We start from the raw sequence: 144,179 nt of genomic DNA, 5'->3' as shown, positions 1-144,179 counted from the left end.
TCAAGTCCCTGGTTTCATTCTCTTTAATCCACATGACTATGGAGGTTGTTTTTCTGGACACCATCATCAAATTTTGCAGGTAGGTGAGTTGTGTATCCTTTTGGCTGATCCATTGTAAACAAACTTTCCTAAGGAGAACATTTATCTAAGAACTTCACCCTAAATTTACTCCCACAGTACTCTCCGATTTCCATCTGAACCAAACAGTCCAATTCTTCCCAAAACTGCACATAACCAGTGTGGACAAGAGACTTCATTCTCTAGATGTTCACCGAGCTTTGGCATTCTACCTACAAAGAGCAAAAGTTGTTGTTTAGAAAATAGCTTAAACTTGTTATATCCTTTGCTGAATGGATGAGAGGGAAAGATATCACTTCCCAAAGACTTTCTAAGTGGATTTCAGGCTAAATTCTGCTGTTATGAGTTAACAGACACCCTTCCTCCACAAGGTGTCAGAGCCCAATCAACTAGGGTCATGGCCACTTTGGTAGCATCACTTCAACATATTCTTCTTACTGAAATCAGTTAAGGTAACATTTCCATTTGTCAGTTTGAATTTGTGGCATGCAATGAATAGTTTTTTCCTATTTCAAAAATTCTGTGTGATGGTGTTTCCTTTTGACTGTATCATTACATTAATTATTTAGCTCATTTTATAAAATTCACCTGTATATCTCAGTACCTAAATATTAAATCATCCTGGTCTTCATTCCATTTTCAGCACTCAATTACTTCATCACATACAGACAAGCAAGAGAAGAAGGACTTGCTTAATTGTCACAAAATCACTTGACAAGCTATATTAAAAGGGCAGTTTCTACATGGACAACAAAACATAAGAATCCCCATTTCAAAATGATGTGCTATTTAAATTTTGTGGGTTTATCAATAACACCATTTTCCTCTAAGGAGACAAATGAAAGGCATGCAATTTAAAACCATAAAATTAGAGACGTTAAAATAACTTGTTTTGAGCAACTGGATGACTCTTTCCCCACATTTTACGTTCAGAATTTTTAATTTGTCAAGTTCAGATTTTAAAATTTTCATTCCTGTTGTTTTTGTGCCCTTCTGAGATACTTTTATATATATTGTGGTAAAATATCTTGTTCGCCTCAGGAGGCTCAGTCCTTTTTAGCCTTGGAGATTCAGGTTTGGGGCAAGGCAAATCCTTATAGGTGGCACAGGGTCCTGTTACTCCTCTCCTCGGTCAGTCCCTTGTGCTTGTTTTCCTTCCCTCCTGGGGAGCGAGTGCAGCCTCCCTACTAGGAAGGTTTGGTGTCTTGCTGCAAACAGCCTACTGGCAGCTTCCCTGCTCCTCTCACTCCTTCACTCTCCCCCTGCTACCACCCAGGGGAGGGTTTAAAAAGGTCCCAAGTAGTTGGAGTCAGCTGAACCTAATTGGTTCCCTAGCAACCCCTTTTCCAGCTGAACCTTATTGCCCCATGGTTCTCTCTCCTCGGTGGATAGGGAGGGGCCTTTTAAACCTCTGGGACTAATTACTATCCCCCCCTTTTGTAGCTGTTTGTCCTGGGTTTACCACAATATATAATTATTCATCAATAATTTTATCACAGAATCATATGACTGCAAGGGACCTCAAGCGGCCATCTAGTCCAGTCCCCTGCACATGAGTGCAGGACTAAGGATTATCTAGACCAGGGGTTCTCAAACTGGGGGTTGAGACCCCTCAGGTGGTCGTGAGATTACTACATGGGGGGTCACGAGCTGTCAGCCTCCACCCCAAACCCCGCTTTGCCTCCAACATTACTAATGATGTTAAATATGTAAAAACATGTTTTTAATTTATAAGGGGAGTTGCACTCAGAGGCTTGTTATGTGAAAGGGGTCACCAGTACAAAAGTTTGAGAACCACTGATCTAGACCATCCCTAACAGGTGTTTGTCTCACCTGCTCTTAAAAATCTCCAATGATGCAGATTCCAGAATCTCCCCAGGCAATTTATTCCAGTGTTTAACTACACTCATACTTAGAAATTTTTTTTTCCTAACATCCAACCTAAACTGCCTTTTCTACCATTTAAACCCACTGCTTCTTGTCCTATCCTCAGAGGTTAAGGAGAACATTTTTTCTTTCTCCTCCTTGTAACAACCTTTTATCATGTTCCCTCTTGGTCTTCTCTTCTCCACACTAAACAAACCATTTTTTTTTTTCAATTTTCCCTCATAGGTCATGTTTCTAGACCTTTTTTGCTACTCTTCTTTGGGCTTTCTCCAATTTGTCCACATCTTTCCTGAAATATGGCACCCAGAACTGGACAAAATACTCCAGTTGAGGCCTAATCAGCGTGGAGTACAGCTGAAGAATTACTTCTCATGTCTTGCTTGCAATATTCCTGCTAGTACTCCTGCTCCTCCCAGAATGATGTTTGCTTTTTTTGTAACAGTGTTATACTGTTCACTCATATTTAGCTTGTGATCCACTATGACCCCAAGATCCCTTTCTGCAGTACAGATGCTCCCCAGGTTACATAAGACCCAATTTACGCAAATCCGCACTTACGGAAAAAGTTCCGTAAGCTAGAAATAGGAGGGTTTTTGTTGTTGTTTTTTTGCGTAATTTTTTTTGCGTTTCCGACTTACGCAAAGCATTCCAGAATGGAACGATTGTGTAAGTCGGGGAGCTTCTGTATTCCTTCCTAGGCTGTCCTTTCCCATTTTGTAAGTGTGCAACTGATTCTTTCATCCTAAGTAGAATACTTTGCATTTGTCTTTATTGAATTTCATCCGATTCTTTTCAGACCATTTCTCAAGTTTGTCCAGATCATTTTGAATTTTAATCCTATCCTCCAAAGCACTTATAAAGCCTCCCAGCTTGGTATTGTCCAAAAACTTTATAAGGATACCTACTACCTTCTGGGGCACCTGGCATTTGCCACTGTTGGAAACCAGGATGCTGGGCTAGATGGACCTTTGGTCTGACCCAGTATGGATGTTCTTATGTTCTCGATGCCATTATCTAAATAATTGATAAAGATATTGAACTGAACCGGACCTAGGACTGATCACTGCAGGACCGCACTCAATATGCCCTTCCAGCTTGACTCTGATCCTCCGATAACTACTCTCTGGAAACAGTCTTCCGAACCAGTTATGCAATCACCGTATAGTATCTCTATCTAGGTTGTATTTCTCTAGTTTGTTTATGAGAAGATCATGTGAAACAGTATCAAAAGCCTTAGTAAAGCCAAGATATACCACATCTACGGCTTCCCGCCATCCATGAGGCTTGTTACCCTGTGAAAGAAAGATATTAGTTTGGTTTGACATGATCTGTTCTTGACAAATCCATGCTGTTACTGATCACCTTATTATTGCCTTGGTATCTGAAAACTGATCTTAATTATTTGCTCCATTATCTTTCTGGGTACTGAAGTTAAGCTGACTGGTCTATAATTCCCTGGGTTGTCCTTATTTCCCTGTTTATAGATTGGCTCTATATTTGCCTTTTTCCAGTACTCTGGAATCTCTCCCATCTTCCATGATTTTTCAAAGATAATCGCTAATGGCTCAGGTAACTACTCAGTCAGCTCCTTGAGTATTCTAGGATGTATTTCATCAGGCCCTGGTGACTTAAAGACATCAAATTTGTCTAAGTAATTTTTAACTTGTTCTTTCCCTATTTTAGCCTCTGATCCTATCTAAGTTTCACTGGCATTCACTATGTTAGACGTCCAATCACTACAAAACTTTTTGGTGAAAAAACTGAAACAAAAAAGTAAGTTAGCACTTCTGCCATTTCCACATTTTCTGTTATTGCCCTCCTCTTCCCCCATCCTCCATTGAGTAATGGGCCTACCCTGACTTTGGACTTCCTCTTGCTTCTAATGTATTGTAGAATGTTTTCTTGTTACCCTTTATGTCTCTAGCTAGTTTGATCTCGTTTTGTGCCTTGGCCTTTCTAATTTTGTCCCTACATACTTGTGGTATTTTTTTTATATATTCATCCTTTTGAATTTGACCTAGGTTCCACTTTTTGTAGGACTCTTTTTTGAATTTCAGATCATTGACAATCTTCTGGTTAAACCAGGGTGATCTCTTCCATACTTTTTTTATCTTTCCTATGCAGTGGGATAGTTTGCTCTTGTACCATTAATAATGTCTGAAAAACTGCCAACTCTCTTGAAATGTTTTTCTGCTGAGACTTGCTTCTCATGGGATCTTACTTACCAACTCTTTGAGTTTGCTAAAGTCTGCCTTCTTGAAATCCATTATCCCTATTGTGCTGTTTTCCTCCTACCATTCGTTAGCATCATGAAGTCTACCATTTCATGATCACTTTCACATAAGCTGCCTTCCACTTTCAAATTCTCCACCAGTTCCTATTTGTTAAAATCAAGCCTAGAACAGTCTCTCCCCTAGTAGCTGTCTCCACTTCCTTAAATAAAATATTGTCTCCAATACATTTCAAGAACATGTTGGATAATCTGTGCCCTTCTGTATTATTTCCCCAACAGATGTCTGGGTATTTGAAGTCTCCCATCTCCACCAAGTCCTGTGTTTTGAATTATTTTGTTAGCTGTTTTAAAAAAAGCCTCATCCATCTCTTCCCCCGGTTAGGTGATCTGTAGTAGACCCCCTACCATGACATCACCCTTATTTTTACCCCTTTTATCCTTATCCAGAGACTTTCTACAAGTCTGTCTTCTATTTCCAGCTCAACCTCAGTCCAGTATACATTTTTTTAATATATAAGGCAACATCTCCTTCCTTTTTTCCCTGCCTGTTCTCCTGAGCAAGCTGTACCCTTCTATACCAATATTGTAGTCATACGTATTATCCCACCAAGTCTCTGTGACGCCAACTATGTCATAGTTGTGTTTATTAACTAGCTTTTGAAGTTTTCTGCTTATTCCCCTACTTCTCTCATTAGTACACAGACATGTAAGATACTGATTTGATTTCCCCCCTAAGTTCTCTCTTGTCTTTGCCTTATCCTAGCTATAATGCACCATGCTCCCCCCACACCCCGATTCTGATTTTTTTCCAGTCTCCATGTTTTTGACTTTTCTGTGGGCTTTTGTCACCTGCTCCCATCAAACCTAGTTTAAAGCGCTCGCCTCTAGGTTAGCAGTCTGTATCCAAATATGCTGTTCCCCTTCCTCAATAGTTGGACCCAATCTCTGCTTAGCGGTCCTTCTTCCCAGAACAGCATCCCATGGTCAAAGAAGCTGAAGCCCTCCTGGTGACACCATCCTCGCAGCCAAGCATTCACCTCCAGGATGCATCTGTCTCTGCCCGCGCCCCTACAATTAGCAGATAAATTCTCCAATCTTTATTTTGAATAAGAAAAACTCACTCCACCCTGAGATGAAGGCTGCAGACTCTGAGCATGCTCAGTAAGAAGACTGGGTTTCTAAAATGGTGCACTGGCAAAGAGCCAAGTATGTGTGTGTGGATCAGCAGAATCACAGCTCTGAGGTAAATGACAACAGTGACCAGGTGCAAGATTGGTAGCTACTGAGCATGTGCAGTAAGGAGTGAGAGGGAGGTCAGTTAGCTGAGCAGCTAGGTCGTCAGAACCCACCTATACCGATCACAATTTGTTGTATAGGTCAGAGCTGTCAATCAGAATTCTGAAGTAAGGGTTAAGACAGAGCATGTGTGACTGAGGTAACTGCTTCTAAAAATATAAAGTTATCTTAAGAGAGAGAGCTACAATCCACCAAAAAAGGCTAGCAACAATTCTGGAGTCCAGAGTCAGAGTCTGAGGAAGAGAGAGACATTTGGGAAGACCCTAAAAGCCAGCTAGAGGAGACACAGGAAAACTGCTGCAGAGAGACAAAAGAAAACTGGAGGGGAGAAGAACTGGTTGACCAGGAACTGAACAGCAGCAGCAGTGATTTTTAAAAGGAAACATCAAAAAATGTATAGAGTAAGCTTGATATTCATTTAATTATTGTTTAGTATAAGTATAGGATAGGATAGTATATAGGGTTAGTGTGTGTGTGCGTTGACAAGAACGCATAAAATTCTGTTATTATTTGCAATATATCTATGTAAACTTTAAAGCAATTTAAGATGTGCTGTCAGCAATTTGTTGCAGACTGGCCACTTGTAGCAAATGGCTTTGCTTAGCATCGTTTGAACTATATGCTATTGTAGTTAGAATGCTCTTTAATTTGCATCTCAGGGATTTTGTGTCTTGTTTAGGAGTTTTAGATCATACTGTAGTAGCGATTATTAATTACATCAATAAATGATACTTTGTTTTGGAAAGAATACTGCCTGTGTCAATTATTTTATCAGAAGGTTATATCTGTGTCCTTTAGTGTTTCCTTAACAACCCTGGAAACTTTTACCTCAGGAAGAACAGATGAAAGGGGCAATAGGCAGGTTACTGTAGCAGGGTCCCAAAATCTATTTTTGGGGTAACACTAGCCTTGACCAGAAGGATTGAAGAGAACACCACCTGTGCCTCCAACTCTTTCACCCTTACTCCCAGAGCCCTGTAGTCACTTCTGATCTCTTCAGGGTCATACCTTGCAGTATCATTAGGGCCCACATGGATGAGTAGCACGGGGTAGTAGTCAGAGGGCTGGATGATTCTTGACAATCCCTCCATAATGTAGCGGATACGGGCTCCTGGCAGGTAGAATATCTCCCAGGATGTCATATCAGGGAGATAAGACCCTCAGAACAGAGTCACCAACCACCACTACCCTATGTTTCCTCCTGGGACTGGTGGCTGCAATCTTCCCAGCCTTGAAGTACATGGCTTCTCCTCCACCACCTTTGGGGGTGATTCCTCATCTCTTGTTTCCAATGTAGCATAAAGGTTCTTCATCACTATGATGGGTGGGTTGGGAGTAGGGCTGGAGCATTGCAGTAAGTAAGCAGCAGCCTTGTGACAGAGCCATATCCTCCTCCCCCGATGGCATGACGGCAGTCCTGTCTAGCTGGATAGCTTCCTCAGCTTTGGATGTCTCCATATGAATACTCCTAATGAACTCCTCATGGACACAAATGCTCCTCAGCCTAGCCACCTCCTCCAGTAGCTCTCCCTCCTGATTCCTGAAAGATTCCATGAGCAGGCACATTTTACACTTGATGGTCTCCCCTTCCACCCCAGCGTGGCTTGCTGACAGTGGGAAATGCAGGCCACAGTCTCTGCAAATCCACACCAGGAGCTGGATAGAGGAATCCATGATGAGGTTCTCTGTCTGGATACAAGTTCAGGTGAAGACAGGAGCAATGTTGGCACTGGCAATGCAGCCCTTCCTAACATAGTGATTATATTATGACTCGATTTTACAAACTCCCTCTCAAACTCCCTGTGGTTGCTTAGTCTTTGGCTTTTAAGGCCTTCTCTCCTAGGTTAGCTCTACCCCCTCATTAATCACACCAGGAGAGATCACAAGTCTGATTGAGGCTGATCAAAGAAGATTCAGGGAACAAATGCTCAAACAGTCCCCAAACACTTAATCCCAACTGACCCTATAACTTTAAAAACCTGAAAGAGCAAGAAAAATACAAACAGCCAAACTCACTCACCCTAAGATTAGTACTTCCACCTTTTCATTCAGCAGGGGGATCTCTTTCTTCCCCCCTCAAACTTCTCTGTTTGTGGTCCCCTGTTCACTAGCTCTTTATTTTATTGTTTTGCTTTTTATGGCTGAATTTTATCATTTTTTTCAGTTTGTGTTATTTTCTCAGTAGTCCTTTGTTTTTAATCTTCCATGAGATTGTATTTCTTTTTATTTTGGTGAAAAGTATGTGGTCAAATATATTTTTCTTCCTAGTTTCCTTCATTTTAAAATAATTTATTTTTTCTATCTAAAGCTTGTTCTATTTGTCATATATAGTTTTAACTAGAAGAATAGGGTTTTTTAACATTTTCTTCCTAGTTTTCCATTCTTGTTGACTACTTTGCTTTCAAAGAGCTCTTTTTATTCCATTTTCTAAAATGATTAAACCACTTTAGCTAGAAGATTAAAGAATACAATTACTATAATGTATGCAACAAAAATTAAAACCAGCTACCTTTGACAAGCACAGTTTAAATAATTAAGCAACTAAATCAACAGAAAATAGAACGTTTTTGTATTAATCATTTAAAAAAAAACACTTTAAGCATGAATATGAATAAGGTCTGAAACACTTTCCAATTTACAGTTCTATTTTTTATGCTTTGTAAGGCTACTACTACTACTACTACACAGTACATAACTAATATCCAGTATTTGCAAAGACTACTGTAAATACCGGCAGATATATGTTAAGAACTCTGAGCGTTTAGCCTAATATTCTTTTTTAAGAAGTCTAAGTTAATTTTAAAATTTTTATACCATAACTTTGTTAAAGGTCTTAATGAGTCTTTGATTATCTCTTCTAACTCAGCACTATGCCACTGCACCAAACTGTAATCTGATTTAAGGATTTATTTTCCCAACCAGAGGGACATAGTTACTTATGTTCCATTTCACCAGTTGCATGGACAAGATCCTCAGGTCATCCACAACAGTGGTGTTCAGGATCCCCTGTCTGCCAACACTTATCACAGGGTTGCTCCGTGACCTGATGGGGCTTTCATTTAGTTGTCATAACAGGTCAGATCGGTGTTCAATTTACTCCTTGTACCTTGTCTCCAACAGTGGTATCAGATTCTCCACAGGAAGATTCAAGAGTCCTCATAACAAACATTTATAGATTAACATGTTCACAGAAGTTTCTTCCTAAACTAAGGAAGTTAGTGATTAGCTTATGTTTTTAAACAATGGCAGATAATTTGCTCATATAGATAGGATAGAGATTCACACATAGGTGTAACTGCATGTTTTTTACATTAGCCACATAAACATGTAGTCCTTTTACAGTCTTGCTAAACTCAGACTCAGTGTTGCATTGTACTAATAAGTACACAGGTTAACTATATACGATATAAAAATATTTATTTTTATCAGATTTATATTTTTGCCAATTTTATTAGATGACCTCTTATCAAAGAGTTAATAGGAACACCCAATTTATTTTCTTCTATTCTAGTCTATTCTCTGATGTATATATACCTCTATTATTTCTATTTCTTCCTATAAAGTAAAACAGCCCCATCTTTTCAAAAAATGCTCCTTCCCAGGCCTCTAATCACTTTTCTTCCCAGTCTTCAAATCTCTTTTATGTCAGTTATAATTTTTTAAGATGAAATGACCAGAATATCTTTCTACATCTTATTTTTTTCTGTATTGATCGCTGACACCCACTGGCTTTAAGTTAATACAGTGACCTAGGCCTTTTCCGTAAGAACCGCCATACTGGGTCAGATCAAAGGTTCATCTAGCCCAGTATCCTGTCTTCCAACAGTGGCCAATGCCAGGTGCCCCAGAGGGAATGAACAGAACAGGTAACCATCAAGTGAGCCATCCCATGTTGCCCATTCCCCGCTTCTGGCAAACATGATTAGTTACAATCATGATTCCATGGTTGGTTACAATTAGTTTAGAACTGAGAAACATGTATAAATAATTCAGATTATTCTTTCCAATGTGCATTTGCCAACACTGAACGTTACCTGACATCCTGTTGCCTGTTCACCTTTTTTAGATCCCACTGAAGTTCCTCAGTCTTGACTCTTTTAAATAAGTCTGTCAAGGTTCCTCCCCCACACTGAACTCTAGGGTACAGATGTGGGGACCTGCATGAAAACCTCCTAAGCTTATTCTTACCAGTTTAGGTTAAAACGTCCCCAAGGTACAAATTAATTTTACCCTTTGCCCTTGGAATTTCCACTGCCACCACCAAACTTTAACTGGGTTTACTGGGCAACTTAGTTTGGACACGTCTTTCCCCCAAAAATCCACCTAACCCTTGCACCCCACTTCCTGGGGAAGGTTTGGTAAAAATCCTCACCAATTTGCATAGGTGACCACAGACCCAAACCCTTGGATCTTAGAACAATGAAAAAGCATTCAGTTTTCTTACAAGAAGACTTTTAATAGAAGTAAAGGAATCACCTCTGTAAAATCAGGATGGTAGATACCTTACAGGGTAATTAGATTCAAAACATAGAGAATCCCTCTAGGCAAAACCTTAAGTTACAAAAAAGACACACAGACAGGAATAGTCATTCTATTCAGCACAGTTCTTTTCTCAGCCATTTAAAGAAATCTTAATCTAACACATACCTAGCTAGATTACTTACTAAAAGTTCTAAGACTCCATTCCTGGTTTATCCCCGGCAAAAGCAGCATACAGACAGACACAGACCCTTTGTTTTTTCTCCCTCCTCCCAGTTTTTGAAAGTATCTTCTCTCCTCATTGGTCATTTTGGTCAGGTGCCAACGAGGTTACCTTTAGCTTCTTAACCCTTTACAGGTGAGAGGATTTTTCCTCTGGCCAGGAGGGATTTTAAAGGGAGTTACCCTTCCCTTTATATTTATGACAAAGTCATGTGAAAATGTTGCAACCTCATTTTTATCCCCTTTTCCAGATCATTAATAATTATATTAAGTAACACTAGCCCTAGGAAAGAAGGAACACCCAACTGTTAACTTTTTGCCATTTCCAAAATTGTTCAATTATTCTTAGTCTTTGTATGTTGCCTCTTAATCAGTTTTTAATCTGTAAATCATAATTTTAGTTCTCACTCATGGGCGGTGGGTGAACCCCTGGCTTGGGGAGACTAGCCCCCCAGCTCCACCCCTCCTGCCCAAGGCCCAGCCCCTTGTGGACTCACAGGAGCCCAGTGCCCCAACTGTGGCCACTGGCCCCTGCCCCAGGCTAGCGTGCCCAGCCCCCTCTCCCCCACAGAGTGCCGGGCAGCATGGCCCCAGCCTCCCCGGGCTGTGCCACCCAACCCCCAGCCAGAATGCCCCAGCCTCTCCGGGCCACAGGGGCTGGGGCTGCCTGGCCCAACCCCCATCCAGCTACCTCCCTCCCACCCTCGCCCCGAGCTGCCAGCCCCAGTGTTGAGCAGGCGGCACGGCCAAAGCACCGGGAGGACGGGTAGCATAGTGTGGACCCCAGCCTGACTGCCCCAGCCTCTGGCACAAAGGGAACAGCAGACACAATGGGGCCTGGGGGTGGAGCACGGGCGGGGGGACATCAGGCTGTTTAGGAAGGCAGAGTCTTCCCATACCTCGGATACCCTCTGGCCATGTTCTCACTGCAGGATTACCTAGGGTTTGTCCACAAGAACATCTAGTTCACAGGAAGCTGGGGTGTGAATCTAGCCCACACTAACCAGCTGTGAGCTAATTGTTTGTGTGCACTCCACTTATGTGCATTAACAGCCCACTAACGTGCTTTGATCTAGTCCTGTTTCAAAAGGGACTATGTCAAAGCGCTCCAACAAACTGTTTATGCACATCTACAGGGTGTACCCATTCAGCTCGACGGAATCAGGCTCGGTGGGCTAGATTCACATGCCAGCTTGCCATGGGGCTAATTGTTTGCATAGACAAATCCTTTACTTCCATAGCCACCTCTTGTGAGGGACTGTATCAGACTTTTAGGAAGATCAAATTATATCCTTTATCTAGTATTTTATTGACATAAATAGAGAATTCTAGTGGATTTGAAGGCCATGATTTTCCTTTATAGAAACGATTCTGATTTGTCCCTGTCACTTCATGTTCATTTACGTGTTTGTTGACAATAACTTAAGATGACATAGAAGCAGGTACTGAAGTGACTATCAGTATCAGTGACTTTTATTACCAACTCAATAGCAGAGAACAGTGGGGGAAATGACAGTTTTACTCTTATCTGAAGAAGAGGTTTTGACTGAAGACGTGTTGTAAATATTTTTCCCTACAGAAAGCATAATTAATTTTTGAGCTTTGTTTTTCTAGTAAAGGTAATTATAAATGCAACATTTTAATTTGAAAAGCAACAAGATCTGTTCCCTCCCTCCCCCCGTTTGATTTAGTTCAGTATGGGACTAAACACTGTCAAAGGCTGAAGGGTAGGGAATAACAGAATTAGTATGAATTAAGAGAATTATACAAGATGCCATATTACTATTAACCCCATTCATACTAATTCACAGTAAATGATAGCAAGAACTGTATGTAGCCCCCTTCATTTCTTCTCCGATATTAAGAAAGTATTTCACAGGCAGGTAATTCAAATTGATGCTTCTTGTTGATACTTGGCATAATGGCCAATTAACATATGAAAACATATAACACCTTTAAAATAAAATAACATTATAGTCCTCAATATACAACACTATAGACAGAAGCAAAGAAAAAAAAACACTCACTGGAATTTATTTCATTTAGATCTTGTTCACATTGATTTATTTAAAAACAAACAAAACATATTTAGAAAAGTTACATATGCATAGTACCGCAAATATAACACGTACACAGGTTTGCTGTCTTCACTAGTATTATATGTAATGAAGACCTGAACGATTTCCTGGACAAAGTTAAGATTTCTAATTTCTGCAACCTAACACAAGTGTAATTAAATCTCATGCCTGATGGCTTCAAGTAATTGCTTTAGGGGTAGAGGAGGAACTGCTCATCACCACCTAGAAAATACACTGCATGTCTATTACATATTACAAATAGCTCTTAAAGGAGTGAAGCAATGACCTATCCCCTCAATAAAATTTTCAATAGTGAAAGCAGGAGTTTCCTTGTTTGATGGTTCATTTTGCACTCATTTCTAGGAGAGCATTTTTATACAAAGTACTTTGGACTGATGCGCTGCAATTTGAAAAATGACCCCGAATTTTAGGATACCTAGCACACAATCAGGTTTTTTCCCACCTTCCCCTGGACCCTCTAGCACCTCCCACCTCCAGAGGCCAGTTATCAGGCCAAAGAGAATCCATTCCACTCTGTTCCCAAATCCTGAAACGGGTTAAGTAGAAACTAATGGAGGGAGGGCAAAGAGTCTTTAACTACTGTACTTATCACAGGAAATCCTGGCGGTGCACAGCCCAGCACACCCAAGGCAGGCTGGAGCTTCATCAGGCTCTCCAATTAATTCCAGTTCAGCAGTTTCTCGTTGGAGTCTGTCTGCCATGTACATTGGCCAAACTGGACAATCTCTACACAAAAGAATAAATGGACACAAATCTGACATCAGGAATCATAACATTCAAAAACGAGTAGGAGAACACTTCAACCCCTCTGGTCACTCAGTAACAGACTTAAAGGTGGCAATTTTGCAACAGAAAAAGCTTCAAAAACAGACTCCATTGAGAAACTGCTGAACTGGAATTAATTTGCAAACTAGATACCTTCAACTTGAGCTTGAATAGAGACTGGGAGTGGCTGGGTCATTACACAAATTGAATATATTTCTCCATGTTAAGTATCCTCACACTTTCTTGTCAACTGTCTGAAATGAGCCATCTTGATTATCACTACAAAAGGTTTTTTTTCTCCTGCTGATAATAGCTCATCTTAATTAATTAGCCTCTTACAGTTGGTATGGCAACTTCCACCTTTTCATGTTCTCTGTATGTATATATATCTTCTTACTATATGTTCCATTCTATGCATCTGATGAAGTGGACTGTAACCCCTGAAAGCTTATGCTCAAATAAATTTGTTAGTCTCTAAGGTGCCACAAGTACTCCTGTTCTTTAAAAGTTGTACTCGAATATTGAAATGCAATTCCAAACATATGGGACAGTATGAAAAGAAGGTGCAAAGATGCCTCTGGAGTAGCAGTTAAATGGGTGAAAATATAGAGCTTGAAAGCTTTTTTATTTTTAAAAAATTGTTAATATGGTGCCATAGAAGTTTAGGAGAAGATTTCTTCAATAAAACATTGTTATTGTGATGCATCTTTACACAAACTACATTTCAAAAACATATAATAGGTATGGTCACCAGAAGTTCTGAGAGGAAATCATGAAGGGATATCTGAGTGAAGTATTTATGGAAATCCTATTAAAAAAAAATTAATTGGAGTAAGCAAAAATCTTGAAAAAATCTTTCTAGTTTGCATAAATTACTTGCAGAGGGGGGAGGAGCAAAAGAAAACTGAGCAGGGGATCTGATACTCTTCAAATATGTTAAGGGCTATTATAAAGAGGATGGTGATTAATTGTTCTCTCTGTCCACTGAAGTTAGGACAGGAACTAATGGCTTCATCTGTAGCAAGCGAGATTAAGGTTAGACATTAGGAGAAGCTTTTTAACCATAAAATGTACTAAGGGAGGTTGTGGAATCCCTGTCATTAGAGGTTTTAAAGAACAAGTTAGACAAACAGCTTTCAGGAATGGTCTCCGTGTACTTGTTCCTGCCTCAGTGCAAGGGGATGGTCTGATTCTATTAAACAAACAAAATTAATATATACATCAGAAATATGGGGATTTTCCAAATATATCAGGAAGTGTATCAGTGTACATGTGATTTAAAAACTATTAGGGATCAACAAATTGCAGCGTTTTGGAAACAACTTCATGTTTCTCAGGAATCTGAAATGTTTATAAGATTAGCCCAATACTTTACATTGTGACATTTAAAAAAAACCAACCAGCTGATGTTTCCAAAGTAGAAGTGTGTATTACATCAGAAGAAGTATCTGAAGCAACTCCTGTTTTATCTAATTAGTAAGTAAGGCTGAAAAGTGTGATTGGACAGTAACACCATTCTTGGATTGAAGCATAATTCCTATGTCATTATCCAAAGCATTTATGAAGCTGTTAAATAGAACTGGACCTAGGGCAGATCCCTGTGGGACCCCACTTGATATGACTTTCCAGCTTGACTATGGACCATTGATAACTATTCTGTGAGTATAGTTTTCCAACCTCTTGTGCACCCACCTTATAGCAGATTTGTCTAGGGTATGTTTTCCTAGTTTGTTTATGAGAAGGCCATATGAGACAGTATCAGAAGTCTTACTAAAGTTGAGATATATCATAGCTGCTGCTTTCCTCTTTATCTACAATGCCTGTTACCCTGTAAAAGAAGGATATTAGGGTGGTTTGATATGATTTGTTCTTGACAAATCCATGTTGACTGTTACTTATCACTTTATTATCTTCTGGGTGCTTAGAAACTGATTGTTTGCTCCATTATCTTTCCGGGTAATGAAGTTAAAATGACTGGTCTGTAATTCTCTGAGTTGTCGTTATTCCCTTTTTTAAAGATTGGCAAATATAGTACCTTTTTCGAGTCCTCTGGGATCTCTCCCATCCTCCACAAGTTCTCAGAGGTAATTGTTAATGGCTCAAAGATCTCTTTAGCCAGTTTGTTAAGTATTCTAGTTTGTATTTGGCCAGGCCCTGCCAACTTTAAGACATTTACCTTGTCTAATTCTTGACTTGTTCTTTCCCTATTTTAGCCTCAAATACTACCCCTTTACACTAATGTTCACTTTGTTAGTTGGCCAATCACTGCTAACCTTTTTGGTGAAAACTGAAATAAAGGCATTTAACACTTTTTGTTATTTCCATTGTCTCCGCATTTAGTAAAGGGCCTACCCTGTCCTTGGCTTTTCTCCTGCTTCTAATGTATTTGTAAAATGTTTTCTTGTCACCCTTCATGTCCCTAACAATTTTAGTCTTGTTTGTGTTTTGGCCTTTCTAATTTTGTCCCCACCTGCTTGTGTTGTTACCTCAAAAACAGATTTAGGGTACCCCCAGAATAACTCATCTATTGCCCCCTCCTGGGTTTGCCAAGAGTCCCGTTAAGAGAGTGTACTTGTCCGCTAATCTGTTTCTGTCAGGTAAGGGTTCCCATGGTGGGCAAGTAATCTTGGATTTACCAGGGTTTCCCCTTTTGGAAATTTCCCACAACAGTTTGGAATGGTTACCCCAAGAGGACACAGATATAGCCTTCTAATTGAAATGATTGAAACAGATAGTACTTTTCCAAAACAAGGTGCCTCTTTATTTTGGTGCAAATAGTAATTTCTGATATAATAATCTAAACGTAAATCCCTTTTATTAACACAATCCTTGAGTACAGGCTAAAACACATGAACCACAATGACATATGGTTAGAGCCATACTAAATGACTGCACTCTGCATGTGGTAATCAATCTCCTGCAGCTGGCTGACAGCAATCTTTATACATATACTTTAAACTTTATGCATGTAGATTAATATAACATACATCCATACATATCTTTATTAACTTACAAGTGTATACACACTAACATACAACCATTTATCGGCAAGCGTACTGTTTCCCATGGCTTCTCTCCCTCTGCTTTGTCAGGGTCCTTTTTCTGCTCTGTGCCAGCAGCTGGTGCTGCTGCTCTTCACCTTGTGGCTGCTGCTGCTTCTCTTTCTTTCTCTTCAAACTCCTTCCTAACACCTTCCCAATGACTCTTTAACAACCTCCTTCTCCTGCTCCTGACTTCTAAATCTTTGCCTGCTGACTGTCTGTCTTTTATACAGTTTTGCCAGCCACCAGACCCTTTGTGAGCATGCTTGCATTCCAAGCATTTTATGGGATTCACTCACCACTGTGGCACCTCCTGCTGGCTGCTTTGGGAATTAGATTTGCAAGTTAACACACCCTCTTTGGGTGGTGCCTTGCCACCATCACTCCTGCTATTGGACCTGTGTCTTTCCAAGGACCACAGTGTCATCTTCAATGACACAGCCCTCCAGCCATGCCATACTTGTGGTCCCCCCTTCTGGGGGAACTGCAGACCTCTGTTCAGTCATTTCCCTTAGTGTCAACTGCACCAAATTTTCTGGCCACTTTCTCTTTGCTTCAGTATCCTCTTTGCCCTCGCCTCAGCCTGCAACCCCAGCAGCCAGCCAGGAGCTGTCTCTCACTTCCCCGGTCCCAGCTCGCAGCACTGCTCTGTCCAGGGTGATTGCAGTTCTCTCAGTCTTCCAGAGACATAGTCTTTCCTCCCTGGGCTCCCAGCAGAGAACTGAACTCCTCTGCCCTGCAGCTCCCTTTCTATATGGACCTGCTTGGCCCTGATTGGCTGCTCCCTTCAGTGCTTCTCTGATTGGCTGACTCCAGTGCAATCTTCCTAGGGCTGCTTTTAACTCCTTTTCTGCCAGTTAGGGGCAGCTGCCCCATCATACTTGGCTACTATTTAATCCTTCACTTATTTTCCAATCAGTTGTTGTTACCATAACTGCTGAGTCATTGTTAACCTCTTTTGGATATTATGATCTGTACTGAATATTATTGTCTGTTTAGAATTATGGTCTGTAACCAAATATTATGGTCTGTTACCTTTAGCCTATGTTCATACTGAGCATGCGTGATGGACGTACTTTTCAGTATGTGAGTGACCACAAGCCCATTTTTATGCTGAGTGTGTTCCACTTTTACGTGGATGCATGCTAACATTCCATACATACCAAACTGTAAACAGTCACCTCATTCTTTCAGTGTGCATGTCCACATTTCCTGTGTTAGTTTATTTATCGTAATGTTTTGGTCTGCTGTCGCCACCCTATATCCTGCCAATTTAATTTACTTTTCCCCCTATTTTCAGCTAATGGTGATAAAGTGATGCTTTTAGTGATGTGCTTAAAGGATAGAGTGGAGTTGTCAGTGCTATTTTTTAATATTCATCCTTTGTAATTTGACCTAGTTTTCAGTTTTTGTACAACTCATTTTTGAGTTTCAGGTTGTTGAAGATCTCCTAGTTAAGCCAGGGTGGTCTCTTACCATACTTCTTCTCTAACCTGTGCATTGGGGTAGTTTGCTCTTGTGTCCTTAATAATGTTTCTTTAAAAAACTGCCAACTCTCCTGAACTCTTTTTCCCCTTAAACTTCCTTCCCGCAGAATCTTATCAACTAATTCTCTAAGATGCCTAACGTCTACCTTAAAGTTTGTTGTTTTTATTCTGCTGTTTTTCCTCCTACCATTCCTTAGAATCATGAACTCTATCATGTCATGATTACTTTCACCCCTCCACCTTCAAATTCTCAACCAGTTCTTCCTTGTTTGTCAGAATCAAATCTAAAACAGCTCTCCCCTAGTTGCTTCCTCCATCTTTTGCAATAAAAAGTTGTCTCCAATACATTCCAAGAACTTGTTAAGAACTTGCTGGATAATCTGTGCCCTGCTGTATTATTCCCCACAACAAATGCCTGGGTAGTTTCCCCTGCCACCACAAAGTCTTTGGCTTTGGATGATTGTGTTAGGCTTTTTTTTTTTGGGTGGGGGGGCAATACTGATACTTACACATTCCCTCAAAACACAGTAAAATGTACTAGTAGTGAATATATTTCAGACCAGTAAATGGCACTTTGGTAAGATTTCTTATTAGCACCATTTCAAATAAAAAAAACTTTCAGATAATTGTAGGCTGAACACACCATTCAAATGTTTAACTTTCTCCAGTATGTCCACCATGGCATTCCAAAATGTCTGCTATTGTGCTTTCATTTTAACCTGCTACCGTGTAGTCCAGATATGATTTTGGGAATTTTTCATGGCCTTTAAATCTCAAAGTGGTGGGTAGTTCTAGAGATTTTGATATATGTAGATGCCTTGTACCTCACTTATGTAGCTTTTCCTTCTGGAATAAACATTTCTTTGGCAAAGGGAGCATTGTCTTCTAAAGAACTCTGCCTCTTGAAGGAATTATGTCTCTGTTTATTACTGCAAAGTTTTTGCCTCATGGGTTCAAAAATTATCTGTATGTTACTACATGAAATAGCTTGCTAATAGCCCTCAGATCTCAACCTTTAGAATTGCTATTGTCAATTTGTCTTCCTCACAAAAGAAAGGGAACTCTTTCAAATGCAAAACACATTCAATGTTTAATCTCAGATCTATGACTATCTATACAATGGTAGCTATCTTTCACTTTGTGTGAGTTAATTTATTACATTTCCCAGGCTGGAACGTATTAAATCACAGCCTTTAGGCCGCCATTTGTTATCACATCTGTCTCCTCATGACACACCACTCTTTTTGTTTTTTTATTAATATGTGAAAAATTTTGATTGCATTACAACAACCGTCAACTCTGTCATAGTTAGCACTGTAAACTGCTGCATCGTTACTTGTAAACGAGATTTATGCACAGGGGATGAAAATAATTCAAAAAACTTAATACAAAACTTATTAGTGCCAAGGATGAAGCCATTTAGTTGTAAATTATTTTCACTTCCTTACATATGTTTGCTGGGGGATTTTATTAGTGGTAAATATGCGGGTTTACTTTTGGAGGTATTAGATGCAAGGATATTAACACTATCCATTTATGAGAATTAGTCAGATTGCTCCTCCTCGCATTCGTTGGTAGGTGAACATGATTTCCAGATATTATCTCACTGAACAAATACAAGTACAGCAAAGCACAATGTTTGTCCCAAGCTGCATTTTACAAGTGTCCTAGTGTTACCCCAAAATTTGGACCTCAGACAATCCAATAATGGTTTGCCTATGATTATGCAACTTATTCTGTCCAAATGGGTAATAAGGTAGTGGATCACCTAGAGAAATTGCCAGGGTATTACCAGGGGGTTTGTCTCTGACCCGCAAAGGACTTCCCAAAGCAGGCTAATCCTGCTATCCTTGGAAGGATACAGATACAGCCTTCTGCTCAAGGATGGATACACAAGCAGTAATTCTTCAAAAACAATTTATTTAAAAGAAATAAATAGTTACAATGTATCTAATAAAGCAAGAAAAAATACATAAAACATAGTAAAACACAGTAGAGTTACATTTAAAAATTATATAATAAAGCAGTTCAGCAAAATAAAAACAAAACAAAACAGAATACACAGACCATACAGTTACACTTTAATAAGCATATAGAGATGCTGCATACACAAAGGCCTTAGTGTTAATGTTATAATCTGATACCATTATGTAGTATAATGTAGTATGCATGACCTTTACATACACGTAAAAGAGACCATTACAGTGTTATAGATTTAATGAAATCATTTGCTTAACACTAACATCCTGTGAGTGGTGATCAGCTGGTCGCAGGATGGGTGGGGTGGATCTACTCAAACACAGGCATCCAGCTTTATTGACAGGTACACCCAGACATCCTCTAACAGGAGATCAGATTTACAGGCAAATTCAGACTTACATTCTTTCTTCTCAGATCCCTCTGACTTGTCTCAGGAGTCTTTCTGTTCTGTCCATTGGGAGGGGTTGGCACCGGAGATGACGGCTGGTGCTGTCTCCGTGGAGTCGAGGATGCTGTTTGCCCTGAAAGATCTGTCGCGGTAGTGGTGGTTAAAGCTGCTGCCACCATCTCCCTCAGGCTGTCTGCCTTAGAGGCTTCCCGCGCTGCTGTGTCCTAATGCCGATGCTTCTGGAAGCTTCTAGCTGCTGTCTCAGGAGCTTCTGCTGCTGCTTCCAGATAGCTGCTTCTTCAGGTAGTTGCTGCTTGATCTTATCTGCCTGGTTTCACACACCCACACTAAAGCCTACTAGCTGTCGCACTTACATACTGATCGCTTTCTCAAGGTCAGCTCATCTCAGCCAATCAGCTTCTAGATCCTCTAGCTCCGCACCCTGTTGTCACCCTCTTTTTACATAGTAAAGCTCCTCCCCCTGATGCCATCTTGGGTAGAGCTCCTCCCTCTGATCTATTTTTAGATAGCAAAGCTCCTCCCTATGAGTTGCTGGAACTTTCCACACCCTAGCCCTGTGTCTTTCATAGAGGATTATTGCATCTGTCATTTTTGATTTCTAACGTTAAATGATCACTAATTACTATTTATCTAAAACTTTAATTTTAAAACTAACTACTGTTTCTGCATGGCAGAGTGTCCTGATACTGTCACCACCTTAATTATATCAATTTTTGTGATATTTAACCTCCCTTTTCCAGTTTTTCTCTACCCGTCTCTATTAAGGTGCTGCAAGGTTTTTCAAAACAGCTAAAAGCAAAATCTCTGGTTACAATTCCCCGCCTTGCTGGGTTTGTAAACTTGTTTATAAATCTAGCATTTCATAATTTTGTGAGTCCAATAAGTATGTGGTCTTGTCCAGTGTTGTCTCAAGGCTTTCCTTTTTAGGAAACCGAGCCAATATTTCTTCATACTGGCACAATTCCTCACCACTTTTGATTCTCACTTTTGTCACACTTGCCTGTGTGCCTGAGGAACTGCATATGCTTTAGCTTCCTGAAGTTTCATTTGATCCAGCACACCAAAATAATAAGCATAATTGCCATTATAATTTGAAATGACAAGGTTATTATAATAGGATGTAAAATTACCTTCAAGAATCCTGTAGCCATGGGATACCATCCCAAAAACACTTCCCATCAGTTTACCTCAACTGACCTTTCCTCTACTTTGCAAGCTTAGCTGACCTTTCCCCTTCTTTTGGCTGCACAGGCTCAGAAATATCATGTGACCTGCAGCTTCCAATGGTGGTTTTACCCTGAAAAATGGATTTCGGACACTGCTATAATAACCTGCCTATTACCCCCTTAATCTGTTCTTCCCAAGGTAAAAGTTTTCAGGGTTGTTAAGGAAACACTAAAGGACACAGATATAATCTTCTGATAAAATAATTGACACAGGCAGTATTCTTTCCAAAACAAAGTGTCATTTATTGTTGTAATTAATAATCCCTACTACAGTATGATCTAAAAATCCTAAACTAGGCACAAAATCCCTGAGATAAAAAGTCCTTTATTGCAAATTAAAGAGCATTCAAACTACAATAGCATATAGTTTAAATGATTCTAAGTGAAGTGATTTATTACAAGTGGCCACTTTGTAACAAATAGCTTACAGCAGTTCTTAAAGTGCTTTAAAGTTTACACAGATGCATTTCAATTAATAACAGAATTGTATACATTCTTATAAATGTATACTCGGACATGCTAACCCTGTATACTATCCTTTAGTACACTTATAGTATTCTACAGTTAAAAGAATAACAGGCTTACTTTATAAATCTGTTGATGTTTCTTTAAAAATCAATATTGGTGCTTTATAAATTCTCTGGTTGCTGTTGCTGTTCAGTTCCTGGTCAGGCAGCTTTGCTCTGCTCCAATTTTCTTCTCTTTCTCTGCAGCACTTTTCTTTGGCTCCTTTTTCTGGCTTTTTGTCTGTTTCTGATTGTCTCTCTCTCTAAGGCTCTGACTCTGGCCTTCGAAACTACCTGCTGGCAGCTGGCCTTTTATACTACATTGTAGCTCCCTTCTTATATACCTTTCTATTCTTAGCAACAATTACTTCACTTGCACATGCCCAGTATTAACCATTACTTTTGATTGACAGCTCTGACCTTTAAAACAAGTTGTGACCAGTATCAGTAGGCTCTGACTAGTTGCTAGCTGCTCAGTTAACTGACCTCCCTTATTGCACATGCTCAGTAGACACCAATCTTGCCCATGCTCACTGCTGTCATTTACCTCAGAGCGATGTTTCTGATGATCCACGCACACGTATACTTGGCTCTTTGCCAGGGCACCATTTTAGAAATCCTAAATTTTCACTGAGTATGTTCACAGTCTGCAGCATTCATCTCAGTATGGAGTGTTTTTTGCTTATGCAGAATAGAGATCAGAAATACAAAGGAGAGACTGGAAAATTTCTCTAATAATACTTCCCTCCTTGAGGGTTTGATAATATCTATTATCTGGCCTTCACCTACTAGTCAATTCAGTGGGTGTTTGGTCTCTCACAACATTGGATCAAGGCTCCTATTTAGGAGAGAGCATGAATTTTTGCTTGTTGGCACAATACCTTACTACCCCTGATTCTGCCTCACTAGGATGATATAACCATTTTAGCTTTATTTTTAAAAATTCTAAGTCTCCATACGCTGCATACTAAAATAAGCATCTCACTACCACCAAGATTTTAAGCATTAGTATTACCATATGCAAAATGTAAATTTTCCTTTAAAATCTCTTCACTTTTATTGGTGGGGTGGCAAACAGTAATCACAGCCCTGTGTATATGCCCCTGATGATTTTTATGACAGGTGTCCTCAATTTAGCCAAAATTGAGCCACAACTACCATAAGCTTGTAACAATTACATTACATAACATAAATGATAACTTAACACTTATTTATCTAAACCTAATCTAAAAATGTACCATCTGAGTAAACATAAGTTTTAACAAACATTACGAATAAATTTAAAATTGCTTACATTGAACTTTAATATGTGTAATATTTCTATAATGATTAAATTAGTGTTTGCATTATTTTTTAAGCTTTAACACAAAAAAATGTTACGTACATTAGTTTACAGATTTAATCATTTATAATAAGTTTGCCTTCAATTTCCAACTTTTCTTGAACTGACTATAAAATTTTTAACAGACTGTTTTCAATTTCTACTCATCTTTGGGTGATTTGTATTTTGGATAAAATTCTTTTGGACCAGCAACATATTAATAAATAATAATAATAATAATAATTACTATTATTATTATTATTATTACAGATATTACACAAATAATTTTTATTGCACTGATCCATACAATAGGATGAAGCATTTTATTTAAAGTTCCAGTGGTAATTGGTGACCATCCCAAGAGTGAAATGGATCTAAAATGGGCATGATTGTGTAATGGGTAAATATTTTGGTATTTATATAATAATATAGTGGTTATGGAACTGTTCATTTTAAGGTGATAGGGGAAGAATTGGGTTCTGTAGGTGTAGGTTCTTGAGGTCTTTTAGTACTACACATAATTAGTGTTTGATTTATTGGTGGGGTCCAATAACTTGTTTCAGGGTCTGGGCCCTTTTTTGGAAACCAGTAAAGTAGAGATGTATGTTGAAACAGATGTTTAATGGCCCATTGCTGGGTGGATTATTACTGGTACCAGTGAAAATTCAGAAAACAAATGCTTAATGCATAGTAATTTATTTGAGAAAGAATCACACAAGCAGTAAAGATGATATAATATACATCTCCCTAATAAGGCTCAATTCCCCAAGCATAAACCCTCAGTAACTATGTTGGTCTTACATAGTATCCTGATTGGCAAACAAAGCAGATATAACTACCAGTTTAGCTGGAGACTTCTTTTCTTATCTTCTTTCATCTCTCAGGTACTTAGTCTGTCAAATGTCCCCCGGAGCAGGGTCTAGGTTACCTCAAGGCCTTCTGCTTCAGAAGTCCCACAAAAGTCCCTCATAGCAGGGTACTGGTTACCCCGAGGCCTTCTGTCTCACAGCATCATGGACCTATTCAGATGTTAATTGGGGAACTAAGTAACTAATTTACTCTGCTTAGCATTTATACCTTTTGTTCTTAAAGGAGTCACATATCCCAGAAATCTGCCCTGTGGGCATTTCATTACTGGTTTTCTCTAATTAATATTTTAGAAGGGGAGTTACAAAATGGACACATACCAAAGCTCAATCAACGTTTACCCTCTTGTCAATCATTCACTTGAGCTCTTAGTGTGATGACATGCAGAGGGGTCATTTTGACCCAGGTCAGCCTGTACCAAGCCCACTCATCTCCTGTTTTTATGTCTTTAATTTGGTGAGCTGGCCCCCCGGCTGATATATTCCAAAGTTTGATGTTGAAGCATACATGTAAATAGAGCTTTTATCTCAGCACTTTCAGTACATTTCCACACCATCTATCTAATGCTAAGAGAATCCTAACTCCTAGAATCCTCTAGCAAATTCAGACGTACCAAGCCATACTAAACTCATGCTTATCACACTTATTCATATCAGCCACAGTAATTCATAATAATTCAGCACCATCCCAACAATGCACTACAAGAAGGACTGGTTTCTTGAAGTAAATATACTTCTAACCAACAAGTTATGATTACAGTTAGATCTAATTCATTGACCATAGTACCCTTTACCATGGAAATGGTAGATTGTGGAGTTTTTCCAATGACATTGTGTTCCACTCCTCACATGACATCCAAAAAAATAAATAAACTCCTCTCTGTCTTGGTGCACTTTGATATTTATACCATTCTCTACTAAGAGGGAACTTTTTAAATATACCAAATATTCTACAACTAATATTTCAAATTGCATGGATGCAGTTTTAATCATTCCATTCTTTGTTCCTTTTTAAAAAATGGTGACTAATCTTCGTTACTGTTGTTCTTCATCCTGCTTGTTTATGTAAAACATTGCTGTTGTATTATCTGTGAGGACCAACACACAGTTGCCCTCAAGGTGAGGCTGGAACACTTTGCAGGCCAGGCATACCACCCTCAATTCTCTCACATTGATGTGTAACTCAAGTTCCTCCAGGGACCAGTGGCCTTGAGTCCTGAGGGTCCGCAAGTGGGCTCCCCTGCCCATCTCCGAGGCATCTGTGACCAGGGACATTGAAGGCATGGGTCTTGAGAAGGGGGTGCCTGTGTACACTGTCTCTGGGTTCAGGCACCGGAAAGGAGTGGAAATCACTGATGGAGGAAGTGAGACCACCTTGTCCTATGATGCCTACCTGGTAAGTATACCAACACTAGCCAAGATTGGAGAGGCCTTAATCATAGTCTTGCATGCTGCACCACATAGGTGCATGATGCTGTATACCACAGAAGTTTCACGCACTTTCTTGCTGTGTTGCTTGTTTCTTGCACAGTTTCTTGCTGTGTGACCCCTCAGGATCTTTATGAGTGCCTCTATATCTCTAAACCAGCTTTCTGGGAGAAAAGCTCTGACCTGTATCGAGTTGAGAACTGCCACTATGAATTCGATTCTCTGAACTGGGGAAAAAGTGGATTTTTGCATATTTATCAACAGCCCCAGGTCCTGGAAAGTTGACTGTATTAATTTTACATCTGCCTCCACTTAGTCCCTGGACTAACCTCTGATCAGCTAGACATCCAGTTAGGGGTATACCTGCACCCCTTGCCTCCTCAGGAAGGCTGCCAAGACTGCCATGCACTTCAGCACCCATGGGGCTGCTGACAGTCAGAAAGGGAGTACCATAAACTGATAATGTCTATGGCTTACCACAAGTTGTAGGTATATTCTCTGACCCTGAAAGATAACAATATGGAAATACATGTCCTTTAAATCGAGGGTGGCATAACAGTCCCCTGGATCCAGCAAGGGGATAATGGAGGGCAAGGAGATCATGCAAAGCTTCAGTTTCTTCATGAATCTCTTGAGGTTTTGAAGATCCAACATCGGTCTGAGGTCACTGTTGCGCTTTGCAATTAGAAAGTAACGTGTGTAGAACCCCCGGCCCCCTAGGTCTGGTGGAACCTCCTCCACTGTTCCTGTCCTTAGGCATGACTGACCTCCTGGGCTAGAAGAATCTCATGAGAAGGGTTCCCAAAGAGGGAAGAGGAGAAAGGGTGGGAAGGAGGGGAACAACTGAATTGAAGGGTATATCCCACTTCTACTGTGCACAGTACCCAACCATCCATGGTAATGCTGCTGGACCTCATAGGGTAGCTACAAAGACTAAAGCCACGATCTCTGCCTCATGCCCACTGCAGAATCCATGGAGTAGGCTCCAGAGTCTGCCATGTCCAGAGCTGCCTGGAGGGACACCTTGGTCCCTGCTTTGCCTTCCTCCACCAGGACCAAAAACTCACTCCTGGATTCCAATGGCAGGAGCTCCCTGACTGTGCTATTGCAGTGAACCCTTCTACTCCCTGTCCCCATGTGGCCCTGAAGCACACGTCCCATTCAGCCCCTTGCTCAATGCTGTCATCCCACTAGCTCCTGAGCCTGTATCCCTGTCTGTCCCCTCACTAGCCCTTCTGATCCCCAGTGTGTGTCTCCCCAGCAGCCCCACTCTGTCTGTCCTAACCTGTCTCAGCAGTCAGGGTGCTGTGATGAACACATCCAGCTCGTTGCTATTCTGGCACCACAGTGGCCTCTGGTGGGTGCAGGGGAGAACTGCAGCACTTCTCAGGCAGAATGAATTTTCTGTGGAGAAAAAAAATTCTGTGCTTGATATGCATTCTGCATGTGCACAGTGGCGCAGATTTCCCTCAGGAGTAAGGACCTTTCTAGATCTGACATACTGTGAATATCTCAGAGCTGTGGATAGACTAAAAGGCAGCATCATTTTATTGAAGGTGCCCCTCTCTCCAGTACAGAAATCCGTATATTTGAGTTGTGACTGTTTTGGGGAGCCATGTGGAACCAGGCAGCAATGAGGTCAAGAGCCATGTACCAATCTCTTTGGACAAGAAAGGGATAGTGTTTCACAGCAGCTCCCTACATTTTAGAATTCTACAAAACCATTGGCTACTGCAATGGTTCTCAACTGGGGGTCTGTGAGCCCTTTCAGTTGGTCTGCGGAGCCCCGCCATTGAAACCCAGTGCCCCAAGCGGGGCTGAAGTGCAGAGCAGCGCAGGGCTGAAGCCCTGAGCTCCTACCCACCGACCCCAGCCAGGAGCAGTGTGGGGCTGAAACTTTGAGCTTCCCCACACTCTGCTGCAGCCAGGAGTGGTGCAGGCCTGAAACCCTGAGTTCCCCCCCACACACACACTGAATCTGGGAGTGGGGGCTGAAACCCCAACATGGGCAGACACCTTGAGCCCATGGACAGAGGTGAGGGTGCACAAGTTCTGAGGGCAGCTCCACTCCACCACCTCCTCTTCCCCAATCCCCCTCAGGCCTCGCACTCTGGCCAGGTCCTAGGTGGGAAGCCAGAGCCAGGAAGTGTGGTGAAGCTGCTCCTCTGTCTGGTGGTGCCATGGAGTGGGCAGCCATGGCATTCCCCCATCTGCTGCTGGTGCCCTGGGTTGTGGCTGCTCCTCAGCTCCCAGTCCCCTTTGACTGCTCACACAGCCGGTCAGAGACACCGGGGAGTAGCCACCAGCACACAGCCCCAGACAGGTGGGTGGCCTGCTGAGGTGAGTCAGGGGATGGAGGTGGCGCTCCCTCCCAGGACCCCACTGTGCAGAGCTGAGCTGGCCTGAGCCCTGACAGTCCTTCAACCCTCCCCCACCACCACCACTGGGCCCTGGAATTTTTCTACAATATTGAGGGGGACCTCCAAAAGAAAAAGGTTGAGAACCCCAGGGCTAGTGAAATGGACTACCGGTTTTCAATGAACTATTTGTGGTTTATTTACAGTAGGCACACTTTTTAATATTTACATCTTCTATAAATATTGTCTGTAGATTTGAGATAGATCCAAACCATTTTGGTTAACAATGTTTGAAGGGTTTTCTTAATAACCCAACTAATAGTCACTCCTCTGGAGAGTGCAGTCATAATTTTAATTAGTAATATAATGCTAGCTTATTGGACCCTTAAGATAACAGCATGCTGATTCCGTGACATTTTGATTATTTCATTGTTTTTCAAAAACTGGTTAAGGTTGAGCTTTCTGAATTAAATCCATCATTAATTAGATAACCTCAACCTCCGTTCTTTTAGTTCAGATGCTTAATTCTGTAAGATTATTTTTAAACTTTATAGTTAACCTAATGGAGCATACTTTTGATTTTTAATAGTTTCTAATTGAGAGAATTATCACAGTTCATGTTCAGAAGGCTCTATGCTGTATTCTTTTGTTTCCTGCTGTTTTCAATTTTCTTTATATTTCATTCTCAGCTGGTTAGTTTACTATTTAATATTATACTCCAGATATACTCTCAGACTCCTTGAAATTTGAAAACCTAAAACAGTATAGGATTTTGTTCTTCTTAAATTAGGTCTTCAGCGGTATGTGCACTGAATGTAACTAAGCAGCAAACATAGCAGAATTAAAAAGTAGTTACTGGCATCTGTCTGCAGGGCTTTCCATTTTACAACATAATCCTGGGTAACACTTACGAGTACGTTTTACAGTTTTCTCAATTAATGAAAAATTCTTTCAGCATAATATATATTAAAACAGCAAGTAACAATGCTTTTAAAATATTTAATAAATATTTTTTACAATAACCTATAATAGAATGTTGAGACCAAATGATAAAGGAATAAAATCCAGCCTCTATTCAGGAATGTACAGCAGAAATGATAGTATATACACTGGCCAAATCTCTGTTGCAGGGTGAACCTGGGCCTTTAAGAGAGTCAAAGTTCAGCTCAGTTTTGTAATACAGTATTTAGTAAAAACAGACTGATTCTGTCATTTGTATTCCAGCTATCATAGGAACTGCAGGCTGCTAACAAAGCATGTTAAGTATAAAAAACCTGCTTTCCTCAGTCTGAGGGAGGTCAGACAGATGATAGAGACCTGCTTAACATGCTCTATTAAGGAGGAGACAAGGAAAGGATAGGAGTGTTGATCCTGCTAAACAGGAAGGGCTCAAGAGAAGCCTGTAGAGCATTGGTCCCAAGACTTTTCAGGTCACTCCGCCCCACCACACCTGTCTGAGCCTCCCACCCTGAGCTGGGACAAGGACTGGGGCCGTGGCACCGGGGGGGGGAGGGGCAATGGACAGGAGTAAGGTGGCCGAGGCTGGGGACACAGCTGGGGTGGGTTTGGGGCTGGGGGCAGGGATAGAGCCACGGCCAAGAGCCAAGGCTTGGAGCGATGCCAGAACCGGGGCCGGGTGTGGAGATGTGGCTGAGCCGCAGTTGGGGGCCAAAGTTGTGGGTGCAATTGGGAGCCAGGGCCATGGCTGGGTGTGGGGCTGGAGCAGAGCTGGGAGCGGAGTGGGGCTGGGTGGAGCTTCCTCTGCGGCCCTCATAGGGGCTGGCCCAGGCCCTGCCTTGTTCCTCCACTTCCCCCTAGGGGGACATGCCCCACAGTTTGGGGACCTGTGCTGTAAGGGAAGGCTGGAGAAGAGCTAAACGAAGGACTGCTTGGGAGCCCTGGGTGAAGAGGGGTCCACTCATACCCTGACGAGGAATCTGTTACCCAGAGAGAGTGGTGTTTGTTTGACTAAACCTAAAATCCTTTTTCCAGGGTAAACAAAAAACAAACCAACCAACTCCTCCTCCCCCACACAACAACAATAACAAAGGGCTAAACCATCCAACCAACAACTGAAACTGAGGCACTGGACAAATGTGACAATGGGAAACTACCATGTCACAATCCGCATTTGCTATCAGTTTTCTGCTACCAATTTTCTATATTGCTGATTCTGTCTTCCCCTAGCTCAGCTTTCTTGGTTAGCACTTTCTGTATTGTCTATTTGAATCAACATTACCCCTGCTTTCCAGAAGGTTAGCAATGCCGTTCCCGCTCTTGCAGCAGCTTCCATCATGAGTCCTCTCCATCATTACGTATACCGGGACCTTTTCTCAAAGGTTGATTTCTTTTTTCATATCCCTTGAACAATAATCTTCTAAATTGTTTTTTTAGTGGAACGGACTTACAGCATTGTCCGTCCATCTATCCTTTTTTGCATCCACATGGCAGGCTGTTTCTGGGCTCACCACATACCTTGGTAAAATACCCCACAACCCATAGCTCCTGAAGCATCTGAGTGGATTTTTAAATCAGACTTTAGTACCATTCCTCTCCCCATAATTACACACCATTAAAATGGCTCAGAAACTGTTCCCACACTTCCAAATCCTCCTCCATCTCTCAAGTAATTTTTACAAAATGGTGAGGTCTTGCTATGCCTTCAGTGGCTGCTGACAGCCGCCACAGAATGCCTTCCCCAGGGCTGTTGCCCCAAGAACACATTCAGGAGTGCCAGAGTAGGCCTCCTGTTGCTTACTTCCGGGTTCCCAAGATGTTAATCTGTTCCTGCAAGGTGAAAGGAGGAGTCCCCCCCACTATAGAATTGCCAATGTTTACCAAGGATCTTCCAGTGCCCTTCCTAGGCCATATACATTCTGTGAAATGCATTCTGTTCAGACCTATCAGTTTAGTGTAGCATTTTAGTGATTAACGTGTATAAAAGCTGATCTCTCTAATTAATTTCACATTGTTCTGTTAGGCAGGGTTTAAATTAGATGTGTTACAGGTTGCATAGTGAGAATCTTATTAGCAATTAACACAAAATATTATTTAAGAATTGTTTAAAGAAATGTATTTTGGGTAAGATTTCTTCTACAAGCTTTGGTCTTCAATATATTCCTCATGGTGTTGTGTAAAAGGTTTTCAATTAAAAGTTGGAAAAAATATAGCCTGCATCCAAAGCTAGGAGCCCAGCATTCATGTAGAAATAATGCCCGAGAAAGTGATAGTTAGTTGTGAAACATAGTGGCCCAGCCACACAGGTCACCAAAAGCACAAAATGTCAGTGCTTCATTTTGCCTGGTCTCCCTCTGGAGGATACAGATTTTCATGTTGATATGCACAGCTCTCCACAGGTTTGGAGGAGCGACTTCACTGTGTGTGACCATGACATTCCACATAGTTTTATTCCACTGGAAGAAAGGCATTGTCAACCAGAAGGGTGAGACTTGTGAGCAAGGGAGAGTTTTCTGAGACACAGGCCCACAGCTGTAAAACTATCTCCCAGAACAGATCAGAATCCCCAGAAATCTTACTTTCAGAACAAAAAAAAAATGGTTACTGACATTTGTAACTGTTGTTCTTCGAGATGCATTGCTCATATCCATTCCAATTAGGTGTGCACGCACTGGGTGCATGGCCATTGGAAAGTTTTCCCCTAGCAACACCCATCGGGTCAGCTGTGGATCCCCCTGGAATGGTGCCTTCATGGCGCTCAATGGCCCAGCTGACCCGGTGCCTCCTCAGGTCCTTCTTGCTGGCTACTCTGACAAAGGTAGCAGGGCAGGGCTGCAGTAGTAGCTATTTTGTGAGCGATGGCTACCACTGAGCGTTGTCTGAGGCTAGCGAGCGCTGTCGATGCTTGAGATCGTGGGGAACTTGCTACTTTGCTCCTGTAAGGCAATAGTTAGCTTTGTTACCCAGCAGGGGTCCGCTGGTGTGGTTGTCACAGTTTTGTGAGCGTCTTCTTTCTTCTAGATATCCTGCAGCGTTCCACTGTCCTTCAGGTTCCTGTCCCTACAAGTTTTAGCCTGCTGGCTGTCACCTTTATATACGATTTGTAGCTCACTATCATTTAGTATCATGATTCAGCCAATCGTCTTTCAGGGATTTACATATGCTAATTTATGTCACTGTTATTTGGGAAGGGGAAATAGATGGGCTATAAAGGACCCCTGGTAAAGATAGTGTTCTGGTTCTGTTATGTGTTCTCAGTAACAGTGGCCAGGTTCTTGGACTGGCGTTCCAGTATCTATCACCTTGGGAGTAAATATATCCACCCGTCTCCCACCAGGTATGTAACATGTTTAAAGAAAGACAGAGAGAGGTATATGCTTCAAAAACAAAGAGGGAATTTATTAGGAAAAGCTAACCGTGTCTGGGAATTGGGAAGAATAAAACGTGATGAACCATGAAAAAGCAATGTGGTTGCCCCAAAAGATGGGTGTGAATCCCAGCCCACACCTCCCCACCAGATGACCCTTGGCAATTCACTACAACTAAAAGGTAAGTCAAATGGAAAAAAAAAAACAGTAACTGAACTGTCTCTAGAAGTCTGGAAATCAGCAGCTGAAGTTGAGTATCTGTCGCTGAAGCTAGGGATTGTAGGATCCTGGACTTACAAATTTCTGACCGGACAGGTGTACCCGGAGACTGGAGGAGTGTAGGACCTTTTACCGCCGAACCAGGAACATAGCGGCACTGGGACTGGGAGCAGGTTGGTTGGCGCAGGTGTTTGGTGCCTTTGTAGATTGATGGTGTGGATCAGGTACTGCGGAAGGAACCCTCCGAAGCCCACACAAACAAGACAGGTACCTGGCCGCCTCTCAAACGGACAGCCCGGCTGACACGGTGCACTGTCCTTAAATAGCCTGTGTGGCGTGAAAGTTCCAGTCTGAGTTGGTTTGAACTAGACTCTCGGTGACAGTTGCTTTATGCATTCTATTACTAAATATTAAACATTATAACATAACCACTAATGTGTATTGGACACAAACATAACACCTAGAAACCATGTTACAGTTCCCTGAGTTAGGGTTTATCACCCACGGATGCAGGAACAATGACACTTTACTAGAATTAAAGGTGAACCAAAAGAGGGTTTATTAACATAACACTTGTTGGTAAACAAGGATAAAGCAACAATAACAACTCGGTGGTTTGAGAAACAGTGGGCTTGAGGCCCAGACCCCACTAATCCCTAATACAGACTATGGACTATCAACAAGACTAATACTTTACAGATGAGATAACAAGTGGAACAAGAAAAGCAGGTGCATCCGTCTGGTCTGCCGGGGCTGCTGATGAGGCAGATCTAGACCTTCAGCTGTGCAATGGATGAACACAGGAGGAACTCGGATCAGCTGGAATGATCTTTCAGGTAAGCTGGACCTCAGGTAAGCGCTGGTGATGCTGGACTTGTCTCTTGGAGACCGCGCAAACTCAACTGACACAGGCTGCCTCTGAGGTGGACAGCACTTGGTGACTGGTATGCAGGGTTTTTGTACCCAGCAGCATCTAAGCAGATTAGCCAGGTCTTTTGCTCAGTCTTTTCCTGTCACAATTGAAAAGAGCACCCAAAAGCTTAACAAGAGGGAACCCTAATATGGCTTCCAAACAACAATATATACAGATTCAAAATGGTGATGACAAGAACATTTTTAGAATGACAGTAAATGACATCAAATAACCATAGAACCTTACAATTTCCCCTCCTTGATGGCTTAAATGACTGAAAGTTTTTAATGCCATTAGCATTTATACTTAGAGGAGAGCTAAAGAAAACATATTTACACCAGTTTAAAAGAAGGAACTGACATATAGTGGTTGCTATATTTGACCTTTCTTTTGATCCAAAAGGTTAGGGCAATTAAATATATAATGACTTATTTAAATAAACAGCACTACAATTGCAGGGTGCAACAAGATATGCCAAACTTGATCAAAATCCACAGAACCTCCAAACACACTTTCCAACCAGTGTGAGGATGCTGTGTTAATTTGTATCCTTCTAAAGATTCTTTGAATTTGGCTGGAAGCATGATGTACAGTTACCATCATTTCCTTGCTTTCCTTCCATAACTGCCTTAAATGTTCTTTTAGATCTGGATGTAGCATGAGTTGCTTGAGCGCTGTAATATCTACCCCTAAATGGACGGGTTCAATGTGATTATACAAAATATAGTAGGCGTAAACTGTTTGCATAGATATTTCATGCCTGGTGAAATTAATATCATACCCAATAACAGAAAACACTGAACATAAACAGAAATTAACATATGGATTGTGAGGGATTTTATAATGATAGTTTACTAGAAACTCCTCACACCAGCTTCTTATGCAAGCACAAGTGGAGTCCACTAGTACCAATGCAGAGCTGTTAAAACCATGTGATTGAAGCTTGTAATGACACTATCCTTCTTTCTAATTTAAACCGACATGAGATGTTGCAAGGACTCCAGAGTCACAGGCGTAGCCTAGCCCCTTTTCCTCCATGTAAGATTGTAAGCTAACACTACGATATGTGTCATCTTTTTCATGCACCCATTTACTCAGCTCCTTAGGGAGTAAAATTGAGTTGTTTAAATTCAGTCCTAAAGGTACCAGTGGATATATCCATTCTTCTTGTGCTCTTGCTAATGTGAGGGCATGCACAATGATAGTTTGGTTACTTTGCAGATATGAAAAATGGACTAGCTTCCACCAGGTTTGGTGATGCCGTTCAAATGCATTGGTGGCATTTGGCCACAGGATGTTGCACAACTCTATTGGGAGTAATCCATTAAGTCCTCCTCTGATTATGCCCTTTGCTACATTTAATATATATTCCTGGGCCTGGATGCACACAATTGCCATGAAAATGTTGGATTGCAAAACATCTATTGCTCCAACAAGACCAAAATGATCTATTTCTTATATTTGCATCCATCCTGGTAGTACACAGGCAATTTTGTATTCAAGCACACTCCGCTGGTTAAATCAGGTGGTGAGGGGATTGGATAAAGAGGTGATGTCGTGGCCAAATGCTCCAATTTTATTAGCTAAAACTTGTTCATCTATGGTGTTTAGAACACCTAATCCAGTCCCCACTCCTCCTAGTATAGTTGCTACTGTATCTCACGTCTGGATTTTGGGAGGAAATACACTGGGTACTACACTTTTAACCCATGCATTCCATCCTGCTATTAAAGGAATGATATAAGGTATACATTTAAAATTAACTTGGGCTAATTAAATTTGAATAAGAATGATTATCTTTTTCAATGAGTAAACTGGGTTGATCATTAGTAACCTTCTAATGTCGCGCTTTACGACGACAGGGCCAATATTGCTCACAAAAGGCTTAGGGATTACTACAACATTGGTAATCTCCTGAACCCCAAACAAACTATTTAAAAACCATGTGCCTGTGTCATTAGGATGTACCTGTATATTTACATCTCCAGAGCATTGTACATGGAAGGACAAGTTTCCTTTACCACAAAACATATTTACATTAGGATGTTGAACACAAGACTCAGTACAATTCTAACACACCATCTTGATGTGACAGCTGTATGATGGGGTGTGTAGATATGCAGTAACATTGCTTATTACATAATTGGAGGCCCATGAAAACCTTGATCTTACTGACACTTTAGAGGGAAGGTTTGATTGAACGTACGCACACTTAAATGATTCCCACACCTCTATTCTATCTGAACAGCCTTCGAGGAAGATGTTGTCGAATTGCCATGCATACTCATTTGGATGCTTTTGTATGAAAGATATTTGTACTTCTTCAGCAATAATTGTTTCATGAGGGTGTTTGTTATTTTCTGCAAAGGCCACTAAGGTTTCATTGATAGTTTGTTCTTTCCATATTATATAACAGTAACCATACTTTTCAAACACATACACCGAGATGATCCCTTTAAAGTACAGATTAGGCAAATTATAATCCGTGCCATCTATCCAGTTGTTTTCATTAAGGCTTTGGGTGTTATTAACCTAACAGTATATATGCTCATTTTCCTTGACGGTTATTATACGTTCATTATAAGCAAATACATATAAGAACCATATACACGTGCATTTTCTCATTTTGCAGACTTGAATTTGCCCTGACACAGAAGAAACAGAGGGATACCATTATCATTTTAAAAGCAGTTTAGCTAACACCTCTCCACTCTTTTAATTGCGTGGAGTGGGACCACTTTATGATTTTTCTCTTTCCCCCTTTTACTTCTTCTTGGTATGTGGTGGGACTCGCCTTATTGACTATAACTATGGGTCCTATCGACTTTGGACTTAATGAATGGCCTCTCTAAGAAAAGAATCTATAGAAGACTTTATCCATTCAGTAAACTTTAGATTATTTCCTAATCTTTTGTCCATTTGTTTTATGTTGCATTTCAGTTGGGAGGCCACCTGTTTTTGAGTATTGCTGATATTGTGTTATAGCTTGATCACCTATTGGTCCATTTGGACTCATGACTGATATTGGTCAGGGGGTTCTCCCCTAAGCCACCATTGTTCTGGCATTTTCATGACTCTGCTCATCATGATCTCATGTGGCATATACCCATGAGCTCCTATGGACGAACGAATAGCCATTAACACAAAGGGCAGCCTTTTATCCCAGGTTTTCCCAGATGTTTCCACAATTTTTTCACAGTGCTGTCTTCAGGGTTCTATTTGTTCACTCCACTGCCCCTGACCTCTGTGGGTGGCCTGCTATGTGAAATTTCTGGCTGATGTTGAACGCTTGGCAAATGGTCTTGAAGATTTTCCCCATGAAATGGGATCCATGGTGGGAATCAATAATATCAGGAATCCCAAACCTTGAGAATATTTGTTCCACCAGTACCTGTGCAGTAGTGGCAGCAGTGTTATTATGTGTTGGGTATGCTTCTACTCATTTTGAAAATGGACCGATGACAATTAACAATATTGGTTTCCATTTCTAGAGCAGGGCAAAGGGACAATATAGTCGATTTGCTGCCAATGTCATGGCTCTCCAATCAACTGGTGCAGCATGGGTCCCTTGATGATTTTGCGGTCGGGGTTATTTTCTGCACATCAATTCCAAATATGTTTATCAGTATCCTTAACCAAATCTGGCCACCATCCTATAGTCAACATTCTTTTGGTGGTCTTGTTGACCCCAAAGTGTCTCTAATGGTGGGCTCATGCAATTAACTCTTTCCTTAAACATCGTGGAATTACTCGGATGGGAATATCTTCATTAGCATCTTTCTTGACTGTCATGATCAGACCACTGTCATGCTTGAAGATCTTATATCCCCTATGCTCTTGTTTTTCCAGTAATTCCATGATTTTTAAATCTTGTTTTTGCAAATGTACAATGTCTATTTGATTATCAATTTCTGATGGCTGCATGTTATATACCATATCTGCCGATTTTGTTCACAGAGTTTCTGGTCCCATCGGCGCAGCCTGCTTGGCCAGATAAACCCTATTATTCAGAACAGAGATCTCTGCCATGTTGTTTCGATGTGCTTGTACCTTAAACAAGTATTTTTGTCCCTGTCTTGACTCTGCCAGCTTCCAGGTGTGGACCAGATATTTTGCATAGGCTATGGCATTATTATCTGCAGATCTTGGTCATCCAAATGGGCATTCAGTCTATCAGGGCTCGGATAGCCCAGTCAGTCAGAACATATGACCATTGATCTTTCTTTCTTTGCTGCCTCTAAAGCTGCCACAATGGCTACTATTTCTGCTGCCTGCATAGAGCAGGGGACAACAGTTCATTGCAGGGTGGTGTCAGTCTTTACTTGCAAAACTGCAAAACCTGTGCATGGTTTGCCTTGGTGGTATTGGCAACTGACATCCATTACCCATAGATCTATATTGCTGTTCTTGGCTTTTTCATACAATGTTTTCAGTCAGAAAGGTGAAGATGCTTCCTTGGTGTCTTCAAATGGTAGCGGACACTCATTTTCCTCTCCTTAGGTGAGCAGTGCGAAGGGAACTGCTGAGAGTGTTGGCACCTTCTCTAGCTGCACCTCACGGTTTGGAAGACTCAGCGTCCAACCTGATAGTCGGGGATTTGATATTCTCCCCTCATTTATACTTCCAGATGTCATATACTTGATGGAAGTATGGATTGTTCTCAGCATGACAGGGGACATTCCCTTAAGGTACTCCCAATGTTGTAATGACCAGATAAGTGCCAGCACTTCTCACTCACATGGGGAGTATAATTTTTTTTAATTTTAGTCAAATACTTCGACCCAAAGGTCACCAGTTTTTGTCCTGTTCTGAGCTTTCCCAGGAATGTGGCTTGGATGGTAAGGAACTCTGTCATGCATGGACATGTGACTTGCCCAGGTGACTCCAAAACTCCTTTTTGTAGCTGGACTTTGCATAGGAGAGACGAGGGGGTCTCCACCCACAAGAGAAAGTCTATTTAAACCCCTGGGAGACCCCTCCATTTTGTCTTCAGCTGGTTAAAGAGAGAGCCTCTCCACCCCCAAAGATAGCTGAAAGAAACTGGAACAAAGGACAATAACTATAGGGGGTGTGAGTGATTGCTGGACCCAGACTAGAAGGAGATCAGTCTGTAAAAGAAAGCTTAATGGACCTGGTGAGGTTTTTATCTGTATTCAGTTTTATTACCATACTAGACATAGACTTGCATGTTTTATTTTATTTTGCTTGGTAATTCACTTTGTTCTGTCTGTTACTACTTGGAACCACTTAAATCACTTTTTAAATTAACCCAGAGTATGTATTAATACTTGGGGTGGGGAGCAAACAGCTGTGCATATCTCTCTATCAGTGTTATAGAGGGCAAACAATTTATGAGTTTACCCTGTATAAGTTTTATACAGGGTAAAATGGATTTATTTAGGGTTTGGACCCCTTTGGGAGTTGGGCGTCTGAGTGTCAAGGACAGGAACACTTCCTAAGTTGCTTTCAATTATGCCTACAGCTGTTGGGGGGATGTGGTTCAGACCTGGGTTTGCGTTGCAGCAGGCTAGTGAGTCTGGCTCAAACCAGTGAGGGCACTGAAGTCCTAAGCTGGCAGGGCAGGAAAGCAGGAGCAGAAGTAGTCTTGGCATATCAGGTGGAAGCCCCCGGGGGGTTTCTGTGATCCAACCCATAACAGTAATAATAAAAGTAAATGTAATAACAAACAGCTAAAAGTGCATAGAACATTGTGATAAATATCATAAGGACTACAATGAGCATGAAATGAAGAAAAAACATGCAACAATTGAGCAGCTCAGAACCCTTCGTATCACTCCCAATGCAAAGGTCAAATGTTATGAAGAAGGAAGGGTGCATTGGTATGGCATTGCCACCCTTACTTCTGCACTTCTGCTGGTGGTGGTGCTGCCTTCAGAGCTGAGCACCGGGAGGGTGGTACAGCAGGCCCAGAGCCCCTGCCGCAGCTTCCCCCTCCTTGCTCCCTTCCCAGCTATACTTAGTGTGAGCTCTGTCTGTTGTTCCACTGTTTCTTGGGATCCAGCCTGGTGATGTATGTGGCTGTCCTGGGACTTGCAACTAGGAGCAGCAGCGGTGCCTTGCATTTTCCTTGTGGGGGCACCTTCGTGCCAGCAGCTCTGGCCCCATGAGGTACTGGCACAGGGTTAAAACAGTGCCTGGCTGCTCGCTCACTTTGTCCAAAAGTTTTAATCTTCCCCTTCTCCCCCATGACTTCTGCCAGTTTTCTCTCTGAAAGGCAGGATTTGCCAGGAACAACCAGCTTCTACTTTGTTCAGCAGGATCAGGGGTGATAAGTACTTGCTCCCATTCATCATTGGGGATGGGGTTCTGGGAAATGAACTGCTCTGCCAGAGCCAGGTTGGCTTGTGTCTAATAGTAGAGGACGCTTCTCCCTATCTATGTCAGTGGCTTCAGATATTGGAGTCACACTTGGGCTTTGGTGGATTTAATGCAGTATATTTAGCAGAGTGTACTTTTGCCTTCACCTTCATATGACTCATTACATCCAGAAGCACCAAAGTTAGTTCACCTAAGTTATTTTAATTCTGTGCATTGTCCTAAACTGGTGACTATTTATGAGGAATAGTCACATGTCCCTTTTACTTAAATGGTATTATCATGTAACTTAAATGGGATAGACATTAGCCTTCTTTCATCATGGCAGCATAACAGGCTATTGCAATAAAGCGGACCAACACTGTTTAACTCAAGTAGATTTTCAGACATCATTAGTGCCTAATTGACCTATTAGCTATTGTTTGTTCAAGTATATACACACACACACACACACACATATATATGTATTAAGGACCTGATCTAACACCAATTGATTTCAATATAAAGCCTCACATTAACATCAGCAGGCTTTGAATCAGACTGTTGGTAAAAATACTGTTTTACCAGTCTACAGCAGAGCCATGCACTCCAAATCACAAGGACAGGAGTGGCCGCTGCTCAGTGATCATAGAATCATAGAATATCAGGGTTGGAAGGGACCTCAGGAGATCACCTAGTCCAACCCCCTGCTCAAAGCAGGACCAATCCCCAATTTTTGCTCCAGATCCCTATATGGCCCTCCCAAGGATTGAACTCAAAACCCTGGGTTTAGCAGGCCAGTGATCAAACCACTGAGCTATCCCCCCACCTCACCCCACTTTTTATTTATTTTATTTTATTTTCCCTCCCCCCCAACAAGAGCTGTGAAAAGCTTTAATCTAGTCACTCTCCCATTCTCCCATCCTCCTAAAAGTGGGGGCCCATGAGGCCCCCTCCCCTCTGTGGCCCCACCTCTGCCCCACCTCTTCTCATGAGACCCTGCCCCCCCAGGGCCTCTTCACCTGCTGGGGGGGGGGACTGAGAGCCGTCCCCAGCCCATTTCCCCAGACTCCCCCCAGGGCAAATAGAGGGTCTGCGACTCTTTACAGCTGCCCACATGGCTCCTACCCTAATCCAGCTCCAGCTTCCAGCCTGGCCTGCATGTGGGACACTGGGAACTGAAGAGCAACAGCCGGGCCATGGTAAGAGCTGCCTGGGCAGCTGTGCAGAACCGCAGACCCTCCATCTGCCCTGGGCTGATGGGCAGGGGGCGAGGACATGAGCAGGGGGCTGCTCATGCCCCTCCCCCCAAGCAGGTGGAGGGTCTGTGGCTCCCCACAGCTGCCCGGAGTCCCCAGGCCACTCTTACCAGATTGGGCTCCAGTTTCCTGTTCTGGCAGCCCTGCTGCCCCTTCTTCTCTGAAACAATTTAAATGTATATTTGCTTTCAAGTCTGGTAATTACATATAACTAACTTTACTGGAAGAGGGAACTCTAATGAACTAGAGACATGTTTTATTCTTTTTCAGTATTACATTGCTATTGCAATCAACATCTAGAAAAGAAATGCACAATTAAACACCAACATTCACCGTTCTTAACTTTCCCCCATTCTTTTCTTAAACTTGCCCTATTATCCTTATTTATTGCAGCTCATATGGTATGTAGTGTCACACCCTGACCTGAGACCTCTGCAACACCAAGAGTTAAGGATTGTTGTGAGTTTTAAGATGTATTAAACATTTGTTATTTTCTCTTTCAGTTTTTTTAGGGGAAAATCCACATAAAGAATTGATAGACTAGTATGGTATATGCTGAACCATTATGGTGCATTATGCAAACATATGTTTAAACATTTTTAAAAGTGTCTTATGTAAATGTTTAAGAACTTTAAATACTCAGGTTGTTAACATGATAGGCTGCAAGAATTCCAACATCTGTAGCAGTTTAATTCATAATTAAAACTAGTGCAAAAGCTATTTTTATATATCTCATTTCTCATATTCTGGAAGAGTGATTTTATGGAAATATGTATTATGTCAGCTCCATTGCATAACAGTGCGGCTGTGGTTAAAGGCTCTGTAACCATTCTGTTTTATATATCTCAGCCATTAGGCTCTTGTCTTTTAGGCATAGATATTTGCTCTGTGCTGCATTTTTGGATTAAAGAGTTTTAGCTCAAATTATATTTTTGCTATAGTTTCTCAAAAATAAATAAATAAATAAAAATAAAAGGCTTTCTCTGGTTTTAGAATTTAATAAACGTAAAAAGAAAAGATAAATTCATTCACTTATGTACTCTTATGTAAAAAAACAAGATTATATTTTACAAAATACAGAGCCTGATTCTCATTTACACTAAGTCCTTTTAACACAACTCAGTCAGCATAAAGAGGCCTTGACTTGGGAGTAAACTATGTTTATGCCCACTGTAAGGGCCCACTGTACACAGTCAGAACAGTGTAAAAGGGCCCTCACTGTAAGTGAGAGTCAATCCCTAAATGTTTTTATGTCATTTGACCATTATGCAGAATGGTACATAGGAGTAATTACTTTTAAAAACAGTATCTTAGGCTATGTCTACATTACAGACTTTTGTCGCCAAAAGTTATACCACTTTAAAGTGCGTTATTTAAACTGCTGTTGCATGTCCACACTATGCTCCTTGTGTCGGCAGAGTGCATCCACACTAGCAGACACAGAGAGTAGTGCACTGTGGGTAGCTGTCCCACTGTGCAACTGGACACAGGGTGCTTTGGGAAAGGTTTGCAATCCCTTATGGGGCAGGTACAGCATCACATGATGAAGGTTTCTCAATCCCATTGTTCCATGGGCATCCTACTAGATTGCCAGCCACTTTTCAACTGAAGTTGGGAGTAATGGTGGGGGACAGTGTGTGACAAGAAGCATGTGTGGGGAGGGTGAGAGAGTGTGTGTTGGGAGAGATTGAATATGTTGGCATGCTGCCTTGTAAGTTCAGGCAGCCACTGGAAGCAACCAATCCTGAGGCAAGGGGAGGGGAAACCCCTGACATCAGCCTGCCTTTGTGTTCCTAGTGTGGGCGAGAGCAGGAGCAGTCCACCTTAATGATTTGCTCTCTGTTGCCCGCAGCAGTGCAGCACCATAGGCTCAGCTGTCAGAAGGGAGTGTTGAAAGAGGAGGGCACATGCCTGCAGGGTTGCTGAGTTCAAAACAGTGAGTAGAAAGGTCACAAAAGGCATTGTGGAATACTGGGGGAAGCCAGTTCTGGCAATATAATGAATGGCAATGTCTACACTGACTCTGTCATTTTAACTTTACCGCAAAAAGCTAAATATCTCTCGTGGAGGTGGTTTAATTTTGTCATTGAAACTGAAGAGTTTTGTCGCCAGAAGTGGCTTTGCAGTGTGGAAAAAACTTGGCACTGTAGGCAAGCCCTAAGTATCAGTTTCTGCCCTTGGAAACTGATGTAGTCCTCCCTTTGAGTTAAATAGGTCCAACAAGAATCCATCCACAGTCAGATTTTGACCCTTAATGATAGGCCTTTATACCCCTATAGTTACTTGCCAAATCCTGTTCCTTAGGTAGATGATGTAAATTGATTAATTATCAATTCCTCAGGTACTTGAGTGACTGTTGGTCTGTCCAGTATGGGCACTGAGATTCCAAATGGATAAGGTCACAGGTAACTCCGAGAACCGAGAAGGCCCTCACTTGTGGAACTCATTCCCTGAACCTCCACCTGAGTCCCTCAGGGGCTGTCTCCAGGGGTTAGTACAACACGTTTCTATTTGCGTCAGCTCATCATTGACGCCCATTTTCCATAACTCTTTATTTGGTTTATTTTTACTTTTTTTTTGTCAGACTAGCTATTACCTGGCATCGTTTGTGCCAGTTTTATTAGTTCACAGTTTCATGACAGATATTATAGGACTCAGTCCTGTCAGATGCTGAGCTCTCTGACTCTGATCCATTAGAGCATTTAAGCATGTGCTTATCTTTAAGCTTAAAGCGTATCTTTAAGTGCATGTATAGTCAATGGGACTACTTGTTCTTAAAGTTAAACCCAATTTTAGGTGCTTTCCTGGATAAGTGCCAGTTCTCAGCACCTTAAAAATGTTTTGAATTTCTAGACTGTATGTATTTGATTGGGATTTGATTTGACTGGAATGAAAATACGGGCTCAATCATCTAGTGAAAAAAGGTGCACTTAGTTTTGGTCAGTTGTTGTTTATTTTGCTTTAAATAGTAGCATGTGCGTTGTTCATTTTCTTTGTGTGTGTAAATGCCTAATTTAAAAATATAAGACAGTACATTCTCTGTTTTAAAGTAATTAGCTATGTGTATTATTTAACCAGTATTTTTTTTTAAAAAGTTTGTATTGTTTATTGTTATAATTGTTAATAGTATGAGTTTTATCTATTTATTTATTTATTTATTTATCTATTTGTTTATTTATTAGCATGGGTTTTTCTGATTGATTTTCTCTGAATACATGTTGCATCAGTGAGCTGCACATTTAAACATAGATGGTGTTTAAAACTGACCTGTCTGTATATATTCTCCTTTTATTCTCCTTTTGATGATAACGTCGATGAAACACACATTTAAGTGAATATTGTTAAAAATATAAATAAGTACAGTAAAATCTCAGAGTTACAAACGCCTTGGGAATAGAGGTTGTTCGTAACTCTGAAATATTCATGAATCTGAAGAAAAAATGTTATTGTTCTTTCAAAAGTTTACAACTGCACATTGACTTTATACAGCTTTGAAATTTTACTTTGAAAAATACTGCTTTTAACCATCTTAATTTAAATGAAACAAACACAGAAAGAGTTTCCTTATCTTGTCAAATCTTTTTTTTTTAAACTTCCCCTTTATTTTTAGTAGTTCACATTTAACACTGTATTGTACTGTATTTGCTGGTTTTTTTTTTCTTTTTTGGTCTCTGCTGCTGCCTGATTGCATACCTCCAGTTCCATATGAGGTGTGTGGTTGACTGGTCAGTTTGTAACTCTGGTGTTTGCAACTCTGAGGTTCTACTGTATGTGTGTACATAAGATGTATAGTACAGCCACCCCCCCCCCCAATTTTCTGTCTAGCCCACCTCTGTCCCGCCCCCACCAGGAAAAGGCTGGTCCACCCCTGTTATCTAGTAACCTTGAGGATAACACAGTTTACTCCCTCCATTGCTCCCAGCTCCCTCCAGGCGTTTATGTATTGAAAGAATGATTAGGCTCACTTGAGTACATGACTGTAATTGCAACTGGCCTTAAAAGTTGTATAAAACCATCTCTCCTAATTTTTTGATGCATAAACTGTAATCCCACAAGTATCTCTCTCCCCCTTGTATTAATGAATTGCCAGTTACTCCAGGTAGAATTCTGCGCCACTGCAAATGCGCAGAATTTATGTGCCCCGCAGATTTCTTTGCTTCTCTGTAGAAAAATGACCTTCTGATGGGGAAGAAAAGGGAAGCCACAAGAGCAGTCATGCAACCCTCCCCGCAGTATGTTTCAGGTACCCAGGGCATCTGGCAGAGAGGTAAATCACTGTGGGGCTGGGAGCGGGACTGTGAAAGACCCGGCTGGTGACTGCTACACTGCACAGGGCTCATCTCTAGTCCTGGCTGGGCTGGGGAGGTCTGGACTTCCTCTTCCCTACATGGTATCCAGGGTCAGGTCAGACCCACCCCCAGATTTCTCCCCGGGCTGTAGGAAGCTCTTCAAACACCTCCCCACACATGCTTCCTGCACCCATCACTCCTTAGCTGCAGGGGGAGGGATCAGTATACAGGGAGCTGCTCCTGCATCCCCCCAACACCTGTGCATCCAGACCCCCTCATACCCAGACCCTCCTACAGAGCCTCACACCCCCCGCACCCAGAACCCTCTCAATGAGCCCCACTTCCCCTGCACCTGGACCATACCAATGAGTCACTTACACCCAGATCCCCACCCTACTGAGCCCCAACCAGCTGCACCTGGATCCCCACCACACTGAGCCCCACTCCCCCAGCATCTGGATCCCCTCCACTGAGCTCCCCACGCCCTGACACCCTGCCAAGCTCTATCCCCCTGACACCACCCCCCGCTGAGCCCCAGCCACCTTCACCTGGACCCCCCTGCAGAGTCCCATTACTGTTGCACCCAGAACTCCCCTAGAAGCCCCTGTGCATCCAGATCCCCATGCACCTGGATCCCCCACTGAGCTGGCCACAGTTATATTGCCCCACACAGAACCCTCTTAACCCGCACCTGGGGCCCCCACACTAAACCTCTCCACACTTGTATCCTACCTTGCTGAGCCTGCCTGCCCACACCTGGTGCACCTGGCATGTAGGGGATGGGACCTGGGGTGTTTCTGGGGACATGCTCATTCCTTGCACTATGTCAGGGTTGGGTGCAGCATCACTGCTGAGTCTGTGTCCCACCTCTGTGGTCTCCAACCTCTGTGCAGCCAGTGGCCTGTGCTCCCCAATGCCATGCTGGAGCTTCCACATTTATTTGGCAAATAAAATTTGCAGAATTTTGCAGAATTTTAAACTATTGTGCACAGAATTTTTAATATTTTGGCACAGAATGCTCTCAGGAGTAGCCGATGCAATTTTGTCTTCCATCATGTGAGGATTTAATGACCTGAGATCTCAAGGTTCTCTATACTAAAATAACAAGTCTTCTAATCTCTGAAATTATACAGCTACATATGCCCCTGACCCCACCTGTTGACATTCAAATAGTCCTGCCCCATATTGAAGAAGTATGTTTCCAGCATGTGGACTCTAAGACAGAGCAGGAAGGAAGGAACCCCAGGCAGAAGGAATGAGACAGGAGGCTAAAGGAGCCACATGACCCATGTCTTTTGTGCTCATGAATGCCATTTGGAGCAGCACCCTAATCTATGTTTGTATTCCTCCCTCTCCTACCCTACTGAAAAAAGCAGCTCCATAGACTGTTGCCTCATAACTTCCAGGCACAATCACACTCACTCCCACTCTTCAGGGATGGGACCCGGGCAAGGTGCTGGAGGCTGCGTCTGCAGGTGTGGGGACTGGGGAGACAGACGAATCTTGAGTTGAGTGGTGGGTGGTATGTGACCACTGACTCTGTGGTGGGGCCATAGGTGCATCTCTCAGCATCTCTGGCTGCCTCCTACACCGGTGGCATTGATTCCAAAGTCTTTCCCCTGGCTACCTGGGAGCCCCCTGTATCGTAATTGCAGGTAGCCTCACTGCCAAATGCTCCCAAATGCTAGAATGCCTCCTACTCCTGACCTATCGAGGAGATGCATGCTCTCCCTCCTCCACTCTACCGCCTCATATTTTCTATCCAAGTCCCAAGGGAGTTGTTTGTTCATTGCTTGCATGTGTCAGTGATCACTCTTCCTCTCACCCTGACTGAAATTCACACTCTGAAAATTGAATTCAAACTGGCTACTATTTTGGCTCATGGTCTCTGAGTCGGAATCCTGCTTGGTTTCAGGACTACCTTACTATTAGGTTTCATTTCTTGAGGGGTTTATCCCCTTCCCTTTACTTCCTGAGGACATATTGCTGTCCTTGATGAGTGAACATGAGCTTTAAAGGGGACACCTCACCTGTATCTTATACAGGCTACCCTACAGTCATTTCATTCATCTCCCTGCTAAATCTTGAAAGACCTGCACTTTGTGCCCTCCTAGACTCAGTACAGAGAGTTCTCTGGCTTGTATCAAAATCTGTTTTTTGCTCAAAGTAGTATAGTCTTCACATTATGTCTGTTCGTGCTACAATGGGGACATACAATTCTCTGTGAGTTCTATCAAAAACTATTTCTAAGTTCTTTCCCATGCTTAAATACAGAAGGCAATGGCATGCTTTAGAAACTTAACTGGTTCATCTTTTTTCACGCTTCAGGGAGTCTCCTAATTCCTATGTTATTTTTTTCTTTCATGGTTCTCTATTTTCTACCTTTTCTGCAGGTTTTTTTTTTCTTTTTTCCCCAAGCAATTTAATTTTATTCTGTAATAGTGTTCCTAATTCCAACTCTCCCTCCATGCCTTTTTCCAGATTAATCACTCTGTTCCCAATTTCTTCAATCTCGTTCATCTTGACATCCCTGGACCATTTGAAGGACCTAAAATTCAGCAATCAGCTCATCAAAATCCTCCTTTCTAACAGGGGTTCCTGTCTCCTTCTCTTTATTCATCTCCCCACAGAGTTACTCCTGTGTGTATGGGAGTACGCCATATTGGACAACTGCTGCGAATCTGCCCGCTTTGCCTTCTCATGTCCCAATAAGTTTTTCTTTGGAAAATGAAGTTTTAAAATTGCTCCCCCTCTGTGAGGTAGCCATTAAGCAGAGAAAGCAGTTTTGCATCATCGTGGGGGCTGGGGAAGGCAATGGATGCAGACTATGTCAGTGTCACCTCAGAACTAAGGGCTTAAGCAGGCACTAAACTCTGGTGACATCAGCATTTCCCCTCCCAAAGCTCTTCTTTTCCTTTGCCACCTGGCAGGGTGTCTTCTATTTAAAATGGGTTCCTGATCCAGTTCCTATTTGTTACACTGTCAAAAATGTATTCATTAAATTTGGTGACCAAATTCAGGCAATGTTCTTTTATGTCAGGTTGAGTTTTCATTTCAGTTTCATTGAGGAATTTTTCCAAGGTTGGACGTGACTGGCAATTTCCCTTTTCTCATTTTTATGCTATACAAGGAAGCTTTTGTATTGCCCATGTTTTGTCACAAACATTAAAAGATGTAGTTTTCAGTCCATACAAACTGGCATTCAGATGTATAAACAAGTCAGCTAAATAGGCTAGTCTTGACATCCATAACTCAGCCACAAAACAGTCAGCATATTCAAAACTAAAATCATTAATGAAAAGTTGAGGCCCTAAACTACAGAACTATCCTAAAAATAAGTAACAATTTAAAAAAAATCAACCACCAAGATAGTCTTAAAACTAAAAGGAACAGTGTTAAAATAAACAAGGCTTTAGTGCAACAAACAAGTAATTTCTTTGAAAAGGCCATCTAAAACTGAACCTAGGCGTCAGAAGGAACAGCTGCAAGTCATGTGACAATTACATCTCATTGCTAATATTCAGTACACACATGCCTAATTAAAAATTACAACAGTTTTTATAAACTTGTTTTCAACACGAAATAAACTGGGTACTCATGATTCTTAAATTGTACTATGTTACTGAAAAAAGAAAAGGAGGACTTGTGGCACCTTAGAGACTAACCAATTTATTAGAGCATAAGCTTTCGTGAGCTACAGCTCACTTCTTCAGATGCATATCGTGGAAACTGCAGCAGGCTTTATATATACACAGAGAATATGAAACAATACCTATTCCCACCCCACTGTCCTGCTGGTAATAGCTTATCTAAAGTGATTTCCAGCACAAATCCAGGTTTTCTCACCCTCCACCCCCCCACACAAATTCACTCGCGATCACAGACATGAAGGTCGCTATCTTAAAACAAAAAAACTTCAAATCCAGACTCCAGCGAGAAACTGCTGAATTGGAATTCATTTGCAAATTGGATACTATTAATTTAGGCTTAAATAGAGACTTGGAGTGGCTAAGTCATTATGCAAGGTAGCCTGTTTCCTCTTGTTTTTTCCTACCCCCCCCCCCCCAGATGTTCTGGTTTAACTTGGATTTTAACTTGAAGAGTGGTCAGTTTGGATGAGCTGTTACCAGCAGGAGAGTGAGTTTGTGTGTGTATGGGGGTGGGGGGGATGTGAGAACCTGGATTTATGCAGGAAATAGCCCAGCTTAATTGTCATGCACATTGTGTAAAGAGTTATCACTTTGGATGGGCTATCACCAGCAGGAGAGTGAATTTGTGTGGGGGGGTGGAGGGTGAGAAAACCTGGATTTGTGCTGGAAATCACTTTAGATAAGCTATTACCAGCAGGACAGTGGGGTGGGAATAGGTATTGTTTCATATTCTCTGTGTATATATAAAGCCTGCTGCAGTTTCCACGATATGCATCTGAAGAAGTGAGCTGTAGCTCACGAAAGCTTATGCTCTAATAAATTGGTTAGTCTCTAAGGTGCCACAAGTCCTCCTTTTCTTTTTGCGAATACAGACTAACACGGCTGTTACTCTGAAACCTGTCACTATGTTACTGAGGAGGTGTTTAAAGTTGTGAAATCTTACTGTTCAATAATAGTAGTATATAAGGGGCAAAAGTTAACATCCAACAAAGTGAGCTTTGCTTGAGAAAGCTTTTGTGAAAGTACCTTGAGAGTTTTAAGTAGTTCAGGTTAATCTATATAAAACAATGAAATAATACTGTGTGACGGCTAAGTTAAATATGAAAAAAAAATACTACAGAAAATTACTCATCGGGTGTAGGTCACACAAATGTTAAACTAATTATAATTTGTATTAACTCAGAAGTAGCATTATAATAGTGTTAGAATATGTGTAAAGTGTCCCAACAGAGGTAGGTGCCCCCCCCCCAGTCTTTGCCCGACTTCCGAAGCTGATCCTGCAATAAGGTGAAGTGCCCAGATCATGTAGAAATAGCCACTTCCTGACTTGGGCCCTCCAGCTGTTCCACCAAGAAAATGTGGACAAAAGAGATATTGAGCAGTGGTGGGTTTCCCACTATTTTCACTTTCTTCATCATGACAGCCCCACTCTTCACACCACTGTCCCTTGAAAGCAAACCTCACAGTATCTGTACAGCATTGTTTTACAACAAGCACTATTTAACCATATTTCTATTTCATTATTCTATATATTTTTGTTGTTGCACCTTTTATATTAAAAACAAGATGCTTTTGAGCACTTTTTTTCTGTAAGGTCATCGCTCCCATGTTTTATTTTGGAGTCTGTCTTCGTTTGTCATTCACAATCATTTAAGCCGATAGATAACTGCTCTGAGATAGTCTAGGACAGTGGTTCTCAAACTTATTTGATCTCATCCACCATCCTAATGTCTTCCAGTAGTTTATGCTAACTGGTATCACACTGTTGTTACTAATATGATGTGTGCACCTGATCTTTGGAGCAGAGCAACCCCAGGAAGTGCATGAATGAGCAAACAAACATTCCATTGTAATAAGAGCAAACACCAATCTGCAATTGTGGTTGATGCTTACAATTAAATGTGCATACTGCATCATTGCAAACAGGATCATCAGGATCAAACAGGATCATTAGGATAAAGAAGAAGAGTTAACAGTGGTATAAACTCTTTCACTGTCCAACATCAAATTTTGTTAAACAAGAGTTGAGGTTTGGCATACAGAGACCTCAGCTTGCTTAGTACTATGGCAAACACCCCATTAAAATCATTTTCACTTTTTATTTTAAAAAAAGTAGAAAAGAAGGAAAGATAGTTAAAGCGTTTGAAATGTAATGTATTTAAGCAAGGCTTTTAAAGATTTTTTTGTGTTCCTTTAGCTGGAGAAAGTTTTAGAAGGAAATAGAAACCCTTGTTTGACAGTCTTTTAGATGGTATTAAAGTTGGCAATAACTGTATTTTTGGGGAAAGGAGAAAAAGTTAGTTGAGAGGGGCTGGAGCTGTTATTGCAGCTGTTGTTAAAGTTCAATTCTATTTTATTCCAGGCAGCATTTGGGATTTAGCTGAAGCCGGTAGGGATGTCGATGTTAATTGGATCTCCTGCAAGCGTGCTTGGGCCTGCTTCTTCATCAAGCTCTATTTTTTTTCTTGATGTCCTTTATTTCCCATCTGTGTTCTCCCAGTATGACAACCTAGTCCTTGTGCTTCTCCTACAGCCTCTCCCAAGTAGCCATGTTCATTGTTGAGCCATTGCATCCTGTGAGCATATCAATATGGGCACACACAAAGCTATTAATTACTTCAATTTGTGCATCATTGAAGTTTGCCCTGTGCCTGTCATGCTGCCCTCCCCTCTCCCCACAGGATTCCCAATAGCTGCTCCCTCACTGCCGGACCTGGTAATTGCCATGCTGGTGCTGGTGCTGGAGCACAAGCCAAATGAGATCCAGGTTTTCACTCTCCTCTCTATGTATGGATGAGCTGCTTGAACAGCTGAAGGCCATAAACTCATGGTGCCTCTGCAGCCAATGACAGAAGAACCAAAATCTAGGGGATTCTGCAGAGGAAATATGAGGATTTGAAATCTCTGCAGCTCTGAAACCAGAAACTATGCAGAGTTTCTCTGAGATGCAGGACCAGCTGCAGAGCTGGCAGAATGAATAGGAGGTTGCTCTGCAAGCTCTCTGGGAACACAGTCAGACATCAAAATCCCAGGAGATGATTTTTTGGGAGGGACCAAAGTGTACAGCTCAGCTGGAGCTGCAGCAATGTGAGAAGGAAATGCTCATGGGGCAAAAGAATGACATCAACATCCTCTACAAGAATTCTTCCAAACCAACAGCCGCCTTTTAAAACAAGTTAAGGAGCTGAATGGATCAACAATGGAGAAAAGACAGCACATACTGTATCAAAAGAATGTGAGGGTGCAGCAGATCCCATTAAGGAGGCCAGTAAAAAGTATGAAAAATGACCATGAGTACAGCACTGAGAGGAAAGGATGTGAGAACCTTGCTCTCCTTGGCAAGAAGCAGTGAGTGGAACCTGCTGTTTCAGAAGAAGCCAAGCACCAAGCCCTGGAAGAAAAAAGAGTGTCTGAAAGAGAAGCAAGGGTTGGAGTTCCAGACTGAGCTCCTGGAGGATGAAAGAGAGGGATTTGAAGTGCAGATCCAAGGCATGCAAGAGGAGCTCCCGGGAGAGGTCAGTTACTCTTTGAGACGAGCCAGCTGAAAGGTGAGCTGGAGAAATTACAGACTGAAAACTTGGTAAAGGTTAGAGGAAGAAATGAGACTGCTCTCTCTAACCCAGTGGTCCTCAACCTATTTACCATTGTGAGCCACATATGCAGCTCTGTACATTATGTAGGCTGCATCCACACAATATATATACACTACCTAAAAAAAAAAAAGATTTAGTATTTGTTATCTGACAGCAATGCAATTCAAATTGATATAGTATCTTTCATTTCAACCCTGGCAAATATTTACCAAGAGCATTTTATATTAGCAAAATAAATCAAAAACATTAACTATTAAAATTAATTTGATCTAACACTTACATTAGTGGGAGATCTGGCAGCTTCCTTTGTTCGAAGCAATAATTGCTTCACAGTCACGTTAAGGATGGGTAACAGCACATTGCAGCTGGACATGAAGATTTGCATCAGTCAAGCGTACACGTTATCAGGACTTAATCTGGCACCTGGCTGAGAATGTATGTTCACAAATCTAAGCTGATCCAAACACAGACTGTATTTTCAAAAAGAAAAGGAGTACTTGTGGCACCTTAGAGACTAACCAATTTATTTGAGCATAAGCTTTCGTGAGCTATAGCTCACTTCATCGGATGCATTCAGTAGAAAATACAGTGAGGAGATTTATATACACACAGACCATGAAAAAATGCATATTATAAGGAGAGTGATCACTTAAGATGAGCTATTACCAGCAGGAGAGTGGGGTGGGTGGAAAGAAAACCTTTTGAAGTGATAATCAAGGTGGGCCATTTCCAGCACATTTCCAGGAGTTAACAAGAACGTCTGAGGAACTGTGAGGGGTAGGGCGAGGAATAAACAAGGGGAAATAGTTTTACTTAGTATAATGACTCAACCACTCCCAGTCTCTATTCAAGCCTAAGTTAATTGTATCCAATTTGCAAATGAATTCCAATTCAGCAGTCTCTCCTTGGAGTCTGTTTTCGAAGTTTTTTTGTTGAAGGATAGTCACTTTGAGATCAGAAATCGAGTGACCAGAGAGATTGAAGTGTTCTCCGACTGGTTTATGAATGTTATAATTCTTGACATCTGATTTGTGTCCATTTATTCTTTTACATAGAGACTGTCCAATTTGCCCAATGTACATGGAAGAGGGGCATTGCTGGCACATGATGGCATATATCACATTGGTAGATGTGCAGGTGAACGAGCCTCTGATAGTGTGGCTGATGTGATTAGGCCCTATGATGGTGTCCCCTGAATAGATATGTATGCACAGTTGGCAGCGGGCTTTGTTGCAAGTGGATCCACTTCCTGGACACTACAGTGCTAATAAGCGATGGTCACATAAACACCACCCTATACCAGAAATCTACTGACTGCTATTCCTACCTACATGCCTCCAGCTTTAACCCAGACCACACCACACGATCCATTGTCTACAGCTAAGCTCTACGATACAACCGCATTTGCTCCAACCCCTCAGACAGAGACAAACACCTACAAGATCTCTATCAAGCATTCTTACAACTACAATACCCACCTGCGGAAGTGAAGAAACAGATTGACAGAGCCAGAAGAGTACCCAGAAGTCACCTACTACAGGACAGGCCCTACAAAGAAAATAACAGAACGCCACTAGCCATCACCTTCAGCCTCCAACTAAAACCTCTCCAACGCATTATCAGGGATCTACAACCTATCCTGAAGGACGACCCATCACTCTCACAAATCTTGGGAGACAGGCCAGTCCTTGCCTACAGACAGCCCCCCAACCTGAAGCAAATACTCACCAGCAACCACACACCACACAACAGAACCACTAACCCAGGAACCTATCCTTGCAACAAAGCCCGTTGCCAACTGTGCCCACATATCTATTCAGGGGACACCATCACAGGGCCTAATCACATCAGCCACACTATCAGAGGCTCATTCACTTGCACATCTACCAATGTGATATATGCCATCATGTGCCAGCAATGCCCCTCTGCCATGTACATTGGTCAAACTGGACAGTCTCTATGTAAAAGAATAAATGGACACAAATCAGACTTCAAGAATTATAACATTCATAAACCAGTTGGAGAACACTTCAATCTCTCTGGTCACTTGATTTCTGATCTCAAAGTGACTATCCTTCAACAAAAAAACTTCGAAAACAGACTCCAACGAGAGACTGCTGAATTGGAATTCATTTGCAAATTGGATACAATTAACTTAGGCTTGAATAGAGACTGGGAGTGGTTGAGTCATTATACTAAGTAAAACTATTTCCCCTTGTTTATTCCTCCCCCCTCTCCCCCCACTGTTCCTCAGACGTTCTTGTTAACTTCTGGAAATGTGCTAGAAATGGCCCACCTTGATTATCACTTCAAAAGGTTTTCTCTCCGCCCACCCCACACTCCTGCTGGTAATAGCTCATCTTAAGTGATCACTCTCCTTACAATATGCATTTTTTCAATACCAAGAAGACTGTATTTTGGCACTTAAAAATGCAAATTTTGTCCAGCAACAGATTTCTATAATTCCTGAATAGAACTTGCATGCTGTGCTTCATAAGTTGCTCTCTGTCCCTGAAAATCTGACAGCTCCTCTTCCAGTTCCTACTTGGGAACTTTAAATGTTGCAGCAAGATCTTTAAGTTTTAAAATAGGGAAGGTGTAAGGATCCCAGAGAAAAGCACCAGCAGACTCTATGTTCACAAAATCACCAAAACGTGATGAAAACTTTTCTTGTAGCTGCTGTACCAAAGCAACAAATATTTCTCTTTTGTCACTTTCCAGAGCACCCGCACATGCTTCATTTAACATCAGGATAGGTATGAGGTTTCCTTCTTTAATTTGAGCGATGTACATTTCAAGATTGAGCTTAAAACTGGTAACAGCGCACATTAACTCATAAATTTTCGTTCACTCTGTAGTTGTGTATTTAGCTTGTTTAGATGCCCAGTGAGATCAGCAAGGAATGCCAAGTCTTTCATCCAGCTGTCATCTTTTAATTCGGGATATTTATCCTCCTCTCCAATTTCAGAATGAAACTGCACAGTTTCTGGAAGTAATGCAACAAATCTTTGAAGAAGTTTATCTCGACTTAGCCATCTTACTTTTGTGTGCAACACTATATCACGATATGAAGACTCATTTTTTTGCAGCAAAGAAAGAAAGTGGTGGTGTAGTAAAGGTATGACATAAATGAAGTTTATAACATTAACAACTGTGTACATTATTCCCTTCTTGCGGCCATCTCCCAACTCTCTGCACAAAGCCTATTGATGCACAATATAGTGAAATGCCTCCAAATTTGCCTGATCCTTTGTCATTTCTGCAACTAGTCCCCAATGTTTACCAGTCAAACTCAGAGCTCCATCTGTTGTAACAGAAACAACTGAATTTGGCAGAACATTCTTTTCATCTCAGGCTTAACGAACAGCAATGTACGTATCTTCCCCACAAGTATGATCGTGTGGTGACTGAAACAAAGGCAAGTCTTTGGTTGTTCATTTGAAAGTTGGTAGTATCAATGCATCGAATCCTATGTCTGTTGATTCATCAGCTGCTATTCTGAGAGCTGCAGCAGAAGGGATCTTTGATTTAAGTTGAGTAGCCAGATTTTCCAAAAGCTCTGAGCTCTGCCACCATACTGTCATTGCTTAACTGCCAAATTTTTATCCTTCTTATGACTTTGTTTTTGTTTCTCCAGTCATTAAAAAGAGACAGTCCACAGATTCTAAAAAAACATTCTTGTACTAGCTCTCCGTCACTACATGGCATTTGGCAAGCATTCAAGAAATTTTGTAAGATGCAAGTGTCATAGCATCTGCTCCAGTTAACATGGCACACAACAATTTCTGCTCATTGTTTAGCAATTTCTCAAGATGACTTATTTTCAACTTTCTATCTTCAGATTTGTCTAGGTATTTAGTTTGAAAGTCTTGATGTTTTGTCTCAAAGTGTCTTTTTACATTGTACGTTTTGCACAGACTGAGGGCTGTACAACATAATAAACAAAATGGCTTCCCTCCTATTTCTATAACTGCAAACATTTCTTTCCAGTCATCTTGTACCTTTCTGCCTTCTACTGCCAAACTGTGATGCTTCTTTCCTTCATATTCCTTTTTTTCTTTCATCCGTTTCCGAAGCTACCAATGGTAGTTTCTCTCAGAGAACAACAAAGCGATTAATTTTCTCTCATGTACCCAGGGCCCAATTTGCAAGATTTCTATGGCATTAATAGCCCAAATTCACTTAAAAACTAGCCCCAAAGTAGCCCAATCTGTTTACTGAAGTGAAGGTTTTTCTTTCTATTAACACATTGGTCTATACAGGTGTGGCTGAGTGGATGTGCATTTGTATGAGAATGAGTGTATGTATAGGTGAAAGTTGTGTGAAACAGATGGGAAGTGTGTGTGAGAGCCAGTGTGTGTGAGTCATAGGAGACAGTGCCCATGATATATAATACTTGGGGGCAGGGGAAGGTTTCTGTACAATAGTCAGGATTGTTCTGGACTGTTGACCACTGCAAGATAATTGTGAATCCTGAGCTCAGTGCTTAAAGTTGCCTGGAAAAAGCATGTGTGTGTGTGTGTGTGTGTGCGTGTGGTCGGGAGACGGGAGGGTGCTCTGTGATAATCCCAGCGAAATAAATGTTCATGCATTTGATAGGGGAGTGGCCCAACTCTATTTTAAATTCTTTTTTGCCTGGACTGTGACCCCTTGCAACTCTGCACACTTTAAACCTTGCCTGAGCTGGGCCCACAAAACAGCTGCCGTGTCAACAGTGTTTCTTCCTCAGTAGTGCAGGGGGCAGTGTGCATAGCACTTGGCACACATAGCAGCTCTGGGGCCTGGACACTTCTCACCTGGAGCTCGTCTGAGGCTGTGACAGAGCCCTGCTGGAGGCTGCCCAGCTGCTGACTCTGTGTGTGGGTGAGTGGGCACTGACCTCCAGCTGGCAGTAGTGTGAAGGGAGTGCAGCTGGGCTAGAGGGGGCTCAACAGTGGGGTGCTGTCCAGGCCAGAGAGGGTCCCGGCTGCATTGGGTATTAGAACCCTGGAGCAGAGATTGCACAGGAAGCAGCCACCCTGCCCTACTGTGGCTGCCCAGTTGTGCACATGTCCTTCCATGCCTGCTCCCAGACAGTCAGTGGCAGGGGTGATCCCACCCACTGAGTCCTGGGGGATGCTAGCTTGGAAGGCACCGGACCAAATTTCCACCCCGCACCTGCAAAGACAGGATTTACAGGGCAACCTGCTGCTCTGACTATGAGCTCCAGGTCCAGGCATGGCCAGCAGGAGATGGGCAGGCACGCCCTGTCTTCTGCAGGCATCCCAGGGCTGGATGGATACGGGGAGCATTGCAGACCCGAGCATGCCCATCCCCCCAGGCAGAGCAGTGAATGAATGCTCCAGCAGGGCTCTGTGGCACCACCTCCCACTCAGCCAGTCTCTCCCCTGCCAGGACCTGGGAGTGAGGTAATCTGCATGGCAATCTTTACATGTTTTTTTAGCAAGATGTCACCTGGACTGCAGATGTGTGCTGATTGGGCCATAAGTGGCCCGTGGGCTGCAGGTTGAGAATCACTGCTCTGATCAGATTTGGAAACAGCAGCGCAAGATGCTAATTCAAATGGACCTAAAAAGAAGTCTAGCCTAAAGGTACTGCAAGGAAACCAAGAATCAACCATACACAGATTTGCCAATAGTTAGAGCCTACTGCTGTTGATTAACTCTGATGCAGTTAATTGTGAGATGTACAAGTTGTTTTTAATGATGATGTGCTGAAGATTATTGGGAAGTTCATTTTCCACACTAATGACACGGGGGAACATGACTTCTAGTATTATTGTAGTTCACTGATGAGAATGGAAAAAATGGTGAAAGGGCTTACATACTTCCTTGAGGCAGCCAAACATTAAATGTCCCCCTGGCTGAAAGAGATGATTAAAGGAGGTAAATAAGCCAGCAGCCTTACAAAGTTGATTAATGGGGTCATCCTGACTGAGCCTATATATACAATGGTAGATATTGAATCCTGCCACAGGAAGAGCTAGGCTCATGGAAAATGGGGTGGGGAGGATGTGTCACAGGGTAACTGGTCCCTGAGATCTTTTATTAAATACACCAACCAACATCAAAACAAACAAATTCCAAACACCACAACAGAAACCAAAAGATCAAAAACACAACATAAGAAAGTCAAAACAGAGACCAAACAGATTCCAAAGAGCACAACTCTCCCTCTCCCTTCCAATGTCCGCTATGCCTTTGGAAGGAGAATTCCAGCACTGTATACTTGCAAAGTCATAGAAGTACAGTACTTTTGACATCCAAAGTTCAATCAAACCAGAAGCCAGCCATGACTATTAGTTCTTGTTTAGTCCCATAACAGAAACTCCAGCCCTGTAGAAAGTCCATTGCATGATGCCTGCATTTCTGCTTCCAGAGTCCTCCCAATAACTGGGTAAAAGTCCAGCTCTTTAATATATATGGGCAAAATCCCTCCATGAAAAACTAAAGACAAAGGAAAAGAATCAATATCAATAACAGTATCCCCAGAGTCATTACATAATAAGAGTATCATCATTGATACTCCATACCCCTAGCATACTGCTATCTGTAATATCTAGAGTAACAACAGTAACAGTCCATCAGGCTCTGCCTCATCCTGTCTCAAATCTGACCCATATCAAGCTCAGATGTGCCTCAACTACCATTTCTTCTCCAGACAACGTATCCTCTCTGCCTGTTTCAACACTTCCGCTCCTTCCTAATTGTCTGCACAACTCCCCAGGGCCAAGTCCATGTGAGGGGGTTTATTTGAAACATCACCTCACCTTGCCTTCCAGAAAAATGTACATAAAACCATGCAATGAGATAAGTACTGACACACCCTGACCAGGAATTGAGGGAGCCCATTCTTCCTACTTTGCACCTCATCAAGGCTGCTGCTTTCCCTGGCTCCTATCCTCTACTGTCCTCCTTCTCCATCCTTGCCATGGTTTCACAGGCTTCCCTTCCCACCACTACTGCAACAGTGCTCACCAACCCCACCCCTAAGGACACTCAACCCAAACTGGAGCATGCTGTGAACATGACACTATTGAGTACTCAAGAGTTGCTGCATTCTTTGCAGATAAAAATGCAAATTCAAGGTCCTCCATCACTCCACCAGCTGCTCCCCACACTCCAGAATCCTCTCCCAATTCAGTGTCACCGTCACTCCTTCCAAACAGAATTCTACCCCCAAAGATCTTCAGTATACCTTCCTGCTGCCTACACTTGTCCCCTTCATTACCCATCCACAAAGCTTTATTCTTCATCAAATTTAACCAAGATCCCAACACTTTTTCATACCACCAGAGGCAAGACCTCAGTGTGTCATTCTCCTCATGGGTCACAACCAACCTGATGGAAAATGACATGACCTTGCCCTCCCCACCATTCCACCACCTGTTGCCAGGACCCTAACAAGAGGATCTATTAAGAACAAAAAGAGCAAAGCTCCCAAGGGAGTGTCATGCCTCACCTCGGACATTAGGGGGCTAGCCCTCTGTCCTAGCCAGTCATTAACCAAAGAGTAACTGTCAGCCTGCTTGTGGAAGTTCTACAGATAAGTGATGAAGGTGCTGCGGATCCCATGGTGCATAATGATCTACACTGGCTGTCTGTTGGCTTCCCAACTGTCTTTAACAGAAACCTCCTCTCTCCTCAGCAATATTGTGTGAATGTTGCAGTCAGTGGGGGCACTCCAACAAGCTCCCCCTTGATTTAAGAGAGAGGGATGGTGTCAGAGCTTTCTCTCTGAGGGGGACTTCAGCTCTGGAACAAAGTTTCCTCTGAGTCCCAGGTCTGAATTTGCCCAAGTATATTGCTCTTTAGGGCACACTTACAAGACTCATCTATTTATGCCGACTGCTGCAGAGGTAGGACTTTGAGAGAAATCTTGTGTAGAAGAGAGGGGAATTTGTTGTTCTGTGGGTGATATACATTTGCTTTTCTAACTTAAGACAGGGATGCCTAGAGCCTTGAATAGAGGCCCATTTTTATTTTGTTTACAGATCTAACAGTAATATAGAGAACTACAGCTATTTCAGTTTAGTTGCTCCTGTGTGAGTAGGAGAGTCACCAACAACACCTGGACACTGTAAGATCACTTCCCCCAAGATGTTATTTTAACTGGTAGAGTTCTGTGCCAGCTAACTTTATGAATAGATGAAATCTTTTGTCATTACATGGTACTCCCAGTATGCATGATCTTACCTTCTCTCAACAGGCCATAAAAGTTCATCATTCCAGCTTGCTTATGCAAATAAGTGTATTGCATTGATAATTTTAAGGAAATTGTGCCTCGAGCGCTAGCAGGCCTGGCAAAGAGTCTGTGATACAGCAGCATATTTCAAATGTCTGTTTGATTGAGTGACCTGTCTGTAATTATAAATACTGTAGTATCTAGGCACTGCTCATGTTAAAAATGCAGTGAAAGTGACCCAAAATTGGTTCGGATTTCCATTCTATGCCTCTTAAGGCACCTTGTTGTGAGTGTGGTAGTTCTCTTACACATGTTTTGATCTCTTCTTCCAATGTTGTTGGTGATCTTTATTTCTTTGAAGATGAGAAGCATTTGTCCATGTATCACGACTTTGAATGCATTCCATATTGTGGTTAAAAATAAAACAAAACAAAACATATAGTCTTCATTAGCATTTTTCCACAGAGTTGTATATAGTGACAAATTGAAATGCCAGTGTATGTTAATTTTATTCATACTGCCAGTGTGATGCCATTTCAGATTGATCTGCACATGGTCCAATAAACCCATTTGTGAATAAGTGCTGCTATTAATTTTTTGTTTTTTTCTGTTTTGTTTGTTTACACTAAAATATATTCTGGAATAACTAGATTGGGTAGAGGCCGTCAGAGAGGCATATCCTCTGTCATTTTGGGTTCAGCTGGCACCAATGATAAATAAAATTAGGCTCTTGAATCATGTTTATTTTTTTTTCAAATTAATATTGGGTTTATCTCTAGAGTGACATGCAATGTGTCCTTAGAGTCTCCTAGTATATATGGTGTCACAGAAAAATAGTAGAATTACTTTTGAAAGGTGCATATGCTGTAGGGCCTATGTTGCCCTCAGCTTTTTACAATAAAGACAAAGCCAGCAGATCTGGATCTGGAATGGAAGAGAGAGGATGACAGGAGAGCCATGTTTTGTTGGATTTTGTCCCTCCTACACTCTCTGGAAGTTCTTTTTCAGATCTTGGATTGAGAGTAGGACCCTGGAGGGCCAAAGCTGCTTTCTGTGACAAGGTCTTCTTCCTCCCTCACAATGTTTCCCCCTTTAGACTGTGGAACCCCTGCTAGTGGGAAGGAGAGGTTCCTGGAGTCAGTGAGGTTGGGAGGAAGGAGCTGGAGATGCTATACTGTCCGAGGGTCATAGAGAGCAAGAGAAAGAGGAGCAATCAGATGACAGTGTGGAGACAAGAGTCTTTAACAGAAGAAGAGACAAGGAGTCCTTATCTCCAGCTGATCACAGGTAATCTGTGGTCTTAAGGTACTGAACCTCTATCCTTCCCTGCAGAGATGGAGCAAATCCCATCCAGCTTTGGAAGACTGAGGAAGAAATTTAGAGTTGAAGTTTTCTATGTTTTTACCACTCTTTAACCAAAGAAGCATGCCTTGCACCTGGAATCAGAAAGTGATGAGGATTGTAGTAATCCTTAGTTTCTGTGGGAGTTGGTTCTACAGCTGTGGATCAGCACCCAAGAAATCTCTGTCTCCTGGGAAACCTGGGAAAGAGCTGGAACTTAATTAGCTGGACCTTATAAAAAAAGAGGGCAGCAGGAATGGAGGAGAGGACTGCAACATCCTGAAGAAAACTTTGCAGCTGTGCTCCCAATGGACAGCTACTGGAGCTTCTGCAGAGCGGAATTGCTCCAGAAACCAAACAGACAGGGAAGCAGTTTCCAGCAGGTTTAGTTGTTTTATTTTAAGCCTTCTTAATAAACAAATCAGACCTTGCAGAGTCTTTCCTTAAAGTCTGTGCAAGCTAAGTAGTCCCTTCCCAAAATCTGTCCCTCTTTCTGCTGGTTTTTCAGCCTTCAACACATACATGCTGCCAAACCAATGTCTGAGTCCTCATGAATTTGCAGTTAGATTAAAGAAGATTTCTTAGGTAGATAGCTCAGCTCAGGGCTGACCATGTGGCTTAGTGCCTCAGAGGTAGATTCTGTTGTCTGCACTGTTTCACTATCAAGCCCATGGAGAGTTTCTATTTTTGACTATAGGTAGCTGGTCCAAGCATTGCCATATGAAGCGAGTGTCTCTCATGAAAGTATAATCATTACAAGATTTCCAGAATGGAGGAAGAGCAAAGATAAGAAAGGCTGGGCAACTTGGGTTAGAAGGGGTAAAGCCAAGCAAGAAAAAGATGGGAAAATGAAGGGAGAAAATATTTAGTGCAAAAGTTGCATTAGCAATAAAAATGTAATACAGTTTTTAAAAAAAGTAGAAAAGTAAAACAGTGAGGATGATTCGGAAGTCAGTTTTAGGGTAAGATTTTAATAAATCCATCATTAGCAAAGGTTTGAAGACTATCTGCTTAGTAGAGAACTGCTGTTCAACTAAATAATAAGGCAAATATGCCCTGTTTGTAAACATTTAGTTCCAACATCAATAATAATATGTAGTTCTCTTCAGAGGCCACTTGTCTCTGGCTTCTATTGGAGGATCTAAAGAATCTGATGTCTTGAGTTCCAGTCAAGTCTTTTATTTGTTTCATGATAAGTCTGATATGTCTTGTGGTGTATTCTTGAACTTGCATTTGAACCACACACAGTTATATCTGTTAGCAGACCAGTTTGATCTTTAACAAATATAAGACCTAGTTTGTGTAGTTCACCATCTTCAGTGCACAGATGTGGTTCATGGTATACTGTCCAGCTGCTTCTTTTACTAGGATGTCACATAGCTAGTTGTGCCTTTTAATTCATAAGTTTGGGATGGATGGACAATGTCCACATTGCCTCAGTGTGAAGAGCAGCAACATAACATGTTGGCATTTTCTGTGCCTCAGGCCAGAAACTCTCTTGTTGTTCTCTACTGGCCTTAAAATCTATGAATCTATGAAATGGGTATATGTTCACACACAACTTGAGAGCATTCGAGTATTGTCTCTCACAGGAGCTGTGGTGAAAATTTTGTTGCTCAGTATTTAAAGAGTTCCATTCTACTATCCTGCAAAAGAAAATGCCCAACCCTCAGAATTCTACAGATCTCCAGTTGAGCAGAATTTGGAGTTTCTTTTTGATCCATTTTTCTTCCCAGATGTTGTCATCAGAGGCGTATAGGTGACTTTCACTCCATTCATTTCTGATGAGCTTTCAGATCTTGTTTTTGAGGCTGCCTGCAGAGATCCAGAGCTTCTTATATTCCTTTTCTAAGTCATATCTCCACAAAATATCTTATTGTGTTATTAGAGGAGGTGGCAATTCTTTGCAGGTGATGAGTTTGTATGGATGGTGTCAGGCTCACCAATTTTGTCAACCTAAGGCCACCATATTTTTCTCTGGAGTTAACCATGTTTTGCATGTGCTTATGGGTAAGTGGAGTAATTTTCCACCATCTTCTTGATGATGTTGCAGACATATGTGATTGTAGTCTTTAAGTTGCATAGGCTTGAAGTAGTTGGGTTTTTTGCTTTAGTTTGTAAAGGAGCTATTTGTAACCTCTTCTCTACCCATGTTGAGACATTCTCCTTCAGGTGTCATTTTGCAAGGCCAGACCTACCTTGACCCCTAAGTATTTTACTGCATTCTAAGATGAAGCATATCTAGTTAATCATTCCTGATTAACCCAGATTTACAGTTATTGAGTATATGTGAATTATGGGTAGGTGTTAAGAGGAATATGTAGCATTTTGGGGCTTGAATCCTGAGTCCAGAGAGATCTCAAAAGTCTCTTAGAATTCCAGTTTTCTTTTTCATCCTTGTCAAGAGTCACTAATCAGGACCAAATCACTGGAGAATGCAAAAACCGAGAATGTTCCTACTAGACCAGATTGTAAAGGTGAGAGCAGTAAGTCTAGAGCGAGATCAGATAGAAGGTTATAGGAGATAGAAATTGGTCTCTGACTTCCTTATGAGTTGTTATTTTGATACAACATTCCTTGATAATGATACCCATGTGTGGATCCAAGCCTCTGTCTGATAGTATCCCAATATGTGGTTATGAGACAGAATCAAATGCTTCTGCTGTTCCTATTGGAATATACATTCCAATGGGAGCTTCATCTTTCTGGCATGTTTAATCATCATGTTCAAGTATCTCTAAATTTTCTGAGTGGCTGAGAGCAGATATAAAAGTCCTCTGTCTAGTGTTAAGAGGTAAGTGAGATGAGCTCTCAGTAATCAGGAGTAGAGCCGTAACACTATAGAACCAATAGTTATGGGATGTCAGTTTCCTACATCATTTAGGTCTTCTAGAACCATAGATTTAGGGATTGGAATGGACTTGCATTCCTTGAGAGTGAAGGGGTTGAGAAGTGTTATGAACCATGCACTGCAGAGAACAGCTTTAACTTATCTCCTTCAGGTTCCACTTTGTACACGGTTTTTAAGCAGATTTATCTGTTCCCAGGGCGTGCTTCCATTTCATTTCCCTCATGTTCTCAATAACTTCTTTGGTCATGAAAGGGACTGAACATGCTTTATTGTCAACAGGCTTTCATTATTGAACTTGTCTTTGTTCTTGGAACCATGTTACAGATTGCCATTTCTATTTCCAGACCACATATACCTCATGTAGACAGACCTGGAATTTGAAAGGTTCTGTTTAATCAAGGATGATGGAGGCAAGTTTTGGGGGTTTTTCATTTTGTTTTTTTTCCCTCTGAATAGAGATTCTGAAATCTCATATTTGCCTCTTTGTGAGCTTGATTGCTCTTTTCAGTGAGTCTGAAATAAAGCGGTTGACATGCCCATTGACTTTCATGAGGTGTGACTGTCTTTGGATCCAAGATCCCTTTGATGGCAGCTTGTAATGGGGTGTCACTCACCTGTTGCGAGCGCCCCATTGCTTGGGTGCATGTCTGCACCTCTTTCAGTCAGTGGTGACCCCTTCTGGCAGTTTCTCTGGCGATTTCTAGTGACTCAGCCCTCCGGCCAAGTCACACACAGTCTGTATGGAGCACAACTCAAACAGACCCCTTCCCGGGTATTAGTCCAACAAAGTCTTTAAGCGCTCCTGGCCCTGGTAAGGGGCTGTGCCCACAGGGCTTCCTCCCTGGAGACTCTTCACCCACTCTGGTCTCTGGGCTTCACCCAGAGTCTATCCAGCCGGGCCTCTTAACAGTTCATATCCCTTTCTGGGGAGTTATCACTGTCCAGTTGTAGGCCACTTCCCCAGTGGCTTATGGTGGGGACCCGGGCCTGCCCACTATTCCAAGTCCCAGCCCAGGGATCCTAAGAATAGCAACCACGTGCCACCATGTCCTTTTAACTAAACACACGCACACCCTTATGGCTCATAGTTAAATACTCATTTGTGGAAAATTAGCGAATACTTATTTTTAGCAGTGATTTTTTGCTAGGGTTTCCATATAGCTTAACAACATGGGCCTCAATAGTTTGATATCATCTAGATGACTCAGCTCAAAACCTCCTTCCTCCCAGCCACATGTGTGGCAGGGATGAGAGAAGCTTTGAACCAGCTTTGGTAGCTCGTTTTCTCATCTCTCCAGGCCTTAGTTGCTGGGCTATTCTCCATACAGCTCAGTTTGCCAGCCTGTAGTTCTGGTTCCTTCCACTCTCTGGCTCCATGAAACAGTGCAAGGAACATGCACTGTAATCCAAATAACGCCCCTTGTGTGGAAAGCTGGAGAGAAAGAAGTAGCTGCAGGCAGGCCCCAGCAATTCAAGAGACAAAACAAAATGTCAGGGGCCTGAGTACAGCAAAATTGAGTTCTGCTGCATTTTGGAAAAATGTCAGACTTTGTGATCATGGAATTATGGCATCCAGAGGCTCTGATTGAGATGGATGAAGTAGCTCACATTTTTAGAGCTATTGTTTCAGGTTGTATGCAATCTCAGGGGCACAACTCTGATTAGTTTACATTTGTTTCATGTTTTCAGAGTTGTCTTCAAGCAGAAAGATAATAAACATTATTATTTTAGACAAAAGTGGAGCACATTTCCATGGCAAAGGGTACATTAAACAATGGAATATAATATTTATCAAGATAAAGTCTCACTTTGAATTGTTATCAGATCCTGAGCCAGTCAGGGTTCATTTTCCACTTGAACCCCTTCTTGTCTGTACCCTATTTATTATAATTTGTAGTACTGTGGCTCCTAGAGGCCCAAACCAAAATTGTGGTCTCAGTGAGCTAGGCATTGTACAAACACATAACAAGAGAGAGTCCCTGACCTGAAGAATCCATAATCTAAACACTAATATATAATTATGTGTGCAGATTGGGTATTTGTGCACTCAAGTAGCTAGATAAGTGTGTAACTGACCATGGATAACCACAATTTGCCTGTGCATGTTATAAGTATCCATGTAAATACACTATTCTCTTGAAGTGTGGTTCAAACCTCCTCCTTTCTTTCTCCCTTGTGCTTCCTATCACCAATATTTGGCGGGGCTTCTCCCCTCTCTTTGTGTAGATTGGATCCTCTTTTTGTTTTTCTTTCTAGTGCCTACACCAATCATGACTCCTCACTATGCCATATACTAGAGGGCTGCTGTCCCTTCAGAAAATGAATACTTACTAGCTGTCAATGAGCGTAAAGCCCAGTACACAGAAGACAATAAAGTAAATAAAATAAGTCCAGCACAGCAATGATATACCCAAAATAACCAATAAAACAAATGCGGGACTTTGTTGGGAAGAGGGAAAACAAGATCTTGGGAAGAAAACAGTTAGCCTTAAGTAATGATTAATAAACATTGCTAAATAAACTTTATTACATTTTCACCAGGTGTAATATGCCTGATACAAAATCTGTGTGGAAGTGCAACAGTATCTGTGTTTCTAAGGTGTGAGAAAAGTAATTGATGTGACTTGAAGATAGTGTCAGACAGGGCTGCCATCAGTGACCCTCTTCAATTGTTATCTTGAAGACATTTTAAGAAGAACCACTGATGGAAACCTACAGAAGGGTGTACCTGCCGCTGGATGAAAAATTAGTTATCTGTGCTTCACTGATGGTACTGACCTGATTGGATTGTCGCAAGAAGAGGTGCAGAAATTGCTAGAAAGAGTAGTGGTGGAATCAGACAAGTTAGGTCTAATGATATCACAGGAAAAGACAAAGACAATGGTGACATCTAAATCTGTTGGAAAGGCAAGATACTCCTACCCAATTCTGAAGAGGCATTGGAGTATATTGAGCACTTCAGACACCTGGATGGTATGATTACAAGGAGTCCTAAACATCACTTCAAGATCCAACATTGAATTGGACTCATGACTGCTGCCCAAGGGACGCTCAGTCATATATGGAGAAGCAAAGGGATTACCATGAAATGTAAAATGAAATTTCTGCAGTTTCTTGCCTTCAGTATCTTGTTATATGCATGTGAGATGTGGCATTAAGGAAACAGGACATTAAGAGGCTTTCTGCCTTCAATTTGAAATGCTTTAGGTCATTTCTGGTCATTAATTATACCTCACACATGTGTGACAAAGGGGTAATAGCCTGGGCTTACAGCATATCTGAAGTGATACTGGATACCCTCAAGGCAATCAGACAGAGATAACTTGAGTTTGTGGGACATGTGGATCAGGGGAGCTGAGGGATTACCAAAGCAAGTTTTGCAGGGACTGGTGCCAGAGGCAGAGGGCACGCCCATTGAGATATAGTTTGATGTGTGTGACTGGGTGGGATGTGACATGTGCGCTTGTCAAAGCTAGTTGAAGACCATGCAATGTGGAAGAAGATTGCTGGCCAGTGTCTCCTGTGTGTTGTGTTTGTTGTTCATTGTGATGTGACTCTATGATGCTTTGCACTGAGAGAATGTATGTATGATAAATAAACAAGTTCCCACCTCCCAGAATGAACAACTCCTACAGACCACAGATCCATCCCAGGCACCTTCCCAAGGCAGATAGTAGAACAAGGTTAAATGTCCTGAAGGGGAGTGTTGCAGTACTGTGGTGTTAACTGGCTTAAACAAAAGTCCTCTTACTCTTCACTCCTGGCTGGGGTAAAGTCCTCTTCTGATTCCAGTCAGGCTAACTTGTTCCCTGGTCTGGAATCTTCCTGGAGTCTCAGATGGCTCTTGGTAACTAGTGCTGTGTCAGATCTCTCTCTCTCTCTCTTTGGATGCTAGTCAGTGCAATTTTGGAGCTACATGGTCCATGCAGCTAGTCTCGGTGCAGTGCAAAAGCTCCCTAAGGGGGAAGTGAGAGTTTAGCACTGAGTTGTGCTGTCTCTCTCCCAGCTTCCAAACCAAAACAAACTAAACTCTCTGTCATTGACTTTTTCTACACTTGGGGCTAAGGGTTTGATTGCCAGCTCCCGTAGATATACACTAGTTCTGACTGAGCCAGCACATTAAAAATATTAGTGTAGCCACCGTAGCATGGGCAGCAGTGAGCAGCGGCAAAGGCTAGCTCCCCCAAGCATGTACTCACAGGTTTCAGGGAGGTTTGTAATTGAGGTGGTTAGCCCATGTCCCCACTTGCCACTACCTGTGCTACCCATCTTTAGAGCTAGTGGGAGTAACTCTGCATGAGCTGGACTCCCATCCTTAGCTCCAAGTATAGACATACCCTCCAGGTACAGACAGGCTGTCCCCCCACTAGCGCTGTGCAGCCCTGGCTAGTCATTGACCCAGTGACCTGCTTGTCTACATCACCCAGTGCAGAAGCCTCCCTATTGGCTCCAGGAGAGATTCATAGTACTGTCTGTCTCCACCCTGACTCCAGGCATGCTAGGAATGAGGTCAAAGGGCTCTGGCAGCCATAGTCATTGTAATCCTTCTCGTAGGGCCCACTAGACTCATCCCAGAGCTCCGGGAGCGGGCAAATTCCAAATTGGAGTTACAGAAGATAAGCCTCTTCGTGAAAAAAAAAATACTACTAATAAAATAAATCAGGCCTACAGTGTTGGGAACTCAATTACATATAAAGCCAAGATTTTTTCTTGTAAACATCTCCTACATGTCTGCTGTTTATTGCAGATAGCAACTCATTTATTTGTTTACATTATATTTCTAAAGAGGTTCATAGAGTCCATGGACTGACGCAAATGACTTTCTGGTGGAGAGCCCCATGGAGTCTGGTTTTGCTCCCCAGAATCCCTGGTTTTAAAATGCCCCAAAAGGTTAAATGGATGGAGTAGGCTCATCCCCACAACCTTATTTAATCAGTTAAGCTTTATTACCAATATACCAATTGTGACCATCATTTTCTGGTTTTGAAATCTTTTTGTTTGTAAGTTGCAACCTCAGCACAGTCCTTGGGTCACACTGGGAACTCCTTTTATTTATACAAAATTAGCCTCTAGCTGTTTTTCATGCTTTTTCTATGAACAGATTATTCTATAAATTAAGTGATATTCTGTGAATTTTCACGTGGTTGCTCCTTACAGCTCAGATAATATATACTAGGCCCCAATTGATGCAATAATCCTTGAGCGGTATATATAGGATATAGGATAACTTATGCTACTGTCCACACGGTAAACTTGTTATTATGCAGTATTTGCCTGACCACCTCTTTTGTAATGCAGGATAGGGCCCATGATATCCATAGTTCTATCTGTGTGGTAAATTTATCAATAATAGCTATTTTGTTGGTCCATAAAGCAGTTACAATTATACTGCTTTGCAAAAGAAACATTCCTTTTCTTTTTCTGAAATGTTCAAATTGTATGACAGCTTTCCTGCAGTTGATACAAAAAGGCAGGAACAATAGCTGTGCATGCTTAATATTTTTCTAGCTGAAATGAAATCTTTGTGGTTGAAAATATAATGGAATTCTCTACTTTTCATGGTCATTTATGAATACTCTCAATTTTGCTGTGAATGCTTGATGCATTCTTTGAATATTATTGGTTGATTTCTGCCATCCAGTTTCAGATTCAGCTCACTGAACTAACCTGTTAAGTCAACTTAAAAAGCCTATAAGGGGTATCTTTTCAGAGTCAGCAATAAACTTGAAACATGGAAGAAATCTTTCCAACTTTTTTTTTAATGTCTGGAGAAAAGAATTGATTTCTGCTCGTAGGCATCAGAAACCTTTTCAGCACCCGACCTTTCCTTATCTATTTCTCATCATTATGAACCTTCAGATTCACTGCTGATGTCTATTCCAGGATGCTGTGAAAGGTAATGCTGTAGCAATGAATTAGCATGGACATTTACAATCTTCATAACTATTCTCTGTGTTAAACTTAATGAAGAGTTAGCAAACAACGTGGGAATAGCTTGGTGGATGATTCAGGGCTAAGCAGTAAACAGGGTTTGATGTGCTTTCAGGCATGAAACTAGTCTTTTTTTCTTTTCCTGTCACTGTAAGCTTGCACTGGCAGCCTAAGTCACCTATGGAGATTCATAGGGACTCTGCTTTTCTATTGCTGCCACCAGACCCCATCTTACCACACACACACACACACACACAAATAGAGAAGGGAATAATGTGACCCTGCATACACACACACACACACACACACACACACACAAATAGAAATGGGAATAATGTGACTCTGCTTATGTTACTTTGCAGACCAACCCTTGGGTTTTTGGGACCCTTTGTAAATGTTTCTTAACACTGACCTCAGCAATACTAATAAGGCAGAATAATGTTCCACATGGACTGTATGTCAGATATGCTTCACTACTGGTATCACTGGTACCAGAAGCATATCAGGTCACATAAGAGTGCAAGTTTGACAAGTTGGGGTACATAGTTAATTTTCATAGGTGTTGGAGATGGGAAGTAAATGCCTTTATGAAGTGTGTCAGTCACACGGTATTTAATATTAAAGTAGCAAGGAATGTAGGAGACCTCTTATTTGCATGTTTTAAAAGTATTGCATGGCTAATGGGAGTCCTCATGCAACCGTAATCCTAATCAAATGTCATTATTGATGATGTGTTTGTGTTTTATTTTTATTTGTCCCGGGCTGGTTATTTCAGGGCACATCCACACATAACAGCACTGCCGCAGGGCAGCTGTACCCGTGCAGCTGTGCCGCTGCTGCTCATGTGGTGAAGACACGCAGAGCTCTCCCGTCAGCGTAAGAAAACCACCTCAGGGAACGGCAGAAGCTACGCTGGTGGGAGGCATAGCTTTCTTGATGACATAGTGCTGTGCACAGGAGTGCTTTTGTCAGTGTAACTTATGTTGCTCAGAGGGGTGGTTTATTCACACCCCTGAGCAACATAAATTATGCTGGCATAGGCTATAGTGTAGACATGGCCTGAGTGGGTAGCTCTCCAAGGTCAGGAAGAGGGGCAAGAGAAGCTACACAGCTATGAATCGGAGGGAGAAACGGCACTGCTAAATCTGCTCCTGGTGCTGTCAACCTGCCTGACTCTGTACAAAACCCCGTTTTAAAGATGTCTTCTCATTGTGTGAATCACAGGCTATTATAATATCACCCACATAGCTCAGGAGCAAGGTTTAAACCCTGGCCTTTTAGAACCCCAGCTCCTACCACTTGAGCTAGAGAATTAATTACTAGCCTCCTTATGAGCCAGACACTACAGGAGGACATCCTACACAAATTTTCCCAGTGTGTTACATAACTATATGCTGCACAAGAGTAGAATATTGGAACCTTGGATTCTGTGGCTGGAAGAAGTATGTGGTTCTGTAGTTAGGGTAACCAAAACTAGAATACACATATGAAAGAGAGTGAAGCCAAATGTTTAAGATGTGGTTCTGCCATGTTAGAAACAGAGGTTTTTATTCACGACTAAGGCTGAAGTGAGTGTGTTACCTCTATACTGATTTATTTGTAAAACAGGAAGGGGGATGGTGGCAGCAGCTTATCTTTGACTGTGTTCTATGGTTGTAACGTATTGTGTTGGTCAATAATCAGGGTAGTTAAGTGCATAGCAATATAACAGTAGTTGGCAAAGATGAGATTTGAACTCAGGGTCACCTGGCTACCACTTCTGGGCATTTCCCCTAGGGTCTAGTTATATTTGCTGTGGAATGCGAGCATCTGTCACCACACCACTGACACTTTCACAGCGAATTGCAGATGTGGTTTTGTCTTTGCATTTATTTTTCTAAAACACTGCTCTAAGATAATGTATTAGTCAGCTCATGCAGGAGCAAAACACAGAGCTCCAACATATTCCAGAGTTGCAAAAGAGGTCTGTAAAAAGTGACAGTTCTGTAAACAGAAACCTCTCCTGATTCACCATAATACTATATCATATCTATTCAACAGATAGGGGACTCTGCCATGTACCAGATATTGGTTTGGTGTCTCAGGAGATCCTTCCTACAGTGGAAGTGGAAATGTGTATCCACTCATAAACAGACTTGAAATTCTGATCAGAAATCGTAGCCGTGTGTGAGCAGAAGCATGCTATCAAACCAGGGAGGATCCACCTCTTACATGCTGTTCTGACATAGTTCCTTCACATGGTATTATAAGGTTCAGTCATACAATAATTACTCAGGCAAAACTCATAGTGGGAAGAATGCAGAAACTAGCCCATAGCCAATTCTGTTTAGGTCTCTTGCGGTGGTCATAATATCACTCTCTCTGCAGCACACTGCTAATCATACCAAAAACACTTGAGGAAGGAGAAGTTGGAAGAAAAGTCAATTTCAAAATGTTCAGGGCAAGAAAATTTTAAGTAGTCCATAAACAGGAAATGAGATTAGAGCAGGCATTGAGTTGAGCAGCTGCAACTGGCAAGACAGTGATAAAGGGCTAAAGCCAGCATGCAAGATAAATTATTAAGAGAAGAAGCAAAGGATGAACTGCTTGATATTTGTTTTCAAATTTGATAATTTCATGTTGCTTTCTGTACAGTCCAGAAGACCTGGCCATGTTTTATGGGACTTATAACTGTTAGTCCATCTATAATGTATTATTTGCCTTAAGTATTTTATTCATGAGTGGAGTTGTCAGACAGATTTTTCTCACCCACTTCATTGCAATTCTTAGTCTAGCCAATAATAATACCAATGAAACAACAGATTTTAAATCCTGATTAATGTTAGTATGGGAATTAAACTGAGTACAGGTGTGAAGTGTTTTTCTATTTTTACAATATCTGGTGATATTTCTATGACTGTTTTGCCAATATTAATGTATGCTAGTGTGTGATCACTGTTAAGTGCTCTTCCAAGTAAGGTATAGGGCATATTTTTGTCATATAACTTTGAACACCTGACAGTTTGAAGTTGTCTTGTATATTTAATGTAACACTTATATTGTTACATTTAGTACCCATCAAGCAATTTTTAGAGGCAATACATATGAACCAATTTTATCAGAAGTGACTGGTGATATTGGTTATCAAACCTGAGATTCATTACAACAGTGGCACCAATTCTGGGGTGAAGGCAAGGTTTTTGCACTTGCTCAAAGTCCCACAACCCATTGCCCAATCACCTTTAAGCATAGTTCCATACTAAATTGTTATGGCTGCTGCCAGATCAGTCCAGAGCTTTGCTCCAGCTGCATGGTCAGGCCACTCAAATTTGATGTGACTTCCCCTCCATGCAGGTGGGAGGGCAGCAGAGCCAAATTTAAGTGAGTGGCACTATGGCCTGGCACATGGGAGTCTGCTCCTGTATGGCAAAGCTCAGTGGAATCCACCAAGAATTCAATTCCTGGCTGCACCAGCCAAGGCACTGTGTGGATAAGAGGGGAGATTCCCCAGCTAAAAAAGACTCCACTGTCTGGTAGCTGTGTAGATACTCAAATATTGTTCCCATTTTTTTTTTTTATCATGGGGGTAAATTTGCTCCTGGGATTATAGCTTTGACTCTGAGCCAGCAAAGCACTTATGCACAAGCTTAATTTTAAGGGTGTGAGTAGTCACAGTCCCTTCAATGGACTGTGTAAAGTTAAGCACAACTGTTACTGTTTGCAGCATCAGGGCCTTAGTTTGTAAATGTTGAGGTCATAGGATGTCTGTTTTGATTCTTTTGTGTTATGTTTCTAACTTGTATGTAGTCCCCCGTTATTGAATTTATGTGCTTTAATAATTTTCTTATTTATGCATATCAGAAAAGCTGCATAATTATGTTCTGTAGCCTGCAGTTAGATAAATCTCATTCATTTTTTTAAGTTGCTATACTTTTTCCTAAACAGTTTTAAAAATCGGTATTATCTATGCATTTAGGCAAAGAAGGATTAACCGCACAGTGACATATTACATGTATTATCTGTGTTACTTTCAGATGATTCATCGTTGTTTATGCCACAAATGTAGTGTTTATTTGATCATACAGGTTACTGTTTTTCCCGTTCGGAGGGATAAGAGTGTTTCACTCTGCAGTCAGGGGGCAGTATATTTTTACTAAAAAAACAAACAAACAAACAAAACTATAGCTTCATACTGTAATTGTGTAGCCTGATTGATCTGAACATGTGCAAACTTTCCAGAGCTGAAGATAGAAATCAGCATCATATGGCTTTGGGTATATGTAGATGTAATCTACTGTAGTTTATAATTTTCTACAAAAAACAGCATTTCTGGTAACCAATACAGAAGTTTACAGTGCTAACAGTTTGGGTTATAGCAGCATCACACTCACAGTTTGTAAGTTTTCACTACTGTCCACATGGTAAATGACTCAAATTTGTGATGAAATCACTTGTTTGAAGGACTGTTTTCAAATGAAATGTTTGGAAGAGTATTGGTGCTTGCAGGATGTCCACCAGGTTGTGGAGTAATAAGCAAAAATCCCCATAATGCTCATGTATTAACACATGATAACGCACCAGGAGTGTTAAGAGATAGTCTTGGAGTTGATTCACCGTCCTAATTTTTCAGTGAATAACATTTGTATCAGAGATGTACTTTACTGCAGAATAGGTGAAATTTTAAGGCTCCAAATCTATTTCTGTATCCTGGCTTAATATATTCACTTAGGAGCATCAGTAGAGCATCGGTTAGAGATGGATTAGCAGCTGCAGTATCACCACACAACAGCAAATTCACATCCCTTCCCAAAGCCCCATGCCACTGTGTCATTAGCTCACCCAGCTGCAGAGTGGCTGTAGCAGATGTAAGCACAGACCCATTATCACTCATGAGACATCAGAGTATATTTTGTATCCGAAGGCTCCGTAATTCCTGGGAGGTCCTGGAGGGTAATGACACAAGCATCTGTAGGACAAAGCTGGTGAACTTGAAAGCTTCTCTCTCCAATTCAGGTAGAAAAATGGGAATGTTGGTGTAGCCTTTGCTATTTTTGTTTTTTTTTTATTATTATTATTATTATTATTATTATTATTATTATTATTTATTATTATTTTGTTCTTGTTGTTGCCCAACGGAAGTAAAATTTATCAATGAAGACATAAATAGAGCCCCATAGCCTTACTTGAGCTAGCTTTGAGAGACCCATTTTTAAAAAAGGATGCACAGGAATTATTTCGGGAAGCCAAAGCCTGACCTGAGAAGATAAGTGTGTGTTGGTGTCAACAGTGTAAAAGGAATGCAAGTTAAATACTGTAATGGGTGTAATAGACATTCCTTTGTTGTCTCCTCTTGTAGTTGCTTGCTTTCATAGCAAATCACTTATAGTAGCTGCTCTTTTGTATGCAAAATGTGCAGTTTTTCCTTGACTCATCTCAATCAGTTAATTCCCATCAAATTGAGAACTTATTCTTCAGCAACCTCAATTCACTCATACTCTTACTTTACTGCGTTCTCTTATGTGTTTGCCCATCCATCCTTAACCCTTCTCCTCAGTAGCAAAAATAATAATGAACAATAATAATGAGACATGCAAACAGTGCAGGACTCTCATAGAAAGTATGACATTTCTTTTCAGCAGCTTTCTTAAATGCTGGACTCTTCCTGACTCAGAAGCCCCATTTTAAAAAAAAAAAATTTGGACACTCTCTTTAAAATTGGAATGCCCAAGCCATGTTCATTTTAACAGTATCTCTTCTGTAATCTGAACACATTTTTAAAGGCTCTTCCAAAAAGAATGGTGTGAAATGAGCCTGGTGTCATAACTTAATACATACATACACTGTGCTTGATTCACATTCACATGATTCTGATCCCTAACCAGGGTGGTACTGATGAAACTCCAGTGGGGTTAATCCTAAATCTCACCAATGTGAGATGGAAATTAGATCTACTATATAATTCAAGGCATGCTTCCTTAAGCATGTCCCAGAAAACTTGGTATGGAGATTACCTTTTTCCTTCCACAGTGAAATACTGTACATTTCTGCCCGTTCTTTAGCACAACAAATGCATTTATTACATTGTTGTCTATTCTTAAATACTATTAACAATAGTTGTTTATCAACTCTGCTAAAAACTACTTGCTGAGCTATAAATAAAATCCTGCGCATAGTTACTGCTATGGAGAAATGAGCAGTTGGATGTCATAAGGTAAATGCCATAGGGAAAAGTAATCACATGCTAGTCAACTATATGCTGCTGCAAAGAGGTTCATCTGGCTTTATTCTACATGAAGATAAATACATCACAAATTCTGTGAAACATTATGTTTTTAACTAAAAAGAGTTATTATTCCAAGCTGCTACATGATATCATTTCAAAATAAAAGGTTTTACTACAAACAAGACTGGACTGCCCTAGGTGTTACTTGGCAACTCAGGGGAGTAAAATTGTCCTTATTTCCCTGCAACTGAGTAAGGACTGTTCATGTTATTGTCTGAATGCAGTGTAGAGAGCAACCACTCTGTGCTTGATGCACCTTCTGTGAGCAAGGGGCTGGATAAAAGTCAGGAATGGGAGCAGCCTTTGTTCTTCTCTCTGCCCCTATTCACCAGCAAGAGTAACTGTCTGGCGTAGAGGATGAGGATGAGAGGAAGGGCTTGTCTACACAGGGACCCCCAGGAAAGTTAATTTGGATTAATGAATTATCCACCTGTGTGGATGCTCGAATTTAGAATTAAAGTGGCCTTAATATGGTTAAAGTTAATTCACTTTCAACGTGAATTAAGGTTAACCAAATTAAGGCCACTTTAATTCTGAAAAGAAAAGAGCATCTACCTGGGTTTAATGGGGTTTAACTGTTCACTTGAAATTTGCACCTTTAGTTAATTTGGATTAATTTTTCTGTAGTGATCCCATTCAGATAAGTCTTAAAGTATACCCCCAAAAAAGGGTGAAGTCATTTACTGTCTCTGTAGAGCAAGAAGAGATTAGAGGGAAGATTGTGCTTCTCTGTGGTACAACTCTCCTGGACTGGTGTAGCTACACATTGCCCTTTGTTCTGTGCCGAGTCTAATTGGGCAAACTAACTCCTCGTGAATTTGAGAATTAATCTATTAAAATTTCTGTATCTGAATTGGTGTGTTAGTGTCAGAATTGTTTATGTAACTTAGCTTGTACTTTCCAAAGTTTATGATGACTAGATGTTTGCATATTGGTATGTGCTATTGGATATCTTCTCTTGAATCAACTTAGTAACTTTAAAGCTTTTGTTTTAGTATTTATTGCATATTGAGGTAGGCGCTTAAACTCCTGAAGCCTTAAAATTTCACCTGCCTTGCAGGAAGAAAAGGGGTGTGTGGATTTTTGTTTGGTTGTTTTTAAGGAACAGCGTGGGTTTTTTTCCCAATAGAATTTGATTTTTTTCTGTCCTGCAAATCAATCTCTTCAGAAGGGATGGTTCTGCAAACATATAAAATGTAACATGAATGGGGTACACTTGATCAGGTGTATTGATTTGCTGTTTGGATGTGCAAATTTAATATTTCTGGTCATCCCCATTGCCCAACCTTTTAACATTTTGCCTCTTCTGCAATAAGGGGTAATGTTATGCCAACTCTGCATGCTTTTTGCCACAGTGTAATTTTTGGACTGAATTCTGCAGTTTCCTTCAGTTTGAAAGGGAATGGAAATCAGTTAATGCTTGCAGATGTAATTTAAGCAAATGTGATCTTCCAAGGGTGACTTCATACTGAACCATGTCTTAGCTCAGATGTCATGAGTTTAGGTAAAGAAATTGGTGTAGGTTGGCCTATTGAGTTTCCTGACTGTGAACATCCTTCTCTAGGTTTGTAAGATGCCTTGAACCGAAGCTGCATTTAATGTTTGAGTTAAATATTATATCACAAATTTAGTCAAGACAAGCCATGTAAAGCTGTATTTAATTTGAAGTACTTTTAATCCTTATGTGGCTGTTCTTATTATTATTAGTTATTATCTTATTCTTATTAGTTCTGCACACAAAATGTTTTTTAATTAGGGCATATGGGTGGGTGTTAACCAATGTTATTAAAAAGTAAGGACACTGCTGCTTTCTTGTAAATTCTCATAAGGCAAAAAATTGAAAAGTAGGCAAAGGTATGTTAGAGCATGCAGGATGTGCATTTGTCTTGTTGTAAAACAATGTCCATTGTACTGAATTTCTCACATACTTATGTGCAGCTAGAGGGCTTGTTTTTTTTTTTTAATTTGTTTTTTTTTTGTTTTATTATGGGAAACATGTTTTAACCGTAAGGATATCACAAGTGGCTGAAAGGATTTTACTCAATCAAAGAAAACAAACCTCTGACAGATACTAACAATGGGAAATTTTAGCAGAAAAAGGACAACGTTTATAAACCTATGAAAACATGTCAGTATTAATAAGTTTAGATCTTAAAAATGTCTCAATGTCTTATGTCATAAAATCAATCCTTACCAAAAAATTCAATGTCTAAGACAGAGTTGGGCAAACTACGGCCTGCAGGCCACCTCTGGCTCATGGGACCCTCCTGCCTGGCCCATGAGCTACTGCCCTGGAAGGCTTGCCTCTGGCCCCTCCGCTGATGTCCTCCCTCCCCTGCAGCCTAGCTCGCTCTGCCACCAGCGCAATGCTCTGGACGACGGAGCTGTGAGCTCCTGGGGCAGCGCAGCTGCAGAGTCCGGCCTGACCCGGTGCTCTATGTTGCATGGTGGCGCCATCGGCGTGGCCCGGCTCCAGTCGGGGAGCACGGCTGTAGCACCACTAGCCATCTGTGCTCCAGGCAGCGTGGTAAGGCGGCACGGAGCTGGGGGGGGGGGGCTTGGATAGAGGGCAGGGGAGTTCGGGATGGTGGTCGGTGGGGGGGTGTGGATAGGGGTCGGGGCAGGAACAGGAGGTTGAATGGGGGTAGGGACCCCGGCGGGGAAGTCAGGGGGGGGGGGTTGGATGGGGCAGCAGGGGGCAGTCAGGGGACAGGGAGAAGGGGTGTGTGGATGGGGGAGGGGTGTCAGGGAGGCAGTCAGGAATAAGAGGAGGGATTGGGTGGGGCAACAGGGAGAAGTTAAGGGCAGGGGTCTGGGGGTGGTCAGGTGACAGGGAGCAGGGATGTGTGGATGGGGGAGGGGTTCCGTGGGGGGCCGTCAGGGAACCAGGGGCTTGGATGGGGCAGGAGTCCTGGGTGGGGGGGGGGCAGATAGGAGGTGGGGGGCGGGCAGGCCATGACCCACTCCCCTAACCGGCCCTCCATACAATTTTCGAAACTGATGCAGCCCTCAGGCCTAAAAGTTCCTGCTCCTGGTCTAAGAGCTATTCTGTGCAAGGCTGTGTCATAGGTGCCTTCAATACCATACTTCTACAAAACTGAAAATGGTAGATTGCTTTATTTTTGTTTCCTGTCAAAAGAAGTTAGAACTATCAAATTCTAATAGTTTCATTCAGATATTTTTGTTATATATTCAAAACACCTTGACACTGTCAATTGGGCACTGTGCTCTGATGCATCCAGTGTATAGGAACTTTGACAGACCCTTTTAGCCTGAATTTCTATTAAAGCAATGTGTCTTGAAGTGAGAGCTAATAATAGATGTGATATACCAACACAGTGAAGCTCTACTAGCTGTGATAAACAGACAATCAATAATTTAAGATTAAGGTATGAATAGCCATGTGGATTTAGGTGTCTAACATCAGGCACTCCATTGTGGCCATTTTTCCAGTTCCTATGCAAAAATAAGGGGTGTTTTTTGTTGTTTTATGAGCTTACTCTCCCCTCACTGCAAATAACCTTGCCACACTTGAGCTTTTTAACCATATCTCTAATACAGCTCAACTGGGTTCAATTTACTGATGGAAATCAAGGACCATACCTTGACTTTGAAATTCCAGGTTGAAATTTCAGTTGTTGCAGTTGGGGGGGAAAAGGCACAAATCTTCCCTGGTGTCTTTTTTCCACTCATAGTGAAAACTATTAGCAGGAACAGGACCCAGTGACTTGAGTGCCAATGTAGAAGACTTAACACACTCTGGTCTATTTAAAATGATATCTTACCAAAGTCCCTTGAAATTGAGCACAGATAACTGAAATTTCTCCCAATCATTGCGAAGGTATTGCTTATAATGTTAGTTTACAGTCCAATAATCACAAGAAATTATTGTGTTCTTGATGCAGATCTTGGGTCAAACCGTGCATAGTGATTAACTCCATGTTTGGACTCCTTTAACCTTGAATACTGCATACAGTCTGGTCTCCCCATCTCAAAAAAGAGAGATTAGAATTGGAAAAGATGCAGAGAAGCACAACGAAAATGAATAGAGGGGTTTAGAACGGCTTTCATAAAAGGAGTGATTAAAAAGATGGACTGGCTAATTTAGAAAAGAGATGTGAATGGTATGCAGAAAGTAAATACGAAAGGTGTTATTTATCCCTTCACATAACACAAGAACTAGGGGATTACTCAGGGAAATCAATAGGCAGCAGGTTTAAAAAAGAAAAGGGAGAACTTTTTCATACAACACACAGTCAATCTGTGAAACTTGTTGCCAGGGGATGTTGTGAAGGCCGAAAGTATAACTAGGTTCAAAAAATAATTTGATGATTCATGGAGTGAGGTCCATCAATGGCTATTACCCAAGATGGTCAGGGACCATGCTCCAGGTGTCCCTAAATATCCAACTGCCAGCAGCTGTGACTGGATGACAGGAGATGGATCACTCAAAATTGCCCTGTTCTGTTAATTCCCTCTGAAGCATTTGGCACTGGCCACTGTCAGACAGGCTACTGGGCTAGGTGGGACATTGGTCTGAGCCAGTATGTCAGTTCTTACATTTTGTATCAGTTTTTAATCCAGAGTGTTCATTATTTACAGGACTATAACTAGTATGAATGGCTTAAAATGTGTCATAAGTATTTATAACACACACATGCATCATGGTGGTAGATGCGTTATATATAATATTGAAACTGGAAACCATCACTTGTAATTTTAATGAGATTTGTATTGTATTTAGATTGCAGGTTTGTTCACAAAAAACACTGATTGAATTCTCTATTACTATCTGAAAGCAATCACATTTAATATCAAACCATTGAATGTCTTAATGTACGCCTTTGAAATTGCAAAATTAGTCATTTCCCCCCTTTTGAAAGCTAATCTGTGGTTATGCAAACATGTTTCCTTTACATTTTAATTTTCTTTGAAAGTGTTTTGGAACCCATGGTTATTGCATCAGAATATGTGAGTGTGTTATGGTGATTCACTGAGTGCAATCTGATTTTGCAGTCTATCAGTAGTTCATCTTCAGGCAGGGACAAGTTATTGAAAAAATAAGCCTGAAAGTGAAAGTTGCAAAACATTATAAGTGGCTAAAGACAAAAGGTTAGGATACTGGAAACAGATATGCAACATTGGCTAAAACTGTTGCTTCCGATCCCATTATAACTCTTCTGTGTAGCCTATGTTAAAATGAAACATTTGTCCTTTAATCCCAGTAGCTACAGTAGCTCCTATGTGAGGGGAAAAATATCCACAATGACATCTGAGAGCCAAAGCATTTTCCTTCCTAAGTAGAGAAAGATTGTGGTATTTCAGATACCAGTGTGGATTAACATGAAGAGCCAGATCCTCAGCTTCATTTAAGCCAATATTTAATTGAGCTAATTACATAACATCTCAGATGACTTGTTAATGCCTGCACTATATATTGAATTTACAGTGTATATATGTCATATGACTTCATAGAAACCTTTTGTCTGCCATCCTGGGAGAAGGGATTTAGTACTGATTACAACTTTCATTTGGTGTTCTTGTTTTCCTTTAAAACAAAAACCCACATCACTTGTAGAACAATAGTGGCAACAAATCATCACAGATATTATATTAATGAAAGTCTGATCATTGTCTTTGCTAGGGTAGAAAACCAAAGAGGTTCCCTAAATGACAATAGCTGTTTTTGCTATGCAGTTTAGTTTATGCATGTTTAAATTCTGTATAAAGCTGACATAAAAAAATATATGTATAATCTTTTATAAGATGATCCTAGACTTCCTTCCTTTTACTGGATCAAAACCACTGATATTCTATCTTTGTGTGGGTGGGTATGGGTGTGTATCTCATTTTCACACACACAGTTATAAGTCACTCCGTTCCATTTGATAATGTTCATTTATCAATGGTGGCTGAAAAATGTATCTTAAACCTCTAAATGATTCAAGCTTTTGGATTGCTGTTTCAATGGTGAGACTATCATGTCACCAAGGAAGGTACTTTATAGTATAATATATAATGCATATTTTAATTGTATTAATTTCTGAGTAATTAATTTCCATAGTATGGAGAAGAATGTAGGTGCACTAAGATGATAGTTTATTTTTCTACAGTAATAAATGTTAAAAAGTGCTACACGTTCATTCTCTAATAAGCCTGGGTCAATTAATACCATCACTTCCATTAAAGTTAGTTATGAGGACATTAAATATTAGAAATCCAATTTCAGGAGCTCTGGGTCTTCCTTCCAGTTGCTCAGGCTCATGCCATTAGATGATGGTCCAAAACTCATCAGGTGGCTATTGTCCCATTTTAAATTTAAAACTTTTCAACACTTTTATGAAGACAAAGGCATTCACAATAGGCCAAGAGAGATTTAAAGTAGTTCTATATCAAAGAGATTATATGGCAAATACAGAACTGAACAATTTAAGTGTTCTCTGTATATCAACACATGTCCTACTGCAATGAAATATTACGTAAATGTAACATTGACTTCTGACTCCTTGTCCCCAAGGACACTAACCAGGTTTCTGAGACCTATGTTTACTATTAAGTTCTCTGTGAGAAAGGGCCTGATAGAAACACACTTTTCTTAGACAAAAATATTTGAATCCAATGTTTAGTCATTTCCCCTCTCACCGTATTATGGAGCTCAGAAAATCATTATTTAGAGCAAGAACTTCTGAGGGTTATTGTAAATTCATTTTAAATATATCGTTTCTGAAAGGCTTCCTTTTCACCCAAAATATACTTTTAAAAAAGTTATATAGTTGCAGATAAGAATATCTGAGTTCATAGGCAGCCTTATCATTGCTGTTGACTTGTGCTGTTATTGGAAAGAAACTTACTGCAATGTGTAAGAGAGACCAAGTAATCAAAGATATCTTCAGATTTAGGCCCCACTCCTGGAAAGACTCGGGCCATGACAGCACAAGGAAAGGATTGCTGGTGTAGCTATACTGGCAAACCTTTTCTCAGATAGACACAACTTATAGGAGCAAAAGGGTACTGTTATCTGTATAGCTTATTCTGGCTCCTCAAAGAAGAGGCACTGACAAAAGCGCTTTTTTGCCTCTATGACTGTCTGCACTATAGCATTTTCCAGTATAGAAAAGTTGTTAAAATGTTACCCCAACCAGCATTATTATTCTAGTTGGAGCTGGCCTCACATCAACACTTAATTTTAGATACATAAGCAGTCCCACCAAAGTTAATGGGACTATTTACATGTCTCAGTTTAAATATACACATAAATTTTTGTAGCATCTGAATCTTAAACCTTTACCTGCAACTTTTTCTATTAATCTTAACTCCTCTCAGTACCTATAGTCAGCCGCATGGATGTGTTACTGTCCCCTTGACAGATTACTAACGAATAATATTTATTACCTGAAGTTCTTTTGAGTTTTTTTATTAACTACAATCATGGCCACCAATGAAGGTGGCGGAGTGGGTGCGTATGAAGGTCAGTCAGTTCCTTGCAGTCTTCTGTGTGAATAGCATAATGAGGACTTGGATGGGAAGGAGGGCCAATGTCGAGGGGAGGGACTGATACTTGCCCTAGAAGTTGGCAAAGCAGGTAGCAGACTATTGCCTCTCTCTCAGAATGCACCAATTAAATCTAATGAAAATGATGTTGCAGGAAGGATCTCTATCAGGGTGTGTTAAGAGAAGAGGATTTGATTGCGTAAGAGAGGGACATAACATGTTCCAAGGTTTAGAGGTGTCGTGTGACACATGCAGTCCAACTGGGTGACAAACAATGGAAATGCAGGATATCTGCAGACAAGTAATAATGGGTTTTAACTGTAAAAGCTGCTTTAAGGATATTCTCACTGTGTAAGTTAAACTGAAATAAACAAACTGATTTCTAAAAAAGACAATCAGGAAAAACACATTCTATCATGCACAACAATAAGGGCACCCCCAGATGGGTCATTGTCAGAGTGTGAAGTCTTTCATTCTGGGATCATCAGCATAGCCTGTTGCTATCTCTTGAGCTAAAAATGTAACTGTTAATCTTCATGTAGATCAACCAATAAAGGAGAATTTAACACAGATTTTTCCAGTTACAAAAATTTGCTAGAAATCAATAGACTGTTTGCTGAATGGATAAGACTTGGATCTGTCTGAATTCTGTTTCCAACTTTGTCTTAAGTGACCTTGTGCAGCTTCTCAGTCAGTGTTTTTTTCTATAATAGGGTGTTACCAAGGGTTTTCAGAACCGAAAGCAGTGGTAACTTAACAGGTTCTCTCCAGGTAGTGTCAGGAATAAATCACTGGGGACAGAGCTCCTCTGTCTGATAAATGATTGGTACAAACAAGAGTGCTTTTACCTAAAATTATTTGTTATTAGGTCTCAAGCATACATGCATGCACACACACACATATGCTGTCTCAGTAGGTTCAGAGCATCCCAAACTTTTAAATTTACCCAAAGTCTGAGATGGTTTTGAAGAAACAACAACCAACCTTCCGGGGCCCTCCTTCTGTCCAGCTGCTATGGGCGTTAGGTACCAAATCCTTGACCAAATAAAGCTTCCTGGGACTGCTCCAAATCACACTTTCTAACTAAACTCTTTATAGATTTTCTCCAGATGAAGCACATAACTCATAATAGCTCCTAACATGCTAATAATTTCCATAGCAACAGCCAATAGTAATTAATTATTCCCACTATCAGCAGAGCAGCTTCAGAAAAAGACAAAACAAACATACTTACAAACACGGACAACCAGAATCAAGGTCAGTTTTCCACATTCCCCCCGATCCATGAATCTGTCCTTTTGCTTTATCTATCCAAGTAAGTAAAACTGCAGCTTGCAACTGTTTTTGTCTGCCTAAGCAAGGCCAGATTTTTCTGTGATGTCCTCTCTTCTAGCTTAGCAGAGGATGGTGGGGTTAAGTGCACAAGATGGCTGCAGATAATATCAAATCCTGTTGTGGCACAACAGTGGAAATGGAGGTAGAGTATGAGGCCTTTCCCGATTAGACCTCTAGTGCACAGAAGTATTGTCTGCAGTCAATAGAAGTGAGATTTGAACTCATGACACACAACCTCATGTCTCCTTTCTCAAGGCGATAGGTATTTGAACTGTGTGTGTGTGTGTCTGATCTCTGTCTCATATCTTGCCTGCACTACACTGTCTGTCTATTTTTAAATGAACCTATAGGTATTAATTCTTTTCAGGGGGAACTGTATGTCATACCAGTATGTAAACTCACCAACACTGTTTGCATTTAGCATACAATACAGCATGGATCAAATAAAAGTGCATATCTAGCTAGAATAGACCATCATATATATATATATATATGAAGCTGATTATACTGAGGAGCCAGCTCATAGATGTGAACTGAATAGCCAGTTTGTAGGAAAATACAAAACAAGTCTCCATGGCCAGATATAGTTTTCATTATTATTTCTTATTTGTATTACCATAGTGACTTGGAGCCAGGGTACCATGGTGCTAGGCGCTGTACAAGCAGAACAAAGAGAAGGTCTCTACCCCAAAGAGTTTACAAGCCAATTATAAGACAAGAAACAGAACAGGGAGACCAGTTGGGGAGAACAATGAAATGAGACAATATTGATCAGCATGATAGACAGTGGGATCTGCATAGTAGCTGCCTAATAGCTGTCCAGTCTTTTGAAGCCATTACAGCAAAGAGTTTTAAGGAAGATAATGAGAGAGCTTTGTGGATGTTTATGGGGAGCACCTCCCAAGCAGCAAGGGGAAAAAAGCACAAAGGTGGGCTTTAAGAAATGGGCTATGGAGACTGGAGTCATTGGCTGAGAGCATCGTACTCTCAATAGCAAATGAGATATAAGTAGGGATTGACCATGAAGGGCCTTGAAAGTGAATACTAGAGAAAGGGGAGTCAGTGGAGAGATTCAAAGAGAGGTGACATGGTCAAAGTGGCAGGCCAGGAAAATGATCTTTGCAGCAGCATTCTGAGTTAATGTAAGCAGGACAAGATTGCATTTGTTAAGGCCAGAAAAGGATGTTGCAGGACTCAAAACATAAGATGAGAGCCTGGATGAGTTTTAGTTCTATGGATGGACGAGAGGCCATATCTTAGAGAGGTTACCCAGAAAGACTCCACAAGATTTAGATGTAGCCTGGATGTGAGGACCTTACAGAGAGGCACCTAGGTTACAGTCCCGAGTAACAGGATGGTGGGTCTGTTAACAGTGATTAAGAAAGGAGGTATTGATGAGGGCTTGTCAGTGTGAGATTAGGAGCTCTATTTTAGTCATGTTGAGCTGATGGCTAGACATCCATGTGGGGTTGGGAGAGAGAGAGGCGCCAAAATTTTAGGACAGAAGGCAGGTCTGGAGTAGCGAGGAAGATCTGTGACCACTGTTCCCTCTAAGATGTGCACGTGTGTGTGCGCACACAGATCCTAAACCCCACACGCATGGCAAAAAACCGTACACACAAAAATTTGTGCAGAAGCACAACAATTTGCACAGAAGAACTTTTTTGTGCACACGGCCTGTCAAAAATTAGAGGAAACATTGTCTGTGACTCATCAGTATAGAGATGGTTACTAGAATTTGTGTTTGCGGATGAGGTTACCCAGAGGTAATGTGTAGAGGGAGAAGAGAAGGGGACCAAGGTCACTGCCCTGTGGAACCCCTATAGAAAATTAGAGTGCAGATGAAGAGGATTCTCCAATGGCCACAGTAGAGGAGCAATTAGAGATGCAGGAGGACAACTAGAGGAGGACAGAGTCACAGAAGCCAAGGGAGGACAAGATTTCAAGCCAACAAGTCCAGGAGGATGAGGATGAAATATTTATTCAGAGTGTTAGCTAGAAAGAGGTTGCTAAAGACTTTGGCAACAGCAGTATCAGTGAAGTGCAAGGGACAGAAGCCAGATTGGAAAGTCTAGAATGAATTGGAGGAGAGAAATCCAGACAAGGATTGTAGACAGTGCTTTCAATGAGCTTAGACAGTGCTTTCAATGAGCTTAGAGACAAGAAGGAGAGGGGGTGATAGTTGGAGAGGCAAGTGGGATTAAGAGTGTGTTATTTTTAATATGAGAGAAACTAGAATACTATAGAAGCTTTTTAAAACTTCTTATGGCTTCCTTAATTGTTCAAACCATTGTGTTATCTATAACTTCCGATGTATAAAATGATGTTGACTGGGTAGAGGGGCCTATACTTCTCTTTAATGTGAGGAAATTTGAATTGTAGTTCTGTTGCATGAAATGTAAAAGTACACAAAACTACTGGTATATAGAACAGATACAGATACATTTTCTTTACAGTGGAGATCAAGATAGGACTGCTCTCCATCTCTCCTACTGTCTTTGCTAACATGAGCCAAAAGTTCTGAGGCTTATCAGAACAAAAATGACATACATAGATATTACCCTAGTTTGGGAATACTGAGCATAAAATTACTTTGTAAAGGTAGGTTGGATTAATATTTGACAAGAATCCTGAAGTTTCAACCAATAGGGCCAAAATCTGTACAGAGCAGAATTTGTCACATGGTGTTTATGAACCAACATGAGTAAGTAGTCTTTGAGATCAACCTAGATACAACTGAAGGTGTGTTGTATTATTAATCATTGAATACTATTTAAATATAAAGACTTTTTAAAATATCTGATTCACCAGGAGAGAAATACTTAGTATGCAGGAGTTCAGAGACCAACATGATTTTATAAATAGAGTGAATAGAATTACAGAAATATCTGACTTAAAAGCAAGTAAAGATATATAAAGGTAGAAAATAACTATCTCCTAGAATTAAAGGATAGTCATTAAAATTAATTATATGATCTCATTTCAACCTTTTATTTCATTTCAGGAGAGATTCAGATAGCCCCTCCCTAGACTAGCCAATAGCCCAGTAGTTAGAACACTCACCTGGGCAGAAGAAGACTTGGGTTCAAGTCCCAGCTCCATGTCTTCCACATCCCAGTTGAGCATCCTGGCTATTCGGTATAAAAGGCCACTTCCTCCTCAGTTTTGTGAATGGTGCTTAAGTGTTGAAGTTGTATTAGGGATGTGCCTTCTGCCCTCACAATGGAAAGGCACTTGAATTTAGCCAAGTTCTAAGCATTTAAACAAAATCAGTTTGTGCATGCTCAATAGAGATGACTTGTTAGACCTTCACAGCTAAGTTCTCTGTAGATTCTATCTTCACTGAGCATGTTACAGCTCAGGGCCAAACAAGTGCAGCTGGACTTTCCCTGTAATTGCAGATCTGGGGCATCGTAGGTCAGGGCCAGGCACTGGAACTTCTTCTCCTTTGCTGTCAATGACACTCCTGCAGGGAGAAGAAGGAAGCTTCCTGATTCTTGAGTTGGATGTGAGGGATGGGAGGTGGAGACCAAGGAGCCTGGGTGGGAGACACTGGGACTGAGGTTGGTGAGGGGAGGAGAAGAGGGAAACTGGGATTTGAGGTTCGGGAGGATGCTGTGACTGGTTGGGCAAGGAGACAGACTAGGAACCAGGGAGGAAATTGGGGAGAGGGAGGGAAGACTAGGAGCCAGTGAGTAGCGGGAGAAGCTGAGATAGGATGAAGAGCCCTGGGGGCAGGGGACTGTGTGTGCAAAGAGACAGGACTGAGAACTAGTGGGGTGGAAGAAAGGAGGAGAGACAAGTCTGTGAGGAACCAGGGTGCGGAGAGAGAACTGAGATTGAATGAGGAGTCCAGGGAGCTAAATTAGTTTTCTTCATTACACAACCTTGATTAATCCCCAGACCAAATCCTGTGCCCTGTATGAAGTATCGGAGCCATGAGAAACATAGTATGTGATCATGTAATTAAAGATTGTATCATAATGCATATGCATTATATGTATATAAATTGCTATTGATACACATGGGTTCTTTATAGGGTTCCAGAAAGACACCCAGAAGCAACAAATAGAATACAAACATTATATAGTCCCAATTTTCATTTAGACAATATTTACTTCTTCACTTTACTTCTGGAACATCCTATGGCAAATGCTTTTTGTAACACAAAGAAATATGTCAGAGAAAAAATAAATCTTGACCTTCTTGGCTGCTTTTCCCAATGCAGGACAAGGCATTATTCCCCCAGTTATGAAGGGAATGCATCAAGGGCAAACGCAGGTATCCAGAAAGTTGGTGAGCTGGTAAAGCAAGGGCCTGTAATATTTATAGATCAAATTTTATAAAGACCATATAAACTCTCATTAGTTCCTTTCCTTTCCTATTTCCATATAATACATTGTCATGACTTGGGGAAAAAAGCAGTTATTACTGGAACATTATTTAAAAATACTCTTTTGAGTAGTTGCTTTAATTTTATATTCTATTGCTTTAGGGAGCTGTGAATCTTTTTTGTTTTGTTTTATTTTAAACTGTCAAACAAACAGTCATGCATTAAACATTTATTTTTGCTCTGTGATTAGATACCATGGTGATAGGCACTTTATAAATACTTAAATTGGATAGATATTGTTTGATAGGGAGAATGCAGTTTTTTTCGGTCAGAAGTAATATACTTATATCCCATATATCCATCTTTCAGTACAGATCTATCAATATTCTAATTTATTAGAGTGAAAGTCTGTTCTACCAAACAAGTTAGACATATGCACTAACTCATACATAGAGCTGTGGAAAATTGATCAGCTTTTGAGCAATCAAATTTTATTCACGTCAGATAGCTACATTTTAACCTTCCATGTTCAAGTACTCACACCAGAGGTGGTATATTGTTTATGTAATAGGATATATTGTATATGTAATGGAATAGCAGAGGGACAGGATTCCCAAAGAAAACACGTTTAATAATGCCCTGACACAGTCAAGTAAATGAGCCACACAAGTATCTGATTGCCATCTTTTTACCTAGAATTATGTATACACAGTTATTTCATAAATAGGATGGGCAAAAGCTACATTTCACCTGCGCACACAACCAGTAAAATCTAGAGTAGCATGTTATTAACCTACAAATGTTGTCTCTGATGAAGTCTGTGAAGTAAAGAAAGGAATCATTTATAGTTTTCTAAATTTCTCTAATCCCATTTACCTGCACCCTCTCCAGAAACTGCTGTTTCCTCTGAAAGATTCAATCCCCTCAGTGCCTTCAAGCCCTAGTCTTCAATATTATAGTTGAAAATATTCAGTCAGGGAACACAAACTATACCATGTGACATACAAGCACAGTTTGCATTCTGAATATTCAGAATTGTATAGTCACAGTGAACTGTTTGTGGGCAAACCGTGTATTAAAGAAAATCTCATCAAAACATGTCAAGTAAATTTGAACAAAAACATTATAGGAAGCTGAGAGTTAACTGTGGACATTCTATGAGAAGATACAGAGGCTAAATTCATCAATTAAATTAGTCACTGTGAAATATTTGTCAGTTTTATTATGACCACATTCAGAGGTGCCAACTTTCTAATTTCCCTGGGATGCTTGACCCCTGCTACTCCCCAGGCCCCGCCCCAGCTCCCCCCCTCCCCCAAGGCCGCACCCTTGCTCTTTCATGCCCCTGCTCCACCCCCGCCCCTTCTCTCCCAATTCTGCCCTCTCCCCCGAGCATGCCCCTCTGCCCTAGCGCCTTCTGCACGCCGCTGAACAGCTGATCACATGTGGGCGAGAGGTGCTGGGAGGGTGGGGAAAGAGCTGATCCACATGGGTGCTAAGCATCCTGTATTTTTTTTCCATGGGTGCTCCAGCCCGAGAGCACCCTCAGAGTCGGTGCCTATGTCCATAAGGACACACATCTCGAAGAAGCATTGTTGCTGCATTAGGTGAGTCGTCTTCTTCTTCTAGTGTCCCTACGCACCATGGAGGCTGGAACTTCAGAGTTGAGTCTATTCTAGATGATAATACTGTGGCACCAAAACCAGCACCTGGAGCCAAGTCTCCCAAGATGGCATCGTTTTCTGCAAAGATATGTACAGATGCCCAGGTATCTGCTCTGCAGATTTCTGATATAGGGATGCTATCGGAGAAGGTGACAAAAGTGGAGGCCTGTCTTGAAGAGTGCATGTGTATTGAGAACGGGGTGCTATGTTATGCACTTGGTAACAGAGCAAGACACATTTGGAGAGTCTTTGAGCTGAAATCACGGTACCTTTTCTCCTATCTACAACAGAGACGAGGAGTCTTGGAGATTTTCTAAAAGCTCTTGTCCTGTCCAAATAGAAGGCCAAGGGTCTCCTCACATTGTGTGTCTGCAGGATGGGTGTCCTATTATTCTGATGAGATTTGAGATAAAAGATTGGAAGCTGAATAAGCTGATTTATATGAAATGTGGAAGTCGCCTTGGGAGTGAACTTCCGATCTAGGAGTGACTTTTGTTGGGGAAGAACACAGTGAAGGGAGGATGCACGATCAGCGCTGCTATCTCCTCTATCCTTCCTGCTGAGGTAATGGCAATCAGGAATACTGTCTTCATGGAAAGGTGAGTTAATGAACAAGGTGCCATTGGTTCAAATGGTATCTAGTCATTCCTTTTAACACTAGATTAAGATCCCATTGAGAAGTGGATTTGAACTGGTGCTGGTGGCCCTTAGAGTTGAGAGCATCCACATTGCTCAAATTGGGAGGTCGGTGGGAAAAGAGAAAATCCATGTTCTTTGCTGGCACATAATAATTTTAGTCCTCCCACTTGAATGTTGGCGGGACTGACACAGGAGTCTGCCATATGATTTTGGCGGGGTCAAAGAGTGCCTCATTAATAGGAAAGGCCACTCTGGAAGAGGTGGAGGAATGTAAAATGTCCATCATCTTGTTGTGAGACTCGGTCACCTCCTGTAATGATATTTGCAGGGCTTTGGCCACCCTCTGTGCTAGATCCTGGAATAGTCTGAAATCATCAGCCATTGATGAAGGAGGGGGAATCTCTGTCTCATCTGGTGATGACAGTAAGTGGGCTTGAGGAGTGGCTTCCTCCTCCACCCGAGCCTCTACCTCCTCCCTTGCCTCTTCAGGGGTGTGATGGGGCACCTGCCCCAGACTAGCCCATAAAGGGAGGCTGCACAACAGACAGCCAATGGGAGAGGACCCCAGGGAGGCTGTGCAGGAGACAGCCAATTGGAGAGTGGTACAAGGAGCAGCCAATCAGGGCTGGTCAGGCCTATATAAGAAAAGCCTCAGGGCAGAGCAGGGCAGAGACTCCCTGGAGCTTGGGGAGGGAGGTGGACTGGCTGCCTTGCAGGCAGAGGACAGCTAGCACCTTGGATAGAGCAGTGCTGGGCAGGATCAGGGAGTGAGTGTGAGCTCATGGCTGACTGCTGACATGCTGGAGCCCTGATTCAAGGACTGAGATGGTGCTGGGGCTACGTGGAAGTGGCCCGGGGAGTAGACTATGGGGTTGAAGGGGACACAGCATGTGGCTGTCATTTTCAGGATCCCTGAGCTGGGACTCAGAGTAGTGGGTGGGCCCAGGCCTGGGTTCCCTCCCCCCAGCCCCTACTCACTCCCAAGAAAGTGGATAAACAGTGGACTGCTGTTCCCCCAGAAGGGTGGAGAAGAGAGTGTGACACAGCCAGAGTGCTGTGTCCTGATGAGGATGCTGTATCAATTGGTACAACTCACTTCCTGGAGCAGAAGTGACGGCGGCAAGACATCACCAGACAAGGGCGCACTGGCTAACTAAGCTGATTCCCAGGACAGCCAGCAGGAGGCACCACAGTGGTGAGTCAAGCCCCATCACAAGGAGGTTTATGAGCCTTCAAAGCTGCGGCTTAAGAGGGTGTATCCTCGTTTGCTGGTATGCCACCCTAGAGTCATGTTGTCTCTGAGCCTGCCAAGGATCCCAGTATGGCTATTGTGATAGGTAGAGGCCTGATGGTTGACCAAACCAGGGAGGCTGTGGATCGGGGGGATATGCCTGATGTCCATAGTGAAACTGAACCCCATATGGTGGGTGAGAAGAGCAGCGGGAACCCACATCCTCTCACTTTCTTACACCAATGATGAGAAGGGTGGTGCATGGCAGGAAGATGTTGGTGAATCCAGGGAACTGGGTGGACTCAATACTGGGGCCGTGGTACTGAGTAGGGGTGAGTCTGCTGCATCAGACACCAAAAAATCAATCACACACCAGAAATCCACCGGTGCAGATGGCATTGGCACCAGAGGTAGTTGTTGATGTTGAGAGGCTTGAACTGTTGGGGTCAGAGATACAGAGCTGGTAGCGAGATCAGTTGGTGCTTTGTGCACTGGGGTCAGTACAGGTCCTGATGTCCATACGGATGGAGCCTTCCCCGCTGTGGACCTTCTTTGTTTTTCACATCCCCGCAATGCCAGTGATTCTTTGCCCATGCCCATTTGGCCTTTAAGCAGTCTGACTTGCTCCGTTGGATTGGTACCAGGTAGACAGCTTCGGTGCTGTCAGTACCAATGATACTGATCAAGTGGAAGATCATTTTCAGCTCAGTTGAGGCTCCCTACAGGGACTCACCGACCCTTTCGTAGAGGCCTTACATGAGTGGCTCATCTTTCTCAGCTCACCTCCCTTCGAAGAAGAGGCTTGCGGGGAGAGGTCCTGCTGGAACCTCTCCACGCAACCTGCCGGGGGTTGAAGGGTTGATTCCATGAGTAAGAGTTTGAGTCTTAGCTCTCAGTTGTTCTTGGATTTGGGCTTCAGTTGCTTATCCAAGCCATACTTTTTGTGGAATGTGCTTTTCTCCCAGGCAGTGAATGCACTGAGTGTCCATCAGTCACTGGGATAGATTCCTTGCAACTGAGGCACTTTGAAACCTGGGGAGCTGGGCACACCCTTGTCCAGGAGTGTCCTCCCAACTGGGGTTGGCAGGAGACAAGCCCTTTTCTTTTCTTTTCTTTTCTTTTCTTTTCTTTTCTTTTCTTTTCTTTTCTTTTCTTTTCTTTTCTTTTCTTTTTGGCATGGCCAAATAAAATACAAAGTAACAAAGAAAATGCTTCAAGGAAGCTAAAAATTAGCAATTTGAAAAGTTTACAGTTCACGAACGGACAGCCAGGGCTCTGTCTCTAGCCAAGAGCAGTTGAAACAGTTGAGGAGGGTTTTCCTGTCCATGCTTGCTAGACTCATGGCAGGCGAGGAGCAGCACATGCATGGGCTGGATGGACACTGTTACCAAAGTTGTCCGATCAGCAGTAAAGAGACACAGACACACCTACAGTGGAGCACCCATAGGGACTCTCCTCAAAGAAGAGTATAGAATTATAATGATGTAGAGATAATGAAAGTTCATTGAAAAATCTTTCTGGTTTTAGAATGGCTAAATTTTCAAATCTTCAGCTTGTTGAGAACTGTGAAGGTGAAAAACTACACAAGTATCATGCTACATAACATGACAATATTGTATAAATTGGCACTTCTAAATATTTGTTTCCTGGCAGGTTTTGAAATATTTCATTCAAAACTCTTATGTACTTTGGACTTGGAAATGTGGATTTTCTCTAAGTACCGATATGATTGTCTTATAGTGGGTGCTTACTAATGAATAAGGATCGTCTCTAGGGGTTTTCCTTCAGAGGCCTATCATCATAGAATTGTGAGCCACATTTTCAGCTTATCTTTCTAGTCATTCACCTAACTGCAAGACTATGGATCAGTATTTCTGTGTAGCATTCTAGCAATCCATTTTTGTGCACTTATGACATTCTTTATTCTGAAGACAGAAGATGGTAAATATGACTTTGAAATGCAGAAAACTTCAATTTACAGATTTGAGGCTTATAAATAATTTACAAATTCTACTTCCAATAACTGCAAATAGTTCAAGTTACAAATTTGGATCAGACACTGGTTGTGTATAAATGCATTTAAAAAAAAGTAAAATAACTAACGCACATTTCCTAATTTATCTCATGTTGTGCCAAACATTTATACATACACATTGGGCAAGAGCCTCAGCACCACCCCAGCTGCTTTGTGCTGCTCTGGAAGCATAAGTTGTCCTTATGATTGCTTTAACAGGTGCTCTGAGGATTCCCCATGCCTAAGAGAATCTTTGTAGTATTAAGCCATTGTGTCTGTTTCTACGCCCTCCAGATCTGGTTCCCTGACACAGTGGGTATTAATGGGGAAAAGGAGGAATAGTCAGAGCATCCCTAAAACCTGGCAATTCTCAAGTGCCAGAACTCCCCTGGGGGTGACCATTGCCTACCAAAATTAAGTAGAGCAGCCCTGAATGTATTCTAATTTAAGATGGACCACTGATTTAGTGATGAGAAAGACCCAAGATTGAATCAATGGAAAAACCTCCATTGGACATACCCCTTCTGTGAACAGCCTGAGATCTACACTATTTTAAATGTTCACCTGATAGCCATGTGAGTCGAATACAATTCATTTCATGTTGGTGCAAAGGAGGGGTTTTACCCAAAGATATTTGTTTTCTGAAGAACCTCAGCAAATTGCCGTCCATAGTTCCCTCAGGCCCCACCTCTTCACAGTATGCAGAGTATGCAGCACCTGTAAAGAATCCTTCATGACAGTCTTTGCCAGAAGGGATTATGCTATAGAAGCTAGAGCCCTCTGGATCACAGGTGTACAAACTGAACCATACCTATGTTTTGTTTTACACTAGCCTTCTAACTAGCAAACTTTGGTTATAAGGGAGTTCAAAAAGGACTGTTCAGCCTAATACTGATCTGTTCTTGTATGTTACCAACAATAACTAAGATGGTTCTCTGCACTAGATATGTAATAAAGTCTCACTAAAGGGCTGCTGGTAGCATCATAAAATCGTTAATACTCTTAATTACAATTAGCTAAAATTAATCCTCTTATTAATAGCCCCTTTAACCCAGCACATGGCTAGATTCAGACAATAGGACACACCTGTGACATTAGTAATAATCCAAATTATGCACTTCTCCCGCTGTGCAGCATTGGAAAGGATAGTACATACTTAAAGACTGCAGCTCCTAAGAGGTACCATTGGAGCATTAATCAATAGAGTAGTTAAAGACTAACTACTATTACTGCAATTTTGCCTAGAGAAGTATTGTTTTCCAGTCATGACAAAATTGCTACACAGCTAGCCAGTGAAGTAAACATTTTGCTCATAGAGAAGTAAGAAAGCTATGTCTACCAAGATTGTTAGGAAATTACAGACCTCTAGGTGCCTTATAAGAATAAAGAAGATGAAGAAAAGTTGGCAGTATAACAGCAGAAACCCCTTAGTACTTGTTAACAAATGTCTGGATGATAGATTTAAGAGAATATGTATTTGCTGTGTTGAAAAATATATTAAGTGTGTTATATGTCAGTTCCTTAATGACCATAATAGAAGGGTAAATAAATAGAGTGCTAAGGAAATTCGATACATTTCTCAATAGTGTATTCAATCTAAGAGACTTCCTAAAGTCTTGTCAAGCACTACAGACAAGCCATCCCTAATCTAAAGAGAGGGAAGCTACAAATGAGATTTATGTAGGACTGAAATTCTTCTAAATGAACTAATGGATTTGTTGAAGGTTGCTTATGACATGGGTAATCTAATGCTTTTTATGTAGAAAAGCTAACCAATATACCAGTCTTTTCTCCAGTCACACCACCTACTAGAGACCACACTGGGAGAGAGGACAGAGGTTCTTTAACCACATTAAATATTGCTTTGAGAGAGGAAGTGTTAAAAGGAACATAGTTTTATTTCTTCATTTGTTCTCTGGGGCCTTTATTATCGATTATTACCTCTCTAAATTGGGAGTAAATATTTCAATGGTAGTGTAGATACTCCAGTCATTGAAGCACTCACTAGATAACAGATTAACAGCCTTGTTAGTCTGTATTCACAAAAAGAAAAGGAGTACTTGTGGCACCATAGAGACTAACCAATTTATTAGAGCATAAGCTTTCGTGAGCTACAGCTCACTTCCACATCTGAGGAAGTGAGCTGTAGCTCACGAAAGCTTATGCTCTAATAAATTGGTTAGTCTCTAAGGTGCCACAAGTACTCCTTTTCTTTTCACTAGATAACATACATCTGCCAAATTTTAATCATGCAGTTATAATTTGGTTCCAAGTTACCGAACAGAGGAAGGACTCAGTCATAAGCAAATTTAGCTGACAGGTAAACAAAACTCACTTTGCAAGCTTCTTAATTGTTTTTTTTCTTAGAAATGGCAGATATTTTAGAATACACACACTTTAAAACAGTTTCAGAGAACAACTATTTTTAATGGAATTTTCTTTCTTGAGTTTGATTGTGAACTAATGTATGCTTTTATTGTAGTGGCATTGTGTCATGGCAATGGGATTAGATTTTTGTAAATACAACATTAACAAAGTTATAACTGCATCTAAGAGAAAATGCCTCCTCAATGGGGCTATTCAGACATGTACATTTATTCACATGTGTGGATGATGGGGGGCCTTGGGGACTGGTCCAAAACCTACAGATGTCAATACTCATTAACTTCAATTGATTTTGGATCAGGCTTTAATCTGTACTACGATTCAAGTTACCTAGGAAATTCACAATTTGTAAGAACAGTCTGGATTTTATGACGGAAAAGGACTTTTATTTTTGGTGCAGTGTGGACCAATAGAAACCTCAAACTCACTATTACAACAACTTGTATAGTAAAAATTAGGTGCTATTAAAATAGATGTTGACAGGTCCTTCTACTGAAGATGTGCAAAGCAAGCATGCGTTGTTTAAAATATTTAAGATTAATACATGGATAATATGTTTTTACTATAAAAAAGCTAAAACATACTTTATAAATTAATTGGATCATCTGATACTGAATAGTGTCAAACATTTCTGTTACCTATTCTGAATTTCAAAGTAAAGACCATCAAAAGTAATAGCATTGATTTCCTCTCCCCCCATCCCATTTTTTTCCTCTTTAGGAACTGTAATATCCAGTGTATTTTTTTCCTCTAGATTTGCTATTACTCTGCCACAGGAAAATAGTTTCTTCTGCACTGGAAAATTCATTCTGATTAAATTAAATGGTAACTCATAGCTGGAAGTGGTTAGTAGGTAATATGGTCATAAAGCATGCTGGGTTGATTTAATGTGTTAGGAATTAAAGTGCAACAAGGTGATCAAGTCTGCAGACCTTGGAATACATCAGATCCAGAACACGTATATAATATAAAGAGATGATTCTTTTCTTCCCCTACCATGACAGCTGGAGAGTACACTGTTCTAAAAGGCCCTAGTGTCTCACTCTGCTCAGCAGAACTCAGCTCATCCTGCCATTATATTAGCTTGGCTTCCATCTACACCTCATTTAATTTGATCTTTTTTGCCGCAGCTCTGCAATTTTAAAAGGAGTATACACATGGCTTGGATAGTGTGAACACCTGTAACAACACACTGCTTTATGTATGTCTGTGAAATGCATAGTAAAAGTGAAAACGGTATAAAAAGCAACCATGATGAATCATAACAGATATAAATATTTATATGGCAAAATCATAAACATTCACACAGATTAGAGGAGCTAAAATGCCTCTAGTTAGCCTCTGAAGTACCCTGCCAAAATTGTAATTAGTAGTTTTCCTTACACTTCCAACAGTTCTGATTTATTGTGCCCATATTTTTATTATTTTTTCTTCAGTAGTTTCATGCACATATAGGAGATAAAATCTATATTAAAGTGTTTGATCAACAGGATGATCTGGGCCTCTACATCTGAGGATATGTGCTGCAATGTAAAACAAAGAGTGCTTCTTGTCTTTAGCAACCAAACCAATTGTTGTCTGTAAATGGCTACCTGGGATTTAACAAACAATTTTCCTAACCATACTCAGCACAACTGGACTATTTTAAAAATCTGACTACTAGGTGTGAAGCAAATAAATATATCTGGATATAGTTCCAAATTTAAGAGACAATAATCCTGATATAGGCATACTTCTAGAGAGTATCAAACATTTTAGAATTATTAACAATATTTCTTGAGCCTTTGCGTTTCTTAGCAAAGAGTATATTCTTGAAGATGTTTGTTTCTGTAGATAAACTATGAATTTCAGCTGGACAGCATGTATGGCATGGATACAACCTTTTAATCTGAAAATAGACTAGTTTCAGTTTTCTTTTTTATGATCCGTATGGCACTTGCAGGGCTGATTAAACTTCTGCTTTTGGAGGGTTGTTTTGCATGTGTTAATATAAGCTGCATATGCAGGAGCACTTTACAGCCTCTCCGGCTTTAGTGTGAACATGATTGACAGATATTCTTTTGGCACAATTCTACTTATCCTGCAGGTATAAGTCCTGCTTTAAGGATGCTGTAGGTGATTATATTGATCCTCTAATGGGGGTTGACAATTTTGATAAGCTGCTGTAGAGAATATTGCATCCTGTAAAGATTCTTATATTCTGCTTCCTTTGTAATTCTGTGCTTTTCTTTTTGAGCTGGAGATATTATATAAAACATCTATACCATGCTCTGGCTTTTTTAAAAACACAAAAAATAATAGAAGTACAAACTTTGAAGAGATTCATAAACCAATAATTTGTCCTCAGCTCTTATAGGTAGCAGAAAACACCAGAATAATTAAGAAAAGATACTCATACAAACCAGTGCTCACCCTCTTTGCAAATTTGATACAATTAACTTAGGCTTGAATAGAGACTGGGAGTGGCTAAGTCATTATGCAAGGTAACCTATTTCCCCTTGTTTTTTCCTACCGCCCCTCCCTCCTCAGACGTTCTTGTTAAACCCTGGATTTGTGCTGGTAATGGCCCACCTTGATTATCATACACATTGTAAGGAGAGTGGTCACTTTAGATAAACTATTACCAGCAGGAGAGTGGGGTGGGAGGAGGTATTTTTTCATGCTTTGTGTGTATATAAAAAGATCTTCTACACTTTCCACAGTATGCATCCGACGAAGTGAGCTGTAGCTCACAAAAGCTTATGCTCAAATAAATTGGTTAGTCTCTAAGGTGCCATAAGTACTCCTTTTCTTTTTGCGAATACAGACTAACATGGCTGTTACTCTGAAACCTGTCATTATTGCAAGGCACTGCATTTAGCCGTATGGAGTGTAAATCTATCAACTGCATGAAAAAACTTGTACAGATACAGACAGACATCTTCCTTTCCAAATGCAAACAGATGGACATCGTACCAAAAGGACTGAAGGTAAAAAATCCACTACAATCTACATACCACACAGACTATGCTGACAGCTTGTGCCACACGCTCTCAAAGAAACTGCGGAATCACCTGATCAACATCCTCTACAGCAAATAGGGAAAGATTAAGAATGAGCTCTCAAAAATGGAAACTCTCATAAAAAACCAACCTTCCACACAAACTTCCTCATGGCTGGACTTTATTAAAACTAGACAAGCCATTTACAACACACACTTTGCTTCTCTACAAAAGAAAAAGGACACTGAACTTTCTAAACTACTACATGCCACAAGGGGCCACAGCAATGGTTCCCTCAACCCACCCAGCAATACTGTTAACCTATCCAACTATACTCTTAGCCCAGCAGAAGCAGCTGTCCTATCTTGGGGCCTCTCCTTCTGCCCCTCCACCCCCACGAACATGATACAGTTCTGTGGTGACCTAGAATCCTATTTTCGACGTCTCCGACTCGGAATATTTCCAACATACCTATGAACAACATACTAATCCACAGAGACCTCCCTACCAACACTACAAAAAGAAGGATTCTAGGTGGACTCCTCCTGAAGGTCGAAACAGCAGACTGGACTTCTACATAGAGTGCTTCCGCCGATGTGCACGGGCTGAAATTGTGGAAAAGCAGCATCACTTGCCCCATAACCTCAGCCATGCAAAACACAATGCCATCATAATCAAAACGGCTGACAAAGGAGATGCTGTTGTCATTATGAATAGGTTGGAATATGAACAAGAGGCTGCTCGGCAGCTCTCCAACACCACTTTCTACAAGCCATTACCCTCTGATCCCACTGAGAGTTACCAAAAGAAACTACAGCATTTGCTCAAGAAACTCCCTGAAAAAGCACAAGATCAAATCCACACAGACACACCCCTGGAGCCCCGACCTGGGATATTCTATCTACTACCCAAGATCCATAAACCTGGAAATCCTGGGCGCCCCATCATCTCAGGCATTGGCACCCTGACAGCAGGATTGTCTGGCTATGTAGACTCCCTCCTCAGGCCCTACGCTACCAGCACTCCCAGCTACCTTCGAGACACCACTGACTTCCTGAGGAAACTACAATCCATCGGTGATATTCCTGATAACACCATCCTGGCCACTATGGATGTAGAAGCCCTCTACACCAACATTCCACACAAAGATGGACTACAAGCTGTCAAGAACACTATCCCCAATAATGTCATGGCTAACCTGGTGGCTGAACTTTGTGACTTTGTCCTTACCCATAACTATTTTACATTTGGGGACAATGTATACCTTCAGATCAGCGGCACTGCTATGGGTACCCGCATAGCCCCACAGTATGCCAACATTTTTATGGCTGACTTAGAAGAATGCTTCCTCAGCTCTTGTCCCCTAATGCCCCTACTCTACTTGCACTATATTGATGACATCTTCATCATTTGAACCCATGGAAAAGAAGCCCTTGAGGAATTCCACCATGATTTCAACAATTTCCATCCCACCATCAACCTCAGCCTGGTCCAGTCCACACAAGAGATCCACTTCCTGGACATTACAGTGCTAATAAACGATGGTCACATAAACATCACCCTATACCAGAAACCTAATGACTGCTATACCTACCTACATGCCTCCAGCTTTCACCCTGACCACACCACACGATCCATCGTCTACAGCCAAGCTCTGTGATACAACCGCATTTGCTCCAACCCCTCAGACAGAGACAAACACCTACAAGAGCTCTATCAAGCATTCTTACAACTACAATACCCACCTGCGGAAGTGAAGAAACAGATTGATAGAGCCAGAAGAGTTCCCAGAAGTCTCCTACTACAGGTCAGGCCTAACAAAGAAAATAACAGAACGCCACTAGCCGTCACCTTCAGCCCCCAACTAAAACCCCTCCAATGCATTATTAAGGATCTACAACCTATCCTGAAGGATGACCCAACACTCTCACAAATCTTGGGAGACAGGCCATTCCTGGCCTACAGACAGCCCCCCAACCTGAAGCAAATACTCACCAGCAACCACATACCACACAACAGAACCACTAACCCAGGAACTTATCCTTGCAACAAAGCCCGTTACCAACTGTGCCCACATATCTATTCAGGGGACAGCATCACAGGGCCTAATCACATCAGCCACACTATCAGAGGCTCGTTCACCTGCACATCCACCAATGTGATATATGCCATCATGTGCCAGCAATGCCCCTCTGCCATGTACATTGGTCAAACTGGACAGTCTCTATGTAAAAGAATAAATGGACACAAATCAGATGTCAAGAATTATAACATTCATAAACCAGTCAGCAAACACTTCAATGACAACACTATCACTTTGTGATATTACAACAAAAAAACTTGAAATCCAGACTCCAGTGAGAAACTGTTGAATTGGAATTCATTTGCAAATTTGATACAATTAATTTAGGCTTGAATAGAGACTGGGAGTGGCTAAGTCATTATGCAAGGTAACCTATTTCCCCTTGCTTTTCTTACCTCTCCCCCCCGCCCCCCAGATGTTCTTGTTAAACCCTGGATTTGTGCTGGAAATGGCCCACCTTGATTATCATACACATTGTAAGGAGAGTGATCACTTTAGATAAGCTATTATCAGCAGGAGAGTGGGGTGGGATGAGGTATTTTTTCATGCTTTGTGTGCATATGAAAAGATCTTCTACACTTTCCACAGTATGCATCCGAGGAAGTGAGCTGTAGCTCGCGAAAGCTTATGCTCAGATAAATTGGTTAGTCTCTAAGGTGCCACAAGTACTCCTTTCCTCTTTCTACCTTACCCCAATATTCAACAGATACAAGCTAGTTTGGACCAAGTGGAAGAAATAAATACCCAAGTTGAGAGCCCCTGACACACAATGCACACAAAAACAAAACAAAAACCCACCTACTTCTGCCAGTGTACTTTGGCATAAGGGTGTGAAGAGAAAAAGAGCCTATGAAGGTATTACACCGCACTCAAGGTTAAATAGTTATATAAGTTACCCTTTGGCCTGTGTATATGCCCAGCAGTAAGTTGGACACTACAGAAGACTAGGTTGTCATTAGCCCTGTGCAGGTGAGTGTTGTCTACCCGTGCCATAGGACATAATGCAGGTGGAGAAGAAGGCTCTGCAGAGCTGCTATTTCTGCCCTGTGTGGGTGAGTGGGATAGTATGGGGAAAGGACTGGGTGATGTCTTGGTTCCACAGCCCCAGTGTGTTCACCATTCCGGCTATAGAAGCACACTGGGTGCCATAAGATGCACCAGATGAAGGCCAAGCACAGTTTACCTCTGCCCTACTACAGGGGGATGCTGGGAGGTAGATTATGACTCTCCAAATCACAGTCTGCTTTGGGACTGCTTCTGGGGCAGCACAATCAATCAGAAAGTGGTGATCTCACCCTAATTATGGCTTTACTGATTTGATTTGGTTTTTGATTTCCTGTGTAGATTCTGTTTTATCAACATATGAAAAAAATCCTCTGAAATAAAAGTCATCAAGGACAGTTAAATACTGTTATGCTAGGACTCTTTACTCAAACACTATTTACTATTCTCTGTGTTTTTATTACTATGGTGGAATATTTTTCACATCAACTTTCAGATGAAGGAAGAATTTAGTTTTTCTAGGTATACTTGGAACTGCCTCAGCACAGAATGATGGATCATCTGTTCCAGTCTTTACCAGCTGGATGGAGTCCTTCCAAAACAATTGCTAAAAACTATGAGCCAGCCTGCAAGCAGGAAGTGATAAGTGCATCAGGCACTCACTGGTCCATAGAAAAACATTTCCCTTCATCTAGAATCTCGGTTACTGTGGAGAAAGAGATAATAGCCCCTCAATAGTTGTACTGGCAACCAAATTCCAATATAGGTCCTATTTTTGATCTTCTTATAATTTTGGCCTGCAAATTTGGCTAGGCCTGCAAATCATTAGCTTTTCTCTGAGAGTTAAGAATTGTTCTGCAAACTTTTTAAAGAAAATTGTTCACCCTGTTTTAAGGTGACACATCCTTGAACAGTTACCGTGATTTTAAATCTTGACTGGTGTCTAACATCAATTTGTTTGCCCCCAAGTCAAAAACATCTTGTGTCTATTTGTGCAAGTTTATCATGTAGCTAAATATCCTTAGAAACTTATGCACATACAACATGTGAAGAAAATAAGGTGTAATTAAGTGGTTATTAGCAATTGTTTTACCCAGTTCTAATGATTAAAAACAAATGTACACATTTAAACCATCGTATTGTATGGTCTAAAGAATGTGTAATATTGCGAGAATGATACCAAGCTCCTTTGTAAAGCTCTTTGAGAACTACTGTTGAGAAGCTCCAGATAAGAGTTTGGTATTATCAGTGACAATACAGAAAATATGGAGCTAATTAACAGTGTTATAGACATCCACACATAGGCCAAAATACTTGGCCTAACTTAGGCCTAAGACTTTAAAGCAGTGTCTCTCAGCCTTTCCATACTACTGTACCCCTTTCAGGAGTCTGATTTGTTTTGCATACCCCCAAGTTTCATCTCTCTTAAAAACTACTTGCTTACAAAATCAGAGATAAAAATACAAACAGGTGTCACAGCACACAATTACTGAAAAATTGCTTACTTTTAAATGGAAATGGTTCAATAGGAAATATGTAACTGATTTTTAAAACTATATATCTAACAAGATGCTTGTTTTCCTTAATTAATACTGACAAATACAAATGTTATGTTGAGAAGCCAATCTGAATTGTTAATTTTTAAGGTGAACCAGCCAAATTCTTATAAGACCACAGGGCCTGATTGGCAGTTACACAGACACTTTCATATATAAAGCAATCTTACTTATTTTATCACTGAAGTGTAAGAAATAATCAAGTACTGGTACAGAGGCGTGTACAGCTGTTTTGTATTAATTCATCAGTTGTAATATCCTATTGGATGTGGGCCAAACACATGAGTTAAATAACTTGCATTGCTGCATGATGAAGTACCAAACAATAACAGAACCATCAAGGAGTGTTGTCAAGGTTCCTTCCCCACTCTGAACTCTAGGATACAGATGTGGGGACCTGCATGAAAACCTCCTAAGCTTATTTTTACCAGCTTAGGTTAAAACTTCCCCAAGGTACAAACTATTTTACCCTTTGCCCTTGGACATCCACTGCCACCGCCAAACGTTTATCTGGGTTTATTTATTAGGAAAGTGTTGTTTGGAAATGTCTTTCCCCCCAAAATCCTCCCAACCGTTGCACCCCACTTCCTGGGAAAGGTTTGGTAAAAATCCTCACCAATTTGCATAGGTGACCACAGACCCAAACCCTTGGATCTTAAGAACAATGAAAAAGGATTCAGTTTCTGAAAAGAAGGATATTAATAGAAGTAAAAAGTAAAAAAGAATCACCTCTGTAAAATCAGGATGGTAAATACCTTACAGAGTAATTAGATTCAAAACATAGAAAATCACTCTAGGCAAAACCTTAAGTTACAAAAAGACACACAGACAGGAATATCCATTCTATTCAGCACAGCTTAATTTCTCAGCCATTTAAAGAAATAATACTCTAACGCATATCTAGCTAGATTACTTACTAAATTCTAAGACTACATTCCTGTTCTGTCCCCAGCAAAAACATCACACAGACAGACTCTTTGTTTTTCCCTCCCCCCAGCTTTTGAAAGTGTCTTGTCTCCTCATTGGTCATTTTGGTCAGGTGCCAGCGAGGTTATCCTAGCTTCTTAACCCTTTACAGGTGAGAGGATTTTTCCTCTGGCCAGGAGGGATTTTAAAGGAGGTTACCCTTCCCTTTATATTTATGACAAGTGTGTATAGATTTTACATATAGAATCTGTTCTAACTCCAAAATGGATACTTCTGCAGAGAGTTGAGTGCTGATGGAAAGACCATGGAGAGCATGGAGTCATTCAAAGTTGGCCAAAGGACCAGACTGCAAAGGAATCCACAGAAGATAACTGATGGGTGTAGGTTATTGACTGGAACTAAGCCAGTAGGTATTTAACATATGGTTCAACATGTCTTATGCCAACTGACAAAAGATGTATTGCAGGAAGATACCCGACAAAGTTGCAAAAAGACATATAGGAGATATTTCATTTTTCTCATGGATGATAAGGAACAACATTCATATTATGGGTGGACATTTCAAATCTTCACCAGAAGCATAGGTTACTTTCTGACTGGTCCACATCAGCTTTGCCAAGAAGGATGTTTCTGAGAAATCCAGAAAGAGAATAGGAATACAACGGTCATAAACATGAGTGAATCACCTCAGTGAACTCGGTCTCAATAAATCAGTCATTGCAGCTATGAAACTGAACTGAAGAATTCACCTTCATGGCAATGGCTAAGCAGAAAAATACTTTTATACATGTGTTGTTTCCCCACACCATGGTCATGTTAAACTAAATGCTTCTCAGAGCTAAACCCCTCTGAATAAGGGCACATCTACACTTAAAATGTTGCAGCAGCATAGCATAGCTGCACCGGTGTAGCTGCCCTGGTGTAGCACTTCAGTGAAAACACTACTATGCCAACGGGAGAAGCCCTCCAGTCTACATCAGATGTCTACACCAGGGGTTAGTTCAATGTAACTATGTCACCCAGAGGTGTGAATTTTTCACATCCCGGAGTGACCTCATTATACCAATATAAGTTTATAGTGTAGACCTGTCCTAACTAAAATTTATGATGTGCACTTGTATTTCCTTAACAAGTGTAGTCTTAGTTGTCTAGAAGATACGTTAAATCAGTAAGTAATAGATAACATTAAGTCACGATAAACTCATTACACTAACTAAGCTTAGTACCTTTTGTAACAGGAGTCTCTGTTTCCCTACTGCAAAAGTTACTATGAGAAAGCCTGAGTGTTTCAACAACTTCAGCCTACGAATACAGATTGTGTGGTCAAAAGAATTGACAGCTTCTTAGAAAAAGGAGGATGAATCTCTGAATTGGCTTGTAGGCTAAAGATTTTATCTTGTATTTTATTTAAAGTGACACATGCTTACCTGTACAGTTTCAAAAACATTACATATCTTCAAAATTATTGCCTGTATATTCTGTTTTACATTTAATATGTGATGATTTTGCATGTGTATGTGACAAAGTTGGCTATAATTATCACCTGGACAAATGTAACAGGGCCAGCTGCCTCTGGAACATCTTTCTGGCTTACAGGTACTCAAACACTTTTCCCAGTCAAGGATCTCTAGTAGGCATGGGGCCTGGTACACACAGGCTTTACTTGGCTGAAGCTCAGTCTTCTTCAGCCCTCTGCTTCCAGGTTCCAGGCTCAAACCATTCTGTTAATCAGTGTCTCAGTCAGGATCCTCTTGTTCACTACAGAGCCTCTATGTCATAACTCCCTTGGTCTCAGCATCGTCTCTAAGGAGCCTTTCATACTCTGCAGTTTCTTAATGCTGAGCTGAGATCCCATTCATTTTCGCCTTCTGCTCCTCTTAACAGGGCAATCACCCTGATCTCTATCCCACATTCTGTAATTAGGGTTCTCTAAGAGTTGAGCCACCCTGTTTCAGCAAAGTAATTTTGAACTGAATTGATCATTAACTTTCTAAATTCTACTTAGACTTGTTCAGCAGAACTGACGTGAACCATCCCGTAATTCCATTGACATATAAACATGATTACAAGTAAATTATGATCTATATTTAAGAATGTATAGTTCCATGTTGATAGCAAAACACCCTGTCCAGATTAGTGTAGAATTAGGATAAAAATGTGCCTCCGTAACAATATTTTGATAAGACCTTGAATTTAACTGATTTATTATCTTTTGAAAATTGTAACATCCCATGTGGAGTTAAATTTTTGATATTGTGATCACTTTTCATTATTTTACTTTCTGTCATTTCTTATCTACTTTAAAGCTATTTTGGCTAATAAGGCTTGTAAGTATATAATAATTCTCCTGTTTATACTTTAGCTGAGGAACACACATCAAAAGAACGGTGAAAAACCTATCATAGGTAACTGATGAATTAAATGATTTAACCATTCTGTGATTTATAACCTATCTTTCTGACACCCTGGATACATGTGACAGGGTTATAGTTACATAGTAATACCCTGTCTTGTACTGGGGTGCAGTCCAAACCAGTGAGGCTTTGTGTCACCGCCTGCCTGTAATCCTGTGTTCCTTAAATGCTCTGCTGCTGTAGCTCACTGCATGGACACTGACAGCCAGCGAACAAGCAGGCACTGAGAGCCTGTGTGTTTAGCAGCAGTAACTCAGCACTGTGACCCCAGCAGCCTGCTTGTTACACCTGAGCCACATTTTGATACCTACCAGCTTTGGTTACTAGTATCCAAGTGACTTTCAACACACTGCCAGTCCTGAATTTTCCCCAAACCATATCCTCTGCAATGTCCAGGCCTTCTTGGACCATTGCAAGGAATAACAAGGTTCATTTGCTCCTCTAAAATACCCAGCAGCTTTCCACATTAACTGGAATTAACCCTCACCTCAATTCAAATGCAGCACTGGATTTAGATTGAAAGTAAAACAATTTTATTAACAACAGTGATGCCAAGTAAAAGAAATAAAAGTAGAGATGGTTACAAGCAAATGAAAGTGAAAACAAACATCTAAAATCTAAACTTAATCTAGCAAGGTACAGCCTTTGATGGAGACGGTTTCTCACCTGTCACTTTTTGCCCAGCATGGCTGACTGACTCTTCAGCCATAAGAGAAATACAGGGTCCTGGGTGAAAGAACACTTGGGGTTCTTTGCCTCTTTTTCTTATAGTCCAATGAACTTCGGGAATGGATTCTTCTGAAGGTTTCCCCCTGAAATAAAGTTCATTCAAGCTATGAGGAAGGAGACATGGAGTCTGGGGCAGTCTGCTTTCTTCCCTCACTGGTGTTTGCTAAAATACAGTTTCATCTGTTCTTGCCCTCTCTGATGCAAATAAATGGCCACTAGACTTGTGATTGCTAATTGTCTCTGACTCCTGGCTGGAGGCATCAGCTTGTCCTTTGTCGGAAGGAACCTGCTTACCCACTCCCCAGATTTGTCTGGCAAACACAGTTTAGTTCCACATTTCTGTCATATTTGTGTGTTCCTTTGGGCATTTATCATACCACACCATGCAAGAATACTTTATATGATACCTCTCACATATAGTTTATGACATTAATGAACTGGGATACACAGAATTGGACAGATGAAACTCATTACTAGATACCAGTAATCCCTTTGCCTTCTTGCCCTGGAATGCTGTTAGGTTTACACACCCACAACATGGAATTTGTAAAAACGCTTACTAGAAATTCAAACGTAATACATCCAAATACACATTTTTTCAGTGGCCTGGTTTTAGCATGGCATGATGAATGGGCTGTTTTAAGTCCATGTTGAATGGAAGTGGATACATAATCAGTATCTAGACGATAGGGCTCACTGACTCAGATATGGATGGGTGGGATGTATAATGGAACTTCTGGTCTATAAAGGGATGATGGACAGTGTAGACTATTTGTGTTTCTGTCTAACATTGGAATAGTGGATGGAGGACTATATATGGAGAATGATATATGACATGTTAACTATTGACCATAGTTGATTGGATGTATGTCTAATCTCTAGTTGGTATATAAAGGGTAAGTAGCAAAATGTTGGTGTCTTTGGCTAATAATCATTGGGTAGACTAGACGATGGTTGGAGGCTTTAGTCTGTGGCTCATAAGTGATAGATTTGTGGTGGTTTGTGAGTTGTTGTGGCCCACACTGGAAATCTATATGGTATAGGGTGGGTGGGTGGATGTACAGGGTTTCTGAGCCATAGGTTGATGTTAGGTTGAGATGTGAAAAGACTTAAAATTGGTTTGATTAATGCAATGTGATCTTTTATGTGCATACATCTCTCAGTCATCATATGACTATGAGGATACTTAAATATTTATTTTCCTCCTGTAACTATTCATTTACATATTTTAAAATGTTGATTTTGTCTTATTTGCTTTTTTATGTAATTGGTGTTCGTGTATGTGTGTGTGTACACACACAGTAGGAATTTTAACTTACTTTTAACAAAGTTTTTGGTCTGTTAATACACGCATGTTCATTTTCTGTTACGTCTGATTGGGATAACTGGGCATGGCTTAAGGAAAATGAGAATTGACACAAATCTTTACCCATCTGCAAGGAAGAACAATTTAAAATGAATGTGGAGAAAATTATTAATTTTATGCTCCAGTTACTTTTACTATTCAAACATAGTACCAGTGGCACTGCAGTGAGATAAACAGAAAAAAAATCTTGCTTATCCATTTTTCTACCTAATCCTGTTTGACTTTTTTTTCAACCTCAATCTTTGTTTTACATATAAATTAAAATTCAGTTCTCTTGTTATCCACAACTCAGATTGTTCCACATATACAATATTGTGCCTGGCAGTTTTCACTGCAAGACTTAGATAGGCACTTCAGAGGCTTACATTTATTATCATTTATTGCCTGCACATTCACACTATGCTTGAACAGGATAGGTTTAGGATTAAAAGGGACAGAAGAATACTTGACACACTAAAAGAAGGCAGGATCATCCTCTATGAATGTAGGAGGGGGCTGTGAGAGAGGAAACGTCTGTGAGAATTGCTATTCTGCATTGGCTTTGTGCCATGATGCACGTTCCCTGGCAACACAACTTCAGCGGAGCTGCATTACCCAATATGTTCCCTGGGCATGACTGCCCCTTGAACCCACATTAAAAGGGGGTTCCCAACACATGGCAAGGTAATGAAGTCCCAGGCTGTACCACCTGTTCCAGGTAAGCTCTGCAATATTTGGAGGGGAATAAATAATGTGCACACTCCACCTCATGTTCCCACTATCTTTCTGTGCCCTCTTCCCCCTAGGGTGACCAGATGTCCCAATTTTATAGGGACAATCCTGATATTTCGGGCTTTTTCCCATATAAGCGCCCGTTACCCCCACCACTTTCCCGGTTTTTCACAGTTGCTATCTGGTCACCCTATTCCCCTCGCATGAGTGTCAGAGTTTTAGGCAGAGACCTCTATGGTGCCATAGGTGGTGTTGGGGTGGGGTGGTGAAGGGAATTTGCCAAGAAGCAATTGACCCCATCCATCCTTTCCATGCTGGAAAGAAGAAATCAGCAATCGGGTTGGATTTCTGCATGAAGGTCTGGGGGACATGATCTGGCTCCAAGATTAAAATGGAGGATGACTAGGCCATTCCGGATACATAGTTTAGATACTGTTTTAAGATTAGTTAACAGTAAGCAGAGACATTCAGAACTTTTCTCTTATTCCCAGTTATTAATTTTAATCTGCATTGTCCCTTTTAATCAGCTCACAGTGCAGCACCTGGCTGAAAAAGGTTCCTCTTGACATAAAAGTTCTCATGTGCCGTTTGACCAAATCTGTTTGGAAAATGGGAAGTTAATTGGTCGAGTTCTTTTTGATTCATGAGATTTGAAAAACAAGCGTTTTTTATTCTCTTATACAAAACTGCTAACTACTTATGTTCTGTCATAAATCAAGAACGACTTGAGGTAAAAACTTCACATTTGTTTTTGTACACTAACAGTCAATGAGAACTAGAACAAAGGTTTTACTAATTGAAAGTGGTCTTTGCCTATGTTTAACTTCCATGACAGGTGTAATGAATACTGCAAACTGCACACCACCTAACTGAACCTCACCTTTCATTTAAAGCAAAGCTTTAAGAACAGCCATAGTGGGTGAGACCAAAGGTCCATCTAGCCTAGTATCCTGTCTTCCCACAGTGGCCAATGCCAGGTGCCCCAGAGGGAATGCACCGAACAGGTAATCATCGAATGATCCCCCCTTTCTAGCACTGTCATTGGGAAAATGTCCTTTGAAATGTATATTGATCACTAGGTTTGTCAGTTTGTCATGGAGATTCTAAGCACATGCTTTAATCAGATTGATTTTGATGGGACTTAGGCATGTGCTTAAAAAACCCTTTCCTGAACTGGGAGGTTTTTCTGAATCAGGGTCAAGGGAATGAGGACTAGCTGATTCTTCATGCCCTGTACACACAGTTAGCCAGGAAAGATGGTACATAATCCAGACGCTTCTCAATACCATTCCCCCACCAGTTAGTGAATCTCAAACTCATAGAGCCCTGATTGATATAGATACTAGACGAAGGTTGCCAATAGAGAACAAAATATACGATATTGGCTGGGTTCCCTTCCTGTCTCAGGCTGGGGGCCATTTTCATTAAATTAGTACAAAGTTTCTCCCCTCTACACTGTGTGAGGGAGGGAAGCATTTGGCCTTTAATTTGTAATCAAAGTGCCTCGACAGGAGCAGTCACAAAACTTCATAGGAATGCAAAGCTTTTTCCAGGTACGGAACATTTTAATATTCGTCCTCTCCCCAGTAATTACTCATTTTAATGATCGCTAGAGCATGTATTGCCATGGCAACTTGTTGCTTATTTACAAATGTAACAACACAGATTATATTAAGCCACTCACAGCAGTATTATTAGCAGCTAAAGTGTCAGGCAACAATAACAACAAATTGCTGAAAACTGAACCAAATGAATACACCTTGCAGCGTGATCAAACTCAGGCTTTGGTGGGCTGACTGGAGGAGTGAGTTCCAAAAACCTTATGGCCCATTGGTCCTGGAAAGTTCAAGCCTAGTAACTCACAGCAATGACATTTCAGTCATCTGACTGCTATGAAGAGCAGGCCAAAAACAGTCATTCAGTTAGCAGCATCCCAGCCCCATAAAGATGATTACCTGCACCTTAATTCAGCACCCCAAGTTCAGAGGAAGAATTCTGGTATGAAGTAATAACTAGACAAAATAAAGTCAGACAATGTGGGACAATATATTATAGGAATGAAAGCTACTCTGCCTCCTTCCTTATTTCTTACTGCTGATTATTGACTTTATTCTACTTCAGCTAAAATAAGCTTTGGGAAGGTTATTTATGTAATTAGATTTTTCTTTTGATGTGGACGTTGTTTTTATACTTTATTATTGATTTATGTTATGGTAGAGCCACAGAACACAAATCAGGAAGCCGTGCTGCCATTGTGCTAAGGACTGTACAAACAGGTAACAAAGAAGACAATCCCTTCCCTCCTTACAAATTGTTCTTGAGCTCATTGACCAAGTGAAACAAGTTGCAGAATCAGGGACTAGGTGTCAGAGGGGACACAACATGTGGATGAAACACACAAAGAGGGTAAAACGGATTGCTGAGGAGGAAGACGTAACAATAAAAGAAACAGAGTTTAACATAAAAGCAGAGCTCACCACTTGCTTAACCGTTGCCACATCTAATTACACAGGGTTAAATTTACCTTTTTTTTTTGTGCAGAGTGAGAAGGAATGATTGTATGTTAAAGTAATCCCCTATACAAAACAAACAGTCAAACTGTACCAATTTTTTAAGCTTAGAAAGCCATTGGCTCATGCTGTGAAACATTCTGTCCTCAGAAATGGATTTCATGCTGTAACTTGTACAAACTTAAGTCATACACCCAGAGATCTGCCAAATTACCCAAAAATAATTTGAAGTGCCAGTGATCCATGCCATATGACCTTTACCTATTCACTCTCTGTCTGCTTCTGTTCATTGCTTGCATTTTTAGGAATTAGATCCTTGCTACTTGAATAGGTAGTGATGACTAATTGTTTAACATATTTTCTAATATCTTTTGAGACACTCTGTTTTGGCAGGTTACATTGATGCTGCAATACCTCACATTGCCTTTTCTCCTATTGTGTTATACTCATGCAGGTGAACTGAATGGGCTATATGTTCAGTGCAGTGTGAAGGGTGTTTGATGCACAGTTCCCATTAATAATAAAAAAGAAATCAGTGTGGCTAATTTCCTGTGCACCAATAGCATTAATATTTAGCATTTTCATGTTCTAACTCCTTTGCAGACAGTATTTGTTAATACTCACAATATCCTTGCAAACTACCTACAGTACGTACTGGTAAAATTAAGACCCAAGCCCACATTTTCCAAATTGAGAGCATAACTCTGGGCACCCATATCTGTATTCAGATGCCTAAATCAATATGGTCTGATTTTTTTCAATAGCACTCAACACCAACTGAAGTCAATAGCTGATGTGGATACATGTTATCTCTGAAGATCAAGCTACTTTATTTAGGAGCTTATGGATTTAGAACCTTAACTTCAAAGCACTGACGTTTGGAAAATTTGGCCCAAGTGTTTGAATGTAAAAATGCTGAGCTCCCTCCATTCTTATTGGCTGCTGTGGGAATTTAGTATACTCAGCACCTTCCAGTATTGGATTCCAAATATTTCATATTTGACTCTTAAAAACAGTACTGCTTTGACATCAGAGCAGAGCAGGTAGTTTTTATTTGTGCTGCTGTTTATCTACAGTTGGCAAGTATCCAAGGACTGAACCCTATATCTGCTTCTTTCAGGTATGATTACAGGTCACGCCGGACTGTTAGTGATACAAGAAGTAACTGTTTAGCTCCCGACGGATAAGGAAAAAAAATGACGAAGTGATACTCCTGATCTGAGAGGGTTATTCTTTTGAACATTATACCTCAAAGAGCAGCAAAAGGCTGAAATCACTTAATTCTGTAATATCCACAAGCCTACGGTGAGCACCATTGCAACAAATCAACAATTTTTCCTCCACCATGGTTGACATTTGCCATAGTTTCTACACTTAGGATACATGGTGCCAAAGTAAATTAAAGTGGCATAGACTGAAAATTTCCAGAAGTGACTGGTGATGTTGGGAGCCTGAGGTTTCAAAAATCAGGCCTCTTTAAGGTAAGTGCTGAGAACCTAACCCCTAGAAATCAATTGCCTTTACAGTGTTTCAAGTTGGGCATCTGAATATGGAGGTGTGACAGGATCCCCGGAGTGCAGCCATGGACTGTGGGATTACTGTGCCTCCTGAACTCTCTCCAGCATGTGCTGTTTCTCACAATGCCTTGCTAGTGACCAGGAGCTGTGCTCACTCAGCACAACAGCATGGGGAGCCCCACACACCCATCTAGATTGTATGAATGCTCCCAAAGCCACTCATGAATCACACAGAGAAAGGCACCATTGTCAAATATCAGCTTCCAGCACTGTACCTCAGGAATATACCGTCTTACACTGCACAAGATGGGCAGTGCAGATTTATTAATTAGTTCACCACTTCATCAATGGAAAGTGGATATACACCAGCCTTTGCAAAACCTGAGCAGATTTGCCACACACTTCATACAAACTCACTGGTAAAGATAAACAGTTAAACAAATTTATTGACTATAAAAGATAGATTTTAAGTGATAGGCAAAAAGTCAGAGTTAGTTACCAAAAGAAATAAAATATATGCATGCAGTCTAAACTCTCAACCCTATTAGACTGGCCAACGTCTAGATTAAGCAATTTTTTCATCCCACTGGATATTGCAGTCCTTAATGTATAGGTTTGTTCATTAAACCTGGGCCAATCACCTCTGCTGGAGACTTGTGTTCTTCTCAGTGTCTTAGTTGCTTGCAGTGTAGGTGGGGGCAGGAGAAGGGCCCAGTATGTGTCCACTCTGTCTGTTTTATACTTTCAGTCCATGTGCTTGTAGAACACAAGTCCAAGCATGTCTGGGGGGCATTGCTGAGTCTCCAGGCAAGGTTGAGCAATTCCCCTGGTGTTGCCTCATGCAGGTGAGTCATTGAATTGTTGCTCCCTTGCTGGACAATGGTTGTTGATGGGTTGTTTAAAACCCTGCCTGGGTGTTAATTACTTTCCTTGCTGTTGCCTCTGGGGAGCTAATATCTGGCTGATTCCCTAACTTACAGCATGTTCTATTGAAAACCATACATCACAATTCTCATAACTTCATATGCATTAATGATATACATATTTGGATAGAGCAATGACTTTCAGCACATCACAGCCTTTCCCCTGGTACCTTATAAGGCATGCTTTATATGTAAGATCATGATTATATGAAAATGAGAAATATGGGGATTGCAGGACACTCCCCCAAGGTGTAGAATGTCACAGGATACATCCAAAATCACTAGCTACTTTTGAAAATCTTGGCCTAATTTGTTGATATTGTAATGCTGTTAAACTGTGAAATGTGTATTTTACATTGAATGACATCATATAATGCATATCACTAGGTTCTTAAGCAGACCTGGTACTCATGATAATATTTGCTGTGGGCTAAAGTGCAGGTACTGTTTTTGGCTGGGTCCAAATATTTCAGCACCACACCACTACTTGTGTGTCTCTTTGACTGGAAAGCTGATTTCCAGGAAAGGCACAGATGATCAAGCACAGGCTGACCTGCTTCTGAACTCTCAAAAGGCTCTCTTAGCTTGAGCAGATGCTTTTAGGTCAATTCAAGCGAAGACTGACCTTCCCTAGCTGTCTCCATGGAAAAGAGAAAAAAGAAAAGATTATTCTGTTTTTCAAGTCTTCTATAGTAGAAAAGGAAATGAATGTCAAGTGACAGCCAGTTAGGCAGGGTGTACGGAAAGAGGGCCTCAGGCCAAATTCTGCACAGGGTTTTTTTTTTTAACCACCATTTCTTTTTGTCCTCCTCCAATGAATTGTTAAAATTCTCTATTCTTTTCTCTCGTAGATGGTTTCTGACAACTTTGCTTTTAGCTGACTGCATATGGCTCTTATGCCTGATCTCTGTAAAGCTTATTATAACTTTGACAAAACAGCAGAAGTGCAGCTTATCTACTGTGTTTTGCCATTATATTGGTGAACACCATGTCAAGTTTAAGCTTATAACTCTCCTAAGACTGTGGAGGCAATATTACAGCCCTATTAACTTGTAACATTAATAGCAGCTAGGTGCTCCACATAATTTCTACTGGCAAGGGTGTGGACCTGTACTGAAGTCATACTGTGAAAAAGGAGCTTTATACCACTGAAAAGGGGAGATTCTGAACTTCTCAATAGGACTTTAAATAATTTTTATGGTTTATGGCTCGCACTGAGCCCTGAGTTGAAATGATGGTAAGCAACTTTATAGGTGGAATGATGAAGGAAAAAAAGTGCCCATAGCATTTCATAAAACTCTCTAACTATTCCTAAAATAGACTTTCTATAACATGCGATTTATGTGAAATACATAACAATGAGATATACAGTAAAAAGGTTTTATTGGTGCTAGTCTGGGATGATCTGTACACTTACTTCTAACTTGACCCTGACTAATTAGTCCTGACTAATGTGGCTATCCCAAAAGCATGTCAATAGAACCTTCATTATATATGGAAAACTGTTAAAAGAATGTTAAGATTGCAAATTCCCAGACTCAAAAGTTAATAAATACCAGAATTAATGTTGGTGATTGCCTATCATTTTTCAAAATCAGGCAGCTGCTTTAGTTAACTAAATATAGATTAAAGAGCCTAAATTCCTGCTTCTGAAAATCTTCTCAAAATTTTAACTATGCACAGCAAGTTCCGCAACTTCATGTTCACAAAACTCGTTGTCGTAGAGTATATGTTGCATGGGTCAGACAAGAAGGGTGAGCTGTGAAAGTGTGGATACTTTCTCATCAGAACAAAGTGTAGCCATTGCAGTTGCACCCTTGGTATGGGCAGAGGCTTATTTTTGCCTGGATTAGCCTCTCAGTAGTTTTGAAGACAAAGGTTGGTTTAAGAAAAAAAAATCTGGACTTTTTGTTTCCCTTTTAACTTCAATGCTATCCCATAGGTAAATACCCAGGGATTCTACTCTATCAAATGTGTGTGCTCCCTTACTTGAGGTTAGACTGAAAAAGTGTGTGTTTACTTTTCTCATAAGAATGTACTTTTAAAGTATTCCCTTATGAGGGTGAAAAACCTCTGTTTATTTTTATAAAAGTAGTATGAAAACTGACACTCTCCTATTCTCCAGTCCTTCCCTCCGCCCCCCGCCCCGCTTTTTTTTGGTTTTTGCTCTGCATGACAGCACAACCCTAAGCAGTGTTATTCCTCCCTCAGACCTACGTAGCATCAATCAACTTATGAAGATCAAAGAAATGTTTTCTCTCTTGTACATCATCAAACCAAGCCACTGAAGACTGCTATTATGCACTAGGTAACACTTTTCATTGAAGAGCAGTATGGTAAATTGTGGCAGAATACCAATGGAATATAAAACATTGTCACCTTAAATACCAAATGTGTTTATCATGATTAATATTTTAACACTGAACACCAAAGGAATTGACAATGGTTTGCCATTTATTATAACGTTGTGCAAAACTTTATATTGAGCTCTCTTTTTTATTGAATTTTTATGGAAATACATTGGTTTTAATATACTCATTACAACCGAGTTTATTTCGATCTGCCTTATTTCAGGGAATATCAAATTAATTAATAATGATGGAGCACTTGAAAGTGTCACAGACATTATTTTAAAACATGTACCTACTAGAATTTTATTCACAGATGATAATGAAATTATCAGACCGATTCACCACTCATGCTGGCATAAGTCAAGAATGATACCGTTTAAGTCAATAGACTTATACTTGCATAAGACCATATTAAGTGAGAGAAACCTCAGGTCCATTGTTGTTAGTTGTATTGGATGACTGTTAGCAGAACATACCTGGAAGTTCTACATTCACTAGCAATTAACTCAGTGTTCTGTAATAATGTGTTATGCCATATTAATAATGTTTAATACAAATACATTAATTTACAATGAAATTGCAATATTTAACTCTGTTACATATGATGGAATTTAGTAAGCCCATGCATCAAATCTGGACCCTAATGAAGTGAATGGGAGTTTCTCTGTTGACTTCCATGGAAATAGGATTTAACTCTGTGTGTGTGTGTGTGTGTGTGTGTGTGTGTGTGTGTGTGTTTCCATGGAGGTTAACAGGAAAACTCCCATTGATAGTGAGGCGAAAGAGTCTAGCTGGTTGGGCTTGGGAGACTTGAGTTCCCTTTCAGTTCTACTATTGATCATGTCTCTCTGTTTGCTTCTGCTTCCTCACCCACCCTTTCTGTTTACACTATTAGTTTTTGGGGCAGGGACTGTCTCTTAGTATGCATTTGTCCAGTGCCTAGCACAATGTGGCTCCAATCTCAATTAGGGGTATCTGGAAGCAATTGTAATATGAATGCTATTAATCACAGGTGTTCAGAAAACATGATTTTTTTTTCAAGAAGTTTAAATTTTTCGTGGCTAAGGAAAACAGTTTCAATAGAAAATGTTTGATCATCCCAAATGATAATATCCATGTAATGTGCTGAGAACTCTGGCTCTGGCCCAGCAGAGCATAGGTTTGTGTAAAAGCATGTGAATAGTCCTTTGGAAGTCATGGGGACTACTCACATGCTTAAAGTTAAGGACATCTTAAATGTTTTACTAGATCAGGGCCACAGGGCTCAGCACCCTGCAGAACTGAGCCATCATAATCAGTTCTTTATGTCCATTCATCTTAGAGTCTGTTGTGTGGTCTATTCACCCCATGCTGGTTTGGCAACCAAAGGCTGAACACAAAAACTGCCTGACAGCTCAGTGAGAGCTGACTGGCAGCCCTACAGTACCTGTGATGATAAAATGGGTATAAGGTAAGAGGGCAGCATGGCTGCCAGAGATGCAGAGAAACTATGGAGGGAAGCTCCTACTAACATACTAGTTAGACACCAGTAGAGAAGCTGAGAGAGAGAGAGAGAGAGAGAGAGAGAGAGAGAGAGAGAGAGAGAGAAACCAAAGAAGAGGTTGAAAAGCCCATAGAGATAGGAAGCAGGTCAGGTAACAGCCAGGGACTTAAGAAGGGTTGCCTCAGGATGCTCTGAAGTAGGTCCCTGCAGTGAAACCCAGTAGAACAGGCAGGCCTATGTTCTCTACCTCTTCCCAGACCAAGGGAGAGGGGAAATGGTCAAGGACTCTGAGTTTAGGGGCCAGAGGAGAGATTGTGTGACAGAGTGCTGGAGTTTGAGTTCCTTATTATGTGGACATTTCTGTTAACTACAAAATGGGATAGACAGAGTAGTGACTTTGCCAAGAGTGAGGCCACACAAGACGACAGTCTGTCTTGTTGCCAGAAGAGCTGGATGGAGAATTAGACAAAGGAACCCTGCAGCATTGTGTCTGGATACAGGGAGGTACTCAAGAGGTGAGGGCATGCTCCTACAGGGTCACCAAGATGTCTAAGTTCCCATTTACCTACTGTAATCTTACCGATACCAAAACTGATGTAGTTGCAGTGGCGTTGTGCTTAGTGATCTGTAGTTTGTGTATGCAGGTAAAGAAGATTTGAGTGACAAGACTGACACAATATATCTCTAGTACTATTATGAGACACAACTAGAAAATATCAAATGTGTTTTTGAGAGAAAAATAAAGAAGAAAAATGGCAGTTCAGAAGTAAAGAAGGAAAATAATAAGGAAAAAAACAACCGGAGAATGTCAGAGAGAAACATAAATTACAATTTGAACATGCTCTGAAGAAGACATTTGAGAATGAAATAATTAAACTGCATTCATGAATAAAAACATAATAACAAAAAAATAAACAAGATGACAATAAGATTGTATTACAGGACTCATGCAAATAATAATTCTAACAAAGAAATGGGAATCTGAATATGCTGTGTAACAAAATAAACCACTTTGGTAATACGTGGCCAGATTTTCAAAAGTGCCCAGTATCTTGGAGCCAAATTTTCAAAGAAGCCCATGTCTACACTGTAACTGGGACCACATGTGTAGGCATACCTGAACTAGCTTTGACTGAGCTACCTCACTAGAAATAGCAGTGTAAACACGGCAACATGTGCAGTGGCATGGGCTAGCCCCCCCCGACTACGTATCTGAGCTCTGGGTTGGGATCATACTCAGGTGACTAGCCCATGCTGCTGCCTCTGCTGATAAGGCTACATTGCTATTTTTAGCAACCTGGCTCGATCACAGCTAGCTCTAGCATACCTATACGTGCTGCAGTCACTCCTCCTGACTGCTGTGCAGACATACCCTTAGATGCCTCAGTAGGTATTACTGGATGCTAAGCACTTTCAGTTGCCACTTCTTTTAGGTGCCTAAGTGGGAGCTGAGCTCCTTTGAAAATCTGGCTCATTGTGTTCTGTATGCAGGAAGGCCCTTAATATAGAGGCAATCTCTGTGGTGTGTATCTGCAGGCTAATAACATGCAATCACATGCTTTACTGAGCCACTTTTATGAGAGATGATGACAGTGGTGTACAACTTCAATATGAGTAGCAGATCATGTGCAAACGGTAGCTCCCCAAAAATCAAAAAGATGAAAAAGGTTATTGTAGCTGGCAGAAGCTACTGAGAAGGCTTTTGAATCAACACGGGGGAGATAGTGTACAAAGGACAAAGAGGGTGTCTGTGCTAGATGAAAAAAATGGAATGGGAGAAAAAAGATCCATGAGGGAAACTTTAACAAATTCTGTGGCTATGTGGGTGTTTTCAATAGTGGAATGAAATGAATGGGAAAGGCAGTGCAGTTGTCTGAAGATCAGGGTGATGTGGTTGCTCTTATTTGTATGTGTGTTAATCAACTAATCCAGATTGTTGTGCCTAAACTCCATTAATATTCCAGGGATTCACACCTTCCAGTTCACTTTTTAAAGGCCAGTCTCTTCCATGGGGTGTTGCTTTGTGCTGCACCATTGGTACAATCTAGCCCTAAACCAAGCATATTCTGCTTTCAGTGCAAGGTTGATTCTCAGAGTAGAATGGTGAAAGTTCCCCTACTTCACCACCTTGTGCTGCAGCAGAGAAAGTAGGGCATGGCTAGGATGCCACTGCACTGTGCTGATCCCTGGCAGCACATTTGTGGCCTGTTGGTGCAGTTGCAACCAGCATAAGTTACAGCAGTTCCTAGGCTGTTCTAACTCAGCATAGGGACACCAGTCCTGCACAGGAGGGTCAGCTGGAATGGGACAGTGAGAGGGGAGATTTATTCTGTCCTGATTTTTACTGTGAACGGTTCAGCCCTAAGCATCCAGTCCTGCATTCTTTGCATAACTAAAACTCCCATTGAACACAGTAGAAGAGCGGGAAGCAACTTTAATATGTAGATGAGATTCAATGGGAATTTGTGGTGTGGAAGGAAAGCAGGGGCTAAGTAGTCCTTTCAGTGAAAGCAAGTGTCTGTGGACTGTGAAGGTGCTTTCCATAACACTGTTTAACTTTGGTGTGGAGAGGAAGAATGAAGAAACCTGTGTATGAATAATCTTGCGGAGGCTTTAGCCATCATTGGCAATTTTTTAAATGAGCCAGATTAAAATTTCTAACTTGCTTGGAAATTTTCTGTCATCCTTTCTGCCATTCAAGAAAGGGTATGCTGCCAAGATAGTGTGACAGCCAGCTGTAATATGCAGGACAAAGGAAAGATACTGCAGATTTTATGATACATCTGAATCCAGAGGTTTAATATGTCATATAGAAAATATCATGACTGCTTTATTAACAGATATGTATCAGGGCAGAACAATTTTGGGATTTCAACTGTTAATAAAAAATGCAGGCATACATGCTGCATTTGCACTGGACTGTTCTATTATATCAAGTCAGTACAATATGTCAGAAATAGAAATTAATTGAATTTTGACTCATCTAATTGCTTAACCAATCAGATATGGCAAGTTGCGTATGATAAATTGACACTGTCTTTTTGTTTAATAAAACAGAAGGCAAAAAAAAGTTGCCCTCTTAGACTTCCTGGTCCATCATTTCATATAGTAATTTTCACCAGACAGCTTGTTCTCTTCAATTCATGACCACTTCCAAGGGAAATTCCCCAAAGCAGTGTTTGATTTCTCTCTCATGAAGAGATAAATAGGCTTATTAATTATCATAATGCAGTGTTTTGTAACGGCTGTCCTTCAATATGGATGTTCAGTTGGCTGAAGATAACACTTTAACTTTAAACTGAGCATGTCACTTCCAACCTTGCTAAACATGAAAAGTGCCAGGAACAAGACTTGTGAAATTAAATATTGTGTGACAGAAACCTGTCTTAAATATGGAATCATGGTATAAAAATACCTTGACAAAAAGTGTGTCACTTTTAGGACGCTTCAAATCGGTGGAGTGAGGCAGCTTTATTACCAGCCATTGCTCAGCTTTTCATAAAAAGTCCCAATAGCACTGTACCTTGTGATCAAAAGGAGCTATTTCAGTCTAATCTATGCAATGATTTTCTGTAATTCAGATCCAAGTACTGCTAAATTTCTAGGGCTTCTAAGTGAGTCAGGTGATTTGGAATGTCTAGATCAAAATGTTTAGTTTCGCTGCTATGGAGAAGTGTAAAAAGGGGTCTTTTAAATGTAACAAATAGGGTTGATTTAGAGTCACAATTTATTGCTGAATGACTGCCCCAAATTGACCTGAAAAATGGATTAAAATGAGAGCTTTATTACGTCTCACTTGGTTCCCATGAAAAAAATTTCCAAGAAGTAGAGTAAAACTTCATAAGGATCTCCTCACAAATTTTCCCCCAAACCATTCTGTTGCCATCCCACCTTTCCCTCTCCTCCCCCTACCTGGAATGGGCTGTAGCTCCACTCTCCACATCTCAGCAGATCCCCCCTTCCTCAATGTCAGGGAGCCCCTTCAAGAAGAAAAGAGGAACATCATGGAAAAGCTAAAACAGTTAAAATTATCTCCGAGAGGCTGGTAGAGAGATGATTATGGGCTCCACCTCCATCTGCCCAAGGCTCAACCATTCCTCATTTAATCCCCATGCATTCTCCTCATACTGACTCCAACCATTCACAAAGGGAGTGATTTTATTTTCCCCACATGAGAGGTGCCCACAGCTACATCTAAGTGAATAATAGGTAAAAAAAATTAACATTGTCACCACTAGGGAGAGCTCTAGTACTAGCATCATAACAACATTCTTTTATGTAACTTCTCATTGCAGAGTTCAGGGGGAGTTCCTTGAATGGAAAGAGTGCAGAATATGAAGCAACAATTATGAGACAGAGCTATAGGGTGATGAGGAGGATTTTACAGTTAATGTTGCGGTGTCATGACTGGTCTTGCAGAAAGAGGGAGGATTTATAATCTGGACTCTTTCCGCTTTAATGCAACAGTTTTTTGACACTTACAATACTTATTTCTGCTCAGCTGCTTTGCATCATGGCTTGGTAATGCTTTCAGGAGGATATGGGAAGAAAATAGAATACAGAGTTTTGGTTAAAGAAGTGATTTATGAATAATGCCATTGGTTGGTGCCAGGTTTCAGAGTGGTAGCCGTGTTAGTCTGTATCAGCAAAAAGAATGAGGAGTACATAAGTACTCCTCATTTTTTTTATTGGTTGGTGCATGATGCTTCAGTAAATGTTTATAACCTTGATACGCTTTATTCCCATATGCCCTGAGAAGGGTAAATGATGGGCCAGATTGAGTGGCTTAAGATAGTACTTCTGGCATACAATCAATTACCTCTGCATTTCCCATGACTCAACATTCCCAGGGGGCACCTACTCTGTACAGAGCAGCCTCCCAATCCAGAGAAACCTTTCCTGGTGCCCTCCTGTCAGGGAGCTGACAGGAGTGTCCACTGAAGCCCTGGGTTTTCGTAGAGACGCATCAGTAAATTGTTCCTGCTTGAACTCCGAAGTGGGACCTAGGAGACTCAACTCAAACTGATCACTGGGGCCCACTTCCCACCCTCCTTTGAGGTCAGTTTATCAGTAGGCCTCTGCATGGCTCCAGGTCATGTACCTCACACTGGTAGGCAGCTGCTCAGAGCTGCCTGTCAGCTTTGCAGCTTTGGGGCAGAGCCATAGGCTCTGGGTGTCTGCTTTTGGATCTGAATAACCACACAGCTGACCTGGGCCTGGGCCTGGGCCTGGCCCTCTTGGTCATTTCCCAGCGAGACATCTACTGGTCTTTGGGAGTGTATTTCAACATCCCTGATTGTCACCCCATTTCAGATGGAACTTAACTACCAGGACTTGGAAAAGGGGTCCCATTATTCCCTGAATGGTTATGAGTCTATTGAGGATGATCCTTGAGGGGTTACCAATCCTGGGCATGCCAGAGTTACTTGGGCCTTAGTGTCCCTTACCCCTGGGCCTTTTTCCCATCCACCTCCACAGGGAAACAGTGCTTAGTTTATTCTTCTTTGCGGTCTGACTAGGTTAGGTTTACTGATTGCACTATCAGGGCTGGTTCTGCCAATGGAGGAATCATTGCCACATGGACCTGCTGCAGGTTACCACTAGCCCCTGACCTCTCTACCACTGGACAGCTTGTTGCCTTATGACTAGTCATATGGCAACAAAAACATATCAGCTCCCCATGTTCCTTTTTTAGGCCTCTGTTCGGGTTTGCCTCCCACCAACGTCTGGGTTTAGTCCCTTCTCCCTTCTGTGGGGAGGGGGCCCTGACTGGGTCAGCTTTATGCCAGCCTCCCTTGATTTTCCTCTCAAACCCAGGCCAATTATCTGCACATGGGGGGAGGGATAGCTCAGTGGTTTGAGCATTGGCCTGCTAAACCAAGGGTTGTGAGTTCAGTCTTTGAGGGGGCCATTTAGGGATCTGGGGCAAAAATCAGGGATTGGTCCATCTTTGAACAAGGGGTTAGACTAGATGACCTCCTGAGGTCCCTTCCAATCCTGATATTCTATGATATCGGTCAGTCCAGTTCTCAGCTATGGTCCCATCCCTAGGATCTTTGTTTGTTGATCACAATTTCAAGTCAGGGTGGCAGAGTTTATAGAATTATTCTAAACTGATTAATTCATAGCCCTCATCAGCCATAATAATCCCCCAACAAGTTGCTCACTTTCTTATGTAACCCCTAATTTGACTAGAAACCTTAGCATAGGTCATGTTCCCTTTTTTATGAACTCCCCCAAACATTCTCCTATATGCTTCAGAGGTCAGTTTAAAGCTTGTTTACATTGCCAATAATTTTTATAATCTTCTCTGTCCATAAGAGTGAAAAAGTCTAAGGCCTTTGTCCCTAACAGTAGTGGAGCCAGATACCATACCAAGTACTCCCTGCCCCATCTTGTTCCATGTACACCCTGTTTCCAAAATATCTGAAAAACACATGCATGTCATCACCTTCCCCAAAGCGAGGAAATAATTTGATGTCTATGCCACCCACCAGGACAGGGACAGAGGGTCTGGATCCACCTACCAGGTTCTGCAGGCACAGACTTTGCATCTGGAGCTGGTATTGATGTTCCTGGTCCTTCTCTCTCTCTCTCCTCATGATGGCACTGCCAATCCTCCCACTTGCGCTGGTTCCCTCTATTCTCTCTCATGTTGGTGATCTCGCTCCTCCTATTCTCTCCTGTGCTGGTGCTCCCAGGCTTCAAGCAGCTGGGTTTCCAGACATAGTCTGTTCCTCTCCTGTGGTAGCTTCTCCTGTTCCAGTTGTCAGGCTGGCTACAATTCCTGTTGCTGTGGTACACTCTATCCCAAGGGAACATGGTGGCTGTCTTTGTCAGCTTTCTTCTGGCCTTCCTTCCAGGGAGTCAGCGCCAAGATTTTCCTTTCCTGCTGGACTTTCTACCAGTGGGCTCGATGTCCCCTGTGAACCCAGACCATTATTCCTTTTTTGGTCATCAAAATACAGCAAGTTGACTAGCCGCACCTTGTCCACTCCCCAGCGTTGAGCTACATTTCCTTGCATACCTCAAGCAGCTGACTTTTCTTCAGCTCTTCATCATTCATTTTCCCGTCTCTCTTTCTACTATTACTTTCCTAAGAAAAGAGTGTGAGACTTTTCTCTGTACTTCTGCCTTCTACAGCACTTGCTCTCACTGCTGTTGGCACATATCGAATTTCACACTGTCAGAAATGCCACACACATTGCCACTATGTATGTCACAGTTCAGCGTAAATGCACCTGTATCCCTCTCTGTGGTCCATCAAGGGCATCCACCTCAAGGTTTCCAGCTTCCAGCTGTCACCTGCCTTGGGTGGAGACTTGCACCTCTCCCTTATGACTGGGGTGTTAAGGTGGCATAGCTCCCTTATTTACTCTGTGATATTCCCAGAAAGCCAAGCAGTCTTGGTCTGCTCTTTGCTTTCTCTCCAGAGGCTATGGACAGCATAATTGCCTGAAGTTATATGTTACCACACAGCTTTCTAAGCAAACACATTTATTCTTAAGGCAAAAGCATTACAAGAGAAAACATTAAATACAATCAAAGAATCTACACACATGCTAAATAGCTCACCAGAGGTCACTCCAACTCCAGCCTCAGAATCCGATAGGTGTTAGTCCTTCAGAATCCATAATTGGGTTTTCTCCATGGTTATAAGTTCAAAACAGTCTCAGATTCAGAACCAGAACCCAAACTGGGCAGATCAGCCTGTTTCTTTATACTGCTCAGGCCTTTGACTTCCAAACCCAGGAACAGGTAATCAGCAGACAATCACCTTCTCCTTAGGGTGTAGCTTCAAAAGGCTGGGGTTTTGCATAACCAGCAATGGGGAATTTGCATTAACCTCTCCCTAGGCATTTCCTAGGAAATCTACTTCACACATATTGTCCCAAAAATCCATTCTTGTCTGGCACAATTTCAATGAAGTCCTTTGAACTTCCAGGCCTCATATCACGTCTTCCCCCTAGAGAGATTACATACAATTCTGGCCCACAGTAATACATCATCTTGGCATATGTCTAGTAGGGAGAAGAACAATGAAAAGCTATGCTACCCCAATCCTCCCCACCATCCCATCTTAACATATATTTTTTTAAAAAAATTTCAGATACTTCTACATTTAAATATCTGCAAATTTCACTATCTCATAGGAGTGTTATGAGATTTCATATAAGTGCTTCATATTGTTTTATTTTATGTTAAATTTTTCTCAGTTCACCTACATCTGAAAGCAATTCTGCTCATAGCAAATGATCTTATGAAACCTACCAGGGGACTGAAAAGGGATTTCAGACTGCAGACAATAACGTTGTGTCATTTCCATTTCTATTTTTATAAAATTGGAATTCCCATTAAAAAAACAGGAAATGTGGTGAACTTCTTGGACTACTGTTTTGCTTCAGAAGATGGTTGGATGATGGTTCTAGTAAACCACAGACACAAGTGGTTGGAATGTAATGACAGAGGCTGTTTGCTATGAGTTCTGTTTAAGTGAAGGTTGGTCTTGAAAGTAATTATACAGCACAGACGATGAACAAATGTAGTAGCTTGGAAATTATACATGGAACTAGGAAGATTTTAAAATAAACATTGGGCATCCATTTACAAATAGACAGTTTCACAGCTTTAACTAACAACATTAATTGTTATAGCGCATTTCATAGAGAGGTTTTAAAAACATTTGTGGGTTTCTCTTTTCTAGAAAGCACCAGGGAAGAGATCCTCAGTTGATGTGAACTGTTGTAGCTCTGTGGACTGTATTGATTTATATCGGCTGAGGATCTAACCCTCATTTCTTGATGTACAAATGCAGCATTATTTAAGAGACTGTAATACATAGTACCAGCATGCCAAATGTACTTAAAGAAGAAAATGTGTCTGTGTAAATGGGTGTAGTGAGGTGGAGTGGCCTCCCTCCAGACTCGAGAGCGAAGGACCACTACACTTCCCTGGGGGGTGGAGCCAAATCTGCCCTTTCCCCTGGCCGGATGTACTGGGGTGGGGACAGGAAGTATAAAGGGAGGGCTCTGGGGCTCAGTTGGGGCTAGAGCAGGGAAGAAGGTGGACTTCTCTTCTAAGCAGCTGAGCCTTCTGCAGGATACCGGACCAGCAGCCGAGCAGACCAGTGCCCTACTGTTTGAAGAGGTGGAGGGCTCCGAGGAGATGCCAGAAAGGATGGTACCTGACTGCAAAGCAGCAAAATGGAGCCCAGTGCAAAGTGAATGACGTAGGTGGAGTTGGGTAGCAAGTAGTTCAGGGGAACCAGACCTGGTTGTGTTGTCAGGAAGTGAGACAGTATGTTTTGTGTTTCCCTGCTGACTCATCTGCTACTAATGGTCCTGGGCTGGGATCCAGTGGGGTAGGGTGGGCCTGGATCTCCCTACCCCTCCTTGCCACCATCCCTCACACTTGGGGTTGGCTGGACACTTCCCCTATGCTAGAAGGCCTGTATTGGTAGATGGTTGTCTTCCCCAGCCAGGAAGCTGTGAGCTAGAAACTCTTGTTGCTCTGCCCCACCCAGAGGGTCAGAGCTCCCAGACTGTTAATTGGTATGTGCCCCAGCCAAGAGGCTGCGGGATAGACTACTTGTTACTCTGCCGGGGCCAGTGACGCCTGAACTTGAGTATTGTTGCCTGCAGTAGTGAGATGGAGTGGCCTCCCTCCTCCCTCGAGAGTGAGAGACCACTGCAATGGGTTTCAGTGCTATTCTGTGAACCCCCCACCTCCCTTTTTTAAAGTAAGTGCTATGGAACATGTGGTTGAAAAATAGATGTTTACATAGATTTTTTAAATCCTCCTATTAGCTCTTGAATTCACCAATTTCTTTTCAGCAATGCCAGGAAGCTGTAAACATATATAATGCCTTTTAGGTTAAGAACAGTCACTTAATTTAACATATTGTCACTCAAATATAGTCCTCTCAATTTAAATCAAGTAACACGTTGCTCCAGTGGTAGTTTTCCAGATCCAGAGTTACAATACAAGATAATTCAGTATTGCTTTAGACCCAGAAGCATCTCTTCTTTATCAGAAGCATAGCAGAATGGTAGACAGGCAGTATAATTGATTGGGAATAATCAAAACTCAGGGGCTAACCACAAAAAGGAAAGTTGATTGGGTAAGCAAGGCAGGGCTCCTGACAGAGAAACCAGGACCTTTGATATTACACAAGAGAACCTTCTAAAAATGGTTTGCTGATAGACAGAAAAGGAAAAACACTGATTTTACAGGAAAGGAAGGTAAACCAGAAACCACGAAAGACAGATATTCATAAGACTGTGTTTGTTGTAGACTGGGCAGGACTTATTTGTTTTCTATTAATTTAAAACCTTGTGGTGTTGGTATGCTAAACCCCATTGAACTGAAATTCTTGATGATAAATAGCTCAGAGAAAGGCTCTCTCTGTCTTGGCTCTTGGAAACATGCAAAATAGTGCATTTTTTTAAAAAAATGTAGAAATGGACATTTTTTATGGAAAGCTTGCAAAACAACAACATTTTTTGGGTTATGAGATAACCTGGAATGATACAGTGACAATTTCTGCATGAAAGCTCAACAAAAATAAAAAAAAAAAACACTTTTGCACAGCTCTACTTTTGATTTATTCTTCTGAGCAATGTAATATTATCAGGAATAATAGTTCAACAGAGAGGGAAAGGAGGGAGAGAGAGATATGGAAAATGCATTTTTCAGAGGAACTGTAGTTTAAATATTTCATTACTGAAGCCTGGATAACTGAGGAGATTGACAATAGGCTGTGTAGCCTAATCACTTTTATGCCATTAGTTTGAATTTGGACCAAGTTAGCTGTATCTGAAAGTCCACTGTAGCCATCTAAGGATAAAGTCATTGGTCTGAGTCCAGTCCCCAAGCACTACATAACCAGACTACAAAAATCATCCTGATTCATGTTACCTAACACTGTTGTCCATCTTGTCGTAGAAGTCAAGGATGGAATGGGCTTTGGGGAGCAAACTATCATTGACCCTCAGAAGGGGGTATCTGTGCGTTGGGGTTGAGGTAACTTTGTAGAGCAGTGTGAAGAAGCTAATCTGGCTACTGTTCTGATGATAAATGGAGGAATTCAGTTTCCAAGGCTGTCAATCTAGCATCATTTCTGAATGCTACATTTCTTTCTATTAGACTGCATTTCTAATGTACATAAGTAGATAATCCTCTAAATACAAAGTCCTGAGAAAATAGCCCTTTATTCATTTCTAAGGGAAGATAGGATTAAATGAATCTGAATGTAGTATTCATTCTGTATATCTCAAACATAAGAAGAAACCTGGGGAACATGAAGGAATTTAGCATTAAACGCTTTATGCAGCAAGATCTGAGATAAGATATTTTTCAGTGCACACACACAGCACAAAAGCACCAAACTATTAAAATTTGTATTAGGGATTTGACACTGACAGCCACAGACTAGAGGAGACGTGAAGAGAAATACAGGATACATTTTTGTTTTTATAATGGAAATGGCTGTCTGTTCTAAATTTACCAAGAAACTCATCAGCAGCAAGAGCAGCACAGGACAGAAGTAAACTAAGAGATGACAGAGTGGAATCAGGAAAAAAAAAACCCAAACAAGCTGGGCATTCTCACCTGTCAGCTTGGTTTCATCTTGTATTGTATCCAGAAACAGTATGTTTTCTTCTCTCTACAAATTACTACATGGATTATATATTAAGAGTGTGAATTGTACCACCCTTATTCACTTTTATGAGTTCCAGTGGAATATGTAATAAAGTACAAATCAGTGTGTATAAGATCACATCATTAAATATCAATAGTGAGAGCAAGAGTGGTTCAGTGGTTAGGGAGCCAGCCTACAACTGAGAGATCAGTGTTGGAGTTCCTGCTGCTGCAGACTTCCTCTGTGATCCTGGGAAAGTTTATTTGTGCCTCCGTTCCCTCTCTGAAAAATAGGCTTTCCCTGCCCGAAAGGGAGATTGTGAAGATAAATACAATAAAGAGAATGATATGCATAGAAGTACCTAATGTAAACAGGTTTCAGTGTAACAGCCGTGTTAGTCTGTCTTCGCAAAAAGAAAAGGAGTACTTGTGGCACCTTAGAGACTAACCAATTTATTTGAGCATGAGCTTTCGTGAGCTACAGCTCACTTCATCAGATGCATGCCGTGGAAACTGCAGAAGACATTATATACACAGAGACCATGAAACAATACCTCCTCCCACCCCACTCTCCTGCTGGTAATAGCTTATCTAAAGTGATCACTCTCCTTACAATGTGTATGATAATCAAGGTGGGCCATTTCCAGCACAAATCCAGGTTTTCTCACCCCCCCACCAGTCCTTGCCTACAGACAGCCCCCCAATCAGGAATGTCTGTTGGACATAGGTTGATGCCAGAGACTTTTATATTTAAAGAAGAACAAAATCATTAGCAAATGTCAAGCCAATCCCAGTCTCACCTATTGCGCCATGAAAAAGTAGACCAACAAAGCCAATATATATTACATGTAGCATCAGATATGCCGGGACTGAATCAGTGCTACATTGAAATTAGAGCTGGCTGAATTATTCATTGTGAATAATATTAATTATGAATTAATTAAGGTCCACAGAAAGCCATAGAATCATAGAATCATAGAATATCAGGGTTGGAAGGGACCCCAGAAGGTCATCTAGTCCAACCCCCTGCTCAAAGCAGGACCAATTCCCAGTTAAATCATCCCAGCCAGGGCTTTGTCAAGCCTGACCTTAAAAACCTCTAAGGAAGGAGATTCTACCACCTCCCTAGGTAACGCATTCCAGTGTTTCACCACCCTCTTAGTGAAAAAGTTTTTCCTAATATCCAATCTAAACCTCCCCCACTGCAACTTGAGACCATTACTCCTCGTTCTGTCATCTGCTACCATTGAGAACAGTCTAGAGCCATCCTCTTTGGAACCCCCTTTCAGGTAGTTGAAAGCAGCTATCAAATCCCCCCTCATTCTTCTCTTCTGCAGGCTAAACAATCCCAGCTCCCTCAGCCTCTCCTCATAACTCATGTGTTCCAGACCCCTAATCATTTTTGTTGCCCTTCGCTGGACTCTCTCCAATTTATCCACATTTATGGAGCAGAACTGCAACCTTTTTTCTGTAAGGGTATTTGTTATACATAATCATTCAGTTGGTAGTTTGAGGAAATAATTTTCAGCCCATGGGTTGTCTGAATTTTTATGTTTTGAATATTCATTATATGTGGTGGGTAATTGCTCACATACCCTGAGAGTTATTTTTCTTCTCCCTGATTGGACAACTTGAATATTTACCTAAGAGGATGATTAATAGGTAAGAATCAATGAGGAGTACTCTTGTGTGTGCACATATTCTTGATTCAGGAAAGCACTTATGCACATGTTTAATTCCCACTGACTGATGGGACCTGAGCACATACTTAAAGTTAAGCACATGCTCAGGTGCTTTCCTCAGTCAGGGCCAAAAAGATGTGTTCATATGAAACAGCCATTTCCAAAGTACTCAAGGAAACAAAAACCCAGTTATCCAAAAGTTATGCCTTAAATTGGATTTGAACTTAAGCTAGTCAGAAAATTAGCAGTTTTTTCAAAGGAAGGTTTTGACTTTCCAGTGCAAAAATCAAACCCAAAATGTTTTGACTTGGAAATGCCGTCATGGAAGAAGGAAAGACAGAGGAAACAGAGGAAGGCCTTGCTATCCTATGTGTGTTTTGTCTACACTGAGATTTATGACATTACACTAACCCCCTAGTATACACCTGCCACGCACATGTAAAAAGTGACTTGCACCAAAGTGGTTTGGTTTCGAAGTAGAGTAAGCCATGCTGGTGCAGGTCAATCTACCCAATCTGCATTAGTGGCTTGCTCTGGTGGGGAAAACACCCCATGTAAGCAAGCCCTAAGACAAATCCCTTCACTGCAAAGAATATACAATCTCTGCAGACTCTTACTTTGATTGGAATATGTGCAGTAGAAAGCACTTGTAAGTAATTGCTTGTAGTAACACCTTAAGATATAACTGCTGTACATCTCATCTGATATACCAGAAGCCAATGTGAACCTTTTGGTTTTAATGTCCAAGACTTTTTGATATTTTTCCCCCACAGTCTTGTGTGTCAGTTCTGTGTCACAGTCCCATCGGGGTAAGTTTTCTAGTTTAGTACTTTTTTGGATAAAGGCCAAATCAGCTTGAGCTATCTGTGTGTCTAGAATAAATAATAGGCAGATGTGAATTACGGAGCTATTCTTCCATTGAGGGGCTCTGGTGCTGTCATGAACTATGGGGAAGAAGCTTAATGGCAAAAAACTCTTCTTAGCACACAGCCAAATTGAATAGGCTGTGCAGAGCCCATGTGATGGAATCCTCCTCGCTGGGCAGTGGAGCAAGAGTGGGGTTCTGGGGTTGCTGGAAATCCCTGCACAGGTGTATGAACAGGAGACAGGTGTGTTGGATACATCCAGTGATGCATTCACAGGTCCCACTCTGCTATCACAGAGTGCAGAGATGAACTCCGTGATGCACAGACTCCCCACAGAATTAAACTGTTCCAGTTCTGCTCTATTTATGGCCTTCTGTGGACCTTATTTGTGCTACAGGATTTGATGTTAAGAGATCTGTACGTTCCCTGTACCCATGAGATTGAATTATTACCACACAATCCAGATATATGGATCTTCCTCCTGTTGCTCTCTACTTTCTACCACTGCTCTCCTAATCTAATCTCCCTCCCTAGCCTTCCCCCTCAATTCTTCACATTGTCATTGGAGTGGCTAGACCATCTGGTACTGAAGCAGTGCTCCAGTGGCTTCTTCTCTATGGTCACAATGGCTTTGTGTGATTATTTGAATCTCATATTTCACACTTAGGCATGATTAATAATTTGTGGGTTGCAGTGTTTGAAACTGAAGTCTGTCTGTGGGTGTTAATACATAGATATTTCTGGTACAGTTTCTCTATTCTATTTCTTTATCAGCCATTTAAGGGGTCACTTTATACCTGGATAGGAGAAGTGTAAATTCTCAAGCACTAAGAGCTAGATTCACAAAGGGACGTAGGCACCGACGTCCAACATTTAGGTGCCAATGACATTCACAAAACCACTCCGCTGCAGCCAAGCCAGTAGTCATCTAAATCCACATAGCCACCAAGATTCCATCAGTGGGCACTTTTGTCCTGAAGCCACTCCAGCTAATGAGTTGCTCAGAGCTCTTGCTCATGCCTAAGCCCCCACAGAATTCTCAAACAGGGGGTTCTCCTGCCTCTTACAGCAAAGCCTGATCTGGTAGGTGTGCTCAGAGTACTCCTAACATGAACAAATGAGAGCCGGGGATGAGCAAGTCAGGCATTTTTGGGGCTGGCTGGCATGTGTGCCTGGACAACGGGATGCCATAGAGTTAGGCATTCCCTTGAGAATCTAACCCTCAGTACTTTAGATCTGCTGATTAGTCCACTTCACAGTCTCTTTGCTACCAAATCTTCCGGTGGCGCTGATATCTGAATGTCCCTAGCAGCTGTGAAGCTCAGTGTAAAACTTGCATAAAATAGTTGATTCAGAGTCACAAAACGCCATCTTTGATTACACCTTCCTTCCCCGACTAAGCTGGTCTGGCATCAGGAGCACAACTTCTTTCGTATAATGATCTTGCAACACGCAGTTCAAAATTATCCAGAAACCAAGTTGGCATGGCTAATTTGTCCGAACAGCTGGACAAAACAAGGTTAGACTTTTTCCATGTTTCAAAAATCTCTAGGGGAGCTTATTATAAGAACCAGTGTAGCAGAAAGAAAACTCTGAAGTAATAAACAATATGGCTATTATGAGGAAGGAATTTATAGATCAACATGCTCACATACAGATGCTGAGAGGCAAAGACAGTGATCTTGCAAACCACCAGCACAGATGCTTTCTAGGTAGACTTGAAAGGCCAGTGTTACCTTATGTCTTGCTGGAAAAATCAATTTATTGTAATTTTATTTGCTCCACAATAATTATCTGAAAAAAACAAACAAACAACCAGCTATTGAAAAGGCTTGCCATTCCCTAGCTAGCCCTGCTATCCACACTTAGGACACAAAGCCAGGCTTATCATTGCTGGTTTCCTAAGAATTAATTATGCAGTGAGGAAAAGAGAAAAGCATAAGGCAACATCAAATGTGAGTTCTCCCCCTCCCCCAGGATTACCATGTAAAGTTGGCAAGGCAAAGGAAAGAATTAAAATAACATAGAGAATCTTTTGGTTAAGGCCCTGGATAGGGACTCAAGATATCCAGATTCAATTCCTTTGTCTGTCACAAACTGGCAGTGTGACCCTGGGGAAGCCATTTAATCCCTTTCCCTCAGGTCCCCATTTGGAAAATGGAGATGATATCTTTCTTCAATCTTTTGTCTATTTAGGAGATTTTCCAAGGCAAAAATGGGAGCTAGGCACCCAAATCTTATTGACTTTCCATGAGATTTAGGCGCCTAACTGCCCTTTGTGCCTTTGGAAATCTCCCTTTTAGATGTCAAGATATTTGAGGCAAGGAGTCTCTCTTACTATGTATCCAGTGCCTTGCAGAGAGGCCCTGACTAAGATTGGGTCCCAAGGTACTACGCTAATGCAAATAACGAGATGCTGGCAGAAACAATGAGTTAAGCATTCCTTATGTAATAAGCTTTCCTTGATAGGCTTTCTCACCTGGAGAAATGAACATAAATCACCTTCCCTGAAGGTAAAGTTGAGAAATTCCTCTTTGTTGCCACTAAGGAAACATATACAAGCAAAACAAGACCAGATCTTAGCTTGATTGCCCAGATCCTGGGGTGTGATATAACATTTACCTTTCTCTACAGATTCAGATCCTGATGCCCGTTCTCTGCTGCTAGTATATGGAGCTTTGGTTTCTTTGACCATGGGATGGTGTTCCATGAAGGAGGAGTGCTGGGCAGAGACGGGTTTCATCTTACGAAGAGAGGGAAGAGCATCTTTGCCAGCAGGCTGGCTAACCTAGTGAGGAGGGCTTTAAACTAGGTTCACTGGGGGAAGGAGACCAAAGCCCTGAGGTAAGTGGGAAAGCGGGATAGGAGGAAGCACAGGCAGGAATGTCTGTGAGGGGAGGGCTCCTGCCTCATACTGGGAATGAGGGGCAATCAACAGGTTATCTCAAGTGCTTATATACAAATGCACAAAGCCTTGGAAACAAGCAGGGAGAACTGGAGGTCCTGGTGATGTCAAGGAACTATGACGTGATCGGAATAACAGAGACTTGGTGGGATAACTCACATGACTGGAGTACTGTCATGGATGGTTATAAACTGTTCAGGAAGGACAGGCAGGGCAGAAAAGGTGGGGGAGTAGCATTGTATGTAAGGGAGCAGTATGACTGCTCAGAGCTCCGGTACGAAACTGCAGAAAAACCTGAGTGTCTCTGGATTAAGTTTAGAAGTGTGTGCAACAAGAGTGATGTAGTGGTGGGAGTCTGCTATAGACCACCGGACCAGGGGGATGAGGTAGATGAGGCTTTCTTCCGGCAGCTCACGGAAGCTACTAGATCGCATGCCCTGATTCTCATGGGTGACTTTAATTTTCCTGATATCTGCTGGGAGAGCAATACAGCGGTGCATAGACAATCCAGGAAGTTTTTGGAAAGCGTAGGGGACAATTTCCTGGTGCAAGTGCTAGAGGAGCCAACTAGGGGGGGCGCTTTTCTTGACCTGCTTCTCACAAACCGGGTAGAATTAGTGGGGGAAGCAAAAGTGGATGGGAATCTGGGAGGCAGTGACCATGAGTTGGTTGAGTTCAGGATCCTGACGCAGGGAAGAAAGGTAAGCAGCAGGATACGGACCCTGGACTTCAGGAAAGCAGACTTCGACTCCCTCAGGGAACGGATGGCCAGGATCCCCTGGGGGACTAACTTGAAGGGGAAAGGAGTCCAGGAGAGCTGGCTGTATTTCAAGGAATCCCTGTTGAGGTTACAGGGACAAACCATCCCAATGAGTCGAAAGAATAGTAAATATGGCAGGTGACCAGCTTGGCTTAATGGTGAAATCCTAGCGGATCTTAAACATAAAAAAGAAGCTTACAAGAAGTGGAAGGTAGGACATATGACCAGGGAAGAGTATAAAAATATTGCTCGGGCATGTAGGAATGATATCAGGAGGGCCAAATCGCACCTGGAGCTGCAGCTAGCCAGAGATGTCAAGAGTAACAAGAAGGGTTTCTTCAGGTATGTTGGCAACAAGAAGAAAGCCAAGGAATGTGTGGGCCCCTTACTGAATGAGGGAGGCAACCTAGTGACAGAGGATGTGGAAAAAGCTAATGTACTCAATGTTTTTTTTGCCTCTGTTTTCACTAACAAGGTCAGCTCCCAGACTGCTGCGCTGGGCATCACAAAATGGGGAAGAGATGGCCAGCCCTCTGTGGAGATAGAGGTGGTTAGGGACTATTTAGAAAAGCTGGACGTGCACAAGTCCATGGGGCCGGACGAGTTGCATCCGAGAGTGCTGAAGGAATTGGCGGCTGTGATTGCAGAGCCATTGGCCATTATCTTTGAAAACTCGTGGCGAACCGGGGAAGTCCCGGATGACTGGAAAAAGGCTAATGTAGTGCCAATCTTTAAAAAAGGGAAGAAGGAGGATCCTGGGAACTACAGGCCAGTCAGCCTCACCTCAGTCCCTGGAAAAATCATGGAGCAGGTCCTCAAAGAATCAATCCTGAAGCACTTGCATGAGAGGAAAGTGATCAGGAACAGCCAGCATGGATTCACCAAGGGTAGGTCATGCCTGACTAATCTAATCGCCTTTTATGATGAGATTACTGGTTCTGTGGATGAAGGGAAAGCAGTGGATGTATTGTTTCTTGACTTTAGCAAAGCTTTTGACACGGTCTCCCACAGTGTTCTTGTTAGCAAGTTAAGGAAGTATGGGCTGGATGAATGCACTATAAGGTGGGTAGAAAGCTGGCTAGATTGTCGGGCTCAACAGGTAGTGATCAATGGCTCCATGTCTAGTTGGCAGCCGGTATCAAGTAGAGTGCCCCAAGGGTCGGTCCTGGGGCCGGTTTTGTTCAATATCTTCATAAATGATCTGGAGGATGGTGTGGATTGCACTCTCAGCAAATTTGCGGATGATACCAAACTGGGAGGAGTGGTAGATACGCTGGAGGGGAGGGATAGGATACAGAAGGACCTAGACAAATTGGAGGATTGGGCCAAAAGAAATCTGATGAGGTTCAATAAGGATAAGTGAAGGGTCTTGCACTTAGGACGGAAGAACCCAATGCACAGCTACAGACTAGGGACCGAATGGCTAGGCAGCAGTTCTGCGGAAAAGGACCTAGGGGTGACAGTGGATGAGAAGCTGGATATGAGTCAGCAGTGTGCCCTTGTTGCCAAGAAGGCCAATGGCATTTTGGGATGTATAAGTAGGGGCATAGCGAGCAGATCGAGGGACGTGATCGTTCCCCTCTATTCGACATTGGTGAGGCCTCATCTGGAGTACTGTGTCCAGTTTTGAGCCCCACACTTCAAGAAGGATGTGGATAAATTGGAGAGAGTCCAGCGAAGGGCAACAAAAATGATTAGGCGACTGGAACACATGAGTTATGAGGAGAGGCTGAGGGAGCTGGGATTGTTTAGCCTGCAGAAGAGAAGAATGAGGGGGGATTTGATAGCTGCTTTCAACTACCTGAAAGGGGGTTCCAAAGAGGATGGCTCTAGACTGTTCTCAATGGTAGCAGATGACAGAACGAGGAGTAATGGTCTCAAGTTGCAGTGGGGGAGGTTTAGATTGGATATTAGGAAAAACTTTTTCACTAAGAGGGTGGTGAAACACTGGAATATGTTACCTAGGGAGGTGGTAGAATCTCCTTCCTTAGAGGTTTTTAAGGTCAGGCTTGACAAAGCCCTGGCTGGGATGATTTAACTGGGAATTGGTCCTGCTTCGAGCAGGGGGTTGGACTAGATGACCTTCTGGGGTCCCTTCCAACCCTGATATTCTATGATTCTATGATTCATGGCTGGGTCTTCCCTACACATATCCCAGTGATCCATGACTGCCATATTGCGCCCTGGAGACTGCTGGCAGTCAGCATAATTTGGGGTGTGTCTACACTACGAGCTGGCGGTGTAAATTCCAACTCGAGGAGACGTACCCATGCTAGCTCTGATCCAGCTGGGATCACAGTGTAGCTGTGGCAGCATGAGCAGCAGGAGGGGTTAGCCACCTTGAGTAAATGCCTACTGTCTGAGACAGGTATGTACTCAGGGCAACTGGTAGCCCCTCTTTCTGATTGTACCACCACAACTAATTCGATCAGTGCAGGTATGTCTCCCTGAACTAGAATTTACACCACCCATGCCAAGTGTAGACATATGCTTTGAGCAGATTCTCAGAGCAGCTGAATGCTGCCCGGGGTAAGCTGGGTTCAGACTGGGATCAGGATCAGAGGAGTGCAGAGACCACCTTTGCATCTCTGCACCACTGTGACCTGTGCCATATGTCAGGGATCTAGGGTAGTGACTCCTACCCATGGTGACACACCGAGTGAGAAAAATACTCTGCCACTTGAACTACTTGGAACTTTACCTAATTTAAATGATGTCTCTGCTTTTGAAAACATTTGGCTCATTTAAAGTTACCAGCCTCCCCTTCCTCGCTTTAAAGTGGTTAGCATGGTAACTGCTTTCTTCAAAAATACTAGCTATCTTCTTCTGGAATCAAAGAACAGAATTGCTCAGCTAAAGAGGGACTTAAACAGCTACAGATATTCTCTGCAATTATCCTGCCTATTGCACTGGAGTATCCTACATTCACTCAGATAAGGCATGTATTTGCTTGGTAAAATTGAAATGTATTTTATTGGGTTTTGCTTTTTATTAGAGGCTTTTCATCAGCATAGTAACACAATGTATCATATGCATTAAAGAACATTATTCCTCACAACATCTGTGTAGAGTAGGGAAGTTTTATTATCCCCATGTATAGATGGGGAACTGAGGCACAAAGACCCAGAAGTGTAAAAGTAAACCTGTGCAAGCTTAAGTATGTGCAGAGGGGCCAAGACCCAGATTTTCAAAAGGTATTTCAGTGGAAGTTTTGAGCTTTAATACCTTTGAGGACCTGTCATTCTTTTTAATTGAAATTTTATCTGAATTCTTTTCAAACCTTAACTTACTGTGAAGGGACAAATTAAAGAAAAAAACATCTTCTGGGTGGTTTGAGGTGAATAGATCTCATGTTTTTCTATGACAAGACAGTTATTTGAATAGTGAACAACATGACTATTCACTGGAAGTCGCAATTTGTTATTTCATTGGACAGATTAACAGTCGTGGTGACCATTCTCCCATGGTAGCACAAGTTCAGGTTTGGATACTGTTTTAACTAATTGTAAATACTGTTTTAACTAACAGCTGTGCATTTGCAAGGACTATAAAGGAAACTGGGTTTACAAAAGAGGCCGGTGTGGGGTTTTTTGACATAATACTTTCACTGAAGCTAACATTTCCATAGCTGCCCAAAGGATGTGGACATCTAGTGCCCATCAAACCTTTTATCCATGACCTTCTAGCAGATGGCAGTTCAATTTTAGAACTAGTCAAGCCAACAGTAATATCTTAGGAAATGTAAAAAAAAAAAAAAAGTTGCAGGTTTGCTAAAAAATTTTAAAAGACAACATCTGACTGTAAAAAAAGCCAGTGAACTTAATAAAAAAATGATGTTTTGGTATGAAAATTTGTTGAGGAATTTTTAGGGTTTTTTTCCCATTAGAAAACAAAGTACTCACAAACTTAATGAAGAGCCAAAAAAATAAAATAAAAATGATTACTTAGCATTTCACTAACAGATACAGCTTTTTCTGTCGTGCTTGACTGGGCTACAGTTGGGCCCTGAACAATGGATGCTCAAGTTTTGACTTTTTTCCTTCAATTTTCTACGAGAAGGAAAATGTAGCAGTATGCTGCTCTTTTGAATATAGTTTGATAAATCATTGCTGCTATGCATCTATTTCTAATTACTCAGTTTATTTCCAATAGGCACATATGTGTCTCGCTGATGTCTCATAATTACCTTATTCTTCAAATCAAATCTGTGGGGGCAGTATGTACAATGACACTACTGTAATCTGTAGAAAAGTCTGAACTCTAGAATATATCATTTTCACTGGATGTTTTGAAATATCATCAGGCTATGAACAATTACATTTATTTGAAATCAACTTGCTATTTTAAATGGATTTCTTTATAAATTTATAAAATTCTGGGGGCTATTACATAAGCTGCCGGGTTATTTACATTAACAAAACCATATTTAATCAAATGTTCAGTATCAATGCCAATAATTGACTTTAAAGGACAAGCCTCACATTTATGAATGTCACCACGCTGCAATAAAGAACATTAAAAAAAGCCAAAGAAAACCTCCCAGACCAGTCACTCATAAAATCATTAAACAATTCACTGTTGTCAACCAAGCTGTGAGACAAAGAGCTGAGTAAACAAATTATCATTTAAAATGTTTAGTTATACAATAATAGCATACAATACCATATGATGTAAAACTTGTGTTTTATCTGTGATAGGTTTTTTATATGTATAATAAGATCTTTCCAGATGTCAAATTATTCAAAGACCCTAGTGTAACGGCTTCAGCACCCACCTCTCACCCTTCTGGCTGATACATGCCTGCACTACCTCAGTTTTGAAGGGGGTGGCATCCATCCCCCACGGGCACCCTCTTTCTGGTTGGGTGTAAGCCTGCTTTTCTTGTTCTTACAATGGGGCGGCATCTGCCTCTTGCGAGCACCCCAGGTGATGTTTTTTTTGGCAGGTCTTCAGTGACTCAGCCCTCTGGCCAAGTCATATACACTGTCCCCCATTCCGGGGTATACAATCTCAAGTTCTTTCTCATGGCTTTGGTATGGGGCTATAGCTTCCTCCCCAGAGGTACTGCCTTCTTTAACAGCCAAACAGGGGCCTTGGTTGGTGTCCTTTTGGCAGCTCCTTGAAAACTCAGTCTTCAACCAGACCAGCAGGACCCATCACAATACCCACAACTGGTCTGGCTAGGTTTTGGGCTCAGTCCCCTGGGCTCGGCCTGCCCGCACTGACCAATCCTTGGCCCTTCTGCTCTTCCAGCCAGCCAGGCACCCAGTCCTCCTTCTTTGCGCTCCAGCCAGCAACTGATTGCTCTGCCTCTGCTGCATCTTTTTAGATGGCCATTCTGGCCCTGATTGATCACTCCAGCAGCGTCTCTGATTTACTGCTCCGCTGCAGCCACTCTAGGCTGTTTTGAGGACTTCTCCTCTACTCTTTTCTGAGGTGGGATGAGGCAGGGCCATGAGGCCTCCATCATAGGGCCTCCAGACCTAGTCCACCCTATCACACCCAGTCTTGACAATAGTATTTATAGGTACTTCTAAAACCCTCATCACTATATTATGTAAGCACCTCACAGTCATTGAGGGGTTTTAGCATCACAACACCCCTATCAGACAGGCAAGTATTGTATCCTTTTTACATATGGGAAACTGAGATAGAGGGAAAATCAAGTGAGTTGCCCAAGGTTTCACACGAGAAGTCTGTTGCTTAGTGAGGAATTGAACCTTCATCATGAGAACCCCAGCCCAGTGCTCTATTAATTAGATTAGCCTTTCTACTCACTTATGTGGTTATGCAAATCTTCATTCATGCAAGTAAACCCATTGAAGCCAATGTTTACAGGATAAAGGACATGATATGTTAAATTAAGATA

At 41.4% G+C, this 144,179-nt stretch overlaps 1 long non-coding RNA gene across 1 annotated transcript; it reads right to left on the bottom strand.

Annotated features, from left to right (window-relative positions):
* Positions 1 to 32,786: 32,786 nt before the first annotated feature.
* Positions 32,787 to 124,571, bottom strand: LOC140905989 (uncharacterized). The gene is made up of 3 exons (XR_012157017.1): positions 124,370 to 124,571; positions 109,534 to 109,679; positions 32,787 to 33,234 (listed from the first exon to the last, which is right to left on the bottom strand). It is a non-coding gene; the product is annotated as an uncharacterized lncRNA (long non-coding RNA).
* Between the last annotated feature and the right edge of the window lie 19,608 nt (positions 124,572 to 144,179).

The sequence above is a fragment of the Lepidochelys kempii genome, chromosome 2 (genome assembly GCF_965140265.1).
Source record: "Lepidochelys kempii isolate rLepKem1 chromosome 2, rLepKem1.hap2, whole genome shotgun sequence".
NCBI classification, from domain to species: Eukaryota; Metazoa; Chordata; order Testudines; family Cheloniidae; genus Lepidochelys; species Lepidochelys kempii.
This window is presented reverse-complemented; position numbering and strand designations above follow the sequence as displayed.